Source organism: Tenebrio molitor, chromosome 1, assembly GCF_963966145.1.
Source record: "Tenebrio molitor chromosome 1, icTenMoli1.1, whole genome shotgun sequence".
Lineage (NCBI taxonomy): Eukaryota > Metazoa > Arthropoda > Insecta > Coleoptera > Tenebrionidae > Tenebrio > Tenebrio molitor.
This window is the reverse complement of record NC_091046.1, coordinates 11,204,052-11,348,230: the sequence shown is the minus strand read 5'-3', so window position 1 is coordinate 11,348,230 and position 144,179 is coordinate 11,204,052. Positions and strand designations below refer to the sequence as shown.

Sequence of the window (144,179 nt, the reverse complement as noted above, 5' to 3'; positions counted from 1 at the left end):
AATGTTGATGCCGACGAAATTAACCCAGGAGAAGATGTAATCTCCTCCAATAATCATTCCTAGGTAGGTAACACAAATGTTTTTCAAACAACCGATAATTGTGGTAGTTAGAGCTGAGTTATAGTATGTACACAGCACTACACTATAAGACAACACGAAACCCATGACACATGACACCAAAAATTGAGCTAGGAACAAGGCATCATCCCAATACTTGTAGTTATAAGCGGTGTCCAAATCACCTGTGTAGAAAGCGAAGAAAATCGCCGGAACTATCATGAACAGTGCGTTGTAGAACATCAGTCCATATTTTCCCAATTCTTTGGAGTCTAGTTTCTTCTTCATGTACACACCGTTGGTTGCGGTGAAGAAATCGTTCAGCAATACGAATATGTAGCCTTGCAGGTTGAAAGCAATGTCGTTGCTTGCTGCAACCACTGCACCGATTATCATGGTGTATACGCTAAACTGCACGCTGAAACTAGGTCTGACGCCTAGGATGTACAACTCGAGGATCATCGTCATTAAAATCGAGAACCTTCGAAGAGCGGTGAACATTGGGAGGCTCAGCTGTTTGGTTCCTCCCAACCCGAACAACATGTTCCCGATGTAGATCAAAGGCAAGGGAAATATCTTGCTGAACGTGTTTAATTCAAAACTGGGAAAACTCACGATTCTTAGTTTTTTCCCCATAAACAAGACAACGATGGTTGCAACCATTTGTCCAATACCCAGCACTTGAAATGATGGGAACTCGTAAGTTGTGAGAACAGTCTTGTTGATGACAGTGATCATGAACGAAGCCAGGCCGTAGAAGACGGCAGAGAGGATCTGCTTCCATAATAGGGATTGATTGTTTGCGTCGTCCAAGCACTGAGCCAGGGTCATTTTTGTGTTTATTGTTGTGCACTGTGATGTTAACAAATCATTCTAAGTAAAACCATTTGTAAAAATAAGACGCGGACACACACGTCACCGTATTCGATCAATGTAAACTGCCGATTAATAAAATTTCAACGTACATTTTGGGAAGGAGAGAATTGTTTGTTTAAACTGTCAATTTTGTATGAAGTAGCAGTGTAACTTTTGCCTGTCACACAGATTAACCTGTCATCCCCACCTTTCCACATTGTTGAGGTTAGGTACGATTAAATACGATACACCTCATTATAGAAAATTAAAACTGCCACATTCCTTACCTTAAGTTTTGGTGCTTGCTTAATAATAATCATTTAATTATTAACTTCAAGGATATTAGAAATTCAAACAACAATAATGGATGAAAGAAACCTAATATATCGACACCTCACATTTTTTTAACTGCTGCCATCTTTGAATGACTGCGAGTAATACTCTTGCATTAGAGTGCAGGAAATATGAAGAGTTTCCTGCGAAAGTAGTATTAATGTTGCAGGAACGGTGATAAAGAGGACAGTAAGCTTTCGTTTTTAAATTGTTTGAACACGTTATAATATTCATATTCAAATACATAATTATTATTACATATATTGTACTATTGGGGACAAAATACTTTGGTCGTCATTCTTCTGTTACTTCAAAACAAATTAATGTAAACCAAGCATTAACGTCAAGTCAATAGTGATGACAATTTCAAATTATTGACTTTTCTCTTGTCAAAAATATGGCACCTTCCACCATTCAAAAATTTAGAATCATCTCCCTTGTTTCTGGGGGATTGTCCATGGGCCAAATTGCCTTGTGGAAATCTTTTCAATTTTTTCTCCTAGGAATATCTCCTTCAGTTGTCCATTTTTCGGTATTTAAGATTTTGCAATGATGAGTTTGACAGTGACAGTGGTTGACAGTAGTAAAAAATAAGGTTAACCGTCCTAATGCTTGCTTTACAACTTTATGTCAGTCAACTGACTTTGACGACCAAAGTAATTTGTCCCCAATAGTAATAATATACAGGTTGCGATCAAGGGCGTAGCAAAGGGGGGGGCCAGGTGGGCCCGGCCCACCCCAGAATCCTTCTGGCCCACCCCAGAATAAAAGTAAAACACATTAAAAACAAGATACATCTGCAATATCTATGTTATCATCTGTCTGTGGTTTAAAATCTGGCCCACCCCAGCAAAAAATCATTGCTACGCCCTTGGTTGCGATTATGTATGGAACCGACTCCGTCCTAAAATCGTTTACGCTATTTAGAGCCCTGAAATTTTAAGCTACTAAACAAATTAAAGACAAAAAAAATATCCATAAGTTTTCAAAATACAAAACCAACTTGATTTCTTTTTAATGGCAACATGGGTTAATTGGGGCATCATTAAAAAGCTTATTTTTTTAGAATTAAATGATGTCAAAGGTTTAGTGATTTGTTGAGCAGAATCTTAGAAAAAAATTAAAACTTAATTAAAATAAAATGAAAACACGTAAATGAAGCAGCATTTAAAGTCCGTCAAAAATGCAAGAAAACCAAACCTATGGTAGTAGAAAATGTCGCAATTCAATTATTTCATTTTTCATTGAAATATCTGATTGAGAATATTAAAATTTTTGATATTTCAAACTTTATCATTCAATTAGGTATTATACAATAATTGTGTTCTAAGTTTTGTGCTCTTAAAATTTGATATCATTTCACACACTTTGCACTAAATGCTTTCAATGAAACTAAAATGATAAAACTAAACGAAGCAAGGAAAATTTAATAAAATGTTTCAATTAATATTTGAACAATAGGTATATTTCAAATTTATTGAAATTTTTTTTTCTAAGAATCTATGGAAAAAATCACCAAACTTATTATATCATTTAAATCTTTAGAAAATAAGCTTTTTAAGGATTTCCCATTTAACTCATGTTCTCATTAAAAAAAAAGTTGGCTTTGTATTTTGAAAAATTATGGATAAAAAATAGTATTTAATTAAACTCGCCTTCGGCTCTCCAGTCATATATCCTGTCGCCAGTAAAAACCCTTTTTACCATGCTAGTAATGTTAAATATTATAAAAGTAGCTTTCAATGGGCTGTATTCTGTAACTGCTCCGCTAAATTTTAAAAGGCGTTAAATTAAGTTGTCATAGCAATGACCAATCAGGACTTGAAATTTTAAATTTTAAACGACGCTAAAATTTTAACGCCCCTTTAAAAATTACGCCCCAATGAGTCCTAAGTCCGTTTAAAATTCCAGGGTTCTAGCTTAAGCTGTATAGTTAACTCAAGTTGCAAAAAACCACTTGTCATTTGCAACAACATTTTTTCAATAGTTTTGAACCAAATAAAGGCATAAAGGGACCAGAAAATCATAGTTGGGTTTCAATACTTTCAATATAAGTACAGTTTTAAAGTAATTTCAAATGACTGATGCCATAAAAATGCTGTTGCAAAAAACCACTTTGCCTTACTATGTTGGTACTATTTAAAGCATGTTTCGGTATTTCCATTGAGGTCTATCCTATTGAAAAAAATTCCACTCTTTTAAAAAAATGTGTTAAGTACAGACCGAAACACAAAATACAGGGTGATTCTGAAATAAGTTTGAAAAAAAAACCTGGTAATTGGTGATAATGAGAAGTTATAGACAAAAAAAGTTGCCCGTAAGTCACAAACTCCTCTGGATCATTTCCATAGAAACATTTACAAAGCAGTGTGCTTGCACCTACGACTTTATTGTGGAGTTGATGTGGCAATGGTTGCTAATGAAGTGAACAAATTCAGACAAATTTTCCCTATTCATAGGCGTTGAAAATACAAAAATATAGGGTAATTTCCATCCTTTTGATTTCACCTCCAAAAGTCATTTACGCAGAATTAATTTGTGTGAAGGATAACCCACATTTTTTTTCCAAACCTATTTCAGAATCACCCTGTACATATCTACCTAGGTTGGATAATGTGGAAAAATTGTCAAGAGAATAGTTCTTCACAATTTCAACAGATAGGCTGAAAAGCAAAGTTTTCGTTTTCCAAAGACAAGAAGGACTGCATGGAAAGGGAGAACATAATGAACCAAGTGAAAGTGACAGCGAAAATGAAGACAACTCAAGGGGCATCGATGAGAATATGAGGGTTACTTAGGTGGCCTTTGTAAAAACAATGAAGGTTACTTGAATGAGGCAGACTGTTTTGCTTTGAATTTTTAATAAATATACAGGGTGTTTTCGAAGTTGAGGCGTTCCTTGTAACACGAGGTACTACACATTATTCTTAAGAATTTTAGCCTAAATCTTCTTAGTAAAATGTTTGTATTAACGGAGATAATTGATTGTATATTCTTATTGTTTTCTAAAATTTTAAGTCCGGTCCTGTCTATTTCTTCGCTGTACTAGATTAATAACTGACGTAGCCCAGGATGGTGTCTTTCTGGAAATCGCTCTGCGTACTCTCTAGACGCCGCAGACGCCGCAGCTGCATTCTGATAACGTGATAACATTAGCAACATAGCTGTGAGCTCATTATTTTCGTAAAGATAAAGCCATTCCGACTAATTACATCACAACTCTGACAGTATTTTTGATTAACGTCCATACTCATTTGATTTTTTTTTGTCAATTCTAATTTCTAACAAATCAGCGCAAATTTGAGCGGGACCGGTTTCAAAAATTTCAAAAAAATTAACTTATTGTATCTTCATTGCCGTACACATTTTACCAAGGTGATTTTGGCTAAAACTCTTTAGAACAATGCATACTATCACATGTTAAAAGGAACGCCTCTACTTCGAAAACACCCTGTATATAATAGTTGCTTGTTTGATTTAAGTCCAGACACTTTTGTACCGGTCCCCTTTCAATAATATACAGAGTGTATCTAAAATGTGTGTTAATTTTAAAATGCAGCAGAGCTTGTTAAATGAAACGTTTTTTTTCTATCTGAATTTTTTTTACCAAAAAGCGTTACAATTTGATGTAAAATTTGGAATAAATTAGCCATGAAAATGTATATCCGCCTATGGGTACGGGCGAAAATTTTCTGTTGTGTTAGAAACGGAGCAGTGGCGTAGCAAGAAACCATAGGACCGGGTAGCAAAATAAGTTTGATGGGCCCCCAAAAAAAATTTATTAAACAAATAAACAAAGTAGGTAGGTACAAACAAATAAAATATTAAAATTCTTTTTCCTTGCTTTAACGAAAAAAGATCTTTTAGTGTTTCTTGAGCAATAGAACTTCTAAGACTATTTCATTCACCTGTCATTTGTTAAAAATGGACCAATAAAAACACAATTTTACACATTTGTTACCATGGTTTCAAAAAATTGGATCGAATATTCCCACTCGTGGAAATTGTGTCGGTAATACCACTAGTGATCCCAGCGATAATTTTTAACAAATGATTACTTCCAAATGGACTCACGTGTCTTTTTTGTGTTGTTGGAAACATTTTCATCGATTTCTGCGTTAATTTCTTCTTCCGATTTTCTGCCAAATTGCCAAAGTTGGTTCATGGAATAGTCCTCCGAATACAACTCGTAGTCCAAATTATGTAGACTATTTTTCAAACTGGTTTCACTCATTCAATTGTGCTTGGGAATCTCACTCGTGCTGACGCACTCGTGGATTCATTCCCAAGCACAATTCATAATTCGTGACCAATTTGAAAAATAATCGACATAATTTGCACTACTCGTGGTATTATAAATGATAATTTTTGATTATTTTTAGTTTACTAAACGATCTTTCTTCTGTGGCAGTTGTTACAGGCAGTGTAAAATATAAAAAGAATGCAGTATACACATCTGCCACATCACTTTCTAGACAAGAATAGTTTTTCATTAAAATGTTTTCTTGTAGTAATAGTAATTTTTTCGGCTGCTAAAATTCAAAATTTTTACAAAATGTATTTCACTCCAGTAAATCGGGTTTGTAGTTGGCCACATACAATATCCATTGTTGTAATAAAAAAATATATATTTTAAACATTTCTTCCATGGACTGAAACCTATGATCAGTTGATAATTCATCATAATGTTTTTTTACCTTTGGTTGGTGTGAACTTTGAAACATGCTATTTTAACTGTTTCATTCTTAAAAATTCAAAAGAATTTCTCTAATTTTCTAAGGTAGATTGAATCTTTCCTAAAGTATTTACTGCTTCTCCAAGATCTAGATTCTTACTCTGTAATAATAATTTGGAAGCAAAATTAACTTCTACCAAAACTTTATCCATCATTACACAAATAAAAATAAATTCGAATTTTGTCATTTGATTTTTAATACGAAGAGCTTAGGTTCTTTCTTCCAATTTTTTACTTTTTAAATTGACAAAAACATTCAGTGGCAGAGTGGCGAAAGAATTTGGGATTGCTCTCAAGTGTTAGGGAACGTTTATGTTGGAGCTGAGATGAGCGATAAGAGCGACGATAAGAGCGAAGTACCATGGTTTTCAAATGGCAGTTCGCTGTTATCGCCGCTCTTATCGCTCATCGCAGCTCCAACATAAACGTACCCTTACTATCAGACTTTTATCCGTTTGATTTATTTTTTACTGTAAAAAAACAAATCCTAGTTTAAAAGAAAAACACTGATCGGGCTTCAAGGGCCCCTTTACCTTCGGGCCCGGGTAGCATCGCTACCCCCTGCTTCCTGGTAGCTACGCCACTGAAACGGAGCCTTGTCAAAAAGTTACTTTGTTATAGAAAAAAGTAAAAATCAGAATTAAAATTCTCATGGTTACAAAAAATAGAGACTATACAAAACGACTCATCTGGTAAAAATTTGCGGGCAAAAAGTCTTGGAAATCTTTTGTGAATTTTTTAAAATGTGTAAATTGGGTTCTTTATGGCATGAGTAGGCTAGTTTAAAACGCGAGTGAAACATTTTAAAGGCCTACGAGTGTCATAACGAACGAGGTGAATACGTTTTTTTGTTCGACGAGCCCCTTAAAGGCTCCAAATTGCTAAAAATATTTAAAATTAGCTTGATATTTCGTTTTGGCAAGTTGTGACATTTATCAAAATTCGTTCACACAGTTCACACAAATTCTGACAATATCGAACAAAAAAAGTTTCATAAATTGGCGAGTTCTTCCACTGGTTCAAATTAACACACGTATTTCAGATACACGCTGTATTTTTTTTTTTTCAGCAAAGAGTCAAACTAATCTGCAGTTGTCATGGGTAACACTGAATAAAAAAATTGCAAGATTCGTTAACCGATTATCCTGAAATGCAAATTAACAAATCGAATAAAAAGCAGCAGTTAAAATATTGAATTTTTATAGAAACTAAAAATAACATAATCTGAAAAATACTAGTGTTGTGTTATGTAGAGTTGTGTTGTAAAAGGAGACAATGCATATGATGAGATATCTACTGCAACGCCTGTCCTGCACTTTCCACCATCAATTTTAAAATACGTATTAGCCTTTGGATTCCTGCAATGTTACGTACGCCACTAGGGCGCACCCATAGGTTCATTTGTAATGAATCACTACGTACACTACGTAAATATTTGTTGTATTAAGTAAGAGATCGAACAAAATATTACTTTCGTCTGAACAATATTGCCGCGTTACATTAGATCAAAAATCATTAATTGTAATTAACATAAACGGTCAAATTTAAATTTTGTGTTGAATGTTCGTTTAACATTTTTGATGTAAGAAGTGAAAAATGAATTTGGCAGACATAAAAGTGCCGTTAGAAAAGTTGCTGAACTAGTGTTTTCAATACTGTAAAGCTGTAAAAAGACTTTATTTATTTGACAAGAAACAGTATAGGGTAAAAATGATAATAATAATTTATTAGATAAACAATGTCCCAAAAGTGTCCGATGATGCCTTTTTAACGATTTCATTTGGTTGAAATAGGGTAGTATGTAATAAGATATCAGAGAGGTACCTACAGTTAATTTCAAAATTATCGAGTAGGTACACCTCAAAAACAAGAAGTCGATTTATTACAGTTTTTTCCACATGTGAAGATGCCTTTTTGAAATTTGGCTGTCATATTTTTATATAGGTTAGGTAAGTCCAATTTAACTTAATTCCCGAACGAGACACTTCTGAAAGTTCTAATAAATCGAAACATGAATATCCGCAAAAACGATTTAAAAACCGAGAGTGACAAAACACGGACAAAACCTTGTTTTGAATGAAATAGCCGAAAAACACTTTAAACGCACAGCCGCAAAAACGTGTAAGATTAAGAGTGAAAACGAAGTGAAAGGAAAAGTCAAAGCAAAAACCACAACTGCCGTACTTACAAATCTTACAATTATTTATTAGACACAACGTTCAAAATGTCGGTCGTGGTTTCTAATACACGCCTGTGCCCTTCGATGTAGATTGTCCCGAACCCTTGCAAAACTTGCTGCATCGTCCGGGATTTGCAACAACACTATTAGCATAAAATCAGGTTGATCGACGCACATTTGAATCACTCACAAAACTCTTGCTGACGAATGCAATCGAAAAGTACCATTTTCCCGTAGACAATAGCCAGAAATGTTTGCGAATGCGGAACACGACGCGCCGGAAACTTTTCGCGATACAATACAAAGCTTGTGCCCTTAAGGCAACACCATCTGCACTTCCGTAACAAAGTACCATATCGGTCATTTCACTATTGGTATAATTTTCCATGATAATGACACACTGAAACACAAAATTCCAACCAAACATTAGCCGAAGGTCGCACTGAAAACAACTAATCGGCACGCGGTACTAGCACCCGCGTAACAAAACTTTTTGCACCTTGTTTGCGTTGCACTCGATAACTTTTTAAATCTTACTATTCGTCCTAACGTGATTTCAGTGGCGTACTCAACTTTTGTGCTTGAACTGTACATGGCTTTTCTGCCCTTATGCGGATCTATAGTGCAAAACTGAGTGTATGTGATTTTCACAATTGGTCTGAAGATCCTGGGGTTTTAAGATTGTGACGTATTTCAAATTCACGCTGTATAGTGATAAGGGTGGAAGAGAAAAAAGAGAATCATATGGTAGATATTAATTGAAAACCATTTTAATAATAAATATTTTAAACTGACCCTAGTGAATCGCCCATACCCAAATAATGACAAAATGTCTTCTGAAATTAATGTATTAATCTGTAAAAATTCTCATGAAGTAATTAGAGTAATCAGTAATCACTATCCTTTACAAGAAGTGTTGAAAGTGACCGGCGTTATTGTCAATAAATACTGAAATGAAAATTATATTTCGAAAAAATGATACATAAAAATTTTGTTGTTCTTGACGAGAACTGTCACTGGTTAAAATTAATGTACTTATTTCTGAGACACGTTGTATAGCACATTCACAACTGTCACCACATTATACAGGGTTATTCTAAATGATTGTAGTCGAAGTAGGCGTGAAAACTGAATGTAAAATTTACGATTGCCGCTCCACATAAAAAAACATCAAAATGATGTGAATAAGTGAGTACACAACGTTCACACACGGGAGTTAAATTGGGTGCAAAACAACTCAATATTTCTGGATTCAATCGTTAATTTAACAAAAATAAATAAAAATCTCATCACCGCACTTTTCACCTAAAAAATGACAGTGACAGCGACAAAACTGACAGTTCACATGACAGCGGCAAAAATGTAATCACATGGGCATGGCCTACTTCGACTACAATAATTTAGAATAACCCTGTACAACGTGCTTCACGCAAGAGAACGAGCCTGACGATAAATACAACCCAATATTCGATTTCCATGAGTAACTAGGTGTAATAAATGATGTTTTGACAAAAAGTAGTTTGGACATTCCTGAATTTTTTAAAATTTCCCATTTTTCACACATTCGTGGAAAAGCTCTCCACGATTGTGTTAGTTATAGGGGTGGTGTCCAAAACTACAATTTATAATTTTTAATGAGTCTAGTCCCCATTGTGAAATGTATTTTGTGTTGCGTTTAGACTTTGTCAGGCTCGTACTCTTAGGTGAAACACGTTGTATTAACTCATGAAAAACTTTGTAAAACGGAACGAAAATAATTTTTGTCGAGTAAGAGAAGCATTGTACTCAGGAAGTGATATAATTTTAATTTTGATTCTCCAGGGCGATTCGGATTCTTGTCACATGTGTTTCGCAACCGACACATAGGCCCAGTTGCGAGTTATTTAAGGGATGTTTTGACATTCCTGGTGCGATCGTTCCACCGCAGTCCTGCGGGGTGTGGACAGGCTCTACTCTGCCGGGCGCATACATATACATAGCCGTGCATATTTGATGGCGATCTTTGGCAAGTCGTCGCCGCGGCCGCGAGAGGCCCATAACTCATATTGGAAACTCGTATATCAGACGCTATCAGCCGTTACTACAACGTACAACATTTATCACCCGTTCAAAGTCGATTTACATAAGAAGCGACACCGAATTTGTCACAAAATAAATTCTTGTTAAACTGTTACGTCGAAAGAGACATCGCCTCATAAAAAATAAACGGCACATTTTACCAATCTTTTACCATTGCTGTGTCTTTATACATGTTTGCATTTGCTCTATACTTCTGGTTATTTTATTGGCCTCTCAAAAACAGAATAGTTTGGATATTTTATCTAGAATTTTATCTGTGCGGTATTTACTGAAATCGGTCACGTAGCGCGATTATGTCGAAATTAAAATTAAGTCGAGGTCTAAATTTCAGGTTCCTGTTCGTGCGTTCAGCTCGTATCGATCGTTTAAGACGATATCGACACCCCAAATTTTCTATTTAAACACAACCATTCAATGTTGTTTATGTAAAATTTACAGTGTTTTAATATTTAGAATTAATTTATTATTCACAAAGAAATGTGATACCACTACAAGAAAAAACTGGAAGACGACAACTATCATATAAAAACAATGGATAATAACAAGAAAGTGAAAGCAATATGGAACGCAGGAAGCGACAAGAACATGAAATTCCGAAATTGGGACAAATTAGAATAAAGAAATAAGAAGTGGAAAGAAATGGAAGTGTTAGCACAAGATAGCAAGAAGTGGAGGAATTTCTACTTCGGAGCCTCGACACGACACCGTAAACAGTAGACAAGGAAGCGTTAAGGATATGGATAGAACTATACAGCATTCACGATTGTTTCAAATTCGGAGTGTCTATGAAAAGCTGATATTTTAGTTGGCAATATTGTGATTTGGCATAATAAAACATCATATGATAGGACCTGACGCCAACCTAACAAAAAAATATCTTGGTCTGCTATGTGTTTAAAACAATCGTGAACGGTTAAAGGTGTTTTTTTTTAATTTGGCGTCGAAGTTGGCGTTGGAGAGTCTATTGAGAACGCACCACTCGTGTATACTCCGTACGGTGATAGATTGTACGTTTTTTAATTCTAGTTCCAAAACATAAAGCAGTGAAAAATACTAAACTCTCCATCTCAATTGTTTCACGTTATGTAGAAAACCGTTGTATCCCTGCAGATTAATTCCCGGCACGCTACTCTCTGGGTCTGTCTTCTATCAAAAAACGTACAATCTATCAGAGCTGATCCGTGACCCGTTGTCCGTTACGGTGCATTCTAGGTGGATTCTTGAACGGCAACTTCGACGCTAAATTTTAAAAACACCCGCTGTACGTGTGGGACACAAGTTTGGAATAATGGAAATATATTCTTTTCGCTTTTCAAAAAAAAAAACTTGCACCGGTGAATTTTATTTTTTTAAAAGAAATATTTTTGGATCGTTTTCAATTTTCTGACATTTGTTTAAACGACAACTTCCCTTTTTTCTGCATATTTGGATAGATTATTAAATTTTTATTTATGCTGAGGCGACCTTGTGATCGGATCTTAATGGCAAATTCAATTTGTTTGCATTGTATGAGAATTGGTAATTGCATTTCCGACTATTCCTAAAGGATAAATATCTTACGAGTTGGTACAACTTCTGCTTTTCACAGCATTGACCGTGAGATGTCCGCACTTCCCACGAGAAAATGAGTTTCTAACCACACTTTCCCTCAAATCTAAGTTATGTTAAATGACTTATGAGTAATGTCGACTTAGTTTTGTTATTAGAATTTAGTACTTCTTAATATTCATATTTCTGATGACATAACATTAGATCATCGTAAAAATATTTTTGGAAACTTACTTTGCTTTTCAAAATTTTATTTTTCGCCAAATGGAAAAAATGACTAATATCAATGTAAAAATGATTTGGAAGCCCTACAATGGCCGGCAAAAAAAATTAGGCATCATTTAAATGTCAGTGTCAAAAAAGCATTAATTACACATTTGGATTTTGACGTAACACAAAAGTGATGCTATTTTTTTTTGCCGGCCATTGTACATTGCTTTCAAAATTCAAAATTATCATCTAAAAATACACAGCTACTATTGGTTAATAGCGAGGTTAATAGTAGATATAATACCGAATCAATTATACTCGTAGAGATACCTCATTTTATGATTTCCAACGGAAGATAATAATTCACTAGAACTGCAAAATTCGTTTCAAACAATTTAAGCTATTTCTATAGAATTTTTTAGTATAAGTTAAAAAATCGCCGCCCTGGTCGTAAGGACAGTTGCCCATCTTGCTACTACCTGTTGTCCATTAGAGAGTGTGCAAAATGTATATTTCTAGATATCGATCGTACTCCAGAACTACAATACAATTGGTAAGGTAGATTTTCAAGGAACAAAAATTGCGCGAGATAGTGATTTGAAGTCAAAGATATAGATATAGATTCATATTTCATTTTTGGCTGATTTGTTAATACCGTACTTTTTCCTGAACCATTTACCAGCTTAAAGACAACATCAGGGAAAAATCCAAACTCTAGGATCAGACACGTTAAAAACTATTACCAAAAATTAGTAACTCGTGGGCCTTTAAAACACTCGTTTCACTCGCGTTTTAAGCTGGCCCACTCGTGCCAAAAAAACCCAATTTACACACGAACGAATTGAATACCACGTTTTTTTGTTCGACGAGCCTCTTAAAGGCTCCAAATCGCTTAAAATCTTTAAAATTACCTTGACGTTTCGATTTGACAAGTGGTGACATTTATCAAAATCCGTTCACACGGGAGAAAATTCTCAAATTCTGACAATGTCGAACAAAAATAATTATTTATATAGTTTGTCCAGCGAGAGATTGGTTGACATAAAAATCACTAAATTCTACGTAGAGATTAGAGAAAGTAGTAAACGTAGTTCACGTTGAGTTGACAATTTCAATCTAACTATTTACAAAACATAATTACACAGCCAAAAAATAAAATTATTTGATCTTGAAATTGTCAGCTCAACCTGAACAACATATACCTAGCGCACATAAAATTTGAAATATATCCTTCAAGCAGTAACATTTTTGCCCTGAAATTATGCTCTAATTAATGTATTCTAGTGCATTTTGCAGTGTTGGCTTAATTTAATACAATTTAAAATCTCCCAATTTCTCGCTGGACGAAGTATATAACATGTCTTCAAAGGAGTGCTTTTTTTACAAGTGGGAAGTTTACGCAGTGAGTGTTGTAATCCTGCGCTTGAAAAAAGGACTTGATACACAAGTTGCATAATATACAGTAGGTATTTATTTTTTTTTCTTGTCTTTATTTTCAAACAATCGTGTTCCCCAATATCTGAACCCTCCACCACCCGGCGGCACGGCAATTTTCCCGGAGTACATACACTATTACGAATATTACTATCAAGTAATAGTGCAGTGCTAATCAACATAATTACCGGCGTCTCGTCTCCATATTTTGACTTTGTTGTGTTTTATTATGTTCTGTGTCAATGTTAAGGAACTTCCTCACGATGTGGCATGAGTATAAAAATAAACATTTTTCAGAATTTTTAAATTTTTAAAAAGAGATTGCGGTACTATTCCCGTTGCTGAAATTATAAGTAGTAAAATCGATTTTTTTTTTAAACACCAAAGGTTTCTCATAGCAACGGAGAGCTCTAAATCAGTGGCGGCTCCTCCGAGGAGACAAAAAAGAAGATTGAATATTTTTACCTGATATTTTTACTTAACAACGTACTGGTAAGCATTTTGGGGCACCCGGTATAGTATATTTAAAAAAAATATTATTATGGTGTATTTATTATTACCATGTTTGTTCAAGTTTGCCTCCTCAACAATAGAACCCACGAGCCGCCACTGCAGTCTAAATATTTATTAATTTTTGTGTTATATGTCTGTGTTATATTATGTGAATTTGGAACAGCTATATCGAAAAGATATGCTTGCTTTTGTTGTTTATTTAAAATAATAATGTCTGGTCTGTTATGCTTAATATGAATGTCAGTTAAAACTGTTCGATCAAAATATAATTTGTAATTATCATTTTCCAAACAACTTTCTGGTGTATAACTATAATGTGGTTGTGTATTCTTTAATACGATTATTACAGGTTCAATAATCATTTAATGTAAATTATAAGTTTAATATCTCTAGTTGAGCAGCAGTAGTACTACTGAGATAGAAATCTCAATAAATATACATATCATTGTAAACAGTTTATTAAAATGAAAATAATTAGCTGAAAACGAGGTTTATTTCATTTACTTTAATTGTTACTTTAATGTATTAAAGCCAAAGAAATATTTTAAGACATATTAAAAATGTACAATTATGTACTCAAATATCAAAATATTCACATTGCGAAAAATTGGACATTCAACTTATGCAATATTAAATGAACAAATACACAACAAATACATTTTTTCTGATGTTACTCGATGATTGAATATAAAAATGGGAAATGTTATTGTTTGTTACGATTTTCGGTCTATTTATACTACTTATAGCAATTTATTAAATTATTGTTTTTGCTGTTCCAGGATGTTTAGATTTTGTGAATTTCGAATGCTATGCACATACGAAAGTGTGTTTCTGCTTTTCCTGGTTCCTGCAGTACAAACAAAGAGGGTTCCGAGCAAAACGGGGGAATTGCAGGAACTAGATAAGTATTGCCGTGTTATATTTTATTTAAATAAATGGCCTTTGGTAGTCCAATCATGGAAATTGTGTCACTTCTTCACCGGTCACAAAAAATTCATAATATCGAGCTGGTGTGCTCTCCACTTTGAGCATTTCTCGACCAAAATGGCGGAGGCGAGCCTGGGCATAACAAGTCGTAAGTGAAATAAAGAAAATACGAGAATTGCGCAATTTTAAACGCGACTTTGAATTCTTCCCTTGAGAGTCATACAAGAGTGCACCATGCGGAACCAGTGGCGTTCATAATTTTTTACTCTTAATGATCGTAGCAAGTTCTTATACTTTACCCCCTTTCCTGTTAAAAATAATACACTTTTCTTGTTTTTTTTTTCTTTTTTGTAATGTGAGAACAAAATGTACTTCGTCGCGACAATTTACAATTCTAATGTAGTGTTGCATAATTTAAATGTTTCACTTGTCGTACTAATAAAATTCACAGTTTACAATTTATCCAATGTTTTCTAATGCCGAATGACAAAATAGTGAGATGAATTTTCCGGCACGACAACTAAGTTTCAGGCACGATGGCGCAGCCGAGTTATGTAGTTAATAATCCTCGAAATATTAAAATCAGTAATCAAGGCAAGTAACAAAAATAGAACACTTATAATAAACATTTGCCATCACATACTTGTAGTGATGAGTAAAATACCCAAAGAGAAATTTTTGTGCTACAAATGAAATCTCGCACGTTCAAATGAAATTCTGGAAGCGAATGTAAATTTGATTTTTTCCATTTGTCAATTAATTGTCTATTTAACAATACCTATCAAATAATTTTTAAAAATGTTATTGAAATTTTGAGGTTAATTATAATTTCTCGTAAGAAAATAGTAACAATGTGTCAATTTTATTCTGACAGTTCCCGTTTTTTGTAACCAACTGTACTATTACAGGGGTCAGCCACAAAATACTTCCGACTCCGAGTTGTGCTGGTCAGGGAGTGGGAACAAATTATAAAACACAATGTCAAGAGAAATGTTCAACAAGGTTTTATTTTCGTTCTCGGGGGGCTTGCCTGGACCGGCACCACGCAGGGTCCAGGGTGCGACTTGGTGAAGGTTCGGTCCACTCGGATCTCGACTGCGGTGGTCTACAACGTGGTTCAGTGGGGCCGAATGGTGGTCTGAGGGACCGTACAAAATAGTTTACAGGACCGATGTTAGATAGCTTGGTTCAGAGTTTTTCGTGGAGACAGCCTCTTCTCCGGCTGGTTCAGTGCTCCGGTGGGGCGGCAGTGAGGTGGTGCGGTGCTGGTGTCAGTGTGGCACCGCGGACAAGGTTCCGGCGTGATGTTTTGGAGAAGATTGATTTTTTTGTGCAGCAATTTTTCTCACTTTCTACAGAATATACAAATTTGCATTTTAAATCTTGCTTGCAGGAATTTGGAGGAAGCTTTTCAAATGTAATCATCTCGCAAAATGCATTTTACAAGGCACTTGGTCATAATGAATGTCTAATTAGAGAAATGCACAGCAATTTGCTCTATTTTCGCAAGCATATTGCATAGAAATTAGAAAATTTTCAAATATGTAAATCTAAAGTAAAACGTTAATTTAGTAGAATTGTTGAACGTGACATCCTTCCTGCCACAAGCACAAAGCTACTCGTTTTTTCATCTTGTTGACAACATTTTCTAGGACTCTTAGCACTATCTGATCACATTCGTGAGCAATCCTTCTTCGCAACTTTCGCACAGTGTTCACTGGAGCCTTATAGATTATGTTATTCGATTTCTGAGTAAGAAAGTCTAACTAACCCATTAAAGTAAGATCGAGTGACTTGAGTGGCCAGAAATTCCAGCAGATTCGATTATCAAAAAATTATTCTGTTAGAAGTAATCTCAGTTATCTCGTCAGCATGATGTTGATTTATGAACAGCTCTAGTACAAGTGTTTCCACTTTGTAGTGTGGTTTTTGTTTGGGAATTTACACATCCTGTTTAAATTAAGTTCGTTATTTCAAAAATCATCGACAGTATGACAAGTAGCAATAGCTCATGGTATGTTTGAACTTTACATGGGCGCAAATTCTATTATTTTTTGTCAATAATACAACAGATAGATTTGTTTAGATTTACCTCTAGTAAATGTCTCACATCTTCGATAACATCATCATTATTATCATTATGTGTCTTTATGGTTTCTGCGACTGCATCTCTCTTGCTAAGTGCTACCTTTAAATAGAGCTACACTGTGAACAAGTGCAAAGGAACTTTTTGTGAAGCTTTTCTTGTTTTTTTTTTTGAAGTGAAACTTTTTTTATGGGAGGGTCTTGAAATTCTGATCGGCAACCTTTTTGTGTGACGAAAAGTGGTGGGGGTAAACACTATTGGGTCGAGTGGGAGCAGTGTCTCTGTCTTTGTCACACTCACGGCATTTATCGATAATGTCCTCTTTTTGATTTGAAGGCTTAAAAATGAACAATGAGTTACGCATTTCGATATTGTTTAGTGTTATCGTTGTTTATAATTTATTTTCTTCATTAAAATATACAATTTTGTTGTGAATATGCTATTTAAAAATGATTGATGAATAATTACAATGTTTCCCTGTAATACAAAAGTTTCACTTCTATCGTGCGTCTTTACGACACATTCTGTTTTTTTTTTTAATAAGTATTCGTTGGTATTCCTGTAATAGCACGCTGGCCGGCCTCCGGCATCTGTAGCGAGCTCCTGTTAACAATTAAAACATTTGACATTTGACATAAATTTCACAGAAATGCCATCATAACTCATGGCACACAAAGTCCCTAGATTGTTTCATAATTAGATTTTTGAGTTTTTATCAAATTAATGCGATCAAAGTAGAAAAAATAGTATATTACACTCGTTTTATAAGGCGCATGTAACACTCGTTTGTTGGAGCACTCCTCACTGCGTTCGTCGTGCCCCAACCAACTCGTGCCACAATCAAGCGTCTTATAAAACTCGTTCATTTCCATTTTGGAAATACGACTCTACCATGAACGCTTTCTGTTCAACATCATCATCGTTATTTTTTGTTAATCGATACGTTAAATTACATATTTTCACGAAACGTTTGTAATTTTTACAGATCAGTGATCACTAAATCTTCAAGAGTGACACCAGAAAGAACTGTTTTTTGCTATAATTGTTTAACCGCGATAGCCATTTGTAAGTTGCAATAACGTAATGTCAGTGGAGTCATCTACGGCACTGCTATAGTTGTCTTACATCCAACGGTGCAATTTGCTTGCTATAGGCGTAGGCGAACAGCTATTGTATGCTGGCTTGAGCACTGACCATAAAGAAGGGTGTTTTATGATATCGCACGAAGAAATGTTCAGGATCCGGCTAGTGAGCTTAATAAGCCGAACAAAAATTGCGGAAAGCACCGGAGCGTCCGGCGTGGGTAGTGTCGAAGAAGAGAATCGCGTCCAGCATGCAAGCACGAGTTCTTAAGAAGTGTAGGTACTCGGGAAACGGTTGCTAATTGATCATCGTCTGGGGAAATGATTTCGTCTGGGCGAAGAAAGGGGGTCAAAATGAGCGAATTTGCATTCGATCTGGATCCGTATCTAGTTAAACATTCACAGGTCGCCGTCGTCTGTTGCCAGTCTGCCGTTGAAGTAAACTAAAGTTGTTCATGTATAAAAGAACAACGGGCGACGAGTACACGTCTGCGGAGAGGCCGGGAAATCATTCTGTTGTATTGTGGGGCACGAAGCGGGATGAAACATGCAGTTCGGGAAGCTCACGTGCCTCTGCCCTCAAGGGGGCACTAACACGCCAGCGCCATCGCGCCAACTTCTCGAACTAAGAATAATAAAGTCGACTTATGGTGCGCAATTACACAAAATATATTCACGGTTTTTTATAGCTCCTTGCGGCGAAAGAATCGCTCCATTCTTTTATTGGTCCGAGGAGAGCGCGGAATTGATATGTAATTGTTTTCGGTTTGATACTGCCGGCAATTCTATTTTCATTTTCTAATGTTGCTTCGCCTGGCCTACCGCCGCCTCCGCTCCAGGTTTATTACTCCCCGATACGTTCCCTAGATTTATTGCCTTATTATCAGGTGGAGGACTCCTAATAGGCGGCGTTCGCTCCGTGAGAAGCACCACCTGAAATGCACAACCTCTAAGGGGTTTCCCTTGTACTGCGAAATTAAGTTTCTCATTTTAAACTTTCCTTATTCGCATTTTTCTTTTCGCTGAAAAATTCACTTTATTTGATCGGGGCCAGCTTCCGGCACAGGTTACATACTGAAGTAGTCGTTTAAACTAAAAATTTAAACTTTAATGATTGATATTTTTCAAACCTACAGTCGCGAGCAATAAATTTTGATCGTCAAGGTCATTCTTTGACGCAATCGAAAATGCTCCATTGTAAAACAGTCGTAAATATCATAACCTATTATCATGTCGTATGACATTAATTGTCATTTTTTTCTCATTTTTTTGACACTTTGTTGGCATGGTCATAATCAGGCAGGGATTTTTTTTTTAATTTGTGACAATCTAACCAAATTTTGAAATGACATTGACGACTAAAATTTATTGCTCGCGACATTTCAATTAAATGTGAAATTATGCAATTACAGATTAATTATTATTATTTTAAATAGAGGACAATTGTAATTAAGATTATAACCTCAGAACACTGTCTTAATTGTAATTTTTAATTTTGAAAAATCTCATCAATAATTATGAACCAATTTTATGTGTCTTCATTAAAAAGCTTTGTTTTTTTCATTCTTCATTCGAAGTGTTTCGATAGTACAGAGTGGCTACGAAAAGTAATCACTTTTCTTCATATTGCCAAGAGATATCGCTGTTTTTACAAAAAATATGAGGATCAAAAAATATATTTAATTAAATGGCAACATCGAATTCAATATTTCGTGCAATTGTCACTATTTTTAATAACTGCCAATGTCACTGCCAATTTAAAATTTTGAATTTCAATATTTAGCAGTATCATAAAATTGTATTATCTTGCTAAAGAAGGTCGCTCTGGTAGAACAGTAGCTGTAAGAGTGCAGCTTGCAACATATCCTAATCGGTTACAACCAATATTTTTTAAAGCATACTCTCGTGTCAAAAATGGATTACTCCCTAGAATTCGAACTTTTAGGGAAATAACATTTTTCATGTTGTGTGTAACTAGAATTTTCAAAAGTTATTTTGAATGCCTAAGGTTGGTTACTTTGAATTGAGAGTTTAAATCCAAATAAATATGCCGCCAGTAACCAAAATTGATTGTGAACGAAAAATCATCTATCACTTAGCGAGAAATTAGTCATTTGCAACTGTTACAATTAATTTGCTGTCTTACATTTTTGAGATATCTTTTGTTTGTCACCAGAAACCACATAGCCTCCAACCTAACCGAATTTATGGCAACCTAGTAACGAATATCCCTAAATCCTAGGGAATAATCCATTTTTGACACGAGAGTAGTTATGTAAAAAAAAACAATGTTGCCAGCAATTCTATTTTGTTTTCAAGGTTGGTAGAACTGGCTAATTTGTATAGTAGGTTGCCTCGTTGAAAATTGGGGGGCGGGGGGAAAGTAACTCGTGACGTAAAATCAACCCAGAAATTTTGAGTGTTCGGATGGAACCGAAGGTTTATAAGTTCCGTAGGATTTATTAGGTGGTTTTTTTGGGTTTTATTCTAGTGAGGGTGTTCCCTAATGCGTGATCGACAGGCTCTGTAGTAAAAGTTTAGTGCATTATGACGTCACGAGTAACTTTTGCGGGGGGGAAAAATTCAAAATATTAAATGGCAACAAGGCAACTACTACACAAATTAGTCAGTTCTACCAACCAAATGTGGAAAATTGAATCCAATTTTCGTAGTTAAATGAATTCATAGTATAAGTTCAGCGGTTTCGATAGAGAAAAAAAAATCATTCACGTAAAAGCGCTTAACTTAAGATACAGAAGAAAGACGCTCGAGATTTACATTTCAACCAGTGCCTAATTTGCCAATCGGAAACACACGAGGATGGGTTCTGAGAGAATACGAGTATCTCTCCACGTTGCTATTCGTTGTCAAAGAAAGTTGTTAAATTTTTATAAATATTCCCATGTTGTGTAAATCTATACAGAGTTATTCATGTACGATGACGAGTCTGACCAGGTAAAAATGTAACCCAAAATACAATCTACGACTCTACTTCGTCTCGGTCTTTAATCTGTGGACTCAGCACAAAATAACTCACTGCTACTCATAGTGCCGGTTGCACCTACGTGAGTTAAATTTAACTACAGTTTAAAATATACGAAAACATTGTTATAACAATAGGTAACCAAAGTAACGAAGCATATTAACCTACAGTTAACTTTAACTGGCGATGGTGCAACCGGCCCTTAATGATGTAATCTACAATTATTCAATCAAAAACGGCTAACGCCTCTGCTTCACAAACCGTGCTTGCACTTGCAAAATGGCATTTTCTAGCCTTGTGATAGAATATCGACGGTTCTGCATGATTCAAAATCCGCCGGGAACGTTAAATTCCCGGCCTAGTACTTACAAAAGTGACCTTGGTTAAAAATTCACTAGAGAATGGGCGGGCAGCACTACTTCTTAAATGTCAACAAAGTTTGGCATAGAAGTTACTTTGGTTGAATTAATTAATAATAATTTTTTACTTTTTAAAAATGATTTAAATTTGTCGGCATAAAAAAATTTGTGGATTACACGTCCAGAAAATGTTTTGCGAGTGCTCGTGTTGTCGCCTCGGCTAGACGCCTTGGCTACGCAATACCACTCACACTCGCAAAATATCATTTTCTGGACTAGTGATCCAAATAACTATTGGTAAACATCTTCTAATCAATAGATTTTCATGCAAGCAACTCTTTTCACGCAGAATTACTTAATAATATTTTATAGTAGATTCAGCGCTCCTTTCAGGATCTTTACTGGAGCAGACTGCTACCACCAGTTGCACCGAATTATCAGAGAGGAACAAGTTTCTTGTACTTACTCTTTGTATTATGTTCGTTTCATTCTTAATAAAGATATTATCAATGCAAGTCGATATTGTGCTTGTTGTTTTGAATAGTTCCTCCATTTGGACTTGTTGCAATTGTAACATTAATTTTATTGAAAAATATTTCGGGGTCGTCACTGCTCATTTAAAAATTAATGAAAACATGTTTCCTGACTTTCAATTTAATTTAATTGCACCACTTTGACTACAATGTTTCTCCTTATCGAAAGTTTGCAAATCTTGCTAGCAAACCTTTTCTCTTCTAATTTTGACAATATATTTAGCTTTTGATAACATTGCAAATAATATTGGCAAAAATATTATACAGCTCTTGTTTCATACTTAGAGAAGCAGTAATAATTTAGATACCTCTGATAATTTTTCCTGTTCGTTATGGTATGAAGGTTCTTTATAAGAAATGAATTGGACCTATCTGTGCAATATCTACAAATAAAATTTAAACATAAGTTCAGATTGATTCTTATTTAACAATAGAAAATAACATGACTATATCGATTTTCTCATCGTTGAAATATAAATTTTCGCATTCCCTACAGAACCTGTAAGTATATAAATACGAGGCAGATTGCTCTCCAGATTTCTTCCTCCTGTGTAAAAGGCGTTTTATACAAGCCCAAGATCGCCTGACTTCAGTGATGGTTGTCTAATTTGCTTCTTCGACCCCATCGAAAATTGATGAGGCTTCTTTAATCAATCGAAACGACATTTTTAATTCAGGCACCAATGACATGCAATTAAAGTTGAAGAAAGTGTAGGGTGGCCGATTAGGCTAGTTAAGAGTCAAGGGGCGGTTTATACCTAGTCAAAAGATGCATGTAATATGTATAGAACACCGCCCCTCGGGGGGTATAGCACACCGATGCGACTATCTGAATAATTTAACTCCACTCGATTCAGGATTACTTCCGATTCTTTCAACTTATATTTGCCATATTTACGGATACTCTTACAACAGATTTGTTTTCAACATATCTTACGTCAAAATAAGTTAAGTAGGTATATGTATGGTAAAATCAAATCAGAATACTCAGTGGGTGCTCACATAAGAGTCACTTTTACTTGTTTAAGACGAGAGTGTAAATGTAAACAGTTGGTTCGTTCTTTAGGTGATTATGAATAGAGTTGTCTGAGGTGAGAGATGTTGCATCCTCACAAAACATTCAGTTGGATAATGAATGAGTGAAAGAAATGATGAAGTTAGGGTTATTAATTTATGTTTAAACTTTGCTTAAAATAACCAATTATTAGATTTTTAATTATTAACAATTTACGTTATGGTTTTTAAAATTTTGTTTAGGTATTGGAAATGAATGTCATCCAATCATTAATTGTTAATAAAGGATCGATTTTTACGGTCTTGGACTTATATTCGATGTTGACAAAGCGACTGAAAATCTAATCACTCCGTTACTAATGATGAAATTACTACAAATGAACTTATACACAAATTTTGGATGTCAGCCTCACAACGTTAGACAAACTAGTACACAGATTTTCACTACCACCGGTAGCCCCACCTATCGGCGATACTAGTGTCACTCATGTTATGAGGCTTGTGGCACATTCAACTACGTCACCAACGCCTACTGCGATGGAACAATAATTTATAATGACCTGTATATATTTTGTAAAAAAAATTGTAAAAAATTTCTTTAAACATAAAAGAACTAATTGCGCTAAAAACTGTTAAATTAATTTTTTTGGAAATGGATTGCCCTGTTTTTTGACAAAGCATGGTGCCAAAATGAAGCTCTGTCCAATTTTGTACTTTTGACCTATAAATCAATGCTTTGCAGGTCTTAACATACCTATATTAAACACAAATAAATGTGACTATTCACAAAATGTCGTTAAATTATCTCAAAATATTAGTTTCATTCTTCTAGTAGGTCTTTGAGATTTAAAATTGTGGTTTACTGAAGAAGAATGTTTTCATGTTAGCACAGCCTGAAGTTAATGTATACAGGTTATGAGTTCAAAGAATTTAATGGTTTTAGAAGGTTCTTCCTTACCCAAAAATGACATACCTAATCAACACATTAATTTCAGAATAAGTTTCTGATTGATTCAAAGAGAGATGATTTGTCGAAAACCAACAGAGAAGATACTGTTGAGATGATAAAAGAAGTTGATTAATTTTCCATACATCATCTTGTGAGACAGAAAATGTATTATCATTTATCAGTAATAAGCTTGAAATGAACAACTTAGTACCAAAAACATATTTTTGACAGTTCTCATGAGCTTTGAAATGATTTCCATACGACGAATTGATATACTTTTGATATACTTATTATTTACCACTAAACTAACTACTAAATGGAAATGTGCATTAAAAGTTTAGAGAAAAGCTTAGAGAAAAGTTCTAAAAATGTCGAAAACTTACAGCGCAGCTTTACATTATTACACACAACCACACACTAAGATTTTCATAACCTAACTTTGCGTATTACAGTGGACAGTTCATTGGTACCGTAGGCGTAGGTATCTACGGCATCGATGCTTAGTAAGGCTGACTCATTCATATAGGAACCGTTCTCAAACATCCTTAAGTCATATCTACGATCTGTTACAACATATTTGTATCAAGATATTCTAAATACATACTTAAAGCTAGATAATAAGTAAGAGACTTATCACCATTTAATGCATCATTAATTCATTTCAATGTAGCGAACGCTTCATTTTTATTTTTAGTTTACCAGTGTCACCTATTCAGCTTTTTAATAGTAAGGAACTTTACTTTTGTCACGATTTTTACTAAATAAATATGGAAATTACTATGACAGTTGTTGTAATGTTAACACTACAAGGAATGGACAATTACCGAATGCAGTTATTTATAAAGTAATGAGCCTAAATACTTTTTTTGTGATTTTTGTAGGGGTAAATTTCATGGGAGCCTATCACATTATTAATGAATGGATCATTAGAAATAATTAAGAGGGATGCTAATGTTCTTTAATCCTTTGTAAATGGTATTCATAGAAAAACATACAATTAATAAATCGTTTGAATTTAACGTGCATAATATTCGATTATTCTTCCTACGGAAATGGTAAAAAAGATATCGACGGTAAAAAGATAGTGGTCAAATAAAAGGGAAATATGCACGAGAATAAGCATTTATTGCAAAAATCAAATATGCATTATCTACAGTTTTACACTAAAGAAAATAAAACCTAATTTAAGGATGGAAGACGGATAATAGGAAACAAAAATATGCATTTTGCATAAGGCTTTTATAGAAATAAGCACATTTGATAGGTTCATAAAAAAGTTTTGTTACAGGAGAAATACAAATGTGAACTACATGGGTTTCTTAGAACTTTGACGTTTAACCGGGAACATCACCACTAGAAAATTATTTAAAATTTTTAATTTTGTTGAAACTAACCTTCATCCTGAGTGAATAGGTTAGGAAAATTTCCTCGAAATTGCTTTACTCATGCAAAAAGACAAACAGATTATTTTTTTGCCCTTATTAAGTCCAAACATAAAATTTGACTGATCTTTCATACCACGCAATTGAATAGTAAACCAATAATTTCATGTTTTTGTTGTGTACATTTTTCACTTTCATATTATACAGAGCAAGTCACATAAGGCCTATTTCTGAATTTATTTTGTACGCAATCAAAAATACTAATGACGCTTGATACCGTTTATAATGTGATTTAATTTAGTAATCAACGTAGGTATACAATTTGGCAAAAATGTCAAAATGACGTTATCCTGTTCTGATTAATGAAATCAAAAATTAAATTCATCAACTGCCATTTTGACATTTTTAGCCAAATTACATACCTACGTTGATTACTAAATTAAATCACTTTATAAACGGTATTAAGTGGTCAGCGCCATTAGTATTTTTGGTTGCGTACAAAATAAATTCAGAAATAAGCCTTATGTGACTTGCCCTGTATTAATTTCAAAGATATCTTAAAAGTTTTGTTTTTTTTTTTAATTTTGCATTCGAAAATGTAAAAATATGCCGAGTGTTGCTTCAGTGAAAAAGTAATTCAAAATATCATCAATAAATTCTTTTTTTTTGCATAATGATTATGAAAGTTGACTTTTTTAACGAAAAATCGTAATAAAAAAATCACTTTGAAAATAACAAAGTTAATCTACCGTTTAGCGACTTTGTTCTAATTTTATAGGCTTAATTTAACACTGCATTTAATATTTTACCACAATATGAAAGAAATTCACGCCAATAGTTCTAAATAGTTCAATTGATTACTTTAACCTTTAGTGTAAATTTAGATACGTTATAGTAAATATCAACAGAAGACAGCACAAGAACAATATTTGGGGTATTACACCAAAACGTATATAATAATAGCACGAGATCTTGTTGTGAAATTGTCTTTTTGCTAGTGTAAAATTACATTCGTTTTTTACAGTGTATCTTTAAAAATTATAATTTACTGTTACAGTCAAAAGAAAGACATACATTTTTGGAATCACGTTTTGATATCGGTTGACTGTGCACCTAGGCGACGTTGCGACCTCAAAATTACACATTTCAGCGTTTCAAAGTTTTGTTTATTTAGAACAATTAAACAAATTGATTTCTCTCGGGGGTTTGATCAGGCCTGTGCGATCCGGGAAGTCTAAAAGCGATATGCGCTAGCTTTAGTAAACGTTTTGTTAATTATTGGGTTTCCCTTTTTAGAGTGCGGTTCTGCCGCGTCGACCTTAATCACACCACGAATTGGTTCGGAGCGTTTGGTGGAAGTATTAAGTACGAAAGTATTATCATGTGTTGTGGTACAAATTACTTGCAGTGGGTCTATTAGGACGTACGCGCTAACTAAGTCATCTATCTCTAGTAAGGGAGACAGTTAACAAATTGTCCGCTATGAACATTGTACCGAACCGCTTACTTACACTTCCCGACGCCAGATCTTATTACTTTAAGAGCACGTCTTATTAACAAGATTGATTTCGGTCATTTTGCCCCTAATTTGCCAGAGTTTGTTGTGCCACTCTTAATTACGTGCCAATTACCATCTATCAAGTCCGCCTTTTAAAAAGAACAAAAATAGAAATGTCAGATTCGAGTACGAACGGAGGACTTAACTCTTCAAAAACATATGTAAGGTCAACGATGTCGACATCTTCAAATTTACATTAAATGGCCAATGTTTAATCAGTAAAATTTGCATTTCGAGGATTCTGTTCAAGTTAAAGTGAATACGGAGAGCAATAAATATAATAAAGAAACAATTATTGAAATAACAAACAAGTTTTATCAATTTTTATCCTATTAATAACTGAAATTATTTTTAACATGTTTTAAAAGTACATAGTACAATTGGGATGAATTATATTTTTTGTCACTTTGATCGTGTTCATGGTCTCCTAGACCAAAAGATAAAGTCTGCTATAGGAGAGATTCTGTCTCTTTTGATTTACAATTTCTTATAAGAGACTCTGTCTCTTATGATCTATAGAATCAACAATATTCAAACTGAAATTGCTGACTTGTCTAGAAAATTTTAAAATCGGATAATTTTAATCAAGTACTTATTATTATTTACTATTGTCATAGACTGTTGCCCAAAGTCCACCGCTTTCAAACTTAAATTTATTGTGGACCCCAAACGTCCATCAGTGATCATTCCATCACTTCATTAGCTGTGTACCTTCGATAAAATGAAGATTTTTTTCCGGCTCCTAGGATGAAGGACCAAGGTGCAGCCTTCTTCTAGCTAGGTTGAGAGGAAATTTCATCTTTTTCTTCACATAATCTACAAGAGGGATCCTGTCTCCTTCTGCCACTCTGGTTTTTAATCTGTTTAACTGCAGCCACCCACGTCTACACCTAGTGCTTCTTTTCACTAGACTACCCTCTTCGCGACCTTCTACGGTATGCTGCAGGGGGGTTCTAGAATTTTGTCAGATCCCTCTTTTGCCAAGTGATCTGCTCTTTCATTTCCTTCTATCTCCTGGTGTCCTGGAACTCACTCTACGTTCACTTTACTGTGTTCCGTTGGTCTCACCAGTGCATCAAGGCATTCTCTGCCAAATCTGGATTAGATTATTGTGTTTTCCACAGTTTTTAGTGCTACTTGGCTGCCAGTCTTTATGTCGAAACTGTAGTTTCTTCTCAGTGTGACTTGCATGCACTAGACCAAAAACTTTTTATATTGTGATCTCCTAATTTAAACCCACATGGGCCCAGAAAGACCTTTCACTACACGTAATGTGTAGATGAGAACGACCCAAAGAGGCTCCATAGCCGCGGTGGGGTGGAAGTCATTCTTCCTTAATACCTAGGCACGCTAGTCTCTGTTGTTTTCCCAGTTTTAAGTTGTTTTGCTGGCTTGTGCCATCATAGTAGGAGACAATGTGATGTGATGGGTATCACTACTTTGATTGTGTATAGCCAAAGAGCCATCATTTGTGTTGCTGCATTTTCTAACTAGGCATTTACACTTTTATAGCCTACTGTTGGTAACATTTTCCAAGTGGGAGGCGAATGTCAGTTTGGTATTTGGTTCCCAACTTTAGTTGTCGCCACAATTTAAGTTCTCTACGATGTTTAAAGATTGCAGCATCATCAATGCTACAACAACATCAAATTTCCTATTTAAGAATAGTGATGTTATCTGTTATTCCTGCGCCTCTTGGGTACTTCTTGTTATGATCCAATGCAATGCGTGGTGTCCATTGGCATTAATTTGCATCCTGTAAGTCTGGTTTATTGCTTTTATAAAATAAGAAAATCGCATTTAGAGTTCCATAGTTCATTTTCTTCGTTAGGGTAACGATGATCTCTTGATCTCTGAGTTTGTTAAATTAAATTCTCTACATTTTTCGTCTCTTGTATGATAAATAAGGGAAAGTAAAGGGAAAATATTTCCATCAAGGTGGTACAAAATATTGTAATTCAAAATTTTTTGGTTTTTAAATTTTTTATATTTAAAGACAGCCTAGAGTACATACTGTACCGTAAGAACATAAATATTCAGTTAGAAAAGACAACATTCAACTCAACACTTTGCAATTTATTTTCCAGTCAAATAAAATAGTAGTAAATTATGCAACGATCATTTAATGATGGCTATTAAGACATGAGTATGAGAATTACGACACGAGCCGTAGGCGAGTGTCGTAACGAATACGAGCGTATTAATAGCCGTTAAATTAATTTTTATTAGTTTTAATACCAGAAAATGAAATCAAAATGTAGAATTAAATTTACGTAGTATTTTATATTAGTATAAAATTTGATTCTGCAAAAGAGAACTTCATTGTTATAATATAATTAAAGATATTCTACGGTTGCATTATTAATATATATTTATTTTCTACCAATCTTGTTCGGTCGAAGTTCGCACCAAACTAAAACATTGTATTTTTTATAAAATAATTGGAAAAGAGAGAAAACGAAGTTTCGTGTTTAGACTGCAGGAAAAGCAGACGTCGGGCCGGCCTCGCAGGAATTTCCATCCGAATATCGCTAATTGAAATTGTGAAACAATTACTGACGTCACAGATTTAGGCAATTAGACGGTGCTTGTTGTCACGTGGCCCGCAGTGCCCTCCGGCGAACGCTGCATTATCCTGTCACTTAGCCCTATTTCCCAAAAGGATATCCGCCTAATATAATTATGTGCCGCTACAAATTTATGCAACGTTACTACTTGTAACACTTTACTTCTCATACGATAATCTTGTTAGCTAATTCGGCGGCAAACTCATAAAGGACTCGTCTTTAAATTGCATTTTTCGGCCACAGTGACAAGAAGCGATAAGTGCAAAAATTAAAATTTGATCAAAAACGTGTTTTCCGACGCGAATCCGTTGATTAAATCATCCTCGATCGAAGCATAACAGTGAAAAGATTTTTTTCGAATTGAGTCAATTTAATTATGAGAATATTAATTCATTTTATGACAGTATGGATTTGTGACAGTTTCAATAAATAAAACTTTCAATAATGTATCAGGTTACAGCAAAACAATTTTCAGCTGCAAATAGATGCATTAAATTATTTTTATCGACCGGCAAGTAATTTCTTCTTGAACGACCATTATTTCGAAAAAGTGACTCGTTTCGTGTATTATCTAATTGAATTATCGACGAATCAACGTTAGATATAGGCAGATGTATTGGCAAATTATTATGAATGAGGCTTAAAAGGAATTAATTATGCTAGTTGCTGTATATTTAATTGACGTATTATTGGTTAAATAGTTGATAATTTTCGCATGAATTAGTTATCAACAAAATAGACCAAGCATCGTTTTGCAAACCATTAATAATTACTCTCGATTTAAAATTAACAAATTGACGTCTGATCTGCTACAGGCGAATGCATTAAACTAGATTTAGGCTTCGTAGTTATAGTAAACAATATCCAAATTTAGACAGAAATATATCAGAGCATTTTATTAAATGTCGGTGAAATTTAAACTATAAACTATAAATAAATAAAGAACATTTTCGTGTTCGTTTTCTGAGATATACTCGTATAACCGGGAAAGTGGTATTTGACTAAATACATACAGTGTGAAAATAAAGTTTGGAACAAAATTCATAATAGCGTTATGTGACGTTTATAGGAAAATCGCTCAGACAGGTCGATTTTATTTCGGAAAATGCCATCATGTGACGCACAACTTGTTTACATTGGTTTTTGCGCATTGACGTCATTACCAATCTTTTTAATTGACAATCCTCACTTTTTTCTTCTCTTTCTGATGGATGTTCCCACTACCTAAACGATGAATGAAAAAATTGGTAAATTACATAACATTTTTTGGAGAAAATGACACATTTTACTTCAGAATTTTAATTTAATTTTTAATGTAATTTTTTTTTTGATATGGGTTAATGTAAAATCGAAGGTTTATTTTAATAGACCAAACAATTTAGAAGATTTACGGGAGCGAATTCGCGCTGAAATGGAACAAATAAGCGCTGACATTATTGAGCGCAGTGTACAAAGTGTCGATGAGTGCCAAATGGTTGGCGGGAGGCAATTTCAACATTTGCATTAAATTTTATTGTTAACCTTAGATGTTTGTTTGTTTTTGTTTGAGCTCAATTAAAATTTTTACATTAAAAATTAACTAAATTTTTGAAGTAAAATTTGATGTTATTTTCTCAAAAAAATTGTTATGTAAAAAAGTGGAAGTTGTCATTTAAAAAAATTGGTGTTGACGTCATTGCGCAAAAACCAATGATGTTATTTACATAAATTGTGCGTCCCAGGATGGCATTTTTCAAACTAAAATCGACATGTCCGAGCGATTTTCTTAAAAACATCACATAACGCTATTATGAATTTTGTTCCAAACTTTATCTATAAACTTTCCCGGTTATACATAGGTATATGTACCTAACTTGACATCTGTCAAAGATAACCTCACTATATTTATCATTAAATGATAAAAAGAAATACGAAGATTGTTAGTGATTTATTTATGGGACTAAGAAAACTTGAATAAATCTACGGGGTTATTATAAATGTTTGTAACAACTAGTGGGCGTAGCGGCGCATTTAAAGCATAGCGCACCGCCACCTACGATGGGACAATCATTTATTTCGTTTTTAGATGCAATTCTTTTATGTACTATATTTTATCGTTCGGAAAATTAGTCTCAGGAAGATGCTTTTTAATGTTGAGAAAAAAGAATTAATACTCACAATGAGACTATATTTGGGGAATAGCGAGGCAAAGCAGATACCAGCCAAGATGAATATACAACGTAGGTAATCAAGAATGACTGAATCTGTTGGTAACAATGAACATTTGAATGATTTTGGTACCACTGTAATGAAAACGCATTTCCGGTTGTCAGCTTTAACAGAGTTGACAGGCGAATTTGACGTTTGCCATCAAAGGGTCATTTCTGTAACGGCATAAACATACCCGACATAACCTAAATTTTTTTAATGTCGTGTCAAATTAAAACATCCGGTCAGTGCCAATTACGAAACAGAAAAACACCAATATTTTTCAATTGTTTCATTGCCAACAGACTCAGTCATTGTTGATTACGCTGTATAACCGAGGTTAATTGCCACATAACACTCGTGTTATGTTTTCGGTGGTACACTTTGTATAGTGTAAGTATAAACGCATATACAGGGTGCCTCAGCTAAGACTTTCGAGCTTAATATCTCGGTTATTTGCCAACGGATTTTTATGAAATTTAAAATGCAGATAGGTTAGACGGTGAAGATTCAATTAGTAATAATAAAATTACCTCAAGTTAAAAAATGTAATTTTAACACATGTTTCTTTTATTGAAAATTAAGCGTAATTATTATTAAATTGTTAAACATTAAAAAATCGGTGTCTTCAACGAAAAAATTAGATTTTGTTGTTAAAAATTTAATGTAAAATTTGAAGGTATTTGAGCAGTTACCTTTTGAAACAATTGATGATTAATTGCCAAGCAAAATGTAAGGTTAAGAGAGAGTCGTCAACTTATTTGAAGACACAGGAAGCGTACGTGAACTAAATTACCTTGCTAAAATATCCCGATCGTGTATTAGTCCTTTATGGAAGAATTAAAGCATTCAGTATAATTAATTACGTCCAAATGTTGTCTTTAACCTTGTAAGTGTTTGTAAGGTTAGAAAGATAAACGTCAAATATGTCACCTGTGTTTGTGCGAAGAGGGGTGACCAAAATTTGGCGCATTTGTTTGATACGCCTCTACGTTTTTGCATTTGCAGTCACGTTTAACACAGTTTTTTGTTTTTTTCTTGCAAACCAGACGTCTTTCAAGGACGAGTTTTTCCCTACAGCATTTTTTATTGAAGATCAATTTTTTGATATAAATCTTAAGTGATTCAACATTTTAAAAAGGCATGTAAAAATTACGTTTTTAAGACTTGAGTTATTGCATTAATGGAATTTTATTCTTCACCGTCTAAAATATCTTCATTTTAAATTTCACAAAAATCCGTTGGAAAATAGCCGAGATATTAGGCTCGAAAGTCTTAGCTGTATAGGATGGCGCCAAAAAACATCGCAAACCATAAGTGCGTTATTTATCGTATGATTTTAGAAAATAAAAATCCAATATCACCCATTGGATAAGTATTATAAAAAAGGTCCTAGTTTTGTTTTCTTTTTCAGTTTTAACTACAATCTCAAATAACAGTCCATTTTTTTCTCGAATAGTTGCGTATGCAAAACGTATATAAAGCCAGGGAAGCTTTACATTTATTTTGGAGAGATTTTATCAAATTTTTTTTATTCATAAAAATTGTAAACTTCTATTTGTGTTTTGTTTATTTTTGATTATTTCAACTTTTGACATTTATGAGTAACATACTCGTAAAATTCATATGTAATATGATAAGCCAGTAATTTCAATTTCTGTGTGGTGACAAATCCTTTGAAATACCATTGACGATAGATATCAGTCGATGTGGATTCTGGATATGTGCAGTTAATAATTAATACTGTTATAAAATCTGATTTTCTAATCAAAGCTTCATGACATTTTCAATGAAATATTTGAATGAAGTTTACAGCAAAATTATCCCAAAAATGTTTGTGAGAGTTTATATTTACATAGGTTCCTTCCGGGTGTGCAGCAAGGTAACCTTTATTGTGAGTAGTCTATTAATCCAGATAGTTCTCTGAGTTAAGAATTTAATTCTTTCTCTCATATTAAAGAAATGTCCTTTCTGTGGAGGAAAATATTTTTTTACTGTAAATTTTAATGCTTCTCTACATGATTTACCGACATAATAATTCTTTAAAGTGGTGATTTAGTACTTGCCTATCTTTTTCCAAATTTTAACGGTCTGAGAAATTAAACCAGATGCAAGGGTAATAAATGTTCATGAAAAACGTTGCAGTAAACCACGTGTTCGACATTTTTGAGAATTTTAGTTAAATCAGGGAAACATTGAATTAATAAATTTGATGTTAGTAAAGTTCAGATTGGAAGAAACACCGAATGTGATGTTCCCTAGATTAAGTGACCTTTTTATCATACTCAATTTATTGTCAGGTATAAAGAACTAGAAACAAATCGCTTCATTGTAGAAATTACTAAAATCGTTTACACGTGTTGTTAGAAAAGTAACAAAACAAAGTAGAAAAGGGGTTAATAGAAAATATAAGAAAGTAGCGGTAAAACTCCTAAGTATTTAGTTTTGTAGAAACAAAATGTATGAGTGAGAGAGAGTAAATAAAGATTTAAAAAAAAAAGTGGAGGAATTCAGACAAAAGTAGAACAACTCTTAAAATCACAAAATCAACAAAATTGCAAAAGTTAGATTATTTAGGCAGTGTTTGTGTAAAGAGCATTTTAAGCCGATTTTAAGATTCTAAAATCATTTAATTTGTAGGATTTCATTTCATTTCGGGAACTACCCAGTGTCCGTCGTTCTCACTTATCTGGGGACCCCAATGTAGAGCACAAAAAGCCATTGTCAAATTATTCACGAAAGAGTAAATTTAAGAGTGGAGACAATGAAAATATTTATAGGATCACATGTTTCTTATCTTAAAATTTAGTTTCAAGTAATTTCGTTGAGATAAAAACAAAAATCTGCCAAAAATTAAATTCCTACATTTTTGAAGTAAAATTTGTAATTTTCTCAACAAAATTGTTATGTGAGGTAGTAGGAAGTAGTAGGTAGTAGGAAGGTCTATCAGAAAGAGAAAAAAAAATGGGAATTGTCATTTAAAAAAAAAATAGTGTGACGTTATAGCTCAAAAATGGATGACGTCATGAACAAGTAAAGCAACTTAAAATAAATATTGTGGAAATAAAAATTGTCATGTTTCAGTGTTTTCAAATGTCATTAGTTTTGAAATTACTGAATTTATTCCATACGTAGTTTTCACACTGTGTATTATAATTTTCTTTTAACGGAAAATAATACAAAGTTATTATAAATATTTATAAGGTGGTAGTGTGGTGTGAAAATTTGCCAATTAGAGTTTTCTGCTGCATCTATAAGTGCTACCGAAGTTATATTTAAAAAGAATTAAAAAGACTCTTTTGGTGCCTTACCAAAATCAGACAAATAATCCAGAAGTCTATACGTATGCATATACAGGGTCATTATAAATGTTTCTAACTTCGTAGGGGGCTGTGCGAGTATGCGCTATGCGCTAAGTGCGCCGCTACGCCAACTAGATGTTAGAAAAAATTATAATGACCTGTGAATCACAGTCAACTACAATGTTAGAACAGCAGCGTGATAATTCTCTTGGAGAAACTTAATCCACTTTGATAAGAGGAATGAAATTTTATGCAGATGAAAGTGAAACTATAGAAACGAAAGAATGTAGAGTGTAAACTGTAGACTCTTCAAAAGCGTTTAAACGATGTCGTGAGACCAAATGCAACTCTTAAGAAGCATTACTTGGAAAAATAAAATCAGCTGGCCTAGAATTTTTAAAACAAAATTTGTAAATCAAACGAAGATGGTTATGCAATTTTTTGTTGAAGTAGTAAATAGAAAGCACGACTTTTGTTTAAAAGGTATTTACGATTGGAAAAAGTTGACGCACTGTCAAGAATCAGAAAGTAGTTCTTCTTTAGGTTTCAAAATTCACATAACTAGTGATTACCTAAAAAAGCATTGCTTTAGCTTTTACATAATTTGAAAATGGGTACAATTACATTGCAGTTCTAATTCGTAGATACCTCACCCGCATCGATACTTGGGAGAGAAGACCAAGACCATTTTCTTTTTGGATGAGATGGTGATATGTAGTTTGAAATAACTTTAAACGATTATTCAACGCTTCAATAAATAAACCAATCACATTCATCATTTTTCCAACAAGCACCAATCAAAATCAAATGCAACTGAAAACACTTAATGTGACAGTTTTCACTCGATTGGGATTGGATTTAACGAATTCAGTTCAGTAAGTATGATTGATTTCGAACAAACATCAGTGTGAAATTTTACAAATTTTCTAAATTATATCTGTATCGTTTCCTCACAAATTATACAAATTTCATTCAACAAAGTTACAAGATCTGCGGTCTCGCGGTATTGTAAAAGTAACTCTAAACGTATAAGTTTTCAGGATGTGTTTTGAAAACATTTTCAGTTTTTGTATTAACTTTGAATATTTTTTGTGAGTATATCCAAGGTTCCACAAACAGAAGAGAATCTCAAAATACACTCAGGACTATTTCCTTTGAAAATTAATGTCCCAACTTGTACACAGTAGAATAAATAAATTTAGAATCTCAATAATAACCGTAAATAGGCATCGTGTCATGAAAAGTTTTCGAAGTGGTTTAACAACCAGCACGTCATCCTCACAATCGAAACATTGATCTGTCTGATTAGAGCGAAACATGCAAACCACTCACTACCGATCCTTTATTTCACGGCATTGTCCTCAAATTCTGTCACTTTTAGTTTGGAGACGATTCACGTCGTTAAATAGCATTTAAATATCCTCGATAAAAACCGTTCGATTTGGGAGCGTGTAATGATAAAAAGTGCGTCATAAAAAATGAATCGACGATGTTGCAAAAGCGCCAGAGCAGGACCACCCGTTCGTCGGCTCGGGAACTAGAAAGCCATTTCCACATTTTATATTTTCGCTGCGTTAGGAATCCAATACGTTCGTACATGTTTTCGGCATTTTCTCCTCCGGTATTTCTCCAGGAAAAAATCCTAATTGAAGATCCTGTTTATTTATTGGCTCGCTGTAGCAACTCGGGGTATGTGTAATCTAATACAGACCGAATAAATCCACATTTAGGTTGACAGAAGCCGGGCAATCTCGAGGAGAGCGCCATCTCCTGGCCCGGTGCTCCGAGACTCCTCCGATTGCTTCTCTTAAGGCCCGTAAAATGGCCCAGATCGAGTTGCATGCTTGTTCTGTTTTAATTTTACTCGGGGATTTGCCTGAATGAACGGTATGCTATGCACTTCCGCAAGTGCATGGAATTTCCCCTGATAAAGGTGGCAGTAAGTTATTATTTTTATAGCGAGGAGAGGAGCTCCCCCACATGTCTGTTTTACACGGGAACAGTGTTCGGCAATCTTAGCACAAGTGTATGTGTACATGACAATAAAATAAATATACGGGGAACTCCCTTTGATCCTGTGGCACTTTGGGGAGTCGCGCGACTTTGCTACAAGCTCCCTGCAGACGTACTCTCCACATAACGCGACTAAAGTTCTCCTCTATTGGACGATTTTTATATGAAACATCCGGGGACTCCTTTAACTATTCAAAATTTGAAATGGATCGACACATTATGATAATGTCCACGAAAGGTTCCTCGATACATCATTTCCATGAGGAAAACTCAAATCAGATTCTCTTGAAATTTTTTTCAAAATATTTATACGTTACAGAGATTAAATAGAAACTACATCGAAATAGATTTTTGCTTCAATTACCAACAACGGATTTTTAAAGTAATCTTTAAATAAATAAAAAAATATGAGAGCAAAAAAAAGTAGTAAAGACAAATAAGGACCAAAGTTCGTGTGTCTTTTCTTAAATTTAATTTTGTTGCCTGTTATAAAAAAATTCGGGATCATTTTACCGCCAAAGCAGTGTACCAGTTTTACATCCACGTTTACCAGGTTGTAAGGAAAACTGTTGAATAATTTTTGCACATAGCTTACTGTGACTATTTATTTTATTGTACCGTACATTTAACTTGCTTCTGTAAACAATATACAATAAATAAGAACTATTAACCATTTATGCAGAGATAATGATTGTGTGCAGGCAGTATTATTTACTGTTTAAAATTATTTCAATATTTATTTAACTAAATTGAGACTTTACCCACACATTAAAACCTGGTTCAGCATTTAATGATCTAGTTAGAAGAATATACATTTTTTCTGCACTTTAAGGAAAAATGAAACAAGAAGCTGTTACGTAATCACCATTGAATAAGCACAATATGTATAAAGTGTCCCATCTAAGACTTTAACGTCTTATATTTCTATTACATATTTATGGACCGATTTTTGTGAAATTTGGAAGATGGGTATTCTCGTGAATGAAGAATAAATTACTGGTGATAAAATTTAAATTCGATAAGTCTTTACATCCATAAATGTAAATATGTTGCAAAACGTTAGCAATAATTTTAGGTTTCGTTTGGGAAAATGCATTGAGGCAAATGGTGATAAATTTAAACAGGAATTGCAGGAATGTCCAAATTTTCAAAATGATGTTCATTTGTTTCATGGATATGCGCGTTTTAATACATTTTGGAAAATTAACACGGTTTCTTCTCTTTTTCTTGTAGTACGACTGCCTTTAGGAATTTTTGCGGATGCCATCGTTTATTGTTATTCTACAGTTTAGTATAAAGCTTAAACGATGTAATTAACAAATAAAGGGAGTTAAAATGGCGTTTTTAAGACTGGAGGTGAGGTACTTGAGTAACGCGAGATTAATCACCATGCTTTAAATTATCTATCTGTTACATTAATTTCACAAAAATCTGTCCATAAACTATGGAGATATAAGGTCTTAGGTGGGGGACCCTCTATAAGTCTAAAAAAATGTTGACACGTTGGGCTTGCATGTAATATTTATTTATTATTATAATGGTGGAGGTGCCGGGCGAAAATTTTTAAATAAATTTAATTATGTAATTTATTTATATATTATACATAAATAACTCTTAATACACTTATAATAAACGGTAATGTCCAGTCGCTCGGTAATTTTACCTCAAAGTGATGGAAATACCGTGAGATCGAAAAAAAAAAAATTGAGTTGGCTGTGACCAAAAATTTCAGTTGGCAATTCGTTAAGATTTCAATTATCAGATGTTAGTCTCAAAAGTTAGGTTAGTGATTTTGAGAACATTGAAATCTTGATTTTCATAAAGGTGTGAATTATGTGTGACCTGTCGGTTGTAAAAGAATTTCCTATGAAACAATGAGATTTAAAACTCCCGGGCCTTTATTCAACGATGGCACGCAACTTGTTTATAAATCGAAACTAGCGAATTAGCGATCCAACGATCAATTTCGGGCATATCCGAGTTCCATCACTGGACCTCAGGTCCTTTTAATCCCATAGCCGAATTCCACCACCAGCGCTGACCATAGAGATTAAGGCGCTTCTGAGAAGTCGCATTGTTGACGTCCTAAGTAATTACAAACGACCTTAATTCTGTCCTTTGTTATTTAAACTGATAACTTCAAGAGTAAAAGTAAAAAACAGCAAATTCTGTTTAAAAAAGTGTAGATTAGTTTAAAAAATTATATTTTTAAACTTATATTCCAGTTTATAATTATTGCAAGAACAAGTGGGAATAACAAACAATTTTTACAAATGAAACAACCCCAACGAATTTTTCCACATTTTGCCACGACGTGTGCTTGACATTTTTTTAATGTTTTCACTAGAAAAAGCTTTTTTCCTTTTTCACCAAACATAAATTGTGCATCAATTTTAACAAGGTTTAGAACACTATCACATTGAAAATGGTGAAACTATTTATATTCAACCACGTTCCTTTCTTAAATTATGAAGAAATGGGATTCTATTGGTTGAATCTAATTACAGTAGAGTCTCGATAATATGAACATACCATAACGTGAACGTCCAAAAACGTGAACGGAAGGTTTGAAATTTAGGTATTCCAAAACGTGAACGTCAAGGCTTTTCATACTCTAAAACATGAACAATAAAAAAATGATTCCGACTTTGAAGAAGTTTAGGCTCTTAAAAATTTGCGTGAAAAGGGCACTGTACTCTCAACTAAACAAACTTTTCGGCAAAGTAATTTATTGGAGTTTTTTTTTAATTTGGCGTCGAAGTTGGCGCTGAAGAGTCAATTGTGAATGAACCACTCGTCTTAAAAACACTTCTTTTTCAAACTGCAGATTAAAAACACATAGAACGGAAAAAAAGAGGTTAGATTTGTCTGCGTATTCCATAACGTGAACTTTTCGAAAACGTGAACACCGCCTGCATTAATTGGTTCACGTTATCGAGACTCTACTGTATAAAGCGAAATGAAGGTTAGAAAATAACTGTAGTCCTTCTCAGCACAACCTTACTTAGAATAGAAAAAAGTGGATAAGAAGATTTAAGCGCAGAAGTATCTTCGGTAGGGGAATTCGTCTATGAACTAAATCCCTACCCTTTAAAGAAAATGAATTATGTCCGGTATAGGCCCGGTTGTATAAAGCTTAGTTAACATCGTGTCAGCTAACAACGCGTCAAGTCGGAAATCCGCCCATTTGATTGACTGATTCAAATAAAATGTTAAATATCCTCCAATCAGATCGCTTGACATTATGTTAACTTTAACAACGACTTGACATCGCTTTATACAACCGGGCCATAGTGAAGGAACTCGGTACAACCGTCAATTTCAAATGACCTTCGCAAAGTCGGGACATCAATTAAATTGCAGTTATCAGTAATTACTTGCATTAATTCAGGAATTGTGCCAGGCCTGTTTTTGAACACGTTGTTTTTCAGGTATGGAAAAACAAAATAATCATATATAATACCACGAGTAATCCAAATTATGTCGATTAATTTTCAAACTGGTCACGAATTATGAATTGTGCTTGGGAATGAATCCACGAGTGCGTCAGCACGAGTGAGATTCCCAAGCACAATTGAATGAGTGAAACCAGTTTGAAAAATAGTCTACATAATTTGGATTACGAGTTGTATTCGGAAGACTATGGCAATTTGGCAGCAAATCGGAAGAAGAAATTAACGCAGAAATCGAAGAAAATGTTTCCAACAACACAAAAAAAGACACGTGAGTCCATTTGGAAGCAATTCTCAAGGCTGCATTCATTTGTTAAAAATTATCGCTGGGATCACTAGTGGTATTACCGATACAATTTCCACGAGTGGGAATATTTGGTCCAATTTTTTGAAACCATGGTAACAAATGTGTAAAATTGTGTTTTTATTGGTCCATTTTTAACAAATGACAGGTGAATGGAATAGTCAAGGCAAGTTCTTGGTAAGTGCCTTGAAAATCCGGAAACTTTTGGTGAAATTCCTCAAAAACTCGAGGTGTCGAATAGGAAGGACTATTCGTCGTTCTCAAGTTTGCACTGCACAATGAAAATTTTTTACTCTAAAGTGAACATATTGTAATAGCAAATTTTAATAGTCAGTAATTAATACTGACAGTTACTGTTGTAATGACATCTGATGACATTTGAATTAAATTTTTACGTGCTGCCAACTGAAACGTATTAATCACGGTCATCTCGATTTTTTTTATTTTCGATCGCACGGTAGTTATTTATGTATCAAGGCACTAAAGTTTTATTTTTCATTGTTTTCGACGGCGCTCTTGATTTTTTTTTCAAATTTATTTATAAAACATCGAAACGTAATAAAGCTTTTTCTTTATTTTCTTGAATTTTTATTGCACAAAAGTCAACGTGTTAGACATCGTTGAAATCAGAAAAAAATTCCCTTCCAAAATAAAAATAAATAAATAAATGTTTCCATTTAAAAAAAAAACCAAAGTGACAATTATTTGACATAACAGTTAATATTGAAAAAAATAGAAAAATAACCCGTTTTGTAGTGTTTTTTTAGCCATTGTATTGCTTCTTTTGATTATTAAAATGGGACAATAAATAACGGAGCTACGGTTTGCGGCGTTTTTTAAGAAACAGCCTGTATAACTAACCAAAAATGAATCTGTCAGAGCAAAAAAGCAACAATGTGTTATTTTTGGATGTTTAGAACTCATTAATGATTGGATGAAAAATATGATGATATTTGTTAAATTATAGTAAATAACTTGAAAGCTTTAAAATAATAAATATTTATCCAAAAAATTAAAAGATAGCACGGCATTATGGATTTATTTTTCATCGTTATTTTTTATAATAAATATTACATAATTATTATTCAGGAATTTGTTAAAAGAATCTTTAAAAATTTATTTAACAGAATTATTATCAATATAACATGTTGCTTCTTTGCTGTGACAGATTTATCTTTGGTTAGTTATAAACTCAGAAATAATGGCGATAAAAAAATATGAAAGAAATTCGTCAACAACGCATCTTATCTTCCAGATTCATTGACGGAATTTTTTTTAATCCAAATGGAAAAGACCTAAAACCTTAATCCAATTTGAAAAGTTTTTTCTTATGCAACAACTAGTAGCGAGTAAATAAACCTGCGACTAGATAATTGAAAAGTAAAATTTATTAGTTGAAAGTGTTCCCTATTAACTCCCACACAATGAAACAATCTAGTCTCGAATTCATTTCGAACGTTTATGAAGACGTTTGGAATCAGCTAAAGTCGGTTTTTGATATAGTCGTAAAACTGGGTTGTCATAAATCAGTAATAATCACCGCTTAACACACGCATATGCAAATTTCTTTTGTCGGGAAGATACTGCGCTCGGCTTACGTTACCAACTGGCCATCCTCGTTCTGAAAGCTGTGTGCGGGCGTAAAAGTGAGAAAACATGTTGTTTGGAAGATGCTAGGTAAGGGATATTACTTTAGAGCAGGAAATCCAAAAAGTTCATCTTCTTAGAAATATTAATTCTTCTGCTAATAATTAATTATTCATGAAATGTTTTGGGCGCACTGGAATCTGTCAGCGCTTCGGTCGTTTTATGGCTTAGCTGCACCGGCCTCACAAACAGAGTTTAACAACATTTTTCCACAATTCGAGTAGAGTGCAGCCTGTTTTCAAATATCCCCAAAGGAAAAGTCCAGGGCGCTTAAATCTGGTGACCTTATCGGTGACTTTGTTGCACCTCTTCTACCAATCCAGGGACCAGGAAATTTAAAAATTGTCTTATAAGTAAAGTAGGTTTTTCTTCAAATGGTTTTCGTTCTAAGATTTTGGTGATTTAAGTTTCAAAGAGCACTTCGTATGTATCTCCTTGAATAAATGCCGATTATACAGGGTTATTCTAAATGATTGTAGTCGAAGTAGGCGTGAAAACTGAATGTAAAATTTATGGTTGCCGCTCTACATAAAAAAAATCATCAAAATGATGTGTTAAATTGAGTGAAAAACAACTCAATATTTTTAAAATTGATTGTAGAACAACTCAATATTTCTGGATTCAATCGTTAATTTAACAAAAATAAATAAAAATCTCATCACCGCACTTTTCACCTACAAGATGACAGTGACAGCCACACAACTGACAGTTCACATGAAAGCGGCAAAAACGTAATAACATGGGCATGGCCTACTTCGACTACAATCATTTAGAATAACCCTGTAGTTGCTCCAGTACCTACAATTATGTCTTTTCAAGCTACCATTTAAGAAAAAAATCATTTCTTTAATAAACAGAAATTGTACGGTCGGTGGACAAATAAAACTGGGACACTTAAAATTTAATCTACGTAAATCAGACCATTGAATTGTCAATATATTTGTCAGTGTCTATATAATATGTCATACCAAAGTTAACCTATTTGTAATAAAGCCGTAATTAAACGATGCAAATTTGTAAATTTTGACTTATGTGATTGTCATTTTTGTCCCAGTTTTATTTGTCCATCGACTGTACAAGAAATTTTTATTAAATGTATGAGTAAATTTCAAAATTCCAATTCTTAAGAACAGAATTTAATAGTCTGCAAAAATCGGCAGGAAAAATTAAAATGATTGAATTTTCTTATCTGTTTTAAAAGGTTAAGTAGAAATTCGAGTTTTTTGAAAAAGCGCAACGGGAAAGAAATAATATTTCCGTTATTCCAAATTTTGGCGCTCACTGCGTAATTCTGTAAAGTCTGTTTTAGATAGCTGTTTATAAAAATTATATACTATCCGTTTATTAAACTCCCGCACTGTCAGTGTCAAATTTTTGATTTTTTTTTGGAGTGTATCTATGGTGAGATACATTTTCAGTTGCCTGTACACAAAATCTAGTTATAAAAACGTCAACAAGAAAGTTTGGTTATGTTAATAGAGTTAATTCTCTTCTTTCCAAACAATAATTAACAATACCCTGCTTCTCTCTGGCCGTTAACAGTATTTTTTTACATTTCATATCTTCTTCTTGTTCAGTTATTTCGTGTAAGTAATACTTTGAATGAAGGAAAGCGAATTTATTAAACTTAACTTCAAATTTGAATTTTCAAATTCTTGCGCCAACGTTAAAGTAAAAATTACTAGTCTCAGAACGGTAGTGCGGCAACTTGCAAATACTTTGACAGTGCGGGAGTTTAGTAAATGGATAGTACATATTATTTAAATACGTTGTTAAATTGATCGTTTTGTGGCCTTCGCCTTGAGCCGGTCAGTGATCGCCGCAGAAACGCCGTTGGTACCACCGAAAACCGTTGATACGTGCCGTCGGAACCTTTACCTATTTGTAAAACAAACACCAAAATCAAACAGCACCCCCAACTCCAATCTGCCTACATCTCGGCGTGTAACTTCCCATGCAGCATCGAATCAAAGATAGATTTTGGTCGGCGATCTGCCATCGTTGAACCGTGAAAGTATGTGTTACGTGTTGTAGAAAATTGTTGAAATGGAGGTCCTGTATTACGGGCCACATCACATGCCTAAAACAAACACGTATCTGTAAGGTTTAAATCAGCTACATCTGCGATTAGCAAACAGAAACAGCGAGTTAACTGAGCTAATGACAAATAGAGCCTCGGGGGGCGCAGTCTTAATCAGAGCCAATTCTCTCTCGCGTGGCCTCCTCAGGCTACATCGATACGCTATCCGGCCGCCTTATTAAAAAAACCATTAAAAAAAGTTTAGTATGCCCGTTAATTTTAATACTGTTTGTTTTCGTGTTTTTTTGATCTGCGGGTTTTAAATTTTCCTGAATTTTAAACAGTGCTTGATTAGTTTAATTTCCCGGCCGGGCCTAGAAATTCATCCAGACGGGAAACTCTATGAACGCATAGCATGCCACACATTTTTACAGATAACTAACTTTTACATTCTCTTTACTGCCATAAAAAATTATCTACTTATATTATCATGACCGGTGTATAACTTAAAATTAATTTATTCCAATTAACTAATTTATTAATTACGTAAAAATTAAAAAGGATTTAAAGAAGATTTCTCAATTTTCTGATGATTAGGTTTTTCCATTTGAAATTATGGAAAACTATTGAAATTGTAAATTAAGTTTCATTAATATTCTGAGAGGAAACTTTTCAAAAGTAACGGAAGAAAATCAAAAAATATATTTTTCTACAACCGTCAAAAAAACGCGACATTTATGCATTTGTTTTTGATAGTGAAAAAATATTTGTCAAAAAGTTTCCTTGGATGCTAAGTTAGTTATATTTTAGCATCCAAGGAAAATTTTACAAAAATTTAAAAATTCAAAAATTTGAAAATGCGGTTGTAGAAAAAATAATGTTTGTATTTTGTGCGAAAGATGATTGTTTTGTTGGCGCATTCGAATGAGTTTAAAGTCTCGACCAAAAACTCATTCTCATGCCCCAACAAAAAACAATAATTTTGCGCACTTAATATAAAAATAACTATTTACATAGTCTCGTCTAAAATATGACAATTAAATATTTATAAAGAAATTAACCAAACGACTTAATTGAGTATAGAAAAGTCAACAACAATAAGAAATTAGTCATGGTGGGGTGCAATAGGTCACACAATGTGTATATTTCTCATTACAATTAATTTAGATTTTCTCCAAAAAGTATGAAGAATTTTCGTAACGACTAAGGTAAACGCAGGCACGAAATAGAAGAATGGTAATAGAGTAGAGGAATTTTGCTATGCTGACAAATTATTGTATAACAGGTAAAATGAAAGTAAATTTAATTCGTAAAAATAATATAGATATATTTTTCATTCCATCTTTAAATGAAGTCATTTTTCAGGTAAGTAAAAGTAGAATGTTATTCAATTTCTGATCTAAGAAGAGTTATAGCTATCTCAAACCAAAGTCTGTAGGATCTAACATAATACATAGTTATTTATGATATGAGTATCGTAACGTGTCGTATTATGATATGAGATGGGAAAATTCGAAGTTTTATTTACTATCAATGAAAATGGAAACATGATATTGAGGCCGGATTTATTCTACATTATTTGTATCAAGTAATGATAATGAAAACACTATTTTATATTATCACTTATATTTGCTATACGTCCACTTTTTACACAGCTACGTCGGAGTTTGTTCATACATGCATGTGCTATGTAAAATTTATAGTTGCCGCTCCATATGAAAATGATCAAAATTATGTGAATAAGTGAATACAATTGACACTATTGACAGTTCACGCCACATTAGAGTTACGTGTGCATAGAGCGGCAAAATTTTCATAACATAAGCATGGCTTGCTTCGACTACAATCACTTATAATGACCCTGTACATTAGAAATTATAGATAATACTGAAATCAAGTAATGATACCATGAAGTATTGAAGTTGCTACGGAACGTGGTTTCCCCCAGCGGGCGCGGCGATCGCAACCGAGACTGCTTAATTTCAGTGATCGTATGATGATAATACTGTCGTAGTAGTAGTGAGGCCATCGTAAGGGATAATGAATAAATGAGGAATAATAATATAAGAACCAAAGCATTAGGCTGGAGTCATTTTTATTTTTGTCAGGGTTCTGTTACTATTGCGAAGTTATTATTATTATTATTATTATTGTTGACGGCTAACAGGCTTGACGCCCAATTAGAAGCCCTGCCAAAAAGAAAATGATACACAAAACACAATCACAACACAACAACCATTACACAGAGAGCATCCCAACACCCAGGCTACAACTACCGAGCACTCATCTGAGTAGGATCGCCCTGATTCACGAGGAGTGGAGAAGAATTTTTTGATTTGCGAAATGCTGCAACAAAAAATATCGATGTGGGCCTCGACACTGGTAATTTCGCAGCATTCGAGTGACGGGTGACTTGAGCCCGATGTCCGTGTGGCGCTGACCGATGTAGAAAACACTCCTTACCCTAGATCCCGACCGGCTAACCCTCAAACTGATCCTCTCCAGAACGTGAGGACATTCCTGCAGCCCTCTGAACAATTTGAACAAAAAGATCACCGAATGCTCCATGCGTCTATCAAGCAGAGACTGCAGACCAACCTCACCGAGCAGAAGACCTTGTGGACACCCACACAAGTTGAGTGATACGGACGGAGAAAGTACATATTTTTTCGGATATCGAGATTGTAGCAATTTTAATTTTCTTTTCGGCCTCCCTAACTGGGAAATACACCGTTACCTTACACTTTAGGTCAAGGGAGTTGCGATTTTCCGAACGATGCGGGAAATTTCTGGTGGAGTGCGGGAACAATGTTGCAAGGCACCGTTAATTTATTCTTTTCGCAGTTACTTTGAAATTAAAGTATTCATACGTTACTTTGAATTAGTGTAAAAAAACACATTTCCCTGTATTATTTTTCCGATAAATGTGTTTCTTTAAATTATATTGACCAATAAATAATCATAATCAGAACAAGGAAAATACAACCTATCGGGTTGGCAGCTCTGTATGTCAAAAACTTTGACAATTGTTATTTCGTAAAAATATGCAAAGTTGCACAATAAAACAAAACCACAGAAGTTGATCTATAGTCCTGATAACGTTTTATGTACAGTGGCGAGCACGTTATTTCGCACACGTTGGACATTTTACTGATATAATTTTATTAAAATGAGATACTGGCGGCATTTTCATGACAGTTTAGGTGAAACGTTAGTCATGATCACATATGTCATGATTGATTATAATGACAATAAAGCTTAGACTAGATAGTTTGTTTTATAATGACATACAAATTGGTGTGCGAAATTCCGTGCTCCCAACTGTACCTACTTTATTTTTGATCTAGTACTAGCTGTTGGTGCCAAAGTGCAACTGGAACATTCTAACCTCAATATCTTGTATTCACCTGCAGAGAGATTATTTGTTTTTACCAGGAAGTAGTGGTTAAGTACATGATATTTTAATAATTTGCAACAATGTTACAATGAGAACAATCCAGGAATGATTTGGTTACTGTCAATTCTATTATTTCCGAGTAGGACGATTAGTCTTGATTTTTCCAAAATTTAATATTTTGGTCAGCCCAAAAGTTCTAATACAAATGTGGTACGGGGAGGTATTTTCCGGCACCTCCCGTACTCTAATGTAAATAACTACAGGGTGAGCAACAATAACTGTTACAGTTGGCAAAAAAAAAATTTACATAAAATTTTCAAGACTGAATTGTACCTATTTCGGTTTGTTTTATTGACAATATTGACACCTGGTATACATTTCAAATTTAAACGTCTTGGTTTTTGTAATCTTTTATTAATAAAATGGTTTTCTCGTTGGAACATGACATAAAAGTCACCAAAAATCACCAGAATTTATTGCCAACTCAATCAGTACTTGTTGCTCACACGGTATTTAAAATCATCACGAGTTTTAAAAATAAAAAAAACCTAGATTATTTTTTAAATTTCTATAATGTAGAAATTTTTTTAGTAAATTGGTTGTATTGTTTCAAATATGTGTAATTAGTATTCTAAAATTATTGTTATAATTTCAACAAAATCACATTTGTTTTTAAGTAGGTATCTATAAATTTAAAATTAGTGTATTAGGTATTAATTTCAACATTGGTTGGTATAACTTTCTAGCATTGATCAAATTAAACTCAACTAAGTAAATTTCTATAATAAATCTCCATCGAAATTTGATCAAGTACGTATCTGCTATTCTACTGGACAATGTGATTGACTATTAAGCCATTAATTACCCATTTCCTTATTACCAGTTTATCGCACAATTAGAGAATAATTTAATGCAACCCATGCAACCAGTGTAAAACAATGCTTACAGACTATTTCTTTTTTATCGGAATAATTTGATCAGCATATTAACCATATTGCACAAATGGCTCATTTTTTTCTTTTGTGTTGTTAAAAAAATAAATTAAATTTTAATTTTATTCAGATATAAACAGTAATACTTATTTATTTTATAATTATAATGATTATTTCCTACATGTGTTTAGCAACCAATTGCGTGACAAATATTGACCAATCAAAACGAGAAAACAAAAAATAACCCGATAAAATTTCTCTAAAATGGATTAATGGAAATAGTCGTTCGCAACATCGAATAATAGCTTCAAGTTGTTGAGGGCTTGAAAACTTTTGCCCTTTTAGCAAAATAGGCAAGAAGAACTGTTTCGGACACCATCTTTATCTTCTTGGAATCGCACCATTTTTCGAAGTTTTTATAAGTAGATTCGTATATGTACATATGTATTTGCCTTGATTTATTTGGTAACAAATTAGAAATTGCACCTTTCGCAACCTCTTCAACGTCTGAAGGTAAAGTAGAATCTTCTGAATCACTTATTTTATTACTTTGTAAAATGTAAATCTGACAGCAAACTATTTTTATTGTTTATGAAACAACCAACAGTATTCCCATAGCAACTCCCCGATAGTTTAAACAGGATTTTAATCAGAATGTGTGCTTTTCGTAACTAAATTAGAAAAAATCTTGTATGAAACAAGATTTTTGCACATGACATGTTGGACCAATCGTTGACACTCGTGGTCCAATTGTCATGTCTAGTGTAAAAAAGACGCTCATTTTGCAACACGTTCAAAAGTTCAAAAAATTGAAAATGCACCTGTCGCAGGTATGAAACTATAAAAAAAAATTGCATTACTTACATTAAGCACCCCTGTTACTTAAAAAAATAATTTAGTAATTTCATATTTTAGATAAAAATTAATTATTATAACTCAAAAATTATTAAAAACGTTAAGCTCGAACTGATATTTTGTAATAAGAGAAATATGTGTTTTGGGTAAAATTTAACACTTTTGAGCGGTTATCATATTGTTCTGCAGAAAAAAAAGCGAAGAGAAAAGAAAGAGGAAGTGACAGCAAAACAATTCAAGGTGCATCGTTCGGCCAGCCTAGTCGTCTAGTATCTAAAGGTCGTCAGTAAATGGTTAATCCGCTATAAAAGTTAGTTGGAAAGTAAATAACCGTTTGACATAACAAATCACAGGTTGGTGAGTGGCGGAACAATTAAATATTTGAGTAGATGTTGCAGGTCGGGTCAAGCAGCAGGTTAATAATTGAGCCGCGTGGCTTTTAACACGGCAAGCGCCTCTTCTTTTATTCAGGACCTTAGCTTCTGTAAACGAGGACTTGACACCTGGCCGCCGGATTGATTATAAAACCACGGGGGACCTGCACACCACTCATCATCGCCACCTCGACGTCGCTTCCGTCGACGCCCGACGCCGGCCCCACGTCACTTTCCTACCTACCTATCAGAAATACGAAATTTTCACATTGTCGGGCAAACATGCATAAGTAACGGAGGTTCAGATACGCCACGTCGCGTCGTTCCTTTGCCTTACCGAAGACTGTTTTGACATACAGTCATTTCTTCAATTTAAATCTAAATCTAAACAAACCTAACAAAAAACTTTAACAAAAAATGGCTATTCCATCGAATATTGATAATTTCAAATTGAAATATCGTGAGATTCCGAAAGTTCTCGATTTGATGCTTGTATTAGTTGAAGTTTATAATTTATTGATTGTAATGACGTTCTTCAGATTTAGACGCGACTTTTGGCTCATTTTGTTTTTATTCACTTTATATAGTAGTCACTAACATTGACGGTGGAAATCATTTGACGGATTTTATTAAAAGTCAGTTGATAAACATATCTGTAATAATTAGGATTGCCGATAATTGTACTCAAAATACTCAGACCACACATATGAAGCAAAGCAAGATATATTTTTGCGCGATTGAACTCTATTTGCTTGTTTACCACGCGTGTTTCCAAGACAGTAAGTTGTGTTTACTAGCTGCTAATGATAAACTCCACAGTAAGTATTTTAGGATTCTAGAACGGTAAGTAAATTTATTCAAAATTAACCAATTATAATAATAATTTTTATGAATATTATATTTAACTTAAGTACATAACATTTTTCTTTTACAATACAAAAATTTCCGATAATAATGCGGAATCTGGAAGAGTGCTCTGAATGCTTGCAGCGTTTCCATGTTGAATGGCAAGGAAAATCCTCTCGAAAAGGAATTTCTTTGATTTTTATAAAACAATTAATAACTTATTTGTTGACATACATATTAAAAATACTATAACTATGACAACAGTCAAAGGAAGGTTATTTTGGAAAACAGAAGTTAAAGACAAAATGTTAGCACTTTCTGGAAACTTATACGGCTCTTGTAGTCGGCCTTCCTTGCCGCTGCAATTAAATAACATTAGCGGATTTGCCGCAACATTGTCAAAATTTTCATACTCCGAATTTTCCTTGTCTTCTTGATTACACATTTAGGTCATCGGTTTCGAAAATTCTTTATTTGTGTGACCATAAAGAATTTTTCTTGCAAATTGAATCTTGTTTTCGACACGATCTTCAATATAGGCTTCAGTTGTACTTGAAGACTTCCAGCCTCCGTGCGTTTTCAGTCCAAAAAGGTCTTCACCTTTTTAGCTAACAATGTTACTGAACTTCGACGAAACGAGAAACTCGTAGCGTTCTCTGGATTTCTCAGGAATCAGAGCCGAACGTTCCACATTCCAAGCTTCTTCTACAACAGCTACTTCGTTTTCAGAATCACTAAGATCACTTATTTTACTGCTTCTTTTTTAACACGACTGGTGTCCAATAATATTTCCACAAAAAACTGCCATGGCGGTAACTGTGTGCAGATTGCTATAGAAACGCAATACAAAGATTCACATTATGGTAACATGATGTAAAGGGTAACACATATCGCATTGTCTATTCTATGAATGCTTTTTAATAAATATTCAATCGCGCAAAAAAAACATCATAAGTACAGTGCATTCACATTTGTTTTAGACCAGAGTAGGCTATGGAAATTTGGCGAGTTGGATGGTAAGACTGTGGCTGAATGACAATATACATCATGTATAATATTTGAGGTTACACTTTCTTGTCAAAATTCATGACCATGTAGCCAAGCATTATCATTTTCCAATTAACTACATAGTTTCGAGAACTCAATAATGTGTGTATTTAGTGATAAATGTAAATATTGCACAAATTTAAAACTAATTTACCTTAATACTTAATAATAATGTCAAATTTGACACTGGCAGTTCGAACAATTTTGATTTTGTTATTTTGACATAGCCCCGATACCAACATTTAAAAAAATTAAAATAGCCTACTCTGGTCTAAAACAAAAATAAATGTATTATATCACGAACGTTAAGGACTACCGATCGATCGGTAAAATGTCCTTACCGTTCTTGATACTTAATATATTATTCTCCCCTGCATTTTAAGGAATAATAAGGTAATTATGTTCATACACAAAAATATTGGTATGGAGAACCATACAAGACATCCATGTTCCAAAATAATTTTTTGTGTGTGAGAAAAAAACATAAACAATGCAAAAAGTGATGTTAGATTTAAACAGCTGATCCGTGATCCGTAATCCGTGATGCGTTCACAATCGACTCTTCAACGCCAACTTTGGCGGGAATTTTAAATGAACACCCGATATAACACATAATTATCTCAAACAATTTTCGCTGGGGCTCTTCTGGATTATCTTCTCTCCGTATGTTAGCCATTATCTGGATCTCTTGGACGTTAATGCTACGAATCTTTCTTTTGTCTGGTCATCCTTGGAGGCTTCTTCTTTTCGAATCTCTGCCAATAAGTTTTTACCACAGAATTCCTTCCATATACACGAGTTGGTCTTGATTGCGTTTTAAGGAACAAAAGAAATCAAAAGACATTGACAGAATTTTTCAAAACAACACATTTTGCTTCTATAGTTGTGACAAAATACGAGACTGCTATAGAGATGAAGATAACATTTTATTGATTTAAGATTGGCTTAATTTCCATATTTTCTTGAAAATTTTGCCTCTCATTGGCTTTAAGTAAATATCAGGTGGAGGTAGTGCAATTTTGGCTTAATTAATTTTGCTGATCGATACTTTGGTATCGATGGTATTGGGCGGAATGTCTGGGAATGAAATGATCAGACAAAAGTTGTTTGTAAACGAAATCACCCATAAACTAGGTCAAAATACCAACCAGTCGAAGGATTTTGTTTGATAATAACACAATGTACATAATTTTTACTCCTGCATAATAAATGGTATTTGTGAGTCAGAAAAAAAGCAGAAATTTAAATTTGTTACATAACATAACCAAAATTCGGGGGAGGCTCGGTGTTGCATAGGGTTTTGACACCAGATATGGTCAACAATGAAAACTTGTGGTGTCTTTGATAGATTCAAAGAGTTGGCGAAGTTTTGTAAGATTTTCAGCTAATCTAACAGTTTCACTATAAAGAAATTTAATACATAATAATTCCTTGTACATACAGAGTATCCCAAAAATGGCGTACTAACGGTGCACTACGGTGTAGAAGAGATTACCGTAAACGTCAGAAAAATGTTTAAAACATTCTATTGAGCTTATTTGTTGATTTGGCGGTCTTTGAATGTGGCACTTAACATTTTTATTTTGAAATATATGTATGAAATTGTCATGACAACTACGTCTAATCGTACATATTATCACAAAGTACAAGATCATTCACTACCAATATCTAGTTCTGCATAATAGAGAATTTAGAAGTTTTGGAAATCGAAAAAATTATTTTAAATCCTCTACGGTAACATTGCAAGGTAATGATGGACGAATATATCTTTTTCTAATTTTGACATATAAAGTGACACTTTTCAAAATTAATTGACGTTTGGAAACATCACACTTTTCGTAACTGGTTACGAAAAGTAAAATCTTTCCTAACTGGTTAGGAAAAATTTATTGTATCACCAGTTGACACTGTTATATTTTTTGTTTTTAAGCAAACCGTGCCTACTTACCTACTTGATATTTTAACACAATAATAATTAATTATTAATGAAATTCATTACTTCGTTTAACGTTTGAATAAACTTTTTTTTTTGTCAAAATTAGAAAAAATCTTATATGTAACTAACACGTTTGCAATTTTGTGTAACTCGTGTGATTTTGCGGGATCTCGCTGCGCTCGTCCCGCAAATATTCCACTCGTTACACAAAATAACGCATTTCCTAACTGGTTACATAAATAGCTATTGTTTATTACCGTTAATATTTTTTTTTTTTTTTTTTTTTTTTTTTTTTTTTTTATAATAATAATAAAAATAATTGATTTTTTTGTCGGAGACGTTTTTTCCATATTTTTTTCATGTACATTCAGACATTCTCGATAAGGTAGTAAGTAGTTTGTACGCCAATTTTGGGACACTTGTATATGTTGTACTAATGGGAGCATAAAAAGTGGGACATCAAACTTCTGGCAGTTTTCAAAAATTCGATGTCCTTCAAGCTTTATTGTCATTTTGCCTTTGATTATTGTCACTTATAATTACACGAGAGCTTTTTTTTTGTCGAAGTGAACTTGACATTTCATTGAGAATTTTGTTGCCTTTTGCAATTTAACGAAAAAATTGCCTCTGAAAAAATTACGTCCGTAGGACGAGTGATTTTGTCTGGCAGTTTTTTGAGTTTAATTGCCAGACAACAAAACTCGAATTATAAATGTCAAGTTTACTTCGACCCAAAAAAAAAGCTTGAGTGTAATTTGGTAAGACAATTTAATGAATACGTAAATCACTGTGATGCAGACCTACTAGAATCAGACGCTTTCAAACGTTAGGTTCCGTTTTGTCGCTGGAAAAGTTAGGGCAAACTTTTTTCGCTGTCATAATGACAAAAACACCGCTGCTTATGGGATTTTTAGTGTATGAATTAAATTGTCACTATTTGACACTATTCTAGTTGACAGTTTAAAAATTTATTTTATACATACCTACTACCATTTTCTTTTTCCAAATGCACTCTTCTTTTGATAAAGGTAGATTTGATTGGGACTTTGCATTAAATAAATATTCACTAAGCGCTTACTTACACTCATTCCCTACAACCTACGAGTACAATACTTAATGACAACGTCAACTCAAAGTAGGGTTAGAAACAGATAAGGGTCATTTAACACATTAAAAGTCAAGACAGTGATGTTGATGTCCCACTTTTTTTGCTCCCAACTGTACTTTACAAATTGTAAACAATCACAATTGCAGTAATAATGATAGAACATAGGGCTTTTAGATAGTCTTATATCGAAAAAGTTATTTTTTACTGGACAACTTTCTTGCCTTCCAGAGAAAAATCCCAAATTACATTTTCCAGTGTCTTGGTCAAAAACAAACTTTGTGGGAAATAATAGCATTTTTTATACCTTTGAGATATAAGAAATTAAGAAATAATACTTAAAATCCTGAGATTTTTTTTTATCAGTGATCAAAACCTTACACCAAGGACATAATCACGGATAATTAAATAACTGTTACAAATTTCTTAATTAAAATAAGATATTTTATTGTAAACTGTGGTTTTAAACTAGATATTTATCTTTCACAAAATTGACAAATTGCTTGGCAAACTTTTTTGTTTGTTATTGTTTTGTTCGTTTCTATGTGATTGCTAAGCAAATTTTAATGGTCGACTGGCTGACTCGTGGAGAAATATTTTACCAAATTATATCCTCGCTCAAATCAATTTGAAAGACCGTTAGCTGTTTTGAAATACATATGAGGTAAGTAATCAGGAATTGATTCAAATTGTCAAACATAATTCTAACAACAGGATTTTCAATAACCGTTCAAGATAATTACATACTCGAATAATGATTTAGGGCAGTTTTGGTTTGTCATTAGGTAGCTGTTAAAACGTGCTACCAATATTGTATTTGTTTCGTGCCAAAAACCTACGTACATATTCCATCCCTTCTGTTTACTCAATCACTAATAGAAAGTCATTTGTCCGATAAAACCAACTTTAACAAGGGTTCTCATCCACTCGATGATTTCTTTTGAGGGTCTTAACGTACCTTAATGGCTTTGCGGGAGACATTTATTTACCGTTTCCGTTGAACACGTCACGACATAAAACCACCAGAAAACGAGCAACTAAATAAAATTCGAACGTGAGAGATAATTATCCAATCAGCAATTTTCACCGTCTCGTATATCCTACATCGTATACACCACTAAAAAAAAGTTGTAAATCAAGCTTAACTGCTCACCACAATTGGTTTCATAAATTTTTGCTACCTTCCACCGACTACCCCTTCGGGCCCGATAGGAAATGACGTCAGCAATCGAAACATATTATAATTAAATTGTTTTCAGGTGCAAGTCATTCCGGTCGAAATCCAGCGGTGGTTCGTTGCGAAACAGCCGCCCCCAAAAAATTCGGCGGCAGCCAACCGTACGATTAAACAAATGAGAGCGAGAGTGGGAATGTTGACGAAAATGTCGGGGGCTGCGTTTAAGGTAAGAAGACAACACAGTCTGTTCGGATCAGAGTGATGGGTCTGTATGCATAGTGTGACACGTGACATTCAAGTACCGCATTAATTTTATCACGTGATTATATCAAATGCAATTAGATACATGTGATCATGTGGAGGGTTGCGCGTGGCGAACACGCGCCCTCTCACGCAAGTAGATGGCGCCCTTCTGGTCTCGTGTGCTTCATGCCTGCGGGTTTTGTGCTTTTTGTTATATAATTTGTATAGGATAATTGATTTGGAAAGTACACACACGCTTCTGTTACCAATCAAGGGCGCAATTAAGTTATCATTTTGAAAGTTGATATTGCAAACGTGACGTACTCTAAGCGAATACCCACCGCTGACAACATACATAATTTATTTATTGTCACAATATTTAAATGTAACCGTACAGAAAATAGTACACTCTTATGTTTTAGGTACTGTGGTTTTAACTTGATCAGTAGAGTTGTAAATGTTACTTCGAAACCATGGGAAATTGGGTACTTAAAAAATCCCATAAATTTCTCAAAAATCCCTTCTCTCAAAATAAAATCACTTTTAACACGAATATCATACACTATTTTTTCTACAAACAGTACAAACACCATTAAAAACACTTAAAAAATGAGGTTATGTTAAAAATATAATTGAAAGCAAGACGCAGAAGAGCAGAAGAGTCATGGAGTGTTGTCTGTTTTCAACACTGTCCCTCGATTGTAGGTAGGTAGAGCTTATTGTGACAAACGACTTGTCATTACTTTTAACACTAGTGGAAAAAAAAATAATTCATGTACGCCGTATTAAAAATTGACTTTTTACTAGTTTTTGTAGAAAAACACCATTTCGTCCTCCACAATTGGGCAATAAAAGCACTAGCAATTGGTGGATGAGAAAATTAATTCTTAAAGCAGGAGGAATTAGGAGATCTAAAATCAGAAAAATGGAAAACAAAATATTTGCAAACGTACGGCGTAAGTTAATAGTTGCTACATTTCAATTTTGACATTTATGTGAAATTTATTTATACAATGAATTTCACTCGAAAACGCAAAATATTTATCACAGAAACCTAAGTTTGAAATGGGAACGAAGAAAAAAGTGAGTGGGTTTACCATACACAACATTGTTTGTTGGAGTTTCGGCAAAACATCTCTCCATCGTACCTAGTTGTTAGTATGGTTAAAGTTACGGCGCACGTTTTCATAAGTTTTGTTTTCCACAATCGCCTCTTTTATTGTTGATTATACACGATCATTATAAATGATTGTAGTCGAAGCAGGCCATGCCCATGTTATGAAATTTCTGCCGTGACTGTCAATTTTTGTCACTGTCAGTGACATGACCCTGTATTACGTTAAAAACGACACTAAGTTTCATTAAACGGAGATAACGTGGTACTTCTGTGTGTGGAAAAAAGTTGCAATATGCACGAAAGCAGTTTCAAAAGATGTTTTTTTCTACTAGAGTTTGGAAAACTAACATATTTGAATACTAATTTGAGTTAGGAAAAGTGGAATATTTCCTAACAAGGGTAGAAATAATATTTCAACACCACTAAAAGTTCAATTTTAATCGTTTCCTGAGCCTGGGATACGTAACTTAAAATCGGTTAAAGATAACCTGAAAATGTACAACTTTGCTTAAACTAAAACAAAAAACGTTGTTCAATATGCGTGCACTGTTACTTTTCAGGTATTCGGCCTGTTTTGCATATTCTTCAATATCAAATTCACTTAGATCAGACATTTTAATAGAACAACTTAAACGCGTTCACAAACTTTGTTTTTTATAAATAAAATTGTTTCTCTGTAGTTACGAAAACAGAACAATCATGATTCCGATTTTTAATTTAGAAATATCAATAGAATATTAAAAATATCCAAATGTAATTTATTTTCCAAACTCCAGTAGAAAAAAATCATGTGTGGAAATTTTCTGACAATTAAAGTAGGGATGGATTTGTATAGAAACATATTTTAAGAGTAAATTTAGTTACTAAATACTCAAATAATTTATAAGACCTAAATATGTATTTTTATTGAAAATAAAGGACGAGAAATATATTTCTATACTTACTAAAAAATAATGTTAATTATGTTAATTCAATTGATTCTTCTTTAAAGTCTTGTTTAGAGAGAATACTTAATTTACGTTTAACTGATTTACAATGGCGTCAGTCCACTTTACCGATTAGATTTGGTGGTCTGGGAATTCGTCACATTTCCGATATTTGCCTCCCTGCTTTCCTATCTTCAATTAATGGGGTTAAAAAGCTTGTTTCTTTATTACTAAACTCAAAGGATAATGAGCTTAATATTCACCATTATGATGAAGCTTTAGCAGTCTGGGGTGTAGCAAATGAAAACGAAATACCAACAATTCCACAATTTCAGAAGAATTGGGATAATATTAATATCAAAGGAATAATTGCCAATGACTTAATCTTTAATTCACCTAGAGACTTGGCTCGTTTTAAAGCTTTGCAATGCAGAGAATCAGGATCTTGGTTACATGCAATACCTTCTCCTAATATTGGTACTCTTTTAGATAACACTTCCTTCCAAGTTTGTATTGGTTTAAGATTGGGTTGTAATCTTTGTACACCTCATATTTGCAAATGCAATGCGAAAGTTGACGAAATTGGCACCCACGGTCTAAGTTGTTTCAAAAGCAGTGGTAGATTTTCAAGACACACTGAAATTAATTCCACTATCAAGCGGTCTTTAACTTCAATTCATGTGAATTCAACTTTAGAACCAAACGGACTGTCTCGGGATGACGGAAAATGCCCAGATGGAATGACTTTAGTACCGTGGATTAAAGGTCAACCTTTGGTTTGGGACGTTACTGTGGTAGATACACTTGCAGACAGTTACGTATTGAAATCATCTGAAGTCTCAGGTTTTGCCGCTGAAATGGCTTGCAGACGCAAACATAGCAAATATAGTTCAATCATTTCGTCAAACTACGTCTTTAAAGGTTTAGCATTTGAAACCTTAGGCCCTTGGTGCAAAGAAGCCATCGATTTCATTAATGTCATCGGAAACCGACTTATCGCGGAATCAGGCGATTCAAAATCAAAGAAATTCCTTTTCGAGAGGATTTCCCTTGCCATTCAACGTGGAAACGCTGCAAGCATTCGGGGCACTTTTCCAGATTCCGCAATATTATCGGAAATTTTTGTATTATAAAACAAAAATGTTATGTAATTATGTTATTAATATAACATACCTTATTCACATTTCATCAAAGTTTAATTATTTAATAATGTGCACATTTGATTTGTAGGATTCCTGTTAACAAATTAAAAAAAAAACAAGTAAAAAATATGTACAGATAATTGCTGACCGGTCACCATTTGCATAAAGTGAATAGAACCGCATAAACTCATTAGCCAAATGGTGGTGTTGTTTGAAAATGTGAATTAAGCATTATAAAAAGCTTAAATATTTACTTATAACCTCGTTATCCCATATTAGTTGAGCAATTTTATATAAACAATGCATTAATCAAAATAACGACGAAACGGTTTCAATTTGCCAATTCCTTTTTTAAATCGCCAATAGTACTAATGAATAATTAATATTTAGTAATGAATTATTAAACTATGATTAATTTATTTTTTATATTCTCTAAATTTAACTCATTTAATTAAACACAACGTATTTTAAACGGTTTTATCAGTTTTATAAAAGAAATCACTTGAAGCAATATTTTTTTTTCATTCATTTTTACAGATATGTATTTAAAATGTCTTGTTCCTCCTTTGCATATTCCATTTTCTTTTCGTTTTTTGTGATTTTGATTCTAGTACATAAATAGTTTGAAGAATGTTTTATTAACAGAAATTTGGAAAAAGTGGTAAGTTATCAAACTACTTATCACGTGTATTTTTGTTACTGTATTTTAATTCTTGATGTTTGTGAGCACACATTCTATGGAAAAAATACTACACGCCAAATCATTATATTCTTGTAGTAACATGTGAAGATCAATAAAAACTGAAAATCACCATTCGTTATCCTTTTACAAAAAGAATAAATTACATTAGCACGAATAACGATGATTTTTACAATGCAATGTATTTTTTAATTCTCTTCAATTAATAAATTAAAACAGCTTAAAGGTTATGTTTTCTCGTTTTTTATTATAAAACTCTTGCAATAACTTTCGTTTTTTTTGTTTACAACGACCATGTTTTATACGATTAAAACGTCCATCATTTGAGAAAACATGACAGCACAGTTTGTCAAACTAGTGTCACATTTCTTTCTCAAGGCATCGTCAAAATTTGGCCAAAGACAACAAATTTCAGTGATTTTTTTTTCAGAATTCATCATTAACTGGTCGTTAACTAGAAGACAATATGACGTACATAGACGGATTATCACTAGAACAACTTCTGAACATTGTCAGTTCAAAAGAAGAAATGCAAGCAATTTTTTTTGTGGGTCTGTGTTGTTTGGGAGCTTGGGTTGTACTATCTTGGCTAATTCAGGTAAACAAATTTTCCGTTTAAATAAAATTTTAAGTAATAATCAATTGAATATTTGACAGTTAATCCGATCTATTCTGTGGATTTGGCCTCTGCTGTTGGTGGTTGCCATTTTAATTGCGGTCCCGTCGTTAAGAATAACAGTAACACAAGAAATGATCCCGAAACAAGTCGACGGCATAATACATTTACTAGACAAGAAATATAACGATTACAATAATGAAACTTTAAGTTGGTACAGTTAATAAGCCATTATGTGGAAATAAACGATTAATAGAGAAGTTAACGTCAGCAGTGATTTTATGCTTGAATCTAGTTAATTATCAAATAGCGTCAGCACTGTTGACATAACGATCATTGCATTGCACCACAGATTTCTTTCAAATTCGCAACAGATCAATTCACAAATTAAAAGATTAGTTCCATATGGTGCATATTGTGGCCCAAAGCAATATTATTGACATAAAATTTAATTAATAACCCAGCGATAATTTTCGAACCGGAAATGTGATCAAAATTTCATTAGCGAGTGTGTGTACCTTTTAAACCATCGAATGTAACCGCTAAAAATTTGAAATTTATGTTGACCCATGTACACCCACCAATACCCGAATGTCTGATTAGTGATTACCCAGATTTGTTTTGAATATTTTATAAATAATATAAAACTAAAACATATTAACAGGTAATGTATTTATAAACAGAAGAATTTTAGTTGGCAACGTTTAATACAAGATGCCATTAGCCACGCGATCCCCAGCAACAAAGGATTAAAATTAATACGCAATCAAAATTTAGCATAAAATCACATTCTATTTTTTCATTTTCAAATCTATTTTGAAATTTGGAATAAAGTAAGTCATAAGCATACGTTCGAAACACATTATTATTAAAAAAAACATTTATGAAAAAAAGATATCGAGTTATTAAAAAAGAATCAATTACATTTGTAACGGGTGTTTTTTTAAATTTGGCGTCGAAGTTGGCGTAGGAGAGTCGATTGTGAATGCACTATACGGATAACAGATCACGAATCAGCTGTTTAAATCTTACGCTTTTACACGAGTGGTGCGTTCTCAATCGATTCTCCAACGCCTACTTCGACGCCAAATTTTTAAAAAACACCTTTTTTCTATTACTATACAGTGATGGTCGCTGTGTTGTAAAGGTATCGCTTTACTAAAAGATTTTAGAGGTAGTACGTGTTAAAAGAAGGCAAAATAACGCAACTTGCCTTATAGAAATGTTAATGGTTTACTTGTTTACAAGATAATCAAAGAAATCCGTTTTTTAGGGAATCTTTGAATATTTTCAAATTTGGAGGGCAGTTTTGACGTACAACCAACTTAAAAAGTCAGGTTTTTATGTCGAATGCAGGTTTTCATGGCCGTTGTCAATAAGGTTGCTTTGAAGTTATGTTTCATTTTTATCGTTTAAGTTTTTTGAGTTTTATCATGAATTTTTGATAAAATTTGTAAAGTGATATAAAATAGCGGCTGCAACTTATTTAGAAAATAACAAAGGCTTAAACAATAAAGTAAAAAGACTGTATGATGAAGCGGTGCACTATCGTGAAGGTACCACATTTCTGGTCGAATAGCTAGAGGAATTTCCTTCAGTAATTCGGGCAAAACTTCGTTTAAAAATTGAAGATATCCATTCAGACGATAAGGTATAGGGATAGGGATCTACGAGGTGATTTTCAACAATCCCAACCCACACATTAATTGAATATGACTGCTTGAAATGACGCTCTTGGATTTCGTGAGGAATTTCTTCTTCTGCGATCTTCTCGTTGGCGGCCAAGATCACACTTATTCACTTCGAAATGCCCAGATTCTGAAAATTGCGAAGATGCTGCACAACGTTTACAAAGGTTCGTACATTACCTTTCACCGTAGATTTGCCCTGCTAGCTGACTTTTCACGGGCTTCGCCATAGGTTTTCTCCAGGTTGGTGAAAGCCATTTGTGATTTAAATTGAGGTCAAGGTTAAGGTTCTTATCGACTTCGTCTCGATTTTTCAAATTCTTCCTCGATTCTGTTAGAATAGACTTACTATACTAAGGACAACGTAACATTTTGACAGCAAAATTCTAACATTAAGTTTTTTACGTGGCAAATGTGTCACAAAAATTATACAGATTGAATCTGGCTTTGATTCTCATTGATCAATTTATGTGGGCGGAGCAGATAAAAAGTTATAACGGTAATACTATAACCTTAGTTATATGCATCACAATATACTATTTTGGACCCATTTTTTCATAAAATTCAGTGGTTCCCACACCTTGCTTGAAAAACTTTTAACCCGTTTTTCTCGAAAAATATTAACATTTGTATGAGGCATTACTAGCTCAATCGTTACCTTTTGTGGGATTCTATCACAGGTTAAAATATCTGTACAACCTTCAAAATCACCCTGTATAGTCCATGGCGGAATAAAAAGAAAAAAAATAGTATGGTACATACAGAGTTATTCACCGTAGAGCTTCAGCGAAAATTTAATGTTATGCAACACAAAATACCAAAAGCTCAGATTGCTAGATACCATGTTTAACGTTTTTGTTCTCTATGTAAGGTTATAAGAAGAATAATTTTATAGTCTGACATAGTAAAAAAGTTCGTACGTTTTACACGACTTTATCGTGTATTCAAATGATGAAAAAACATACATGATTCTCATTTTTGGTGAGTGCACCTGCACATGTTTAGTCTCAAAGATATCCAAATAGGCCTATTTCTAAAGTTTTTATCTAACGTTGATTTCATCCAATATTTCTTCGTATAACCTTACATACAGAAAAAAGTGTCATTTTGACTTTTAAATGAAACTGCTTTGATTCCTTATTTGTAAAACGTTAAACATGGTATCTAGCAATCTGAGCTTTTAGTATGTTGTGTTGCATAACATTAAATTTTCGCAGGAACGGTGAATGAACCTGTATACATAAAACATTTTTTTGTTCAACACTGTCAGAATTTGAAAATTTTCTCCTATGTGAACGGATTTTGATAAATGTCACAACTTGTCAAAACGAAACGTCAAGTTAATTTTAAAGGTTTTAAGCGATTTGGAGCCTTTAAGGGGCTCGTCGAACAAAAAAACGTTGTATTCAACTCGTTCGTGTGTAAATTGGGCCTTTTTTGGCACTCGTCCTTTAAAATGGCCCACTCGTGCCAAAAAAGGCCCAATTTATACACAAACTCATCAAATAAACTACTATTTAGTCACTCTTAAAAATTCACCATAATCTGTTTCAAAATCAAAAATCCACCAACACTGCATTCTACCTCGAAAATACAACCGACAACGTCGCCAACTTTTGTTTTTAGTGTGTCTGCAAGTGTCAGAAAAAATGGGGTTATGAAAGAAAATTGTTGAGAGTCGTTTCGGGCGTAGTTCATAGTGTTTTTTTTTTTATTCTCATTTTATTATTTCACTCAAAAGGTATGATATGGTAGCTACCACCTTTTTGTACATAATAATTATTTTGTGTTACGTAAATAAACTCAACAATTCAATGTCAAATTTTGGCGGGAGGTTGGGCCAACCCAAAAAAATGAATCTTATTCTAGGGATTTCTTTTTTTCTGCCAACATAATTCAACAGGTGGTGTATTTTTGATTTTGAAACAGACTATACGTTCGTGTTTTAATTCTCATCCACTTGTTCTTATTCTTATCGAGAGTACTTTTACATACTACTTATACTAGTATCGTAATATTCTATTACTGGGTTAGTCACGAGAGACTTCCGATGAAAATTTCGTTATATGCAACCGAAACTACAATTTCCAATGGTTTCTAGCTTCCTAAATTTACAGGGTGACTGACGAAAACCCTTTGATGCTGTATCTTGCTTATTTTTTATCCGATTTGAATAAATGACACATCAAATGAAATAATTTTGAAAACACTTCAATACCAACTAAATAAAAAAAATATATTGCATCCAGTTTTTGACAGATGAACATCAGCTTCTTTTTTTCAAATAGCACTGTACATTTTTTTTTATTCAGTATTGTAGAGATTTGTCTTCTAAATATAAAAATCCAAACAACTATACTCATTCATTAAACAAAAGTCAAGAAATTAAAGAGTAAATGTACAAAATTTAAAAATTAAGTGACGAAAATAAACAAGAGAGAAGTTTGTTCTAAATGCTCTAAATGACTAAGTAAGCTCTGAGTATTCATTTGTCAAAACAGTTTGATAATAATAATGTTGCTGTGGAAGAAAATTTCCAAAGACGATTTAGTGTTAACGTGTGATGTGGCAATTTTGGAGATAGAATGGACTAGTGGGTCCCTTTTTATTGATAGCAGTCTCAATCAAACAAAATATCATATTATTTATTATCTAACGAAATAAGCAATTTTCTGGATGAGATACCATTAGCAGTGTTGAAAAGAGTCGTGTTTTATTAGGACGGCGCCATACCATATAATGCACGCATGAATTTTGTATTTTTAAATCATTTAAATCATTTTGGTGAACGACGAATGGGTGGTCATGGAGCTATTCGATGGCCCACTAGATCCCCAGATTTGAATCCATTGGATTTCTTTACATTCATTCGAAACTTTCGAGACAATGTTTATTTGACCCCATCAGGTACCGAAAAAGAGTTAAGAAAAAAGATAGTGCGAGTATGTCAGGAAAAACCCCGAAATTTTTTACTGAATGCAAAGGTGGGCATTTCTAGAAGGTATTCACAGTGTCTGCAACAGCACTGAGGAAATTTTGAGCAACTAGAATAGATTTTGTATTGTTTACAAATTTGATTACTTGATTTCTGATTTTAAATTTTTTTCATTTAAAATACATTTTTTGTTTTTTCTTTTAATGTAAGAGTATTCAGAAGGAGATTCTTTATAAGAACGAATAAAAAAATTTATACAGTGTAATTTGAAAAAAAAAGTTGGCTATCGTCTATCAAAAAATAGATGTCGAAAAAAATATCGAATAGGATAATAATGAAGTGTTTTTCGAACTATTTCATTTGATGTGTCATTTATTCAAATCGGATAAAGAATAAGTAAGATACAGCGTCAAAGGTTTTTCGTCAGTCACCCTGTATAAAAAGTAATACTTAAATCAACGATTGATGACCCTTATTGTGGGTCATGTCAGTTTTCACATTTATATGAACTTTTGCCCATAACCTCAATAAAGAGAAAGTGTCATATTAATCTTATTAGCCAAGCTACTTGGATTGCTAACTTATTTCTAATTAAACAAAATATCAAGTTCTAGGGATTTCTTGTACTTTCATAACTACGAGTATTTGTACAAATAACTATTGCGTATTTTATTAATTTAAAAATATGTATATGTAATTTTTTGAAATCCACCCGTATTTGAAAAAACTAATTTTTCACTTACGATACAAAAACTGGAGCGAACAAGAAAGGAAACAACATTATAAATTTAAAACACTTTTTTGAAGTACAATAACTGCTTGTTATCTTCTTCACATTAAAAATAATATTTCACGAAAATCGACGCGCTCAGTAGGATACACATTAAAAGCGATAGAATTAAATGCAATAGGATAGTATGGCAATATAAGTTGGAAGAAAAATTGACGTTATTTCAAACAAAATTGTTTGCAATTTTGCGTAAAATCTACAGGTTTGCATTATTTTTGCCGTTAAATCACCTACAATCCCTCGAGACCCAATAATATTCTGCACGTTCGATGATGGGGTGACCTTCCGTCCTATTAATGCTCGTGTTAAATATTTATGGCTTTTATCCAGTTGTCACCCTTGTTGGTTTTTGTTTTGATTAATGCTCATTTTCGCAACAAAGTTTTTGGGCGGCGCGATTGATTTATTCGGAAAATGTGCAGTCGAAATCCGACGCAAATACCACCCCACAGGTAATATATTTTTAACGTACGCATTGTCAGGGTCGCATCTATCGAAGTTTTATGGCAGTGATTGAGCGTAGCGCTTGGATGGAAGTAGCAATTTAAAGCTCCGTTGTTCCTCATCAAAAAGCGTTTATGACCCCTTTTGATTACAATTCGAAAAATCCATATCCCATCAAAATGCCACTAATTTGTTAGAGGCGAATGCGGCCTCAGATATAGAAGTAGGGGCGGGCGTCGGGACGCCGCGTTTGCGCACCGCCCGCATCCCCTAAAGCACCGTCAGGACTCCAATGGCAGACGCCAGTTCGCTTTCAGTCAACCCTTAGAACTCTGGGGTGAATAATTTCAGTTCGCTGTGTCCACAACGACAGCCAAAAATTTGGCAAACTTTGTACAATGGCGCCGATGGTCGGCGGTTTGGTTCGAGAGCACGACGGCCGCCGCACCGACCGCAACTGAGTCCGTTGTCTCAAATGTGGACCGAAATCGAAAACCAGTTCCAAAGCTAAGGACGATGTTGACTTCCGACGAGTTCTAATTCGGGTGCGACATGCTCAAGGACTGTTAGTTTTTCTCGCTTGTTTCCGGTTTGCGTTCTTATCATGATTGCTAGATACCGGTAAACAATTTGACTGTGATGTATTCGCCTGACAAAATGATGTCCAAAGGGCCCACGGGACTTCACGGGCCCATCACCTCGACCGGAGCCTGTTTCGCGGGAAGGTACTCGCCGACTTACCGGAGTCCGGAACCTATGGCGCGCCGGTGTATGCCGAATCCGTCGGTAAGTTTACATCATTTATTATTAACCCTATTGACACGACTGTTTATATGAATATATAAGCAAAGTGTGTGTTAAGTAGAATACCGAAATTGTGTAAATAGCGACATGGATAACAAAATAACTTTCGATTTCCTTCCTACAAAAAATTACCGCACAAACACTGACCTCCAATTTTCTTTCAGTCTCATCAAAATCTTTACAAATCCTCCGACAAACACCCACAACTCCCACAATTTCTCTGCTCGGACGAGATATCTTCCGATTACTAACATTTTCTTCACCCATTCTGTTGACCAACACAACTGGAAACACCTGCGACAACAAATAAATTAATTAGTTGTCAACAAATTCTCTCTTAAAATTTCCAATTTTATCAACTGGGTAATCGGAAAATATCTTGCTCCTGTAAATACTCCGTTTTACCTCTTACCTCCTTCGCAGTTACATTACGTTCTACAACTGAATGGAACAGATGGTTCGATGGGAATTATTCATAAATAATTACAAGGCGTACATTTTTTAAGTGTTAAGTTGTTGACATTAAATAATTTATTCAAAATACAAAATGACAGAACAGTTTTTTTACAAGTGTATTTAAAGTATTAGTTTTCGAGACAACCGCTCTAAATTATTCAATCACATGAAATAACTTTACGTTTGTAGGAAGTAATTTATAGTTACAGTAATACCTATACTTTTCCTTAAAAATTTATTTCACTAGTAATTAGAAATGACACTGAAAATAACACGTGTATATGCCATAAATTATAAATTTCTACAATTACTGAGCGTTTTACAATATAATTTTTTATGACGTTAAAAATAATTTGCCCTAAAATTGGAAGAAATGGTATTATGTTTATCCGAACATTGCATTTATTTAAGGGTCGTATAAATTTATTATCAACGATGTACTGTTAATACTCCTCTTAGTTTGTTATGTTTGATTTAATATGACATTAATTTTGTAAAATAATAAATAATTTTATTGCTTAAGTTTTACTCCTACATAAATACATAATTTAAGTGTATAATTTTTTAAATAAAGATCTAAAAACATAAAATGAAAACAATAATTTTATAAGCACAACTTGTGATGTTAACCAGGTCCAGTACAATGTACAAAACTCTTTGGAATGCAATATTATCAAGTGTGTAATCTTTTATGAAAATTATTTTTTTCCTTAGTTTTACAAGTATGTATTTATTTTAAATTTGTTCATATATCTTTAGAATATCCACGTGCATTGTTGCTACAAATTAGATTTCCTTGCAGGTAATCAGACATAATTTTTTTTTTCGTTTTAAATATTACTCATGATGTACAGTGGCGAGCACGGAATTTCGCACACATTGGACATTTCACTGACTTAATTTTATTAAAATGAGATACTGGCGACAGTTGCGTGACAGTTTAGGTGAAACATCAGTTATGATCACATATACCTATATCATGCGTATCCCACCTCATTATTGATTATAATGACAATAAAGCTTAGACTAGATAGTTTTTTTTTAATGACGTACAAATTGGCGTGCGAAATTCCGTGCTCCCCACTGTACATATATTGTATGTATACTATAACATAATTTTTTTCCTGTTGAAAAGTAATTATAGTATGGGGCTTTCTAAAATATATACAATAATAATGCCATGTAAGTACAGAGTTAAATTTTTTGTACATTGGAATATGATTGACATGTGTCAGTGAATTTCATTTGCATTTTTTCTTAAATAATACCTACTTAATACCTATCTCATTTCCTGGACCGGTTCTAAACTGATTACTTTAAATTTTACAGTTAAAAGTTGCCTAATTTGTTGTGAAACAACAACAATTAATATACTCGTACTTAATTTAAATAATTAAACTGTTTTTACATAAATATTTAAATCTATTGTATTTAAGTTATAATTAATTCATGCAGGAAAATATCATTGACTTATACCATGCATATTAATAAATTAAAAAGTGGAAATGAAAATAGGAAAAATCTTTTCTTCGTAGGTTTATTAGTATTTCTCAAAACGTACGTGTTGAAGAATTCTTAATTTAATATTTATCTCCTAATGTGATAAAAAATTGTATTTTACATTTATTAAACAATTTGAAACATATTTCTCTTGATTCTGCCACCAAAAATATTTTTTTTAATCTTTCATACTTTTATTTTATTAAGCTTTCGTCGACAATACAATTTTACAAATATCTATCGCGCGTTCAAATGAAATCCTGGGCTGGGAAGGCGTTGGAAACCGTCAATTGTTGTACTTTTTTAAAGCGTAGATTAATTGGAGCATGTTGACAGCTAACCTAAAATTTTGAGCCAAAAAATCTTTGTCTTTTTCTTTCTTTGCAATGTTTTACATTAAAAATAGAATAAATTAACGATTCCTATTCTCGAAGCAAATATCTAAGGGCACCCTTTGCTCAAAAGAAACATGTTCAATTATGTTCCGTTTAAACATAAACAAATGTCATTCTTGTCACACTGCGGGAAATTCAAACTTTACACTATTCTAAACGCTTTAATTTTTCCAACGCCTACTCAGCCCAGGATTTCATTTGAACGCGCGATAGAACCTAATATTTAATACAACTCTATAATATTTGCATATTTCTTTAATAAAATAATTCAAAATGTTTGCACTTTTGTAGGAAGTAATACAATTTCTCCACTTAGAAATTTGATTGGTAATAATAAAAATGTAAATACGAAAAAATGATAGTATTGATATTCGTTAAATTTAATTCTAAAATACATATACCTACATTTTATTTTAAGATTCTTTCATTGAATAAATAAGAAAACATTTTTTTCAAATGTGAGATCAACAATTACTTAGATAACGGCTATGAGTTTGACAGTCAAATTTTTGACATTTTGAATTGAAACAGGTATATGCTACCAAAAATACTTCCATGCATTCCAGAGTATCTGTGGACGTACGTCCAAAATCTCAAAGGCTTCTTTGATTTAAATACATAACTGTAGATCACACGGTATATATTTTTGAATTATAAGAAGATACAATAAATATAGTGATAATCTTGTAATCTAGATATTCAATATACCTAACATGAAATTAACGGAAAGTCTTTATCTAGAACATTTTAGCACGTGGTTTCTAAATATGTATAATTTTTTTTTTTCAAAAACTTGCAGAAATGATCATAACGTAATTATTTATTAGACCAATAAGTTTTTTACTCGGAATGTACCCATGATTAACACACTACATATTTGCTTAAAAATATAAACAGAAATTTTGTAAATTTTCATCATCATTTGTGTATTTTTTTTTCTTAATATATGCCTGTTATAGGTACATATTATTATACAATATTAATTACAAAAATATAGCAAGAGAGATCTACAATAATTACATTTCGAAATTCTAGATTATTAAAAATATTATATGTGATTAACACATAAAAGTTGTAAAGAAATTATCTTTAATTTAAGTAATATCTCTTGATTGTTATTAATTATTACGAGTACTAGTGCTTTAATCTCTCTTTTTGTATCGAAAAATTGTCGCCGGTGTAATAATAGTACATTCTTCAATGAGCGTATAATGATAGCTGTTATTCAAGAGGACGAAAATTCCAACAAGAGCCGTAGGCGAGTGGTGGAATCATCCGAGTGAATAATACCCATTATACGCGAGTTGAAGATTATACTCTCTCCACGACTGTACCAAGAAAAAACAATCTGAAAATTTAATTTAATTTGATTTTTAATATTTGACAATTAAATTGTGCCTCGTTTAGCGGTTGCTACGCGATGCGCGACTTATTATTTACAAACGCATCCAATTGGCGATCTGCCGTGCAATACAATGAAAATACGAGGAATGTGATTGGCCGACAGCCGTGTGTTTCAGTATATTTTAACACGGGGCGTGGAACTGATATCATTCTTTCATTAGTTTCATTGAATATCCAGCAAGAATGCATTCATTCTTTAATAGTCGTGGAGAAAAGCATATTGGAGAAAAGCATATTAGGTTAAAAATGGTTACGAAATTATTGTTAAAAGTGTTGTTTGTTGTTTGTCTTTACAGTATGTGTATCTAAAAATTAAAAAAACTTGGGTATGTTAAGAAGGTTTGGCGCTTCTTATAAATATTTAAAGCGCATTTTCCAATAACTATTTTTGTCGAAATGAGAAAGAAAACTGAGGGAAATCGTGATGTTTGAAGTAATTTTAAAACAGCGGAATCGATCTTAGTTATTTTTCTCGTATTAAATATTTGGATTTGTTGTTAATTAAAATTTAAGTGCAACCTATTCTCCACTCCATAAAATGAGAAAAGTTGTAATGAACAAATTGAACATAAAGTTGTAGGCTAAATTTAAGACGCGTTCCTTGATAAAAAAAATATGTCTTTTTATTGCTTATAAACCTGAACCTTCTTTGACAACATAAAACTTTAGAATGGCTGAAAAATGTTCCAACCACCCGCGAGAATATCCAACTCAAGTTGGGAGTTTGTTTTCTCTTTAATACAGGAAAAAATGGCCACGCAATTTTCGTTTAATACATACAAAGCACATTTTAAAATTTATCCCTGTCAGAGGAATTGTGATTCATGAAAGACAATCATGCGAAAATGTGCGTTAGGTTAATAAAAGCGAACTGAAATCGCGCAACAAAGACAAAAAGGATTTAGGCAATTATTACATTTTCGTGCGGCTGAAAAACGACGTAATAACGTGGTAGATTATGTACCTGTGTTGCAAAAAATTATATTTTATATGTGGGACATTGTGTATGTCTAATACCGGGTTTTAAAATCTTCGCGTGCGTCCTCGTGAATGCTTATCATTGTTGTTATACCAGTTGGGTAACTATCAAAGTAATAATAAAGTAAAAATAAACGACTAGTAGAAAACCGAAGGGAACAAATTGTAGATCCAGAAGGATCGATCTGAAACTAACAGAGAGCACCTTATTTCCATTACAATTTCCAAGTCTCGACTCGCGGGAGCGACGTTAAGTAAAATAATCTCATAGTCGGCAGATGATGCAAGAACTTGTTAATTTATTACTGCCTAAAGAACAATAAAATACTCGACGGCACTTAAAAAGTTCAAATTTACAATTTAATTCCATTTGAAATAATGCCCCTCTATTGCTGGGGAAGTGAAGGAATGGGGGTGAGCACGCACTTAGTGGGGCATAATAAGTTAAAGAAGAAGAGATCGTAAACATGGGGAATTATTCCGATGAGCCTGTTATCTTCACTGTTTATTGGGATTACGCCCTTAATTTATTACGGGGAATTACGCCGCCAGCCAGTTTAGCATAGCAAGTGTGGCACTTAACAACTGACTCGTCCTCATCCTCCATCGCCGATCCTGATTGATTGGTGAAAGTTCGGACCCGTCTGACTATTTTGCTATTTTATTATGCGCCGAACAAAGAGACGGGACCGTTCAGCGTATCGTTAACGTGAGCTTTTTGCTCTGTCGTGCCACGAGGCAATAACGTCTGACGGCACAACATAGAAACGGAGCTTTTGCAGTACAAGTGGCAAGCTTTCAAACCGCAGATCGACTCAATAAACTTGGAATCGTTTGCTGGGGATCGAACGCACTTCACTTTATTTTTATTATTGAACCTCTACGGCGTCCTGAAAGAAGGAACTAACGTATTGCCGCAACGTTTTGTTCCGTTCGACATTTTTGCAATGCTAACCGTTGATCACGGCCATTCATTATTCATGCACGTTATCGAATGCTTGTTAATCGAATAGACGCCACGTACTAATAAAAATTTATTCATGATAAAGAAGCGACAAAACTTACCTTTCCTGCATTTTCAGAAATTGTTAACATAATAATTTTCCGTTGCGCATATATTTCATCGGTAGTTCTCTGACACTGTAATTTTTTAACATTTTCTATTACAGAGACGCTGGGTGGAATAGCGAATATATATTTTTATCATAATAATTGATAGACATTACGGAATTGATTATAAATTATACTTTAATGAGCTGGATGCGAAACTATCCGACCTTGACCGCCGTTGGCTCTTTTCACAGGAAAATTACATGTTGGTTGTGGAATATTTATTAAGGGCTTTATTTATAATTAATGGTTTGTGAAGAGGGACTGCAAAGGAAAAATTGTCAACCGTGGACGAAAAGCTGCGCTGAATAATTCTTCCAAAACAAAACAGCTTTACTGTCCTTTAACTAATTAATTGTACTTACCAATTGTTACACTAATTACACTTAGAATTAGAAACTTTATTGGAAAAACTGAACAGAGAAGAGCATCAATTCACTCAGTTTCCAGCTCTTTCTATTAAATAACTTCATCAATATCCATAACAAAATTACACATTTTCTGTTGCACTAATAAATAATTAAATAGTTTAGCAACTTCTTCTTAAATAGTAATAGTAATACAAATTCACAACTACCAAAAATACTAAAACAATAAGTATGTGAAACAATATTTAAACTCAAAGATATCATGTTTGGGTATTGTGTATTTACCAATAATATTTCTCATTGTTATGTACATTTGTTGTTGGAATGAAACAATAATGCAAAAAATAACAACTTTTAGGGCCGGTTTATTCACCTTCAAGTAAATTTATCTGGCCAGTAGTTGCTATGATTTAGGATCTGCTATTGGTAGATTCATGGTAATTATCGTTCAATGAAAGTTACTTGAAGGTGAATAAACCGGGCCTAAATTTTATATCTTGAAAAAGCATACAATAAAATAATAGTTGGAATCTACAATTTATTTTCTAAATTGAATAACTGGAGGTGGAGGGTTAAGATATTGGAATATAATATGGTATTTTCTGTTCCTATACATAAAATATCTGAAACTATAACTTGTAGTTATAATAATTAAAATAAATTATATACAGTTATAACAAAAAAACATTGTACATACCATCCTTCAAAGGATGAAACGATCTACAGTTAAAAAAAGAATCATAATTTTGCGATACATGGTTCACACTTGGGAACATTTCAAAGTTTAGTAAATTCAATGAAAATTAAAATGTTACGTTTTTCAGTGTTAAAAGCCGTAAGTGATTGAAATTACTTATTATTAAAACATTAAACGTTTTTATACAGTATCTAGAGTTTTAGACTATACATGTATGTGGATTTTTTTAGAATTTTTAGGCAACATTTAGGTTTTTTTCTAAATTTATATCTTTTCTGGACTGGCTTTTGAACGTCTCTCATAACTAAACTATCTATAAAATCTACAGTACGGCTGTTTTGCATGAAATTCTAAAAAAAAGTTTCTGTACTTTGCTCTATCTGCCGTAGTTCTCTATACGGCGGCGAATTTCAAGTAATATTCAAAAATGTAGTTTTCAAAATGTTACCAATTAGAGGTGTTGGATTCTCTCATGGGCTGTGACCTTGGAAATATCTGCGCAAAGGCGGAGCGATAAACCAGTGAAAAATATGTAAGTGAAAACTGAAACGTCGACTACTTTCAAATTTAAATACATATTTACCTACCTACAAATAAATGAGAGTATAAGTGACTCTCCGCTGTTCTGTTTTATCGTTCTTTAAGCAAGGGCTATCATATATCTCTTCTCAAATGCATTTTCATCGTCAAATACCTATTTTATTTTATTTTAGAAATCAATGGTGATAATTAAGGCTACCAAACCATAATTGACGGTGTACAAAACAATAAACACCTATCTTATATCGTACGTTCATTTAAATTTATCCTAAAAGTAGGCGTTGAAGACTCGATTGTGAACGCATTATACGTATAAAGAATCACAGCTCTTTAAATCTACGCTTTTACACGAGTGGTGCATTCTCAATCGACTCTCCAACGCCAACTTTGAGGATAAATTTAAATAAACGCACGCTAGCATAGTTTGATTGTATAGGTGGAATATGGATAAAATTTTCAGAAATTTTCTGTGCAACATACGTGAGATAGAAAAAGTTTCTTGTCGAACTTTCTATTTTACATGGTTGGCAGCTTTGATCTAAATTTGACACAGTGATAAGTACTTCCTTGATTATATTTTTCTGGTGTCTTTTCTCAAGTTTTCTTTAATTAACATAGCCATGATTTAAAAAAAAATAAAGCCAACTAAAATTGATTTAAGAATGAACAAAAACGACTGAAGTCTACTTTTGATTGTTTTTTTTTCGTTCTTGTCAAACTTAAAGTTGATTATATAAATTTATAATAAAATCATATTGGTGACTTATTATAAATTATACAGGGTTATTCTAAATGATTGTAGTCGAAGTAGGCGTGAAAACTGAATGTAAAATTTATGGTTGCGGCTCGACATAAAAATAAATCATCAAAATGATGTGTTAAATTGGGTGCAAAACAACTGAATATTTTTAAAATTGATTGTAGAACAACTCAATATTTCTGGATTCAATCGTTAATTTAACAAAAATAAATAAAAATCTCATCACCGCACTTTTCACCTACAAAATGACAGTGACAGCGACATAACTGACAGTTCACATGAAAGCGGCAAAAACGTAATAACATGGGCATGGCCTACTTCGACTACAATCATTTAGAATAACCCTGTATTATTACGAAAAATTAGTATTAAGAGTGATATAGAGTTTTAGAGCTTCGTAATTTATTTCAATGTCAGTAGAGAGCCTCCTAACGTTAATGAAATTTTAAAATGGGTTAAAATTATGAAATTATTAATGTAATGTAATGTAATGTAATAACATTTAAAAAACAATCAGAAAAAGTTTATACCATGTTAATCCCTATGGTTCATTGATAAAAAAATTCACTGCATAGGAATTTTCTTTCAAGTATGGAAACAGGAGAGTGCGTCGCTTGTAGGTACCTATTATATATTTCTATGTTTGTTAGTGCCTCTGTGGAGTCTTAAACACTGAACCGATTTCGACGGGACTTTCACCAGAGGATAGATCATTTATCTAGAAGTGATATAGGATACATAACATCACGCCATCTTATCAATAGCAGTTACAGTTAATTTAAAAATTATAGAGTACACCTAATTTTTTTTCAGTGTAAAATACACTTACATTTTTTGTCAATGTGACAAACAAAATGCGTAATTTAACCGAAAATGCGAAAGTGGTCAATCTTTCTAAATTAGAAGAAGAAGGGTGGTCGATCCGGAGGATAGCTCAGTATTATAACATCGCGAAGAGCACCGTGCAGAGGATCAAACAGACAATAGGTATTATAGTGTTCTAAAATATCAGCGACATTTTATATTATCAAACTTACCTAACCTATATAAAAAATATGACGTTCAAATTTCAAAAAGGCATCTTCACACGTGAAAAAACTGTAATAAATTGACTTCTTGATTTTTGAGGTGTACTCTATAATTTTGAAATTAATTGTACATAAACTAGAGAAAGTAGAGAGAGTTCTAACTACGTTTTCTCGTCTATACGTTTGGATAACTGCAAACAATGAACAATTTATAAACAAACTGTATAATTTTTTTTTCGGCCTCCGTCTAGAAACACTGATTTTTCATTCGTCTAAATCGTCTGGAAACTAGCATTTCCCTGCCTAGGCAAGAAAATCGACACAGGAATTTTTAATGAAAGATTTTATGTTGGCAGCACAAAATGTCAGTGTCATGTGGCATTTTTGTACAATTTTTTAAGTTTAAAATATTGACGTCGGGCAAATTTGTATCCATTATCGCAAGCTGTACATTGTGTATAGCAGTAGGGGCCGAGGGGGGTATCAAGCGATGGGTTAGGAATAACAGAAACGACGACGACGGTTTTGAATATTTGAGGAATTGGTTGATTTTTGTCGTGACAGTCGCATCTTTAATCCTTTATGTTGCCAATGGAAGAAAAATAAATTCCCTATCTGCTAATTTTTTAACAAAAATAATTATATTTTGCTTTAAATAAATTGTCGGCCGAAAAAATTTTGTGTATTACACGGCTAGAAAATGTTTTGCAAGTACTCGCACTTGTGGGTCTCCGCTGGCGCCTCTGCCCTACAAACCGTGCTTGCACTTGCAAAATGCCATTTTCTAGCCTTGTGATACAAATAACTATTTCAAGAAAATATTTATAATTCAAATGTTGGTGAAATGAAACTTAAAAGTAAAAAATTAGGAAACAATTTTGAAAGTGTATAGTATGTCTAGCATGTTTTTGTTTTGTTTCTTTTTTCTTTTGACGTATTCAAACTCACATGACTTACCCATATTTATAAAGCTATTTATTTATTTATTTACCCCAATCACACTTATACTAGGGCAAATGAAACAGAGTAATTAATTTTTCAAAGCTCGTTTCCTTAATCCAGACTTATATACTGTAATGACCAAACAATAACAAACAAATCTTTCATTGTTTTATGTGGGATGGTTAAAGATTTAGCTAGTCGTAAGAAGTTTGCGACAATGTGAAGAGAGGCATGTTTGTCAACATCGCGGTAGGCAATGCATCATTGATGGGCCATCTGAGCGCTGCGATCGTACACTCATGCATTACTTACCAGATCTAGTTAGCCGAGCTTCCGGCACAGCTTTCGCGCCAAAAGCTCAGATCTGTATTGTGTTCCAATAACAACACCTTTCACCTGATTTTTACTTGACAACAATTTACAACAGATTAGACAAAAGCGAGATGATTTAGTTTATAATGTGGAACACCAGGATATTATACGCGGCGGTGGTTAGTAATAAAATAATAATAATAAAACGCCCCGCTCAAAAAATTGCCGCCGATAAAAATTACTTTCAAGACGTCTTAAGTACTATGAAACCTTCAAACTTACAGTTATTGGTCATGTTCAGGGAGCGATAGTTGGGCCAACTACTCAGATAGAATTCACCAGTACTAGTAAATTCACGGGAGAATCCCCGAGGATCAATAAATTGTGGCTAGCAAGAGCCCACTAAAGTTGTTAAATGAATTTATGGCTACTCGATGTCAGACACTGGTCATTACGGAATTTATTCCCCAGAATTTATTTTTATATGGACAAACTTATTTCTATAAAACGCCAGACCACATTAAAAATGTCACCCATCCTCTACTACCATGAAACTAATCGTATAAAAAATTCCACCGACACAGACTGGCAATTAACAACTTTCATGAAATATGATAGTAATTTAAAATCGAAGTTGTATTAAAAGCTCTGTCTAAACTTTGTGAAACGGACTTAATCATTACTTACGACTCGATCCAATTATTCTCCAACTTTCGATGTTTTCTCCCTTGATGACTGTTAATTATTTTTTCGTAATTATATTAAATATTAATAAATAAGCGTATTCCTCTGGCAAGAACTTCGCATCGATTTATTAATTACGACACGAACTAGACTAATGACGGTTTTTTAGACGGGAATTATGAAATTAAAGATACATTTCAAACCAGGATAATACAACGTTTAGTGTAGCAATTACAAATTGCAATTCAACCTGGTCATTTCTAAATCATCATAATGCACCATCATTTTCGCATCTGCATTTAAAACTCTTTCTCTCACATACCTGGGATTTCGAAACCTGCCCCCTTCCTTCAAGCAGCCTGTCAACCAGGGAATTATTGTTCAATTACAATTTCATGACAATCCTATGACTTTTTAAAAAGTAAACTTAAAACGTGAAATATTAAGTGGCTCGCTCGATACTATTCGAAAGGACGAACGAAGCCGTTCATTAAGATTCCCGAGTATTGTTCAGGACTACAATTCAAGTTTCTTGGATTAAGCAAATTAGAGGAGAATTTCATGCAAGTTGGTCGCGGTGCAGATGATAAAAAAATAGTAGCGTGAGTGAAACGGGTCTAATAGCAGTAGGCCATGAGGGTTTAAGTGACGTATAATCAGGTGGCAGCACTTGTGGCTTTTCCCACGCTGCTCCGGTATTACTAACCTATTATTAATATATTGTTAACGGATGATAATTATTTTCTCCCATGTAGTTATTTCAGAGGGCTAATATTGGTGTACTTATTTGCGAAGCGACCATTCCGCTTTTGGTCATTACTCGATCCTTTCGGAATTGTCATTAGTGGTCAATCGAATTTATACTTTCATCCGATGGTCATAATTTAACATTTCTTTGTTATGTACTGTTAAATGACGTTTGAGAGCACAATTTAATGGGCGTGAATATATAAGGAGGATATAATAATAGTAATAGGTTATTATAAACGTTTCTAACATCTAGCGGCTCACCTAAGTAAGGCACACAGCCATTTACGATGTTAGAAACATTTATAATAACCCTGTATTACCGGTGCATATTAAGTATCGCCAATTTAAAAATGCTATCTTGATAAAAAGTAGTGCAACCAAGAATTACTGATTTATTTTGTATTCTAATTAAAATAGATTTCATACTCGTGTAAAATGTTTACAATTTTCAATTATCTTCCATAACGGTAATTAAACTTCATAAGTCTAATAAATTATTTAAACACTCTAAGAAATAAATACGCATAATCGATTGTGATGTTCAGTGAAAATTATTTATTTATTAATATTTGTAGGCAATCGATCTGTTAGCGACGATTTCAAGCTCTTCGGACTGAATCGGTTTTAAAGATGCCTGCTTTACAATTTTTTCAAAAAATAAAATATGCTTCAGACAAGCCGAAAATCAAATGTACTTTTAATTTTTTTTTTTATTTCATATATTCCTTATACAGAATTGATTTGTCGAGAATTTACATACTTTTATGTTAAAAGAAAAAAATACCTCTAGAGGTATCTTTGAATCGGTATTAACACAATAGTATGTTGAAAAATCATTCTATCGTAAAAGCTTGCAGTATATAGGTATTATTAGTAAAAAAATACAACAAAAAAGTGCAACAAGGCATGTTAATAAAAATACATGATAAATATATTTTAATTATAACAGTATTTTTTTACTCAATTGTGTTATAAATGACATGACATTTCAGCTAAAATCTAAGTTGTGGAAGTAGGTCATGAGATCATTTATAAGCACTATAGTAGCAGTAGATATTTTAGCAATAATATCGGGTGTTCATTTAAATTTCTCCTCAAAATTGGCGTTGAAGAGTCGATTCAGAACGCACCACGGATTACAGATCAGCTGTTTTTAAATCCAACTTCACTTCCTGCGTTGTTTGTGTTTCTACTCTGCAGACTGACGAGTGGTGCGTTCACAATCGACTCTTCAACGCCAACTTTGAGGAGAAATTTAAATAAACACCCGATATACGCAAGGATGTTAAATACTCGTACATAGCAATTACTTAGGGTTATCTGGGAAATAGGAGGAATGCTGCAATATTTTGAAAACGGTATCATGAACAGCAGCCCTAGAAATTTTCCTTCTTTTTTCTTGATAACATGACATACTTTGGAAATTAATTTTGTGTAATCACCGCTTTATGTGTGAGACAAATAGACAATCAAGCTTTACGTCAAAATTTCAAAATACACTTGACGTCATTTTTTATGCTGGAATGGTTGCTCGAAATTTTCTTGAAGATAGTGAAATCGCAATTCCATACTTTAACGTTCTGAGTTTTGAGGAACCGCATTTTCAAGTAAATTTTTTTATTATTTATTTATTTTTACTAACAAAAAAAATACAACTTTCCTTTCTTTTCTATGCCATCTATTTTGGAGAATCATATCCGGAACCAAATCACATTCTTTTGGGACCAATCTAATGATTAATTACAAATGTGTCCAACTATTTTTTAAACATTGCAAAAAGTATCAATTATATTTCATGTGTGGTACTGCCAATAAATAGTTTCTTATTTGGATTCTGAAACCAATCCCAAAAAGATCTACATTTTCAGTTTCTTTTTCATTCTAGGGCTCCAAAGCCCAATTTACATTTTTGATTAGGAGATCCTAAATTGCACACCAGTGTGTACAATTCTTTTAAAAACAGATATGTGACTGTTGGTAATGTTAATGTCGTAGTTTTGTAGTCTTTAGTCAGAGTGTGATGTTCATGTAATACCCCAAGGCAGTAAAATATCCTTTGCTAACATAAGAATTTTGGATGAAATGGAAAACTACTAAAAAAATACGTATCTCTGCTAGATTAATTGAATCATTTTTAGTAAACGCTTTAATACTTACTCTGTCTTTAAAGCAGATTTCCTATTCGGAAATTCATTTTCGTGTTCGTTTCCTGGGATATATAACCGGGAAAGTGGTATATAACTAAATATATGAACTTTGCCGGTTATATACCTAATTTGACATCTGTCAAAGATAACCTCAAAATTTACAATAAATTAATGTTTTTTAAGACTTTGCCTAAACGAACACGAAAAATGTTATTCAATATTCGTGCGCTGTCAGTTTTCAGGTATTCGGCCTGTTTTGCAGCACTTGGCTAACGCCACGTGCTTCAAATTTCGGCCTCATACCTGAAAAGTGATCTGACAGCGCTACTCATATGAAAATAACTATTGTGGTTGCCTAAGTCAAGAACGCAAAATAGTAGGCCCACGAGTGCCAAAAAGAGCCCAATTTACACACGAACGAGTTGAATACAACGTTTTTTTGTTCGACGAGCCCCTTAAAGACTCCAAACCGCCTAAAAATCTTTAAAATTAGCTTGACGTTTCGTTTTGACAAGTTGTGACATTTATCAAAATCCGTTCACATAGGAGAAAATTCTCAAATTCTGACAGTGTCGAACAAAAAAATATATTGTCATCTTGTTTAGTTCTGCTGTTACGATGTTCAATGTTCAATGTTTTCGTGTAACTATAAAACTAATAAAAGCTTATCTACCTCAATAATGTAACAAGTGAAGGTTTATTGTTTTAATAACTGAGATGATCTGGTTCTCTGTTATTTTTAGTTAACAATATAAATGTACTTTACTAATTTTTTGAATTTGTCAAATCTCTCGAAAATGTTCATAACAAATAAATCAGACATTTTTAGAACTTATGAAACCCATTTTACAACAGCAATTAGAAAAAAGACAAATCATGGGTACCTCATATACAGGGTGATTCACGAATAGTGTCTGATTTATTTACAAAAATATAATTATTTTGACACATTTGATTGACACTATTGTTTTCTGAAATCGGATTACTAGGATCACAAAATTTTATTCAAATTGTAAAACAGCGAAATATTCTATGAGAGAGTAATTTATGTGGCACTAAATCAGACACTATTCGTGAATCACCTTGTGTTTATACCGACAATTTTCCATAGATTTTGAGTTTTAAATAATAAAATCTTCTATGTCTCTATCTCCATATCTATACTTGACTGTGAATTGCATGACAGTACTGATTTTTTTAAACATACTTTTCAAAAAAGAACAGAAAAAATACTCAGTATCAGTTTTGCAATTTGCATGCTTCAACGTGACTTAATAAAAAATTAAATGGAGACTCACATCTTTATAATTTATTCACTGACCTTCACTCCAGGCCGTTTCTAAAGCTTCCTTACGGTGATGGAATTGTGAAGGATCAAATGTGAAACTGAGGTGAAAGAGCTTTTTCGTCAATACACAGCTGTTTTTCCCATATTCTTTGGCAATTTCGGAAGGATCATGTGGGTGCGCGAACGGGCGATTAATTAAAATAAATGACGCGGGGAAACGGTACAACAATATTTTTCTGATGACAAATAACGCAAATATCAATCAAGTAAATTCGTGGGAAAGAGAGAGGAACGGTAGGGTGAAGTGAAGACCGCGACTGAAATATGAGTAATTGATAATCGATATAGGACGAGTTGTTCGAGGAGGTGTCATTATACCAACCGTTCAAACATTATTACCCTCCAGTACTAGTCCTGTAATAACAGTTCTCCGGACTTTGAGTTTTCAGTTTTGTTCCCCCGTCGTATCCGCAAGTATATAATATAGACAGGCGTAAAATTCGTAAAGTTCGATGTCTCATCCGAATAATATCGATGTTTTAGTGGACGCGAACACGTGTTAATAAATTATTATTTTTGCTTTAAACTTGTAATACATGACGTACGTGCAGAAGTTTAAAGTTGCATGAATAACTTATCACAATTTTGTACTTTACGAATCCATGTTTTATTCGGCGATGGTTGTCGCTAAATTGAGTTCGCTTTAAATTTTTAAAGAAGCATTAACTATTAGATAATAGCTTTATTGGAACATCACAGCTAAAACACACACGAACTGGTTTGGTACAACGTAAAATAACAATTTAACAAGATGCAAAAAACTCATCAGTAAAAACGAATTTAAGAGATATTGTATACCAGTATACAGGGTGTTTGGGGTATAAGGTAACAAACTTCTCCTGTGTAAAGAAATAGACAAAATTACATTTTTATTCTAGTAACATTTTTTAGTATTTTCTAGTAATCATTTTTTCAATTTGAAGAACTACTGTGTGAGACCCACCAGATTTCTAAATTATAATGGCGGCAGCTTCCTTTACAAATCCTTATTAGCTTGGTATTAATAATTACAGATACGAACTGTGGCTCTCAAACAGTGGAAACAGAGTTTAGTCAGTTTAGTTCAGCATAATAAAAAAAGCAAATTGAAAAAAATGTCACTAAGAAAAGTTGTTCATTTAACCTAGCTGTGCATCTCAGAAAAGTTTGTTACCTTAAACACCCTGTAGTGATAATTTAAAAAAAATCTGGTAAATTTTGAGTAATAAAATGTGTTTCATTTAAACTTTTTCCAAAAGAACCAACTAAGAAATGCTAAAATAAGATAAATTAATATAGCTCGTTTTGCAAAGCGTTACTATAACTATGACTAGTATAAACAACGCTTTGAACAAAATGGAAAATAATTATTATCCGTCTGTCAACCAGTTTTAATTTGGATAGATTTTGTGAGTACGTTTTGCAATAATGTACAAGTTTCTTGATTAAACCTTATTTATTCACTTCAGCTTTCAATATCTCACATTCAGATACAAATTTGTTACAATTTGAGATAGGAGTTTCAAATGATTTAGCTAGGTTACTTCACAGCCGCTCATCAGCGGAGATAATAACTTCACGGACGCTCCTCAGCGGAGATAATAACTTCACGGACGCTCGTCAGCTCGTTAGACGCCATGACACTGAAGTGACACTTTAGCATTATCAATGCAGCAGTATAATGTCCGCATTTACGGACGTTTGAAAACAAAATAATTTCTGTTAACATCATTGACCTAAAGTGACGAAAAAAAGAAAAAAAAATATTTTTCATTAAATATAAAGATCTGAATGTTACTTATGTTTCTACATTCTATAACAATTATTTATTGTTTCCCTTACGCCAAATGCAGTTTATTACTGAACTAAAACTGCGGCGCATTTCAACAGCCAAGTTGTCATCATCAGATGGTCAGTATAAAAAATAACAAAAAAGAATGCTTCATTCGAGTTAATTTACAGTTTTGCATTTACTACGATTTAGATTTAGTACAACCAGTTATGTTGTAAACAAAAATAATTGTATAAAGCTTTCACTGAAGAATACGTGATATTTGTATGAAATGAACTTTAGCAATTTATGCTTTTCATCGATCCGGGGGAAATATAGATTATTTCGGCTAACAGAGTGTTCCTCTACTCCAACTCCCAAAAGTGAATCACGTATTCGATTCAGTCGCCGATTGCAAAACTAAAACAAACCTTGATATCAAATATGTTAAAAATATGCAAATAAGGAATATGTTGCAATTTTACAGTAATGCATACAAACAGGAACCGTTAAGAATTCATACCAATATATGTATTTTCTAAAGTAAAGTCTAAAAATATAATTTAAACTGAAAATTTTCATTTGATCCAATGTATTTTAAAAAGATGTTTGGAAAATAAAAGAAAAAGGAAAATTTAAGGGATATGAAAAGTATAACAATGTGAGACTATAAATACATGTATACAAGAATGGTTGGTCGTTTATAATCGTGAACTACGAAGTACCAAATAATTCCTAGCATACTCACTTAAAACTTAGAAAAATGCTTTTCCTTGTGCCTCGAGCTCCTCTTATCTCACTGCTTCAAAGTCCTTCAAATAAGTAAAACAAAGGTGTTCTTTTAATTTTGCTGGTATTAAATCTCTGGGGGCTAGATCTGAAAGAAGAAAGCGTTGTCTTGTGAAACAACACATCTCTTTTAATTTTCTCTCTCTAGGTGAGCACACAAAATTTTCGTGGAGGATTGTATTTCCACTTCATACTTTGCCCTCTTGACTCACAGCGATGTATCTATCCTAATAAATCTTTCACAAAATCCACCAAGTTCCCCAATTCTGAGGCATTCGACGCATGGTGGATGTTTATATCCGGTGTTCATTTAAATTTATCCTCAAAGTTGACATTGAAGAGTCGATTGTGAACGCACCACTCGTCTGCAGAGTAAAAACACAAACAAGGCAAAACTGAGGTTAGATTTAAACAGCTGATCCGTGATCTGTAATCCGTAGTGCATTCACAATCGACTCTTCAACGCCTACTCTGAGGCTAAATTTAAATTTAAAAAAATATAGGTACAGACTCGCAAATTAGGTATAATAATCATGACATGAAGCTGTAGTTTAATAACTTTTGTAATCTATTACCTCGTCTATTACTGTTCATTTACTGTTAAATTTTCGTTTCAAAATTCTAATTCCAAACATAAAGCAGTGAAAGACACTAAACACGTCATGTTTCAAGTTGTTCTGTATACTATTGGCAGCCCTGCAGAATAATTCACGCCATTTGTAATCCTACGCGCACGTTGTCTACTTGTGGACTGACAGTTGTTCATCTGATCACATTTTCGGTACGAATGTTTTTAATTGTTATAAACTATTCCTGAAATTATTGATTCTTCTAAGATGAACGATATGGTGAATTTTAACGCGCCGTTTCACTTTTTATCGCGTGGTATCCACGTAGCTGAGCGTCACACGTGTCTTGATGCCTGTCAAAAAACAGCAAAAACAGCTTTATTGCCAAACGCAACGCCACTAGTAAGCAGATTTTTCAGTGAAATGTCAAAGAAATGTCAGTTTTAAAGCAACGGTGTTGATGTTAACCTTGAAAAAAATTTTCGCTTTCCCCAAAATTTACGGACGTTTCCTGTAATTGTAAGCAACAATAATTATCCCAGAATAAGTGGTAAAATGAGTGTTATTGTTATTGAATTATTAATAATTAATTTCGAATAATCGGTGTTTCGAAAGGAGGCAACCCATAAAATGACTGTGTATAGCAAGTATACATGTGTACGATTAAGCTAAGACAGACGTTTCGATAAAACAAAAGATGAGGTAGCACTCTTGATTTGTTTTCTTGTTGATCACTCTGTGTTTTTTAAATTTAATTTGAACAATAGATTTGATTTCGTAATTTATGAAATATAAGGTAAACATATTATGTATGTTATGGAACTAATGCTTTTTTGGAATACAATGAAATTACAGTGGTAGTATAAGTAGGTATGTATGTCAAAACATTTCTTCTATTGTAGTGTAAGGTGAAATTGTATAATAGAAAAATGACTGATTTGGTGAATCTCAAATCAGACAACCTTAAATCTCATCTCAGTATACGCCAGTGAGAGATATTAAATTTTTTATATGTTTAACAATTTCTCGAATTAAAAGCACACTCAGAAGATGCTGTAACAATATTAAAATAACAACAAAATAAGTAAGCATCTGTGATGATTTTAGTAAATGTGTATTCTTGTCCAGTTTTGAGTCGACAGCCGCAACTTGCAAATCATGCCACCGAAACACTCTTTAACCGATTTGTAAATTTAATTCGCCCCTTTCACGTATCAAGTCAGTGACAGTCTCGTTTAAACATTACTGTGGATTTAGTCGTGACGTAGGTCGCGTTTTTCACGCACTTTAATCACGAAATACCCGACGAAAGCAGTTTTGAATAAAGAATGGGGCAGTTGAAAAATTGAATAATGAAATGGTCCCTTAAACAAGCGCTGCATCGCTGCACGACGAATATATAAAATTTATGAAAAATATAAATAGTTCATGTCAACACAGTAATTCAAAGTGTTCTATAAAAATCTCTGGTGTGTACATAAAAGATTCATGGAGAGTTCGTTCCAGTGGTGGCGAATAAAAAGAGTATCGTGTCATCGGCGGCGGGCATGTCGCGGTCGACCGTAGCGCTACACCACCGGATTATTAACATATGGCCATTATTGTATTAGGGCTAATTACCTGATATTTCATTAGTGTGCGTGTCGCCATCTACAGACATTACATCACGCGAATTATTACGTAACCTTATTTTTATTGAGCGGATCGCGCGCATACGACAATCGTCTACACTACGCTGTGATTCGATACGTTGACACAGCGTTTTGTAATCGTCCATTATTAATGACAAGTAATGAATCCGACAATTCCAACGATTTCCGAAAAACATTAAACAATTATCTTTCCGAATTTACACTTTTTGTTACGTCTACACTGCCACGTTTAAGCTAAAGTGACAGTTAATTAATGCTTTGAAGAAAATTACCCATTCGTGAATAGCGTATTTAACTTTTCTTTAGTGTAACAAATGGATGTGCTTGACAGAGCTAATGTTCAATAAAAAATAGTACGTACCGAGAGTGGCTTTTAAATTCCCAGTTACATTTAAAAACAATGATTTCAGTTCAGAAGATGGAAATAGAAGAGGTGATGAGATTTTTTAATGGAAGATTAAGAAGTAATACAGACTACTTAATACGATGCACTTTATTAGCACAACAACTGAACACATATTTTTTCCAGCGAGTGTTTAATTATTATCTTCCTGTCAAGTGAGTCATGTTAGTCATCACAAATTATGACTCTCAGAAGCTTACTGATTAACTTTGAAAAATGTATCTGCTTTCATTTCGGCATCTTCATGTTATGACTAAGCATTTTTAAGGGTGTCTAAACATACCTTTTCTAGATAAAGTGTTACAGTGCGAGTGCAATGTAAGACATAAAATTTCTTAATTGATGTCGTTGATGTTTGGGAAAAATCCTCGAGCAGGTCAATTTGTATTTTTAAGTTGTTATCTTTTGGCATAAATTAAATTGTTCTGTTCCTACCAATGGCGGCGCATGTGGGGCAACTAAAAAATTGAATGTATGTAGAATATTTTTTTAAGATTAATTATCGTTTTAATTTTTAATTAAGACATAAACACACATCAGTACATTTTGTAAAAAGCGACGATGACAAATTGGATCGTTATATACCATTTGACTATCTGTCAGGAAGACAGCGCAGTTCATTTTAAGAATTTTATTTGATATTTTTTATTTATTGATTTTACTATTTGGTACATAATGAGGTAATTGTTCACTTTAACTACTTCTGGAATTTTCGCGTTTTTTCTGGCTAGACAGCCTCAGGACGTCCTCCTACATCGTTTCCCACCAGTCAAACCTTGTGCAAATGAAAATTTTCCTTACCCTTTAGTTCTACTAAGACTTGGCGCGACCTTGACGCGACCTTGAAACACAACAAGAGAGAAAAAAAGGCATTTGCACAAGGTTTGAATGGTGGGACACGATCTAGGAGGACGCCCTGAGGCTATCTAGCCAGAAAAAACGCGAAAATTCCAGAAGTAGTTAAAGTGAACAATTACCCATAATGGCATGTTCTGTATTCTTAATAAAATGTTTAAAATTTATGTTCGTATGTATAGGATTTTTTTTATGCTTTTTGGATTAAATCGGCCGATTTAAATAATACTTGTACGTATTACTGGATAGAGAATGAACTGAATTCTTTTCCACTCTCATTGCACATTAAAAAATCAAAGGGCAAAAAACCAATTCAAAATAATTGTTATTGTTAGTAAAAAAACAAATCATTTTTCAATACTCAAATAGTTATTTAAGATATAAGTGTAAAAAGTTATCCTTTATTGCACGAACGGGTTTAAAATACGAGCGAGGTACGAGGGAGTATGTTAAAGGATGTGAGTGCAACAAAGGAACTTTTTACCCGTATGTCTTACAATATTTTATCTACGATCGTGACATCATCGCACCGGTTTCAACATAAATTTGTATAAAATAATTATCATTGATTCAATATTTTATGAATAACCAAAGTCGTTTGCGAACCACGTCGTTTAGCAACCTACTTTTAAACAATGTCTCCAATAAATTGTATTGTTGTATTCTGACAGTTTTGTGCGATAAAAGCGTGCACTAAAAGTTTTATGGCACGATTCCGTCAGTTCACTAAACGTCAACTTTGACAACTATTTTTAGTGCAAAAAGTGCCTACTTTTTACACGATTGTAGATAAAGATATTTGCTTACAATAATTTTTCAAAATTTCACATTAAATCCAAGCCATTCCTCAAGGTTAATTCGTAATTAAATCTATAAAAAGATTTACATTGGCATAGCTAAAAAAGTATAATATTAAACATAATTTTTCTTTAGAGTAAACTTAAACCAAATCACAGATAAAAAGAGGCAATTTTACTTTTTCTTTGTACAAATTTTACTCCTAAATTTAAGGCGTAAAGAGTATCACGTATTTGAGATATTTTAAACCTATTATCTGTCTGAACTAAATAACATAAATGATGTAATTTTACTAGTTTTAAAGTTAATATCCCATTCGATGTGATAAAATCTTACAAAATTTTGTAAAATTACAATTGTGTAATAGTGTACTAAAACATGAGTTTTATAAAACTTATATTAAGACACGAGTCAGATTTGCAGCACGACTGCCGCAGGCAGGAGTGCCTGTAAATGAAGAGTGCTCTTATGTTTTATAAAACGAGTTTTTTATGCTATTTTTTCTAATTTGTATATTAAATACATGTTTTTTATAAATAAAATCAATTTCGATAATTTAGGGAATTTTGTGACAGTTGGTGACACATTTATTTCATGGTTAACATTTAAAGTAAAATTTTAAATTTGAATCTAGACTAAATATAATTGTCATTTTCCGCAAGTGAAATTGCAATTAAAGATGAATTATCTAGAAATGCGGCAAATAGCAGAGAATATCAGTCAATTTGCTGCCGGCAATGTGTGTTACCAACCGAAAAAAGTTCCTAGATTTCGGATGTGTTAATAGCTTATTAACGCATTCAAAACGAATGCGTTAACAGCTTTGTTAAAACAGCAAATTAGAAAATATGTAGTAATTTATTATACGAGTTTTATAAGACACCATTTTGTCGCACGTGTTTTTTAAGCAAACAAGTGCGACAAAATGTCTTGTAAAACGAGTATAATACAATATTTTTTCTATTGCTAGGAAAATTATATTTGGCAAATACAGAGTGTCCCAGAACTGACGTACATTCCGTTAACTGCAAATGTAAATATTTATTCCAAAATGGATTCTGCAAAAAAAAAATTGTTTAAATCCTCTTGTTTTTAAGTTACAACGATTTTATTTTAACCAATCATCGTAGACAAATATTAATTCAATGCAGCGTTTCCTAGGAAACAGCTCATGGTAGATTTATCTGTAATTTTTCTGTTGTGATTGGCTAACTTAAAATTGCTGTAGTTTAAAAAACTATAAGGTTAAACAAAAAAATTCTAGTGAAATCTTTCTCAGCAGAAAGAGCGGAGCACGTGGTTAACGGGATGTACGCCAGGGACATCCTGTATAAGGGTTGGTAACGCTGGTAAATAGACGAACAATTGTATAATCTATTCCATCTTTAAAAAAACGATAGGTTGCCATGTTTTAATTTTGTTAAATTGGCAGTATTGAGGAAAGTAGTAGTTATATTTAATTTCATTTTGGTTGTAAATTTTTTGTAACTAAATTTGAAGTGCTATGTTGCAAGATGATTCTAAAACAAAAAGTAAATAAAGTTATCAATAAATGTCATTTTGACGTTTTTCCAATTTATTTTAAATTAGACAACACAAAGTAATAATTTAAAGGGTTTATTACAAGTGCATAATGCCAAAAGTTGTGTTTGTCGAGACAAAACGTGCTGTGTTGAAGGGCTAGAACAGATTGATGGATATCTTCAATGTGAGAACAATGAATTTGTATTCGATGAAATCCTGAACTGTATAATGAATTTATAGGGGGAAGAACTGTTATATATTGCATAATTACAAAAAAGGATCTGGAGGATACTAGAACTACAAAAAGAGGAAAATCAGAAAAGTGGAACCATTTTTTAAAATAGATCTGAACGAAATTATTCGTGGACTAAACATTAGAAGATGATTCGGAATCTAATGACGAAGATAATTCTGAAGATGAAATAATGGAGGAGATAAAGTGTAGATGTCTTTTAAAAAAAAGTGATTCCATTTTGGAGAACTTATCCGTTTTCTGCTTGTTAAACTAAAGCAAGCGTTCTTGAAACTCTTTCAACGACTAAAGCCTCCACCAGATGTTTACATTTTGATTTGGGTTTTTTTTCAATTGCTATTTTTAATAAAAAATGCTGGGTTCTCTATTAATCTCTTGTAATACAGTTTCAATTGATTCGCAAAAAATCGGAACATAAGTATGGCAACACTGTACCTTCAAAATTTTCAAAATTCCTAACCAAACTTTTATTCAGATATACAGGATGAAATCTGTCAGATTGTCATGGCCAAGCATCGTTTTTTTAAAGTTGGAATACATTATAAGTTTTGAATTTAAAGTGTCGTGAAGTGCAGTGATCACGTAGCAACAACTCACTATGAGTCACTGCCAACATTAAAAATTTAAGAAAATGTTCCTGAAACGCGTATCGAAAAGAGCAAAATAGAAAAATTTAATTACATACCTCAAATATAATTCCCTTACATCATGTAAATGCGCGAGTGAATCTGTTTACAAACGAATGGTTATTTATTAATATCACACTAAGTTTCAAATTTATCGCTTTTCTGCATTTAAGAATTATCCGGAGAACTATTTAGTAACGACTGTTTTTTTCATTTTTATTTCTATTTCTATTCCGTTGATTTTCCAAAATTGTACTAATTTATGTACAATGGGTTGGTATGGGTCAATATAACATACTGGACGAATATACATTTTCATATCAAGTGGTTAAGAGCTCTTCAAGAATATCTCAACTTGAAGGAGAATCGTCTGACATGCAGAGGAAGTCAAATATCTTACAAGGGTTGTAACACAAGAAAATATTGAATTTGCGTAGGATATGGTTCTCTATTAACCACCGTAAAATGTATAGTAAAAAGTTGTGACTCCTATAAGGACTAAAGAAAACTCTTGAAAATAATAAAATCAAGAAGTACCATCAACAAATCATCAAATTTAACCATTGCTAACAAGGATCTGGATGGATTTTTCGAAAAACTGGTTAAATTGATGAGACTTGAGTTTACCATTTGGATTCAGAATCAAAACCCTAAAGTATGGAGTGAAAACACCATGGTCCACCCCTCCTTGAAATTTTCATGTAATCAGCAGCAGAAGAAGTTTTTTTAAAATTGTGATGGTTTTCTAATTTAATTTCCAGAATACACAATGTTATCAAGAAAAAATAAATAAATTGAAAGGTGTAGTGCTGTTCCTTCAGGACAACGATTCTGTTCACAAGAGCTGCATTTCAACGGCTGTATTTTTACCTGACATTTTAATTTTTAATGACTAATTAACAACGTAGTGCTAAGATGTTCCGCGAATTTTGGGGCACCTAATATAAATATAAAAAACATCGACAAAAATTTATTGGATTTATTACGTAGCTGGAATATCAAATTGTTGTAACAATTATTTGTCAAGAAAATATTTATCAATAAAAATGTAAGAAAAAAATATTAAAACTTATTTTATTGTTTACGGAATTATGGTATTATTTTGCATCAACATTTGAATTAATTATTGCATCAGGTGTAAAGTGGCCGCACTGCGAATAAATAAACAAAAATCTTCAAAACAATCGATGAATTTTTTATGACGTAACAACAGCATAAATGTACCCGGAAACGTGTTTAAAACATACAAAGAGCGCTAATGAATGAAATACAAGAGGGTGAATAATGAGATCGTTCAGGCATAACATAGGCTGACATATGGCTGCATCACCACTATCCAGATTTATATCATCCCTATAATGTTCACCCCATATGTTTAATAGAACCACCTGTACTTTTATGGTGTTAGCAGGTAGCGCCAACCTAAATCCACTTCCCCCCTTATAAAAACATATTGATTAGAAAATAATTAGGTTTTGAAGGGCATGTTTATGCCTGTCAATCAGTGCAAAAATATCCGGCCAGGCTGGTGGAAAATTTAATTTAGTAAAAGGGGCAACTTTTTGATCTTATTGTTACTTATTAAAAGAGAATTTAATAATAATAAAATGGAGTGTATTTTAGCTGTATATGTGATGTAAAAAGAAAAAAATGATTTGTACAAATCAATGTTTATTTGTATTTGAGTGTGCTGTGTGATTTGAAATTTTTGGAGTTCTGCACCCTCGACGTGTAAATAATTAAACGAAAATTGGGTAAAATTTTGACGTTAAAAATATTGGTAATGTAACTGCTATACATTTTTGTCATTTTGTATTCATCCAAAAAGCTTTTGCCAACCTTTTGAATTTTAATAAAGTGTTCGACGTCCTGCGTTCTGCGTCAACACATGTTATATGGTAATGTGAATAAAATACACTTTTAATAGTTAATGACGATTTTTTAGGTAACATTAAATATTGATTCAGGTGACTGTTAAAACTGAAATTTTTACAACCATACGTCAATCATCACTTAAACGTGTTTCATAAAACTATTAACTATTTAAAAAAAATCCACGATCAGTTTCTATTTCAATTACTCAATTGCAAAGATTTCACTTTTTGGCAATGTGAAAATATCAAATCTATTAACTCTAATATTCATATTTAAAAAACAATTACAACAATATGTAGGTAGAAGCTTATTCAGATTTATTAAAACTAATATTAATTGAAGACGTTTTTGTGTGTTTAGTACCAATTTTTTTCACTCTCTTAGTCAAAACTTTTAAAGGGCAGAGGAGAATATTGGATATACATACATATAACGGGTGTTTTTTTAAATTTGGCGTCGAAGTAGGCGTTGAACTGTCGATTGTGAACGCACTATACAGGTTACGGATCACGGATCAGCTGTTTAAATCTTACGCTTTTACACGAGTGGTGCGATTACAATCGACTCTCCAACGCCTACTTCGACGCCAAATTAAAAAAAAACACTCTTTACACAGAGCTATCAGAACTGGCGGACAAAAATAATACGGTGAATTCAGCATCTTCTGAGAATAATAGGAAAAATGTTCAAAAAACTCTATCTTAAATAGTGATTAGGAAAGAAGCAATTTAAACTGACCAATCCTGTTGTTGATGTTAAGTTACCTATAAATTAGTTTTCCTGCTTTATTTGTAACTATGGATTCATTTCAAATGATGCATATGCATTGTTGGGTATCCACATTGTTTGTGCAATGACGGACGTTTTTAGGTTATAGTATTTTTCAGGTTATAGTATTTCTGCTAGGATGTTCCCTATTGGGAAAAAGGAACTGCGTATTCCTGAGCAGCAACTGTGGCACCCTCATCGCACTGTCCATATAAGACAAGCATATCAAAATATTCTGAAGAAGTAAACATTAAGCGTTTTTAATGACTTTTGTAATTGTCAGAAATAATTTATTATGACATAATATTCAATTATTATGTCTTTGCAACAATCAAATTTGTTTCGATAGTTACTAATATAATTTTTTAAGGTAATTTTATATCTACACGCGATTGGTCAATTAACAACGTTCTTATTTTAAAATCCAATGAGGATGGATTTTTAAAAATATTTTTCCTATTATTTCCGAAGACGATGATTTCACCGTATTATTTTGGTCCGCCAGTTCTGATAGACCCTCTATTCCAATTAAATTAATTCTACTATATTTAATATTAACCATCAATGACCTTAAACTTTCAAATTTTTTGCAGTCACAATTTTCACACTACCTAAAAAGCGTACACTTACAGATTTTACGTTCTTAAATTCTACTCCTAAAACATAACGCAGTTAAAAGTACTAAACGCGTCATGCTAATTGTTTTAAGTTATTTAGTGTACCATTGGTAGCCCGAATATTTCACGCCACTTATAACGAGTGTTCAAATAAAAAGTTCATCAAGTTGCCTATGAATTTTTTTATGAAAGAAGATAGAACGAAAAAGGAATGCTATGACAGATGTCAGTTGTGTTTTGCGAATGTAACGTGTTTTTTTTGAGTTGAATTTCGTTTTCTGTGGAATTGAACTTTAATTAAATTTAATTTCAATTTCATTAATTCACCAAAAATATCTATGTGACAATTGAGTCAGCAAATTAATCTCTCCTTTGGAACAACGCACAAAATGTTACACAAGAATTTACATCTTTATCCTTACCGTGCAAGACTTGAAGCCAGCAGATTATCCCAAGAAGATTACATCTACGCAATTGGCTTGTCGACAACGTAGGCAATAATGTCTTGATGTGCATTTAATGTTTTCAACATAAAAAACACATCTAACCTAAAATTTTACAGGTTACACATCGCTGCGACTTTCGTCAAATTAAGAGGTTTTGTATGTATTCAATGCTACCAAACATGTAACCAGAGACATGTCCGGTTCTAATTATAAACCTTTTTGATAACTTGCCACTCACATTACATAGTTACTGAATAAATTTAGTCAAAAATGTCACTGCTTAACGTGCTTACATATTATGTAACAGGTGTCATCGAATTGGCTTTGACTTTATTTTTTAAAAGACAACATCGTAAATTAAGTTGGTTAGACAAAGATAGTGACAAAGATCAAAGCCAATTTGACGAACTTTTCAATTGAACACCTGTTACTTCACAATGTTGTGAAAAATTCAAAAGCTAAGTACTTGATGAACTTTTCAATTGAACACTCGATACTACCAGCACGTTGTTTACTTGGTGGATTGACAGCAGTTTATCCGAATAGATTTTTAGTACAAATGTTTTCATTATTTCACTGTTGTTAAAATTATTGATTCTACTAAAATGAATATACTTATTGAAATTTTACGCGCCGTTCTACTTTTTATCGTGTGGGTAAGTGTGGTCACGTGTCTCCGTGTCTGTCAAAATACGTAAGATCTGTTGGTGGATAGAATTTATTCCACTAAGATTCGTTTGTTGTGGCTACAACAACAAATCAATTAGAAGTTTTCTTGGTCAAACATTACCAACATTTTCTTTTCTTCATTTAACAGTTTTTCATCTCTCTTATGTTTAATACGAACATAGTAAAATTATAATTACCGTCACATTCTTGTCACTTTGTCTTAGACAAACATAAAGCAAGAAAGAAATCATTTTTATGTTAACATCTCGTTCTCCAATCTTTCATCTCTGCCGCGTTTTATATCGACTTATATCACAAATGCTTCTCCTATATTTCTATCAAGTTATATACCGTATTTTGAAGGTTTCCCTTCAAAACAAATAACGGCCGGTTGCACCAACATGAGTTAAATTTAACTACAGATTAAAATATACAAATTAAAAAATTTGTTACACAGTCTAGGTCTGGTTTACAAATCTATGAGGGGCATGATGATCAACTCAATAGATTGGGACCAATGGCTTAACGTGACTTCCGAATCACGAGACAGAATAGAGCCTTTTTTTTTTTTTAATTTCGCCCTGGGTCGGAATCGAACCCGCGACCCTCGCGTCCCTGAGCCGAAACAGACTCCCTTAAGGCCCATACACAATGGCGTTAACGTTACGTCGATGTTAAAACGTTAATGTTAACGTTAGATCTAGAAATTACATGTATTTCATTGTGGACCGTTCACAATGACGTTATGATGAAAATTAATGTTGCATGATATTGTTAGCGTTAACGTTAATTCTAGAAATGTTCTGGATTCTTAACGTTACATTCTAACATTAGCCAACGGAAATAATTTATAAAAAGTACTGAAATACATGTAATTAGATCTAACGTTAACATTAACGTTTTAACATCGACGTAACGTTAACGTCATTGTGAAAGGGCTGTTAGGCTATATTCTATATTCTATATTCTAACATGAGTTAAATTTAACTACAGATTAAAATATACAAAAACATTGTTATAACAATATAGGTAACTAAAGTAACGAACCATTTTAAGCTACAGTTAACTTTAACTGGCGTTGGTGCAACCGGCCCTAAGTCTTTCTTTAAGAAAGTTTCTTATTATTTTCTTATTACTACATACATCAGCAGATTAAATCGCTTCTTTTGTTTGAAGATAAAGTAAATTTCATTTGCCAATAATGATGTTTCGTGTCCTGAATGATTTTTTTTTATTAAAACAACCATTACCATCACCACCATTATTGTTTTCAATTTTATATATTAAGATTGCGAAGACAATAATAAGTGCCGGAATAATTTTCTTTTCAAGACCTACCAATCCACGTTTTACAATAATATACAGTAGTAAACATAAACATGAGTACCGAACATACCTATAAAATAACAGTGGTTAATCTAAATCTAGAATCTTCCTAATCCATCACTTTCAACCTTCTTAATTCTCATTTATTAATTTTGTATATCACAATAAAATAATTTAAACGCTTACCACAAACAAATCGAAAGATTAAATTTGTTATTGTTTTGGGATTTAAACTCGAATACGCTTACCTGGCAATGTAAAAATATTTTTGACCCTTTTCTGTGCTAGAGCAGAATCTTATTGATTTGATCAACGTTGAATTCTAAAAATAGAAATTTTACACAGAATTCTAACGTTGATTTAATTTAAAAAAATTTATATTTTGTTATGTAAATGCATAATAATTATGTTATTTACAAATATTCAAATATTTTTTTTTCCAAATTGCAGCAAAACAACTTTGTGCCCGACCTGAAAGTATTCTCTTCAGACTTCCAAACGAAAGTGAGTTACATTTTTAATTAGTTTTACTTAATCACAATCTCATTTGCTTTGTTTTATTTATTACAGTTATGCGTAAACCGGCAGTACAAAAGTGACGATAAACAATACACAATGTTCCGAAATATTTGTTTGTTGTAAGTGTGTATCAAAAACACACCAACATTTACGATTATTAATTTGTCAAATCATGCCCACACGTCTCTATAGATTAACACCCCCTAGTCACAAAATAAAATGATAGATGTCTCTGACCCATGAGCAAGACCGAGTTCATAAATATTTCATGACGTGTGTAACAACCGCAATAAATCGGCTTCAGTAAGTAAACAATAAATAATATTCGAATTCGGCATGCCGTAATTATCTAATGATTGTGCTCAGCTGTAATGCAGCTACGATGTGGCGGAGGACTAAAGGAGTTGAAGGACCTGAGTGCGCTTCCAGCGGATTGTCGGCGCCCGACCGGCATCATACGTCATCAAGAGCCGTGCAACAATAACAAACGTTTTTCATAAAAATTTAGATCAAGATATTCAACTGAAATCACAGATAGTAAAACTGTGCCATAAAAGCTCGTCCCGCCCCTTTCGTGCCTCAAGCCAATCATCTAGCAAGCTTTATCGATCGCTACGTCACTTCCTCACCCACTCCGGCCGCCATTTTACCCCTACTACCGCGAAAGCTCGTAACCCCCACTGCCGCGTGTGCTGTACAATGTAGATGTTTATACAGATTGAAGCTTTTTTGTCCACGGGAACAGGTGAATATCGACGCTGTTATAAATTGCCTGTTTGGAGTTCCTTTTTGTGAAACACCGTTCCATAAAATTGCTGTGTGCGATGCACCGATTTTGTCGTATTTGCATTACGGATGTATCATTGACGTCGATGATGAAGGATATTTCCGATGGCCGCCGGAATATCATGTGCGCCACCAGGGTCCCGACCAGATTGCTTTTTAATGGGCAAATTGTCTCAATTTTCTGTGACAAATCGCAGATAACGGTTTGCAGTTTTAATGCAAAGACATTTACGTAGCGACAAACGAAAATAGTTGCACCAACAATGGTACTAATGAAATTCAAATGCAATCCGGAATTTGCAACATTTAGTATTTATCTGCAAATATCTATAAAACTTTGTTGAGGTTGTTTTTCTCTTTTTGTCAGATAAAGAGATGTAGTCGACACAGAAAATTAAACAAAATTACAAAGGAAATAAATCAAATTTTATTGAACTGTTTCGGGGTCATATCTAAAACTTTAATTAATTATTACCTGTTCTGCTTGACAAAGATGTATTGGATCTATTAAAGTGCATTCAATTATGTACGCTAAATGTTCTTCAATTACGTATACTATTAGATCACCTGTCAAGAATATGTAACACATTGATAATAACTTATAAAAATAAAATACTATGTATTTATTTACCTTGTAGAGCTGTCATATACTCTTTTACAAGTTTTACAAATTATAGTAATTTTGATCATTATTTATTTAAAGAGTAATTCATACCCAGGCAATAATCCTTGAGTGAGTATCTAATGTTACAGCAAACTGTGGATAAAGTGAATTTTTCCCAGAGTTTTCAACAAATTATGCTTGATATTATCCACACATAAATTGATAAATAATATAATTTACCAGTAAGTCGTAAAAGACCAGTTTACAATAAACTTATGCAATATAAATGAGAATTTAATAAAAGATGGTGGTAAATTTACATTAGTGAAGATAGTCAAGTTGAGTAGGGTTACACTATACTTGGGCCAACCAACAGATATAGTAATAAAAAAAGGGGGATGTGGCCTAGTTGCGTAGAACGATATACGCCGAAGCCTGTTTCACAATGAAGCAGGTTCTTTGCCATTTGTCATTCTTATAAGTCTTGAAAAAAAACTATTTTGTAATACAAATCGAAAAATGCCAAGGAAAACAAACAAACATAAACACTTGGTCAAACTCCCGAAGCGAGGTTAAAACGAATGAGATGCCGATGCCGTTAAGTAATTTTTGTGGATGTACATCAGGCTTTCGAAAATCTGCGCACGTTTTGAATAAGCCAATTGGAAGCTGCTATTTAAAATACGCGGGCACTAGGGGGCGGTTTTATTACTATATCTGTTGGTTGGCCCAAGTATAGACTAGACTGATAAAAAGTGTGTAGAAGATTTGGTAAATAAGAGAAAACGACGTATGTACCTTACTTTTCGTTTAGAATAAAATAAAGCATGAGGACACTGCCTCCCTCAAGAATTAATTCAAATTAAGCAGTAGCTGCCATTCTCCTCGTCTCATTTGAACAAATTTTGCATTAAGTAAAGACTTTCAATGCCTTTCTGCATAATTTTCGCAATTTCATAACAATTAGCACTGTCTTGAAGACAGGTTTAAAGAGAATTTCTAAGTACCGTAGTAGCCTTTGCTAGTTACGTTTTATCGCAACCCCTTATGCTTTAATTGAGCACATGAATCAGTAATATGTTTCTCACGTTGTTTTTACGACATCTATCTTTGTCTTGATCATCGATCTCCAAAGGGAGTAAAAGGATACAGATGAAGGTTTTTGTTGCCGGAGATGTTTTTAATAATAGACAGTAAAAGAAAATATGTTTATCTTAAATTTTACAAAAGGTAAACATCCTGTAACTCGAATGTTAATACGGACTTTATCTACGATCGTGTAAAAAGTAGGCACTTTTTGCAAATTTTTTTGAAAATCGTTGTCAAAGTTGCCGTTTCGTGAACTGACTGAACTGTGCAATACAATTTTTATTGCACGTTTTTATTGACAGAACTGTAAGATTAAAATACCTAATACAATTTGTTGAAAATGTCACAATTTAAAAAATCTCAAATATAATAATTACTAAAAATAATAATAAATAAAATGTTGTAAGACATACGTGTAAAAAGTTCCTTTATTGCACTCACATCCTTAAAACACTCGCCCGTACCTCGCTCGTATTTTAAACCCGTTCGTGCAATAAAGGATAACTTTTTACACTTAAATAATTATTAAAGGGTTATTTTGTGTGTTCACGTGATCGAAACGCATTTTGTGCGTTTAGTTCCCAAATAATTAATATCGAAATATTTGCAACGTATGCACCTGATTTGACATCTACCTATACCTAATAAAAAATTTTCACATTTTTACTGCGTAGGTACGTGTCAAAATAAATTTTAATATTTCCACTCTCAGAAGATAATGAAATTAGGCAACGTGTCTTTAAAGATAACGGTTTATTGTGGCTTTTGATGAATTTGTTCTCTACAGGTCTACAAGGTATGCTTTTCTAATTTAATGAATGAGGAACTTTAAATATTAGATCTTGTTTGCGACGAATTTTCTTTTAAAACTGTATACTTGAGGTTTGTAGGAGATAATCTTCTAAAAAAAATTATATACAGGTGTCCCAAAAAAGGACGAGTCCAGAGCTCCCTTATTTATCGGAGGATTTTAATTATTATCTGTACACCAAATTAAATGGTTCTGAATAGGCTACAAAATGGCCTAATAAAATCACGTATAGCCCCAAGGGTTCTTCAACATAACGTAAAACAAGACTTCAATAAGTCTTGTACGTATTGTCCCATCGCAGTAGGCGTTAGTGACGTATTTGAATGTGCCGCAAGGTCAGGTCATGTCCACTTCTTAATTCGAACTAAGCTCATTGGACATAATTTAAAAATGGACTGTATTTTTCAGTATCAAAAAAGAAGTAACGGGTGTTCAAAAAATGTGTGATCATGATCAAGCGAGTCGTGGTTTTCTCTGTGTTCCAAACGTGGATCGTCGTTTTAGTCGACAAATCCTTCATTTTATAAGACAGAGTAATTCTGAAATAAGTTTGGAAAAAAAATATGGAGTGTCCTTGATACAAAATAATTCTGCATAAATGATTTTTGGGGGTGAAATCAAAAAGATGGAAATTACTTCATATTTTCGACGCTTATGAATAGGAAGAATTTGTCCCAATTTATTCACTTCATTAGCAACCATTGTTACATCAACTCCACGATAAAGTCCTAGGTGCCAGCACACTGCTTTGTAAATGTTTCTATGGAAATGATCGAAAGGAGTAATGTCATAGGTAAATATTAAAGTTTGTGACTGACGGGCACCTTTTACCTTCGATTATTATTGTTGTTGCTAAACTGCCAAGATAATCAGGTAACTCAGCAGCGTACTAGCAATTTTGCCCAAATTTTCAATCATTTCTGTCTTGAAAGCGAAAAAACTTTTATAAGAAAAATTATTTTGTCTATGACTTCTTCTCATCATCACCAATTACCGGTTTTTTCCAAACTTATTTCAGAATCACCCTGTATGTTCCTAACTTTATGACAACAATTTTTTGTTTGCTTATAAAATTATTGCAGCATAAAGTATACATGCTATTTCAAACACAATTTAATTGCAAGAAAAAAATGTACTTACATATAAATATCTATTATCACCAAGAAGATATAGAATAGAGCTTAATTGCTTATTTTTGGTAATAATCATTTCTAAATTTCATCTAAATATAAAAATAATGTACAATTTGTACAACTATTTCAAGAGACATTGACCGCTTTTGAAAAGATCGATGAAATATACATAAAAGTTAAAATACTTCCTTGCAATAATTCTTCACACCCTACATAAGAACGTAATATCTTAATTCAATTATAACAGGATCGGTATCAAATAATCTTACTACGAAATGTGCAAGTGGTTTTTTTGTACTTGGAAAATATTCATCTTTCATTTTTATTTTTGTTGTCTTCGATGTGGCGGATGTAAAACCATATTTTCATTAACTAATGTATTCCGCTGAAGTCATATTTGTGCCGTATCATAAAAGTAAGAGCTTCGATTTACTGGATTGAGTCGAACAAGCTCGGTAATTCAATAATTTGAATCAAGTGATTACAAGAGTGTTTTCGACACGTGCATGTAATTTCTGGCGCGTTGTTGGGGTTAGGGTGCGGGTGAAAAACTTTTACATGCGATATTCACAAGAGATTAATGATGCATTAGATTCTACATGCCCACGTTTTATGTTTCAGAGTCGGATATTAGAAGATGCCTCGATTATGTGCAATTCTTGGTCTCCGAGACACAACGTAAGTATATTTTTAATCTAACACATATTAAACATCTTTCCCATTACCAAATAAGTCGATAAAGTCGTCGCGTCGCCGCTTTAAGTCACAAATGTGTAAAACAAAAAATTGTCGTGTAAGGAATTTAACAGTAGTTCAGATTCTCCGAGTAGAGAGATATAAATTAGGAAATATAAGTTTAACAAAGAATTATCTAGAGGTGAATTCAGTTGAAAATAGATGAAGAGTTATAGCAAGAAAGACAAGCGATAATCATTGTAATTCCATTGCTGTTCAGTGGGGTAGCTACAGTAGATTTATCATGGGTCTCAACCCATTTAGAGGTTAGGTTGTACACACCCCATTTATCTCCGCGCGCTCTACTAATTATCCTAAGCCGTTAATGGTGCGTCCACTATTTTAAGAGGGACACCTCTGCGTTGTGACCGTTGGCTTTAAAGTTTCCACTCATATAGTAATTTGCATAGAATCGATAGAAATTAATTAAATAATTAATTTGAAATTAACTACATAAATAATTTATTTCATATTAATTAACCACTACCAGATTTTTTGCATAAATTCATTTCTAGAACGCATTTTTTTTGTAGAAAAGAGTATTTTAAATATGACGTTAAAGCGCCACGAAAGAAGTTTGTTCCGAATAACTTTTTGGACTAAAGTGATCAGTAAAAACACAATTTTTGAGAGATGTTATAATTACAAAATGTAATTCTAATTACATTATATTTTCTCATGGAAACAAAAGTAATTAGAATAAATTTTCTAGTTTCGACAATAAACGTAGCTCTACATATACAGGGTGTATCTAAAATGTGTGTGTTAATTTTAACACGTAGTAGAGATTGTTAAATGAAACGTTTTTTTTTGTTTGAATTTTTTACAAAAAGGTTGATTTAATAGCTATTTATGCACCAAGGGCGTTACAACGATACTTACGCCCGGAGAACGATGAATCCAGCTCGAGGGCTTTAGCCCGAGAGATGGATATCGTTCGATGGGCGTAATCATTTGGTGACGCCGTGGTGCATACAAGATTTTATTTTTCACTATACGTGTTCTAAAAAAAGGCATCTTTGCAATTATGAATTGATGAGGACGTTATGAATTCATTACGCCCGCTTATTCTTATTACGCCCTGTATTATTCCCCGGTTGTTATGGACATGTTTACGTATTTCGTATCCTAGGAGTTATCATGCAATTATATTAAAGTGAAAAATAAAATAAATAAATGGAATAAATTAACCATCGAAATGTAGGTATATTCGCCTCTGAGCAAGGGCGAACACTTTCTGTTGCGATAGAAACGGAGCTTTGTCAAAAACGTTTGATCTTTATAGAAAAAATAAATAATCAAAATTAAAATTCTCATGGGTACAAAAAAATAGAGACTAGTTAATCACACAAAACGACTCGTTTGGTAAATTTTTGCAAAATGTTATAGAGAAAAGTTTCATAAATTAGTGAGTTCTTCCACTGCTTAAAATTATAATTATACATATGTATTCAAAATCTAATGGACCACGGTGTTCACAACTTCAACACAACGTCGGAACGCGCGTCAGATTTAGTATAATAATAAAGTGTATTTGGTATAAGGAAATTCATGAAGTGATATAATTACATGTAATTTATTTATTTTTATGTTTTCATTGGAGTTACTTCATTCGGTTTTTGGAGAAAAGGTTAGTTTAAAAATTAATTAAGGAAATGTAAAGTTTTTTTATTTATGTAATATTTTAGATCGTCATCAGTAGCAAAAGTTTCATTTTTATTTAATTATTGTTGTGAGTGTGAACTCTTGAAAAGGTTTTATTTTAATTAATTGTTATTTTTGTTGTACATAGAAACCTTAGAGACTAAAACAAAACACAATATAAACCTACTTTAATTGCCTTTCTCAACACTCCCCCACAATTAAAGCTCTATATAATGCAAATAATCTCTACGTTAATATTACAACAATTACAATAGGTCATTTCGACAATAGCAACAAAAAATGTTGAGTGGCGAAAACAAAAGTAATTTTACTCTCAAAAAAGAAACTTATGGATGTATCTAAGTTTGAGTTTCTTTTACTCCAATAAGCAATCTTAATTTTTCGAAAGAAGTTCGTGGTAATCCTTTTGTCAAGATATCCGCCCTCTGCTCATTCGATGGTATATACTTGACATCGATGATTTTGCTCATTGCCAAATCCCGGACAAAGTGGTACTTGACGTCTAGGTGTTTCATCCTTCGGTGCTCGTACTTGCTCAGCAAGTGTATGCAGGATTGGTTGTCTTCGAACATGATGGTGGAATCCTCGTAGGTGACGTGCATGTCCCGGAGGAGATTTCTGAGCCATACAAGCTCAGCAGCAGCGCATGCCAAGGCGACATACTCCGCTTCCGTGGATGAGAGAGCCACCGTGTTCTGTTTCTTCGTCGACCAGCAGACGACGTTTCCATGGACTTGCAGTAAAAATCCCGTAGTGGATTTTCTGTCTAAGGATCCTGCCCAGTCTGAGTCTGCGTAAGCTGCGAGGACTGGAGCTGTCTGCCTGCGGTAAATCAGCCCAAAATGTTGAGTATCCTTCAGGTATCGGAGCATACGCTTCGCCTCAACCCACTGCTTGTCGGTTGCGTTTGCTTGAAAGCGACTGTAAAAATTTAAAGCAGCACTTAAATCGGGCCTCGTACAAAGCATAAGATACATCAGACACCCTATTAATTCGCGATATGGTTTTGTATCAACGATGCAATCTGCAGGTTCAACTTGCTCGGGTTGAATTTTTGCATCCATCGGAGTTTTTGCACCCTTGCAATCTTGCATGCCAAATCGAGTCAGCAATTTCTTAATATATCCGAATTGAGAGAGTCCCATCTCGTTGTCGTTCCGGGTGATACTTATTCCAAGAAAGTTCCGCAATTCTCCGAGGTCGGACATGGAGAATTCTCTTTTGAGAGCGGCTGTAACCTGGTCTAGCGTCGTTTTGTCGTCTCCAGCCAAAATTATGTCATCTACATACAGCAGGAGGTAGATTTTTGTGCCGTTTTGTATCTTTATATACAGGCAACGGTCATGTGGGGATTGTTTGAAGTGAATCCCTTTAATAAATGTATCAAACCGTTCATTCCAAACACGAGGTGCTTGTTTAAGACCATATAGTGAGCGATTTAACTTGCACACGAGTCCGTCTTTTCCGTTGATTCCATCAGGAACTTTCATGTAGATTGTTTCTTTCAGTTTTCCGTGAAGAAAGGCGTTCTTCACGTCCATTTGCATCGCATGTAGGTTGTTTTCGTGGATTACTGAGAGAAGTGTTCTTATGGTTGTCAACCTTGCCACAGGAGCGTATACTTCGTCGTAGTCTATCCCCCTTTTTTGTGAACAACCTTTTATCACCAACCTCGCCTTGTACCGTTGTGGTTCTCCGTTGGCGTCCTTTTTCAGTCGAAACACCCACTTGTTGTTGATAGCCGTTTTTCCAGGTGGCAATTTCGTGTAAGTCCACGTTTCGTTAATATCCAATGCGCGCAATTCCTCCAACACAGCTTGGTACCATTTTTTTCTGTCTTCTAGGTTCTTGATATCCTCATAGTCCAGGGGTGCCTCGTCCACATAGGCCTCGGCGTTCAAGGCTATGACAGTGTACTCGTCGAAGTACTCGGGCTTCCTTTTAGTTCGACTAGAGCGTCTTGGTAAGCTTGTCTGCGTCGGTGTGAATTTTTGAGTCTTCGCTCCCGGAGTCTCCGTCGCATCATTCCAATTTTCCTCTTCATCTTCATCGGGTTCTTCATTTTCGAGTTTCTTTTCTTCGGTGTCCTCTTCTTCCGCATCTTCTTCTTCCGTATCCTCCTCCCGATCCGCCGTATTAGCGTTACCATAGGGTGATGGAAACGTAGCCTCATCGAAGATGACGTCATGCCCAACTACGACTTTTCGTTCTTCCAACAGCCAGAGCCTGTAGCCGTTTGGTGCGTAGCCTAGGAGAATGCATTTCCGTGTTCGAGTGTCAAATTTCCTCGGGTTTAACTGTTTTGGAATATGTTGGTATACCAAGCAGCCGAAAATTCGTACCTTTTTAAGGTTAGGTTTAAAGCCAAACCATTTTTCCGCCGGAGTGCAGTTCTCGAGTGCTACAGTTGGAGAGCGATTTATCAGAAAAGCCGCTGTGGTGACTGCTTCCGTCCAAAACGATTTTGGCAAGTTGCTGGACAGCAGCATACATCTCGCCTTCTCCACTATAGTCCTGTTCAGCCTCTCTGCGACCCCATTTTGTTCCGGTGTGTAAGGAACCGTGCATTCCATCTGGATACCCTGTTTTTCGAAGTGCTCCATGAGTGCGTTCGTCATGTACTCACGACCATTATCAGACCTGAAGCGTGATATTTTAAGGTTGAAATGAGCTGTGGCCATGGCTTCATATTTTCTAAAAAAACGAGGGATTTCAGTTTTTGAACTTATGGGATAGGCGACAGTGAAATGTGTAAAGTCATCAATGAAGGTTAAGATGTATTTCTTTTTGTCGTGAGATTCTGGAGTGACAGGTCCAAGTAGATCACTGTGTACAAGTTCCAGTGGTCTATTTGTTCGTGGTCGTTTTTCCTTGTGCTGGAGTTTCGTTTGCTTTCCACCTACACATACGTCACACGGTGAAGTTTCAGCATTCTTCGCAGAGATCGTCACCCCGTCCACAATCTGTGACAGTTTTTGCAGTTTGCTGTTTCCTATATGCCCGAGCCTGTGGTGCCAAAGTTTCCCACTTCCGTCAGTCTTGCTGAGATTTGCCACCTCAACATTTTCCTGAAGTTTGAGCTCGTACAGTTTGTTCTTGCATTGTGCGACACCAATAATTTTGTCTCCCTTGAGAATCCGTCCGCAACCTTGCTTAAAGACAACAGCAAGTCCTTGCATCTCAAGTTTCCGCACTGATAACAGATTGATTTCTAATCCTGGAACGATAAGGACTTTTGAAATATAAATATTGTAGACTTTATTTCCAACAACAGATTTGCCTCGAAATTCTCCAAATGTTTCCGCTTTGAGTGTGACACCTGATTTGGCAATTTTAATGCACACAGGATGATCCAGTTTCTGTATATTACTGACATGGTTGCCATTTTTTACCAGATGTTCGGACGCTCCCGAGTCAAGGCACCAAACCGTGCTTTTCACATTTCCACTCAGGTAAGCCGAGAAACTGTGTTCATTTGAGAATTCACTTTCGCCTTCATCTGACGCACTGTTTGTAGCTACGTTAGCATTCCTACTTTTGAATTGTTTTTGTTGATGTTCACTTCTTGATTTATTTAGTCTACATTCTGAACGATAATGACCATATTTTCCACAATTGTGACATCTTCGTTCATTTTTCCATTTCTGTTTCGTTCCTTCCGGTGTGGCAAAAGCCAAAGGTGGCTGCGTTTCATTCTTGCTTTTCCGCTGCTTGCCTTCCCGTTTCCTGTCCTCGTCGCGCAGACGAGTCCTCACAAAGCTCATGGTGAGTTTTTCTGAACTGAGCGTCTCCAGGGCCGTGACGACGGAGTCGTATTCACCAGGCATCGTTAAGAGCAAATGGCACACGATGTCTTGTTCCTCCATCTTGGCACCAGTCGATCGTAGATCACGCATGACTCGATCAAATTTGAGAAAATGAGCCTCCAACGTTTCCTTCGCGGGGCTATATTTCATCAACAGAAGCTCTTTTCGTAGTAGTAACTGACCTGCCAAACCTTGACGTTCAAATGTATTTGTCAGTTCCGTCCAAATTTCAAATGCAGTTTCCTTGTCCTTTACATATTCCAAGTGACTGTCGGCCACTCGTTGGACAATCTGGGACTTGCACTTCTTATCCCTTTTCTTTAGTTGCTCCTTCTTTTTTACTTTATCTTGTGCCGTGATATCTGAGGCATCAACGGCTTCCACTGATGCATTCATCGGTGTTTCCAGGATGTCCAGGAGGTCGAGTTCATCAAGCAGAGTCTCCATGCGGAATTTCCAATTCGAAAAATTCGATCCGTCGAAGAGAGGGACCTTATTCTTGTCGTCGGCCATCGAACGTTGTTAGAACAAATTACGCGTATTTTTAAGTTCGTTAATTTACTTATGACTCTTATTACTCGTCGCGAACTGCGCTCACTGGGCCCATAACCTGTTGTGAGTGTGAACTCTTGAAAAGGTTTTATTTTAATTAATTGTTATTTTTGTTGTACATAGAAACCTTAGAGACTAAAACAAAACACAATATAAACCTACTTTAATTGCCTTTCTCAACAATTATTATTTTTGAAATAAGAAATTAAATGAACTAAATTTCCTCTACTTTATGGACTCGCTTAAAAAATTATTTCATTTAACTTTTTCATTATTTACAATTCTAAATATGTCGACTCTTGAAGGCTGTAGAAAAATAATAGTACTTACGGAAAAAACTAAAAAAAAAATTATCCTGGCTAAAGCTGCTCTGCACTAAAATCAATCTTGTGCCGACAGAAACAAAACAAAAATCCATTTTCAGTGAAAGTCGAAGACCTATTTTAAAATTAAAAAGAATTTCTTTTCAAACATCGGAAAAATAATAATTATTTTTCGTTACCCAACAACTAAAAGTGATGGGAGTATTATTTCTATAACGTCAATAAATTAAAGCGTGTAAAATTAAAATCGTAAGAACTCATTATAGATTTAGCGAATTCATTTGAAAATTTTTCAACACATCAAAAAATTAAAGTACAGTCCATCTTTTAACTACTGCTCAAGATTAATTTTTTTCTTTGGAATTTTAGAATTCATTTAAATACATACATACACACTTAAAAACAAAAAACAAAAAATGAAAGATATTCGATATAAAATATTTAATCCAAATCATTTTAAGAAAATTTGGACCCTGGGACCAGCATTTATTACTAATTTTTTGAGTATGACGAAATCATATTCTTCAAATGAATTAACCTTATGGTGTAATAAAATATAAAAAACGTGAATAATGATTAGAAAATCTAATTTTATTAATTGTCAATTTAAATTATTCTAAATTTCCTTTTATTTAAATAGGTACAAGAATAACAAACACAACGTTGAATATTTTTATTGGCCCGCAGGTCTGAAAGTAAAAGTTTCAATTTGGGCAGCAAAATTTGTGTTTTCTTTTTACGATTACCATATCTTGAATCTGGAATCAATTAGCAACCATCGCCCGTCACTTAATAAAGCTTGGCCGGATGTGGCAGTATTGTACCGGAAACGAGGAGGAAAGCTCGTAGAGGGGAGCTCGCGAGCCGTTCTCTAACAAGTGGGGCCGGTCTGAATTATAAATGAGTTGTAAGAACTAACTTAGGCAGCCCTCTGCTGTTTTTATACTTCCGCGACTCCCTTCCACCCCACGGGCTCAAGCGAATTTCTAAATTTTAAGCTTTATATTTGACGGTAATGCGAAGAGTACGGTTGCTTCACAGACAACTTTCCACATAGGAATCCCTTCTTGGATTATACTTATTGCTTTAATAACAGTCTGCGCCCTAATGGCTCTTGATGGAACGAGTTGCTAACAGCGCCCGATCATTATGCTCCATAATCGAAATTATACCGAATTCATTATATCGACAGAACGTAATTTCCACTCGTGCTCTTGATTGGCCCACCATAAGGAACTACATTAAAATAATTTAAGGAAAATATTCGACGGTTCGTCCCATCAGAACTAAGAACTTTTGTAATTAAGCTAAGCAGAAAAGTTTAGGCGGCGCTCTTGCTTCTTCGCAACACAAAATATTTCCACGTTTTTCGGACCACGGCGTCGCTTCTTTATTAAGCTACGGCGATGATGTGGACAGATTAACACAAACGATTCTCAGAATTATTGCCATCATTATCGTAATTCATTGTTTACTACGGTGCATTTACGATTCCTATTAGAAGAAGAAAATATGACCAAATTAGGAAAATGACTGTTGTCATTTAATGTGAAAGAAAAATGTAAAAAATTTCTTTGCTAGCAACAGATACCACAGCACTGTAGGAGCGTGCTTTATGTATATTGACTGAAATAAAAAACTGGGGTTACGCGAATGTTTGATAGTCAGTTTCGGTTCTAAAGTCGACGCTTTTATATGTGTATTCCGTCAGAAAGCGTGTCACTTTTGGTGAAAATAAAACGTAAAATTTCACTTATGTTGTCAGGTCATAAGTCACATGTTACCGAACAGTTACTACGGTGTCAAAATATCGGCGAGGTTTGCTAAAACGCCTACTGACGTTTCAAACATAAAAAGTACAGACGTGTAAAAATAAAAATGCAAATTAGGGAAAGTGGTTGCATTTTACTGGAAAGTAAAAAATATGAAGAAGTTTCAGACCCATGAAATTACCTGAAATACGCACTGGACACACAGATTTTGTTATATATTCTGTACACAATTACAGATACTTATACTCCGTACACTGATAGATTGCACGTTTTTTGACAGACACAAAGACAAGTATCTACGCTGTAAAAAGTAGAATAGCGCGCAAAAATTTGTTATACCATTAATATTCGAAGAATCAATAATTTCAACAGTTTATAACAATTGAAAACATTTTTACTGAAATTTCATTCAAATTGACAGCTGTAAACAACATTATAGGCGTAGGATTACTACTGGCGGGAATTAATCTGCAATGCTACAACGGTTTTCTAAATAACGTTAAACAGTTGAGATGGAGAGTTTAGTAATTTTCACTGCGTCATGTTTTGGACCTAGAATTTAAAAACTACAATCTATCAGTGTACGGAGTTATACCAATGTCTTACATCCACACCAAGCCAAGGATTTTCTACTTTGTCCTATAGTTATTTCTAGAAGTATAGGACACTACATAATTTTAAGCTATTCTTTCCTTAAGCGGTAGCACGTACGAAACTAAAACTAATTAAATTAAATAAGTAGTTAATTGATTACTTCACTTTTGTTTGAATGTAATTATACCCTGCATTATATTATTATACTCCAACACGTGTTCAAGTGAAAAGTTCATTGAGTTGGTTTTGACTTTATTTTTTTAAAAGACAACAACATCGTAAATTAAGTTGGTTAGACAAAGATAGCGACAAAGATTAAAGCCATTTGATGAACTTTTCAACTGAACACCTGTTACTATGTATACAGGGTGTTTCTGAAATACGTGTGTTAATTTTAACCAGTGGAAGAACCCGCCAAATCATGAAACTTCTCTATAACATTTTTACGAAAAAACAATATAAATTGATTTAAAATTTGGAATAAATTAACCATCAAAGTGTATACCTATGCCTATGGGTAAGGGCGAAAATTTTCTGTTGTGATTGTGATAGAAACAGAGCTTTGTTAAAAAGTTCCCTTGTTATAGAAAAAAATAAATAATCAAAATTTAGATTCTCATGGTTACAAAAAATAGAAACTAGTTAATCACACAAAACGACTCGTTTGGTAAAAAGTGTGGGGCAAAAAATCTTGGAATACTTTTACGAATTTTACAAAATGTTATAGAGAAAAGTTTCATAAATTGGCGAGTTCTTTCACTGGTTAAAATTAACACACGTATTTCAGAAACACACTGTATAGTTTATCAATAAAATTTTCTAATGATAATAAATAATAATAAAGTGAAGCTTCAAATATTAAGTACTATATATATAAATATAAATATAAATACTTTACACTTTAAAATAGCATTAAAAAAATGTTAGCCATAATTTTTTCCTTGTTAAATAATATAATATAAATAATATTAGTTTTTTAAATTATATATGTACTGTCGCGAGCAATAAATTTTGGTCGTCAATGTCATTTCAAAATTTGGTTAGATTGTCACAAACTTAAAAAATTTCCCTGCCTGATTATGCCCACGTCAACAACGTGTCAAAAAATTGAGAAAAAAAGACAATTAATGTCATACAACATGATGATAGGTTATGATATTTACGACTGTTTTACAATGAAGCATTTTCGATTGCGTCAAAGAATGATCTTGACGACCAAAATTTATTGCTCGCGACTGTACCTCCTTATTTTCGATGGAGAAAAGAAAGATCCTAATTTTATGTTTCTATTGTATTGTTCATTTCAGTTATTCACTAGTTATACAGCCTGTGCATTCTCAAACTCGAACATAGGCAATTAACATTGTATTGAAGGTTTTTGCCGGGTTTTGCTAAATTACTGTAAAAATTATGTACAGAAAAAAGAATACATAATTACTCCAATGAAGAACGAATTATTATGGTAAAAACCTTTTACACTGGCGTTAGTTTGCTGAAAGTTAGAGATTTGTTTCCTATTAATTTTAATACCAGACATATACATTCTGTTAGTACTATTCGCAAATTTGTACAAAACTTTGAAAGATGTGCAAATATTTCTGTAGAAGCTAGGAGTAGAAATTTTTGCTGTTGACGGAGAATGTAGGAGTGCATTCTGTTATGAAATGCAGGAACATGCTAACAACGATCGTCGCTTTCTGTCGGCAATTTGCTTCACAGACGAATGCACTTTTACACTAAATAACGAACCAAATGTTCAAAACACGCGATATTGGGCTCAGGAAAACCAAGAGTTAATATTCCTATTAGAACTCAGTATCCTCAAAAACTTGATATCTGGGCTGGGATTTTTAATAACAATATTATTGGTCCATTTGAAATAGAGGAAAATTCAAATTCAGCAACTTATTAGTAACTAAAGAAGGACCTGCATTGAAAGGAGTTGCAAGAGAAAATCAGGAAATCTGGGTCCAAAAAGGGCTGTCCGGCGCATTTTGACTTAGATAATAATACCGAAAAAAAAATTAGAGTTGACTGTGACCAAAAATTTCAGTTGGCAATTCGTTAAAATTTCAATTATCAGATGTCAGTCTTAAAAGTTAGGTCAGTGATTTTCAGAACGTTGAAATCTTGATTTTCATAAAGGTGTACATTATGTGTGACCTGTCGGTTGTAAAAGAATCATGAGGAGTTCCAAACGTATTTACGAACTAGAGTAAATGTTCGAAATGTCTGCCTTCAGCTTCCAAACATAATGCTACTACTCTTCACTTCATGTTTCCAAATGACCTTCGCAAAGTCGGGACATCAATTAAATTGCAGTTATCAGTAATTACTTGCATTAATTCGGGAATTGTGCCAAGCCTGTTTTTGAACACATTGTTTTTCAGGTATGGAAAAACAAAATAATCAAGGCAAGTTGTCGGTAAGTGCCTTGAAAGTCCGGAATGACAGTTACTATTGTATTAATGACATCTGATGACATTTTAATTAAATTTTTACGTCCTGCCAAGTGAAGTGTATTAATCATGGCCATCTCGATTTCTTTTATTTTCGATCGCACGGTAGAAATCTTTTAAATGACTCATTTTCAAATTGTTGAATTGGTAGAGGTGGTGCTATAAATTGGACAGCAAGATCTCCTGATTTAGCACCTTCTGACTTTTTCTTGTAGGACCACCTTAACAGCAAAATTTACAAAAGACGCCACCCAGATATTAATTCTTTGAGAGAAGCAATAATTGCGAATGCGCCTTAATTACTGAGAGAGGCAGAATAATAATAATAATAATAATTCTATAGATATAAATAAAATACTCTTTTCTACATAATGAATCAGAAAACAAATATTATCTATCCATTTCTGGTAAATAATCAAATTTTGCACTAGATGCACCACTATGCAATGCACACTGACGTGTTGTTTTTGTAACTATTTTTCTCTCGTTCCTGCAAGTTGTAAATAGTTGCAGTGTAAATCTATAACAAGGTTTGCTGTAGCATTACAACTCAAGTGAAGAGTTTTTGTGAACAGAACAGTAATCATCCCTGATTCTAGTCGGCTTTTCATTTTTAAACAGCCGGAAACCAGCTGCTCTGTGTATATTTATTATTAAATCGGTGTCTCGACGTTATTTGTCAGAGAAAATCGCATAAGAGTCAATAGAATCGTGTCGCATCAACAGGTGAGAATTACGCTAAATAAATCAAACATAGCGCATAGCTTTTGAAAACGACGTGCATAAATTTTTAATGTGTTAAAGAGCAGACGTATCACTTAAGTCCTTTATTTATAAAGCGGGCGTAATTCCTTAACCGGTGCAAAAGTTAGTGAAAAAATCATAAATAATTTACCATATCATTTTATCATAATTCCGACGCATAAATTTTGAAGTAGTCTGGCTTGAGTCGGGTTTATGTAGCTGAACGCCGGCCTAATTCAATATTTACACCACGATTGCCTGTTGTGTCTTATGCGTGAGGTATTTTTGTGTTTTGTTGTGCTTCAGGTCTGGAACCGCTCCGGTCATTACGATAATTCGCTTTTTCAGGGGGACCTCTTTTCGGGACTCAACGATGGACTGATAAGCCGCGCCGAAGCTCTCGCTGCAGTAGACATCAAACACCAGAGCACGGGGGCACCTGCGGGACTCCCCCAGCTCAAGCATGACATGATGTATCATCACAGCATGGGGGCGCCGCCCCCCGTCAGTAGGCCCCACCAGGTAAAGCCAATTCTTTTTTCTGCGACTTGCTTAAGCAAGTCATTTCCTTTGCAATTTCCTCGAAAAAATAATGGTTTCGTACGAAAATTAAATTAAAATAAACTGAACTCGCAATCATAACAGATTTTATTTCAAGGGACTTTGGAGAATACAAAGATTTTGTCGTCCAATGTTAAGCAACAAGTTTAGGCAATGCGCTCACTAAGAGATGTCATTAAAAATATAAAAAAAGAAGTTACCATTGTGTATGCAATTGACGATTAACGTTTATTCATTCATGAAGTGGAAGATTATCTCATAACACCTTCACAAGTTGTTTTTTTTTTTATCGAAGAAGAAAATAATATTATATGTATTCGTTTACCGTTAAGAAGTGGTGGTAATTTTATTCTTTAACCCAGGCAGTAAACTCACTCCACGGATCATGACCAATAGGAAAATTGTACCTACTTGCCTATTACTACACTACTGCATTACTGCACTATTACTTGATAGCAATATCCGTAATAGTGTATGTACTCCGGCAAAATTGCCGTGCGGCCGGGTGGTGGAGGGTTCAGATAATGATAGGTGAAACAATCAAACTCGTAAGTTGTCGAAAAGATATCCTATTCACTCGTGCGTAATAATCATCATTACGCGCCTGTTGAATAATATACTATTGTTTGGAAAGTATTCCGTGTAGATTTTACCCTTAGATGCACATATTAAAACGTAATATTACAACAGGCATCATTAAAATTTTTCTAAATATTTTTCACCATATTTAAACATTCAATACATATTTAGTATCTATAATCATCTAAGCATGGTATAAGGGTTTTTTGGTAAAGTCTACTAAATTTTTTTTCTATTAAAAATTCATCATTAATTAAATTATTAATCTCTTCTTGAATGTTTCTTTGTCGCGTAATATTTAGGATCCTATTTTAATTTTTTTGACAAAATACCACACGTGCTCCTTTGGATTTAGATCGGAAGACTGCGGTGGCCATGGGATTTGGAAATCTCACAAAAGCCTCGTTAGCAATTCTACAACATGAGCTTTTGCGTTTTCGTGCATTAGGACTCAAGACCAACATTTCGCCCATACAGTCGAACAACAGGCTCCAGTATCAAATCATTATAACGGATTCAGGCAAAATGCATCCGGGAAAACGAGATCTCGTTGCCACCACACACGTACTCTCCTCAAAGGTAACGCGCTATGAATGGTCTTCTGTTTCGTACGGTATCAGGACCTAGACTATACCGCGAACATGCAGTATTGATGGATTGTAGTCAAGCATTTAATTTTAAAATTTGAGAATCACAATAATAAATGTAGCAAACGACATTCTAGTAAATTCTCAGTTAAACAAAAATTGTCTTGTGTACACGTCACGACAAAATGTTTGATTTGCGACCATCACGACATCCATGCACTTGGAGGGTAAAGGTCGCCTATTTTTTGCCTTAATTGCCAGTTAATACCGTTTCATCTTCACGAAATACAACAGAAAACACTGAATAATTTCTAAGAAGTGCTTTTATTTAATTATTAATGTCGTCCTTTCCGAGTGAAACAAACCCACCTCTTTGAAATATCTCGGTATCGACGACAATAACAAATTGTCGAGGCTAATCATATAGATTTGTCCACAAAAACAGCCCATTTTCCTACAAAATTAATTTCATCCAACTGAGAACCATCATTTTGTTTCTGGATTTACATTAAACCGCTAACGAGGAAATCAGAACAGACTACCGATGAATACGAACGTAAAGAATCAATTGATTTATTTTTTTTTAATCAATCTCAATTCCCTTTAATGGTGTTGTAGGTATGACATTATCCTGGTTTATAATTTACTTCAGTTTGTATCCTGAAAGCGACTGATGAAACGGAAATTAAAATCACAAGAATGACATTGTAGAGTTTTTCCGACGGTTGCACTTCTTTCACCACATTACTGATGCATTAAAAATTAATCAATTAAAATATACAAGCATTAATCAATCCACAATTAAATAAATATTTCATCTCGGCTTTTAAATTACAACGGCATACATCTTTAATCAAATCGCTCTCTCATGTGTTGGTAAAAATTGATTGGGTACACAATAATTATTTAAGTAGATAATAGTTAGCCAATATGTAACAGGAAGCTCTATGCTGTCTACATAAAATAATAATTATGAACTACTTGTTGCATGAAACTAATTATTAGGATGCTCAACTATGTACACAATTTAAAAAAAATCATTCTAAATTTATGATTTATGATGTAAATAATTCATGTAAATTGACTAATGTTAAAATTTCATGTGAGCGATTCACAGTCATGTTAAAGTTTAATTAAATTACATGTTACACTTTTTTAAGAATTGCATTTTATTTTATACAATTCTTTTACATCTATCATTTATTGGCCCACTAAATTATGTAAAGATTCAAATACTCATCACTGACTCATCAGTGACTATTTCTGAGATGATAATAAAAATGAAAGCTAACGACCAATTTAAATTTTAAATTGCTTCTCCATCTGATAAAGATCCTAAAAGAGGATAAATATTTCGATCGCCTAAACTTTATAAAAAACAAAAAAAAAGACAAACAAACAAATATAGCTGATAGGAAAATAGAAATAAAAATACTTAATATTAAAAAGACTGTATTTAGATAAGACAATGACGGTTACTTAAATATGTTATAGAAAATGAAATTTTATTATTCTATTAATAGTATATTATTCAAGGAGCGGGTAATGATGGCTATTACTAGTGAAGATGATTTAATTCACTTGAGTGAGTAGTAATAGCCATTACCCGCGAGTAGAATATGTACTATACTTTTTCTACGACTATGAAGAGAAATTGATAAATAGTTTCATTATTAGAAAAACTGAAACTGTTATCTAATAAAAAACATTTTGACAATTGTACAATAGGAGTCGAAAAACCAATTTCCTCTGAAATGAAAATCTTCGAAAACCACTTTTAAAACTTGCGTAGTCTAAACGTTCATCAAAGCACCATACATTTCCAAATAGTTTTATAAATACCTGGCAAGCTCGGTTTTGAACATTTGAAATTTGTCACGACCGGAACTGCAGCGATTACAGCATTATGAAGTGAAAAACACATCAAACGAATAATTTAAAAACGGTTTTACTCCACATTTAAAACAAACACGTTCGAAACATGCAGAATATAATCGTACCCTTCCATCATTCGGACATAAAATGAAATGAAGTTTATTTCATTCCAGTGTATAGAGCGTTGCATAAAAAGTTGAAAATGCAAAATGGATATATGCAATGCGTCAAAAAATTCGTCAGCACTCGCCATTAAATTCCGTGTGTGGTGTAGTACCCCGGCAGAATAAATAACGATAAACAAAACGAAATTGTCGTGTTTACTACAATATTTTATAGTCATATTCCTCTGCGTCATGATTGCCCATAATTTCATGTGTGCATGCAATAAAAACGACACAATGTTCAGAATTTTATATATCTTGTTTGCTTTACTTTTTGTATTATATTTATCATTTCACGTGTTTGTTTTTTACAAAAATAATACTAGAACAATGTCATTGTTTGATTGATGTTAGAGTCGACCCTTTTTACGCGGCTTTCATCCGCACACAATGGCCAAATTCAATTCCAAAAATGATGATTACATTTTTAAATCCCCCCTTTTACACTGGGCGTTATGATTTTATGCGTGAAGTTTCGTGTATCATTTTTTTTATTTATACTGCATCTGACCCATTAAAGGGCGAAAGTATCAACCGGCATATGTGGGCCTGTATCAGGCCAATTCTCAGAGGTGTGCTAAATTAGATCATGAATTTTCTGGATTATAGCAAAAAGTTATCTGAGTCCGTATTAACATTTGGGGCGGGCGTATCCATATTTACGAGACATTAGTTGTGGATTATACGGATCATTTTTACCCTCTGCAGTAAATGCAGGGGCGAGTCGTAAAACGGGATCAGGACGTCGTTAACTCGCTTCAAAACGTGATAAGTGTATTTAAAAATTTCCACCCCGAACGAAAGCGCTCGCCCACGCGTCCGATCGACTAGTCCTGATCGAAACGAAGACGACTTCTTCTACGTTACTAGACCGTTTTAATCGATAACCTCCGGATCGAAATATCGCCCAATCAGATAGTTAGGTCGCCTGCGCTTACTTTGCGTAAGACAAACAGAAAAAAGCGTTCAAATAAACTTTCTAATCTAAAACCATTATCTTCCCCAAAAGTCTAAAACAAAGAAACAATAGGAGGCTAAACAGAACAAAACAAATACTTGAAAAACAAATGCTAGTGTATAACATTTTGACAAACGACGGCCGTGTAGTTGGCAAACATACGACAAGTGCGGCCCCAGGCCGCACAAAACATTTCCCGGGGGTGTTGTGTAGGCGACCCCGGATGGGGGCAGCGCGCAACCCCCCGACCGTGTTCTACACGTCAAATGACCACTTTACACCAATGTGAGGCCTAATGATGAAATATGGGACTGCTGGGACCCGTTGAATCATTGGAATTCTGTACTACAGAGGATGGATGGTCACCAAACGCGCTTATCTATTGTTATGTTGGGCGTTAAATGTAATAAAGTGACTTTTACTGTCGACCTTTGCTATATTTTTAAGACGCACACTGCACAGGTCCATCTTCATCACCACTTACGAATACTTGACGCTTTATTACCGCACCGACTGTAATAGCCAAATCTCCTTTTCTCATATCCAGTTTAAAAATTATATTGATATGTGCAAGCTATACTAATTTACTTTTTAAAATTTTTATTAACAATTCCATAAGTAAAATGCATTCACGTTGTTTTGGTAATTGTGGTAATAAAGCTGTCTGTTGAATTAGGTTATGTTTTTCTAAGTTTGAGGTTATAAATAGCATCAATGTCTAGTTGTCAGTTTTACTAGTTTGCAATAAAAGAATACCCAGACATCGGAGAAAATTCAGCAACATGTTATGTTCATTTTGATAGGATCTCTGCGATTCGCATGCCAATTTAGTGATGGAAATCAAACAGTGTGAAAAACGTTAAAAAAATAAATCATGGCCTCCCATTATGCCAAAACAACGTAAACGGTGTTTACCATTATATAATTTATTTGTGATGATTGATGATTCAAATACTAATTGTTATTTTCTGAACCCCTGGAATTAGTTATTACTATTCAAAATACTGGGTGCCCCAAAATTCGCGGAACAACTCAATGAGGCTTTGTCAATTCATATTAGAAAACAATGAGAAAAATAATAAAAAAATTCTATACCTCTTAGATTTGGGAATATGGGGGTTCAAAAGGTACACCTTTGATCTCATTTATTTTAAATATTAAAAAAGATTTTGACTATTTGTCTTTAACCAAGTCAGTGGCATAATAATTGTGAACAATTGTGATCAGGTTTGAAATTATTTTGTTCATTATTTCCAACATTTCCAAGTAGTAATTTTATGTTCGATTTAGCTCAAATAGCGTATGGCAACATGGCTTTCATTTTTCCCTCTCATTTCCATGGATACAACAAAAATGAAATATTTGCAGACTATTGGGATACATAGAATGTTGTTAAATGTTGCCACATTTAGTGTAACGAATAGGTCCATATCTTCTACAAAAAAGAAGATTGATTTTTTTAAACATTTTTACCTGATATTTTAATGACTAGTTAACAACGTACTGCTCAGTTGTTCCGCGAATTTTGGAGCACCCAGTATATGTATACGGGGTCACTGATTGTGTGTAACCATCGTAGGTGGCTGTGCTTTAGATGCGCCGCTACGCCCACTAGTTGTTACAAACATTTATAACGACCCCGTAGAAAAAAATATCCTTTCTTATTTTGATGATTATTTCCTTCATGTGTTTAGCAACCAATTGCGTGATAAATATTGATCAATCAAAACGAGAAAACAAAAAAATAACCCGATAAAATTTCTCTAAAATGCACATGTGCAATAATCTGATAAAAATGTCGGTACCTGATTTTTTTTTAAATTATTTTGAATAAAAAGGATTGGAAATAATGCGTTTGGTTTCATTCTATTCAGAAAATAATCAGCCGTATACCCCTCGTGCAAAATTTTAATATCGGCAAAAAAATTGCCGATATTAAAATTTTGCACTCGACTTCGTCTCGTACTCTTATTTGCTAATAATAATTGGTCTTCTGACCTCATTTATGAATGTTTTCGTTCATTAGCAAAAAAAATTTCCGATAAAAAATTTTGCATTTGGGATATAACAATTATGTGATTAAATTTGATTAAATTTGGCTTAGTATGAATTATTTTCGGTATTATACCGGGTGACTGACGAAAAACCTTTGATGCTGTATCTTGCTTATTTTTTATCCTATTTGAACAAATGATATACATAATTAATAATTTTGAAAACACTTCAATATCAATACTAAATAAAAAAAAAATCTTGCATCCAGTTTTTGACAGATGAACATCAACTTCTTTTTTTCAAATGACATTGTAATTTTTTTTTATTCAGTATTGGAGAGATTTGTTTTCTGAATACAAAAAGAACTATACTCATTCATCAAACAAAAGTGAAGAAATTAAGTGACCAAATTAAACAAGAGAAAAGTTTGTTCTAAATGCTCGAAATGACTAAGCATTCGATGGCCCGCTAGATCGCTAGATTTGCATCCATTGGATTTTTTTATATTCATTATATTCGTATATACAGTGCGGACATAAATTGTCCCCGCTTTTATCTTTTAAACAGGCAAGATCGAGACATTGAACACAAACTGAATAAAATGGGATGAAATGGTAAGGTGTACTGCTTTTTAATTATAAATCTGAAGCGTAAATGTGCACAGATGGCGCTGGGCGCTATCAACTGTGAAATTTTAAACAGCAATTTCATCAATTCGTTCGTTTGAATGAGGTTTCATAGACTTGCTGAAGAAGTTGTTTCACTTTCGTATTTAAGGTAATTTTGGAACAAAAATGCTATTTGGGAATATTTTTAAAATAATTATAAATTTACACCAGACCAGACGGAGCTCGCTCACAATATTTTACGCACAAGGTTACCTGGGCCAAACATATCTAAATATTCTCTTTCAAAATTCATGACAATTTTGTCATAGCTTAGAATTATCTCAACTTACGTCACTATCGAAACCACTGCTTGATTGTCATTATTCATTGCCTGAACCATTCACGTCCCTTCTTCGACAATCCGCCTAGACATATAACAAACAAGTGCTGATTTAGTCGAGAAACAAAAGAAACAAAAATATCGGCTGTTCATGTAAATTTCTCTTCAAAGTTGGCGTTGAAGAATAGATTGTGAACACACCACGGATTACAGATCCCGGATCAGATGTTTAAATCTAACCTCACATTTTGCGTTGTTTGTGTTTTTGCTCTCCAACTTACGAGTGGTGCGTTCACAACTGACTTTCAACACCAACATTGAGGAGAAATTTTTAAATTTAAAAAAATGGATAATTTTTTAGTACTAAATATGATTATTTGATCAGGGTATTTACCGAGTTAATTTCTTTTAAATCAAAATATATGAAAATCTAGCACACTTTGCTATTGGCAATATTAGAAATTAAATACTATATTTTTTGCATTACAAAAAGTAGTTATCAATATTACGTCCATCTTTTCACAGCATGAAATAAAGTACTTCTAGCATGACCTTTGTCTAAAGCGATATTTTAATCCCTCAAAAGAGGGAATAAAGTAGCAATTTTAATCCCGTGAGAGTGAAAGCACAGCTTTGATAGTGGGATTGTTACATTGACGTAATGTATCAAAGTAACAATAAATAATTAGTGAATGAACAAGAAAATTAAAGTATCATTGAAAAACACAATATATTTTTTAAATAACGAAACTATGCTTATACCGAGCGATAATTTAAAAAATAAATCGAGTTTGCTTTGGAGCCTATGCTATAGCATGGGTTATTGGGTTGCCATAGGTAACACGCCGACTCGATTTATTTTTTAATTGATCTCACCGTATTTATTTCAGTATGTTTAATTTTAAAAAGAACGGTATTTTACATCTTAATTTTACTTTTGTTTATTAATTTTTTCCTAATAATTTTATTTTACAAAAAAATTACGTTGCAGAAAATTACATATGCAACTTGTGTATGAAGCATTTTCTTAAGCATGTGATTACAACACACGTTGTAAATTTACCACTTCTACAAAAAGTAGTGTTTTATACACATGTTGCATAAACAACTATTATAACATAATTTAACTAAAAAAACAATATCTAAAATGTTCTTCATGTACAATTGGAAAAAATGACACTTTACTAAAGAAACTTGTATGAAGCCACCCACCCGCCAAAATTGTTAGATTGAAGTTATTGAAAAAGCATGTTGAACAACATTTCATTCAACATCTTACAATTTTTACCCCAAAAAAAAATGTTTCACAGCGACCCTTAAATTCAGAATTGGGTCGTTTCGAAAACCACGCATAAAAGTCCACACTTTATTCCGAGTGTCCACCTAAAAGTGAACCAACATCTATCAATATCGATTATGTTAGGTGTCTAATGTATTTACTCCAGTGTGCCTGAGAGCGATTCTGTCCACTGATAATCAATCACATCATGGAAGTGATCACGAATGACGAACATACATGTTTGATGAGGTGCGTGCTGATTGCTATTGGAAACACGCTTCGCTATTGGCCGATGTATTTCTGCGTCGATCTGCCATGCCTATTATCTAAAACGTACTGCAACCATTATTTTTCTGTTCAATTGCTGATAAGCTTCGTGTATAACAAAATTGGATTAGGGAATACACGGACATATTACACACAGCCTGTAACACTATTTTAACGGGAAGATCGATCTGAGGCATTATGCGCTCGACAGCGTTTAACAATGACTCTTTTAAATTTTATAAACCGATAGTGCAGCGAGCAGACACTTAAGAGCCGTTTATCCAACCTACTACATTGTTCTCGCTATAATGTTATAATCTTCTCACCATCCATAACACCAAAAAATGTCATCTATTTTAGACACTGGGAAGAAATTAGCGACTTAGCGAGTAATTAAAATTAAATTAATAAATGCTTGAATGTGCTGATACAGATAAAGTAAGAACAGAACAAACAGAACAAATTGAAAAAAAAAATGATGGGGATTCTAATAACATGCTATTTCTTACAAATACCTATTTATTAATAGTTATAAATATTTAATTTTTGTTGTTGAAAATTTGACGTTATTGTTGTGAGAAAGTTTGTACGAGTATTATTCACGTAAAATCCCACGATTTTGGGCAAGGTAATAGCGTTGACATTTATTTTTCCAGATGGGTCACATGGACGGTCTGGAAATGCTGGACCCCATATCAACGTCGTCGATGACGACCCTGACGCCCATGTCCGAAACATCAACCCACATGCACTCGTACGGCATGAATCATGTAATGAACCACCACCACCACGGCGGCCCCCTGTCGGGCCACAACGCCCCCGGCCACCACCCGGGCCACCACGGAGGCCACCCCGGCGCGCACCACCCCGCGATGGCCGCGGCGGCGGCGGCGGCGGCCGTCGCCGGACTCCACCCGGACGCCGACACCGACCCCCGCGAACTGGAGGCCTTCGCCGAGCGGTTCAAGCAGCGACGGATAAAGCTGGGGGTGACGCAGGCGGACGTGGGCAAGGCCCTTGCCAATCTGAAGTTGCCCGGCGTGGGGGCGCTCTCGCAGTCGACGATATGCCGGTTCGAGTCGCTCACGCTCTCCCACAACAACATGATCGCGCTCAAGCCCATCCTGCAGGCCTGGTTGGAGGAGGCCGAGGCGCAGGCCAAGAACAAGCGGCGGGACCCCGACGCCCCGAGCGTGCTCCCGGCCGGCGAGAAGAAGCGCAAGCGGACGTCGATAGCCGCCCCCGAGAAGAGGAGTCTGGAGGCGTACTTTGCGGTGCAGCCGAGGCCGTCGGGCGAGAAGATCGCCGCGATCGCGGAGAAACTCGACCTGAAGAAGAACGTGGTGAGGGTTTGGTTCTGCAATCAGAGGCAGAAGCAGAAGAGAATGAAGTTCGCGGCGCAACACTGACCGGATGTTAATTTCGGGTTTCCTGTGAATTAGTGAACATTCATTAACGGCTGAGTTGCGGACAGGAGAAATTGCTGGAATCCCTGCTTGTGTTCTCTCGGCAATATTCTAGCAAATACGCTCAAAGCACTGTACATATTAGGAGAACACTTCGTACCTTTACGGGCTTTTGGTTAAGGGACAGCATCAAAGATGTATACGGACTAAACCTCGAAAAATTACCAGATCCAAGTTGCAAAGTACATAAACCCGAATTCTTACCTCAACCCTCTTCACCTAAAAACTACTTTTACGCAAAAATACGCGTACACGGATATTCACCATTCTGACATCGAGTTGTTCACGTGGTGCATTACGAGTTGCGTTTCCTGTCGTTGTGGTCGGAAGTGCTTTCAAAATTTTTTACTCTAAATAGACCGAATCAGCCAAGGAAAATACTGATTGAAGGTAAAAACTTGTCGCTACAAAATTTTATTACTTTTTTATCTAAAGTCAACAAAGTGGTTAAATGTTCTAAAGTGTGGAGTTCTTCCTCGTTCAATTGTTGATGTAAAAAATAAGTGAAAAAAATCTAAATCTTAATTCAGCACAAAATTATTTACTAATAAAATTTAATAAGCAAAGTAGTGATTTAAATTTAGTTTTACTGTCTTCGCTTTCTTTCAAGTTAAATTAGTAAGAAAAAAAAAGACAAATTAAGTGTTTTGTTTTTCTTGAGACAAGGAACAAAAATGTTTGTTTGCTAATATTCAGGAGTCAAGAAACCTATAGTCGGCGCGGCGACTCAACAAACTGGCGTGATTTTCACGTGGTTTCCTATTGGTTAAAGGGCGCGCAGTAAGAAGTATGGTGCAGTTCAATGCAGGCAGCCGAAATTTCCATCCGTTCTTAAAATAGTAAGATTTAAATTTCCCGCACAATACTCAAATTTGACGAGGTAGGGTAAATCAGTCTTTTCATGACGTCGCCATGAACTATCTCGTGATTACTCCACTGGTTCGCCGCGCCAACTATAGCACGTGTGTGTTGCACACCATAGCCTTAAATGAAAATAGAATATTGTAAACTGATCGAAAATTGAATTAGTGAGTCAGGCATTTGAAATTTTCTGAAGAAAACATCCGTGCAGAATGTCCTCTAGAACAAGGAGCTTCAACAACAGTTGTCATTTAATTCGTTGTCAGAAAAAATTGTTGTTGGAAAAAATTGTGTTTATACAAAATAATTAAACCTTTTGTTTAAATAAATGACAGCTTCTAATATACGAAAAAAAGTGCTGAAGAAAAATGTTGTGCCAAAACCTTCAATTCCTTGCGTAAAGTTGCTAAAGAGTTAAAAAGGGGTAAATATTTTTAATTCTTGACGAAAACATACAAAATGTTCGATTGACAGGAGTATATTTTGTTCTAGTCAATATTGCAACACAACAGACAGGAAAAATTCGTATTGACCAATATTTTTTGCATACATTTAAGAGGTGTGTGTAAACCCAAGAAAAGGTGGAGTGATGGATATGTAAAGTACGTTTCCGCGTTAGAATTTTATATGTGACGACTCTATCACAGACTCGCTTTGTTGATCTTTAACTTCTTTTCATTTTGGATCGTTGTAATTTATAACATCAAGAATCTATTTTCTACGTTTGTAAAATAACCTTCGACTTTTCTAATTAACTGCTTGTAAAAGGCAAGTTAAAAATCTTTCTAAAATATGAATACGCTTCAGAGTACACAAGAAACTAGGATTTATTAAAGACAATATGTTCCCTTTGACGCTGTTCTGACCCGAAGCGCCTTTGTAACATACTTCATAGTACAATTTTTATACAAAGTTAATTCACGTCACTATCCTTTAGGTTCTAGAGACTAAGTCATTGTAAACTATAAATACTCTAGTCAGTTCGCAGAATATAGTCATTGTATAGTTCAATGGACCATAATAGCACAGAACAGTATTAAAAGAAATTTTATCAGTATTTTGGTCTCAAGTGATATTATTTGTTCGCGTACGAATTATTTGAAAGTGCAATATATATTTTAGGCAATATTATGTATATTTGATGCTGTGTAAATATTTTTGTTAAGTTAAATTTAATAGACTTTGTTCCAATGTAAGCAATAATATATAGACATTATTATACCCGCGCTCACTCTAACCACAGATTTACTGAAAAATCCTAATTACAGGGTAAAGAAAACATATCACAATTTACAACAAATTACCTATTACATATCAATGAAGAATGAAAGTCGTTTACTTTGGTCGTATTTATGTATAAATTTTTTATCAAGAAATCGTTTTCGATGCAAGCAATAATTGGAATAATGTTTGTAATTAATAGTTTTAATTTTAATTTTACATGATCCTTTCGACAATTTATATGTAAGTACGACTGCTTGCATTTTGTAAATAAAGAGACATCTGTAAATATAGTCCATTCCAAAGAGTGTTAGAAACTTTTTAAATATATATAAATATAATATAAAATTACATTCAAAGGTTTCGAAACAACTGAACAATTTTTAAATGATACTGTGAATAACCGCTTCCTATATAATTTTATTTTATCAATTGTATAAATATAGGCCTGAAATGGTGGAAGTTGTACTTTTTTATTGGTCCTGTTGTAAAAACTTTCTATAGTTGAGTCATGTAATAACAGTACAGTCAATAAATCTTGGTGTTACACTATAAGCTGTTTTTATTTCAGTTTAAATTTAAAACGACTCGATTTTGCAGTGTCACGAGTTTATCAAATCGGTGCAGTGGTTAACTCACTATACTCAGTTTTTATGAAGATAAAATTGAAATTCTTCACCTAAAAACGTCAACTGAAACTTATTAAACTGTTGTCAAATTTTTATGTTGAATTTATATTTTGAAAAATAAATTTAAAAGAAAATGATAATGATTTCTAAAAATCTCCTGCCACTGTGACCTAAAAAAAAATGATAAGGTTTCATGTTTCATCTCTGTGAAATCACTTCAGTTCGGTTCGGTAATCCCATGAATGATGCATTCGATTTATTACGAATTGAAAGCAATTTAGGGCATTTAGCTAATCACCGAAAAAAGGTCCGATGAGATAATTATTTACGAGTCCAGCCCACACATTAATTAAAAAATTAAGTTGAAATCGTTTCGTGAGCAGCATCGGCAATTCTCGACGTGCCCATAGCGTGAATTATGCAAATGCGAAACGAAGGGGATTAGGAAGAAAAATCGTTTTGTTTCGGCTTTATTTCATTTCCATTTAAAGGAATTGACAACAAAAAGTGACATCTGTAGATTGTATTATAGTGACGACGATGTACAACTGAACAATATCCGACAAGTTTTGAATATTCATTAACAAACGAAAAAGTATACATATGTTACATTTTTACTACTTTTTTAACAGAAAAATTAATGCAGGATTAAAAAAAATACAGTTCTATCTATAGTTGTTATTTCTGTAATTACTGAAGTATAAATATACAAAGTACGCGAAGTTGTATTAAGAAAATTAAACTTTCAAGAACTTTTTAGATTTTCTAATAATTTAAACAGGCTGAACATAATAAAGGAGAAAATCTTGAAAATAAATAAAGGTGATTTAAATGGCGTTCAGTTAATTTAGATGTTCATTTAAATCTTGTACTTATGCCATCTACGAGGAGAGTTCATCATTTTTGGATCTTTACGTAGGTAGGCAGAAACAAAAGGAAAAATTCAATTAATTTCTTAACATCGCCTAATACCCAGATTTAATGTAACGATGTTAAAGTTTTTTGATTCCCCATAGATATCTTCGATATCACTCATTGTCAAATTGGTGAATTCATCGCATCACAAGCGCCGGTCAGACCATAACCTACAATAATAATTTATAATTCTTCTCAAGGAACTCAGACATTTTACTTTGTAGTCAGATACTTTTCGTCATGACCATTATGTAGCAATCATACACTTTTCGGGACTTTGGTGGGACTAGATCGACTAGATCCTATATAGTTTGCAGCGATCTGCCTCAATTTTCGAGGCGCGGAATGCATTAAGTTTTCAATGGAATCGGACATAATTCAGATATTCGCTAAATACTTATAACAAGTCAATTCATTTGAAATAGGCAACCACACTTACAGATCCATGAATCCTATGTTCAGTAAAATAAAAAACTCACGGTATATCCATGCCATGGACAAGTCCACAACAGACCATAAGGGAAGCGCTTAAATTGGGCAATAATTTCGTTATTTCGCTTTTTTAGAGGCTTTTCTTTAATAGGGATAATTTAATTATTAAATATATCGTGCAAATAATAAATACATTATGACAAATACTTCAAATGACCTTACATTTGACTCGATCAAGCCGCCTGTGGACACTCTACTCCGCTCAGAAAAAAATACCACTTTCTATGGAGATACACAAAGGCGCGATTTTCGCCGCTTGAAGATAAAGAGTATTTTTGACATAATACATTTAGTATTATTCCTACGATAAAAACAGTTCAGACAAATTGTTTAGCTTATAAAATTTTCAACAAAACCTCATCTATAAAAATTTCTGTGCGATCAATCGTTTCTGGGATAGGAATTCTGGTCGGCTTACGATGCAAGAGTAAACTGAGCTTTAGTTACTCGTACAATGTCTGTTGAATTCGCAGTACCTACTATTGCATTTATTCATGAATTTTCAACATATGTTTTTCCGTATCTAAATACAGTTTTTACGTTTCGTTAAATGTGACCTGTAATATTACAATTTCTTAAAAATTACAAAAGTTATAACGATTTGAAATTAAATAACAAAATGAAAATTACTCACCTAATAATAATTGGGTCACTAATATGATGATATTTATGAAATTGTAATAGGTAGCTTTAAAGTCTTTCAATAACTAATAAAGATTTAGGTAAAAATATATTTCTGTTTGAAAAGACCATTATGACAGCATGGATATATTTTTCATTCTTATTTTTTTAAATTGTTGATGCAGTAATATTTAAATTTGTAGTCAACTGAGTTTGCCGAAAGAATCTTCCTTGGAAAATTTAACTCAATTATTTGTGAACATCCAAAGTTAACAATTGTTTATTTGCACTGTCTTTGGTTAGTTACAACTCTGAAAATAACTGAGATTAAAAGATGTCCAAAACGTTGGTCAATAACGTATCACACTCTTTGGATTCCTTTATGGAAATTATTTTGATCTCAATTTGAAGATTATCTAGTGATTGTTAAAAAATGTAAATTTTTCTTATTCATTTTATCATTTATCATTTCAAACCAGTACAACTTTTGCAACTTTTAAGCAATTCTACTTTTACATTGTAAAGATAATTCTATTTACGAGTAGATGAGGAAAATTGTCGAATAATTCCAATAGTAGTGCTAATTCAATGGACGCCGTGACTAAAGGCAAATTTACACCTTATGTGGTAAACAGATCTGCTTTTTAACAACATAAATCATTTATCGTACAGAAATGTTTATATCGAGTGTTCAAGTGAAATCCTGGGCTGGGAAGGCGTTGGAAACCGTCAATTGTTGTGATTTTTTAAAGCGTAGATTAATTGGAGCATGTTGACAGCTAACCTAAAATTTAGAGCCAAACATTTTTTTCTTTTTTTTCTTTCTTTGCAATGTTTTACATCAAAAATAGAATAACGTAACGATTCCTAATCTCGAAGCACATATCTAAGGGCACCCTTTGCTGAAAACAAACATGTTCAATTATGTTGCGATTAAACATAAACAAATGTCATTCGTGTCAAACGGCGGGAAATTCAAACTATACACTGTTCTAGACGGTTTAATTTTTCCAACACCTACTCAGCCCAGGATTTCATTTGAACGCGCGATATAAAATATGTTGTTCAACATTTAAAAAGCTGCAAACAGCTTTTACCGTAGGAAGAATTCTAAAATAAAAATACTCTTCTTTGCTTTTTCTCTTCTGTATAAAATCACCGGCGCTAGTGGGATAGATGGGCGAAGCAAATACAGGATGTCCCAAAAATGGCGTACTAACTACTTACTACCGTATCCGTTTAAATGTACACGAAAAAATATGGAAAAAATTTTTCAGACAAAAAAATTAATTATTATTATTTTTATTATTAACGGTAATACAATGTAAACAAAGATGTACTCGTACATCATTACCTTGCAGTGTTACCGTAATGGATTTAAAATATTTTTTTCGATTTCCAAAGCTTCTAAATTCACTATTGTGCAGGATTAGATATTGGTAGTGAGTAATCTTATACTTTGTGATAATATGTACGATTAGAGGTGGCTGTCATGACAATTTAATACATATATTTCAAAATAATTTTCCTGTTAAGTGCTACTTTCAAGGACCGCCAAATCAGCAATTAAGTCCAATAGAATTTTTTAAACATTTTCTGACGTTTACGGTAGTGCACCGTTAGTACGCCATTTTTGGGACACCTATATGTTTATGTACATACTGAAGTCTATAAAATCACCAAATACTTTTTCTCTACCGCACTTTGTAAGGTAATAGTATATTAAAACATGAGTTTTATAAAACTTATATTAAGACACGAGTCAGATTTGCAGCACGACTGTTTTATAAAACGATTTTTTTTGCTATTTTTTCTAATTTGCATATTACGAGTAAATACATGTTTTTTTACAAATAAAATCAAATTTGCTAATTTAGGGAATTTAGTTGGTGACATGGTGACACATTTATTTCATGGTTAACATTTAAAATAAAATTCTAAATTTGAATCTAGACTAAACATAATTGTAATTTTTCGCAAGTGAAATTGGAATTAAAGATGAATTATCCAGAAATGCAGCAAATAGCAGAGAATACCAGAGTCAATTTGCTGCCGGCAATGTGTGTTACCAACTGAAAATAGTTCCTAGATTTCGGATGTGTTATTGTGTTAATAGCTTATTAACGCATTCAAAACGAATGCGTTAACAGCTTTGTTAAAACAGCAAATTAGAAAAACTGCTTTAAACCTCCCAGACCACCAAATGAAAACATAAACGGTATCGCTCAAACTATTAGTGAAAATCGAAATTTAAATAATTTTGAATCTTTATTACAAAGAAACTAAATTTTTAAATTTCGTCCACTTCTTATTCACATCAGGAAATTGAAGCTAACGTATATCTACATATAGACGTATAACGGTTTTCATACTATGTAAATTCATTCTGGATTTTATTTTCTAAAGGAGGGCTTTTTCGAAAAATCGTTACTCAAATCGGCGAGTTGTATTACCGCTTAAAATATTCGCATTCATTTTCATAACACCCGACACATTTCACAGCAACATCACATTATTCTTTTCGTCTAATAAATTTTCTATTGTTAAAATTATCATTATTAATAATTTTGTTATCATTTGCGATTGATACGAAGACTAATAATAACATGTAAAAGTTAAAGTAAGATCGATGTCGCATCCAATTTAACTACACGAATAGTCCAGGTGCTGTCGTTTTTTAGACCCTGTCCTAATTTAATTTCAAATTAAATAATCAATTAGCTTGCGGCATCTAATCTGACACGCTAATTAACGAACGAACGAATGCACAAAGCCGCGAAGGTAAACGCTTGTCGACGGTCTCGTGACTAGGATGTTTGCGATCTGCCCCCATTAAAAAGATGCAGATTTCCTGGTCGACGAGGGAGGCGACATTGCAAGGGTGGCCATACGAAATTATGCACTTGACATAACGAGGCGGCCAACGTGAGCGTGAGTGGAATCAGGTGCGTGCGTGACACTGGTTCGCAGTCCATTATGTCCTAAATGCCACCCCTCGACTCGTATCTCTCTAATTTTACTTGTAGAAAAGTTCATCATTTCTTACCAAAGTCGTGCGATTAATAATTAACAAGCCCGAGCAGTCCATAGAGAAATTATTTTTTCACCAATCGATAGCGAGAGGGTGGGTGTTTAGTTTTGTGTTGAAATATTCAACGAGGTATTAATCTGTATGTTAAAGAATCAGATCGATATATTTGCCATAAGTCTCTCGTGATATTAGGCTGCTTCCTCCGGTAAACTGGAGTGCCAGAGTTTCCGGGCACTACTTCCTGTCCGGAAGCGCAGGTGTCCCCCCTTAAGCAAACACGCCATATATCAAACCCCCCACGCCAACTTATGCCGATATGACAGGCTTTACCTCCACAACGTACGCACGAAAATGCTAACCACATTAAACCGGAAAATCCACCGTAATTATTTTGTCAAGAGCTTATGTGAAATAAACACTTGTACTTTTGACAGCTGTGTTTAGGAGTTAATAATTATACGGAAAACTCAAACGGTACCGTCTCATTCCTGCGGCAGAAAAATAAAGATCCTGATACATAATTAGCGTGTCTTAATACGTGTTATTATAACTCCATTTGCATAACGCAACGCACGAATAAATTCTAATGAAAAGACAAACATGATATGTAATTATTACTACACGAGTATTGCACCAAGCTTTGAAGAAACAAATGTCACTGAATTAATTATGACCGTTTCTACTTTAACTGAAACTACGTATTATCGCTGTCCGTCTTAGCCACTACATACCAATTGCAATTTTTGAATTATGCATTTCGATCCAACAATTATCCTTTTGTAATTGTTAACTAAAGTTTAACTATACTTTAAGGCGAAATTTGTTCAAAATATGACCGCTCCCACCAAATTTGAAAAATTGAAAGTTGTTTTATCAGATTGCTACCAAATTGAATTACACCCTATGATAAGCAAATGACAGTTATAATATAATCAATGCATTGGATTCCATTTATTTTTTTTTAAGTAAATAGTCACATGTTTTTGTAAATTATAATTTTATTTAACCAACCAAACCTCCAAAAACGATCCAATTCCAGAAGCTAATATTTAATATATTTAGGAAAATTCTGCAGAATCTCAATTCAACATTAGCACAACACTAAAAAATCTTAAAAGTATCATATCAAAGGGAATTATCTGATTATTGTAAAGAGCTTAAAAAAGTTTGTGGTTAAGTCACAAGTGCCTAACGTAGTTCCCTTAGCTGTCAAACCAAATGTCATTTACTGAGCAAGCAAGCAGTGATGTGATTTTTTTTTCAAATAACAGTTCATTTTAATGTTCTTAATTAATTACATAATCATTTAAATAAATGATGATCAAAATGATGTATATCTATACGAGAATATCTGAAAAAATGTCAAAGCATACCAGCTAAAAAGATGACATGGGTTTGTAAAAGAGTTTCTCTCTCTTTCACGACCTACTTAACCACATTTCCTTAATTAAAGGACTTTTTATTTTCAACGCGCCTGGGTCATTATAAATGATTGTCCCCTTGTAATAGGCTTTGGTGACGTAGTTGAATGTGCCGCAAGCATCATAAATAAAACTAGTATCGCCGATAGATGGCGCTACTGGCGGTAGCGGAAATCTGTCTACTAGTTTGTTTAACGGTGCGAGGCTGGCGGCACATCCAAAACTTGTGTGGATTTTTAACGCCAACTGCGATGGGACAATCATTTATAATGACCCTGCATTACTTTGCATTTATTGCAATACAGTATTATTGAAATCAATTATTTTGATAAAAAAGTCGCCCATTTTCGTCTATTTACTTTCAGAACTTGTGGAAACGTTGGCTGAAAGTCAACCAGTACATTAAGAAAATGATTTCAAGAAAGATATTTATCTTAAAACAGGTGTAGAATACTGATGTCCCATAGAACAAGTTTTTCTTTTCGCTAAATAATCAAATTAGAAGATGACTGGAAGAAGGTCATATTTACAGATTAATTTAAATTTCAATTGTTTAGCTTTAAGCAATACAAATATGAACGCCAACCAAAGGGTGAACGAATGAAAGGAATTTAAAATATTGGAACTATAAATCACGTGGAGAATTTTTCACAATTTGGAAAAAATAGAGATCCATACAAGAACTATAAAACAAAATAATTCAAAAATTTGTGTTAAACTTTCAATTTTACTTTTGTTAAAATTGGATAACTTATATTTTTTTTAAATCTATGAGAAATTTAAAAAAAGGTACCTAAATGAAAAACAAATAATTACGCATTTTCTAGATTTGTGATACATACTACACTCTATTAGGTAATGCATGAAGTTTGAAGTACATAATATTTTTCTTTAACAATACAAAAATTTCCGATAATAATGAGGAATTTGGAAAAGTAAAGGAATTTCTTTGATTTTGAATCGCCTGATTCCGCAATAAATCGGTTTCCGATGACATTAATGAAATCGATGGCTTTTTTGCACCAAAGGCCTAAGGTTTCAAAGGTTAAACCTTTAAATATGTAATTTGACGAAATAATTGAACTATATTTGCTATGCAAGCCATTTCAGCGGCAAAACCTGAAACTTCAGATGTTTTGAAAACGTAACTGTCTGCAAGTGTATCTACAACAGTAACGTCCCAAACTAAAGGTTGACCTTTAATCCATGGTACTAAAGTCACCCCATTTGGGCGTTTTCCATCATCCCGAGTCAGTCCGTTTGGTTCTAAAGTTGAATTAACATGAATAGAAATCAAAGACCGGTTGACAATAGAATTAATTTCAGTGTGTCTGGAACAACTTAGACCGTGGATGCCGATTTCGTCAACTTTCGCTTTGCATTTGCAAATATGAGGTGTACAAAGATTATAACCCAATCTTAAACCAATACAAACTTGGAAGGAAGTGTTATCTAAGAGAGTACCAATATTAGGAGAACGTATTGCATGTAACCAAGATCCTGATTCTCTGCATTGCAAAATGCAAAGCCTTAAAACGAGCCAAGTCTCTAGGTGAATTAAAGATTAAGTCATTGGCAATTATTCGTTTTATATTGATATTATCCCAGTTCATCTGAGATTGTGGAATGGTTCATCATAATGGTAAATAATAAGCTCATTATCCTTTCAATTTAGTACCTAATAGAGAAACAACTTTTTAGCACTATGAATTGAAGATAAGAAAGCAAGGAGGCAAATAGCGGAAATGCGGCGAATTCCCAATCTACCAAATCTAATCGGTGAAGTGGACTGACACCATTGTATATCAGTTAAACGTAAATTAAGTATTGTTTCTTTCTTCTAAAGAAGACTTTAAAGAAGAGTCAATTGAATTAACATAATTAGAAAATTTCCAAAATTGAGTTGTTCTTAATAAAAAATAAAATTTTGGTATGAAAAGACAGTTTTTGATTAAAGTTTATACTTATACTTATACCGTGTCTGCTGAGAAGTTCAGCTTTGTGTAAAAGATTTTTTCTAGTGTAATGATAGTTTTTTCAATAGTAAAAGAGATAAACTTCCTCGGTTACAAATTTTAATACCTACCTGGTGCTAAATTTTGAAATTTCTTTATGACTTTTAAATATTTGTCTCCAGAACAGCAAAAGATCTCGCATTTCTTAAAGTTTAATTCAAGACCAGTTTTCCTGGATAAATTGATAACTGTCTTAAAGTCGGACAAAACTACTTCTGGGTAATCAACTAAGATTCCATCATCTAAGTGACACACTCAAAAATAATCTTTAATCATTGAGTTTAAAAGAAATTTTAGTATATAAACTTGAAAATGTGGATTTTGTCACTTTAACTTTGTATTTTTTTAATTGTGTGGGATTTTTGTTAAAAGCATTATGTTCCACTTATACTTTTAGTAAGACGTACTTTGACTTTTTAATTTTTTCCGTTAAACGTTGTTTTTCATTTTCTTCACTTAAATTGTACGTTCTACAAATTAAAATAATTTCTATCATAAATGATGCAACATCAATTCTTAAATTTGGGTGAGGTTAGACCACTAATGCCAGTTACGTGCTTCCACACACAGCGTTATCTGAAATTACCAAAATTGTGATTCTCATAAATACACCTGATACGACTTGTGATTATTTATTTATCGTATTCATAGTATTAATAACCAAAATTCTGTTGCTTTGTGTGAAAGATAGATATCACATTTCTTTTTAACAGCCCTTACAACAAATCATTAAAGCATTGAGCTGCTGTATTAACTGCAGGGGTGCCGCCGTATCAAAGCCGGCATCAAATATCAATATGCCATTTAGAAGTTAATGTTATTACAACATGTATTACATAACTGAAAAAAAATATGTAAAATTCAATTTAGAACCAATTTATGCTGTTTAAAATTTAATAAACTTAAAATTTCACTACCAGGTCACCAGGCTTGGACGAATAAATTGCTGTTGCAGATGGGGTAATAAAAATCTTTGTTATCTTAAATGCCAAGACTTTTTCTTCAACAATCAAACATAGTATCCGTCCATTACTTTTGTACTTTTGTTACTTGTGTTGTTACTAATTAATTTTCCTTGATTTCTCAATATAACTTATGTGACTAATATCATTTTAAAATTTTTACTTGTAAGCAACGGTTCGAATAGCGGGCAGTTTCCATAAAAAAAAATATGGAAGAATTTCACGGTTTTACCGTGATACAAAGGTAAAAATTTCTTCTTAAACTAATCCAGGATTATTCGTTTTATATACCTATCGCATCATAGATAATAATTAATTATGCAATAAAAATTGTTTAAGGCCTTAATTTCTGATTATTTTGTGATAGATAGCTTAAAGCTTTCCGATATTATTTTTTAAATTGAACCCTAACCGATCGAGAATTTAAAATTCAGAACAGCAACTGTCACTGAAGCATTTTACCGTTTATACGGCATAAACACAAAAGTGTTCTTTTTAGAGCGGAAAAATTCAGATCCGACACAAAAGAAGCCCTCGCTTGTCGACCGAGGCTGTCATGAATGGAACACAGAACCCCAGGAATGTAAAGATAAGTGCCCCTTTTAAAAGTATTCATGCGTACGATATACATATGGTTGTATAAACATTGGCGGTAGCAGTCGTCCGTCGGCCGCCTTCGAGCGCCAAGAGAAGCTATTGTGGAGAACAGTCTCTCCGGGCCGTCTGTCACATTGAAAGCGATACATGGGGGATTCCCTTTTATATAGACAAATTATATACAAATATGAACTGCTGATTAGAATGCCTTTTATCCGAAAGGGGCGAGTAGACCGCATTGTGCTCTCCACTTCATAATTTCTGCGCTCGTTGCGAGCTTGGACACATTTTTGTTTCGTTAAACGCGTCCACTTCATTAATTTGTGCAAATCATCGCAAAGTTCACCGTTCGGCAACAATCCTAGATTTTCTTAAACCACCCAAAAAGAGAATCGTGCTATTTTATAAGTTATGAAATAATCAGAGATTTCGTATACATAGATGCATTTCAGATAAAATCTCAGCTTTGTGGATTAGTAGTGCATCACCTGGCAAAATTAGTTAGGTCTGATCGTCGTTGCATAATGGAAAATATCAGTATTGGAAAAAAATCCGGTGATTGTTGATAGAACAGCTCCGAGAGACCACTTGTGACAGTTTGATGGGCAGAACAGAGCAGAACATTGCATGGCAGGCCGTAGCCGTAGCTGCATTTATTATGCATTTGCGGGTCCCGGACTCAATCACGGTTAGGTCCGTTGACGGATGCCCCCGATAGACTGTGAGTTCACTACCCACAAGCCAAAAATAGGCACATAACCTTTGCACCTACACTCCAACTAAGCTAAATCTCATATTTCGGATGAAAATACAGTTTTTATGAAAATTCTGTTCACAAAGACACTATACTTAATTATTTGAAATGAAATATTTAAAAAAAAAAAAATGTTGAAAACGCAAGAGTTTGAAATGAATTTTCAAGTTTTTTCTTTAAACCGTAGCAGAGATAATTATTGTTGGCTAAAGAATAAAATTAAATATTTTTTGTGCAACCGTACGCGAAACGAGCACTTTGCGTACGTAAAACGTTTAACGACGGCCGTTAAAGTAAACGTAATTTTAATATTTGATAAATTTTGATATTTGAAATAAATTCAGAAATAAACCTTATGCGATTTGTCCTGTAGCAATGTATATGTAGATATGTATTGACAGTGAAGTAAATTTTGCTTGTTCGTTTTATAATATGTAATTACAAATTTTCGGTTGCCCAAAAAATGTTATGAACACCTTGACCGCGAAATCCTTTCACATCCTCGAGATTGTGCTGCCTCGGCCGCTAGCGGCCTCGGCGACAATTTTTCTCTCATTATTATTTGAAAGTAATTTCCCAAAATGATTAATATATGCTTAACTGGTTGGAAGCAGATTTAAATTTGTAAATAAATTGTATTTTGAATTCATTTAATTACATTTATCTCTTTGAAACTCCTGCATAATTTAATGTGTGCTTACTTAACCAAACTGCACAGGGTTGCAATGAATTCTTAATTTACTGAAACTAATAAAATGCATCGTACCTATTTATTTATTAACTAAAATTCCCACTAAAAGGGTCAGATAAAATTGTTACGTTTACAAATACTTACACAATAAAACACGTCCATACTATTCACATTTTAAGTATGAAAAATCAAGAACCTCCTTATAAATGCAATGAACAGAAGGAAAAACGTAATCTAATTTGGAACACAAAATTGATATATTTCTTAACGACCAGAATGCGATAAAAATAACAATAATATTTGCTTCAAAGACAACATGTCCGGTGAATAAAAAGTGTCAATAATAATTGATAAAGAGTGAAGATCAATCACTAATTGAATTATTAAAGTGCATTCATTAACTTGCTGTTAACATAAATATTATTAATGTAATCAAGGTGTTCTTTGAAAGGATGGTCTGTTAGACGTATCAACTAAAACTCAATTTATTTGTGATGGGTTTTTAATTTTTTCTTAATAGATGTGAAGACAATTTTCCATGCTAATGGAAGAAGAGACTTAATAGCGATTTAATGCGGCACAAACACATTGTTTTCACGATAAATTTTCAGAAAAAATCATGAGAAGTTGTTGTTTATTTTAAAATGTATTCGCTAACAGAAAGTTGCCAGATATTAAAATTGGTTTTATCTCGTCACCAGATAAAATAGAATGTATTAATAGAAGCGGTTCGTTTCAACTTTAAAATAATTGGTTGTTGTCGGATTGCTTATCCCGACGATATCATATCGATTACTTTGATGTCGTTTAAACATTATTTTAAAATGCAGGGAGTTCGCGCTAGCTTTCCGGGCTTTAAAACAGAGAAATAAAAAAGTCGGTGTGAGTTGCAGTCCGGTAGAATGACAGCCGAGCTGTCACTGTCATGGCGGCCAAACAAATCACATAGGAGCATCGAAAAACCATTTCAGGTCCGTGTCTACTCATTTAGCCCATCATTCGTCCCTAGCAGCCTGTTAGAATGTGCTTCGCAGATCAAATATTTACTACTTTCGAAATATACCTTATCGCTAAACTGTCTTCCGCTAAGTTGTAATGAACATTAGCTCATCGCACAGGTATAATGTGAAATGCCTGTTAGTGTGACCCGACCCTTATAAACGTCATATTCGTGCGACTTAAATATTTATGCGAAGTTTTTACAACACGAACTTCTCATCTGCATAATATTTTGTAAAAAATCACCTAAACTAATTCAGTTATTGCTACAATTAACTAAGAAAATGTTTAGCTCCTTGATACAAGATAGTTACCACCTAAATAGAATAACCAACACATTCAAAATTGTTATAATGCCATGTCTTTTTTCGTGTACAATTACGGCCAGGGAATTTCCATTGGGTTGAGATGTAAAGCGACCCTTACGTATTCGTAACCTCACTTTCTGCTATTACAAGACTTGTCATTTTGATGCTGGCTGATTTACAAGAAAACGCGATTCCTCATTTCGTGCAATCTTTATTGAAATAAGGTATTGGTAGCATGTTCGCAACTATTTGAATGAAGTATAACATTGAAAAATTTTTGGATGTCAATTTCAAAAATCAATCATAATGACAATAAAGCATGGACTACATCCATTTTTTTTAATTAACATGAAAGTGACGGCCAAATTCCGTGGCCGCAATTGTAAAGCGAACTTTATATTTTTTATTTTTCACTTTCGTATAATTGCATGATAACTCCTAGGATACTAAATACGTAAACATGTCCATAATAACCAGAGAATAATACAGGGCGTAATAAGAATAAGCGGGCGTAATGAATTCATAACGCCCTCATCAATTCATAATTGCCGAGATGCCAATTTTTTTTTTAAAGAACACGTATAGTGAAAAATAAAATCTTGTATGCACCACGGCGTCACCGAATGATTACGCCCATCGAACGATATCCATCTCTCGGGCTAAAGCCCTCGAGCTGGATTCATCGTTCTCCGGGCGTCATCATCGTTGTAACGCGCTTGGTACATAAATAGCTATTCAAGCCTTGCACTGAAATAATTACTCATTCAAAAAAATATTTGACTGTAATTAAAATCTAACAAAACCTTAATATATTAACCAATAACAGAAAATAATTTCACATTTTTTGCATGTCTTGATGAATGCTGGGACCCCTAACCCTGCTATTCTAGTAAAGATAATATCCAAAATCTTTTGATGGATCTGGCCTGTGTGGTACATTTGGAGTTGTATTTTTTTGTATTTATCAAAAAATCTGTATTTTAGATCTATAGTTCATCGATAACCCGAAACTTGTTCCTTTCCACTTGCTCCGTATTGATAAATTCTTTAACAAGTGGTTCGTCTTTATAAGTCATAAATTCGTACTTGTCTTGATTTAGTTTTTTATAAAGCTGATGCGCGTTTCGACAGCAAAATTATCTTCATCTAAGAAAAAGCTCTTAAAATGAAATTCCATTTAAAAATATTTCATTGATTATTTCCTTCATGTGTTTAGCGACCAATTGCGTGACAAATATTGACCAATCAAAACGAGAAAACAAAAAATAACCCGATAAAATTTCTCTAAAATGCACACTGTGCAATAATAATTTGATAAAAAATGTCGGTACCTGATTTTTTTTTAATAAATATTTTGAATAAAAAGGAAATAATGCGTTTGGTTTCATTCTATTCAGGAAATAATCAGCCGTATACCCCTCGTGCAAAATGTTAATATCGGCAAACTTTTTTGCTAATGAACTCAAACATCCATAAATTATTCGGTCAGAAGACCCATTATTATCAAATAAAAGTCCTCGACTTCGTCTCGTGCTCTTATTTGCGAATAATTGGTCTACTGACCTCATTTATGGATGGTTTCGTTCATTAGCAAAAAATTTTCCGATAAAAAATTTTACACTTGGGATATAATATGTGAGAATATTTTGTTTTTTAAACAATCAATTTCAAAAACTGAAGTTTTAACTAGTGTAGACATGTATTTAAAGACAATCAAATAAATATATACAAAATGCGGTTCCTGTATTACCGACGGAGTGAGCAACACGTGGTAAAAAGTGAGCTAAAGAGAGTGAAGCGGAAAAGAAGATAAAGTCAGAAAAAATTAGAGAGACCAACGACAAAGGAGAGGGGAATTTATCGAAGCAAGGTAGGATGATGGTTGAACGGTGTGGGGAGGAAGAAAACACCCAAAAGAAGAGAAGTGTTAAACAAACGGAAAACAGCGACATCTAGGAGGTAAAGAGCAAGCCTATGAGCGAGGGAGGCAGAAACCGTTCTTTTAGCCAAGGAAGGGTGGAGGCGTCCCAGAAAGACAAGAAAAAAAGGAAAAGAACTGGAAAAGGAAAAACAGGAAAACAAGAAGAGGAGGAGGAGGAGGAAGTATTTGGGGCAAGTAAAAAATCCGCAAGGTCACCGGAAGTGGAGAAAAAATCAGGCAGGGAAATGGAAAAAATATTGGAAAAGCTGGAGGAAGTGAAAAGGGAAATTACAGAGGAAATAAAGGAGCTGAGAAAAGAGAATCAAGAAGTCAAGAGAGAAATAGAACAACTAAGGGAAGAATTTTGCGGTGAAATGAGAGAGAGGGAGGAAAAGGAACGGGGAGAAATACTGAGCGAAGACGGAAGAGAGATAGGGTGGATGAAAGAGGTATGGAAGAGGAGGGAAAGGATAGAGAAGGAGAGGGGTGGGGAATAGAAAGAAAAATGTGTTATGTTAATTTAAAAAAAAAATTTTTTGGAATTGTAAGTTTTATTTAGAAATTGTGTAAGGTATAGGAATCCTTTAAAGCCCGTAGGGCAAAATAAAGTAAAGTAGTAGTATATACAAAATGCTCGAAATGTTAGAAAAGTTTGTTAATTTGACATACTTATCTGAATCTGTAAATCGAATATTCCAGTATAAAACTTAAAATATGTTGTTAACGTAACAAAAAAAAAATCAGAAACA

The 144,179-nt window shown here is 33.6% G+C and overlaps 4 protein-coding genes and 1 long non-coding RNA gene across 6 annotated transcripts in view; 3 read left to right on the top strand and 2 right to left on the bottom strand.

The window, feature by feature from the left end:
* The window catches only part of frc (fringe connection), a 2,493-nt gene extending 1,338 nt beyond the window's left edge, over positions 1-1,155 (bottom strand). Inside the window, exon 1 of the mRNA XM_069041280.1 lies at positions 1-1,155. This exon is cut by the window's left edge and continues 1,338 nt beyond it. Coding sequence (XP_068897381.1) covers positions 1-888 — 888 coding nt within the window. The 5' untranslated portion in view covers positions 889-1,155.
* Coq4 (Coenzyme Q4) overlaps positions 1-1,354 on the bottom strand; it is a 6,646-nt gene extending 5,292 nt beyond the window's left edge. Inside the window, exon 1 of the mRNA XM_069041302.1 lies at positions 1,200-1,354. Coding sequence (XP_068897403.1) covers positions 1,200-1,232 — 33 coding nt within the window. The 5' untranslated portion in view covers positions 1,233-1,354. The remainder of the gene's footprint in view (positions 1-1,199) is intronic.
* Positions 1,355-60,400: 59,046 nt separating this feature from the next.
* LOC138139175 (uncharacterized) lies at positions 60,401-60,991 on the top strand. Its single transcript, XR_011162225.1, has 2 exons — positions 60,401-60,703; positions 60,763-60,991. It is a non-coding gene; the product is annotated as an uncharacterized lncRNA (long non-coding RNA).
* Positions 60,992-66,900: 5,909 nt separating this feature from the next.
* acj6 (abnormal chemosensory protein 6) lies at positions 66,901-128,610 on the top strand. 2 transcript variants are annotated; one of them, XM_069045628.1, is made up of 5 exons: positions 66,901-67,364; positions 98,172-98,225; positions 103,285-103,341; positions 115,662-115,835; positions 125,183-128,610. In XM_069045628.1, exons 1-5 carry the CDS (start codon positions 67,218-67,220, stop codon positions 125,933-125,935), a joined length of 1,185 nt encoding a protein of 394 aa, XP_068901729.1. In that variant the 5' UTR covers positions 66,901-67,217; the 3' UTR covers positions 125,936-128,610. The 2 variants fall into 2 exon arrangements, with proteins under 2 accessions (XP_068901729.1, XP_068901739.1); XM_069045638.1 differs by lacking the exon at positions 98,172-98,225.
* Positions 128,611-143,483: 14,873 nt separating this feature from the next.
* LOC138141399 (uncharacterized) lies at positions 143,484-143,927 on the top strand. Its single transcript, XM_069062112.1, has one exon. The coding sequence runs from the start codon at positions 143,484-143,486 to the stop codon at positions 143,925-143,927; it is 444 nt and encodes a 147-aa protein (XP_068918213.1).
* Positions 143,928-144,179: the final 252 nt, after the last annotated feature.

Coding starts and splice junctions, on each gene's coding strand:
- acj6 (XM_069045628.1), top strand. CDS start 67,218: ATGTATTCGCCTGACAAAATGATGTCCAAAGGGCCCACGGGACTTCAC. Junction 67,365..98,171: donor GGTGTATGCCGAATCCGTCG/GTAAGTTTACAT, acceptor TCCAAATTGCAG/CAAAACAACTTTGTGCCCGA. Junction 98,226..103,284: donor CTTCAGACTTCCAAACGAAA/GTGAGTTACATT, acceptor TTTATGTTTCAG/AGTCGGATATTAGAAGATGC.
- LOC138141399 (XM_069062112.1), top strand. CDS start 143,484: ATGAGCGAGGGAGGCAGAAACCGTTCTTTTAGCCAAGGAAGGGTGGAG.